Genomic DNA, 144,179 nt, shown 5'->3' with positions numbered 1-144,179 from the left:
CACCTCATGTAATATAAGTGGAATTTTAATGACAGTGGTTTAATGGATTTTGGGTGAAATATACCTCTATTTCACAATTCATATAGCTACAAAAAAATCCCAAGAAATGCAAATGCTAAACAAGACAATTCAAACATCAAAATCAACAGAAAATATTTTGAAAACAACAAAAGTGAACAAATTTGGATCAGATAATACAAGTTCTATAATATTTAGATGACTCAGAAAAAGATGACATTATGATCATCTAAATTGTTTCATTATGTAAGAAATGAAACACTTTGGGGGTGTGCTGTTACAGGAAAATAATCAGCAACTGTTACCACCCTGAAGTTGATTATTTTCCTATAAAAGAATGCACTAAAAATGTTTATTCCTTCTTATACCACAGCAATTTACCAATGGTTCCAATTTTTATTTAATTACTGAACAACACATACTTTTTTATCCATTTATATTTACATTTAATGTTGTGGATCATCCACAAAAACAGGTTAGTTCCTGTTATCACTTACGTTATACCAGCTATAAACAGTTGTTCCCTCACCAGCCTCTTTTTTCTTTCTTTTTAAGTTAATAAGACAACAATTGAAGTTAATAATGCAACAATTCATCTGGCAGAAAAACCAGAAAACATTTTCCATGCAACATGACTGACACTGACTCCTTCCATAAATCCTAGATAAACATCACCTCACAGAAAACCTCACCATTATGTGGTGTGTTGACTGTACAAGTCCGCACTAGATCATTTTGTTATGTGTGTTAATGAAGAAACATCTGAGAAACCAACTCGTGCTTTGATGCTATAAATTAAATTTGTCTTCAACTGCATGTTTGTTTTGGATGAATTTATCTGCCAAATGAAAAAAGTACACAGGAATGCATCATTAATTATTAAGAGCAGCATTCCAGTTGTTTGCTTTGTGCAGTTGGGAAGTTATTATTTGCCCCAGAATAGATCACCAGCAACTGAACAACACACACAAGCCTGTATAACCCTTTGTTCCCTATGATTTCTTCTTTAAATGAAGTAGGGAGGTTGTGCCATACTATTAATAGCCCCTTGTACACCCTTACGTTCAGTATTTGCAGTGGCAATAAGTTAGCACAACCTTACTACATGAATCTACCCTGGGGTTACTTCAGATATTAATCAAACCAATTTAATGCACCTCCTGTGTGTAAAATTACTTGATTAACTGAACTCCTGGGAATGCCCTCTGCTTAACACAGTTTATTGCTGGATATGCAGCTTTGCTTTACAGCATGTACAGTTACAAGAGAGTAACTATATCCTCGGACCTTATGGCACACAGCATTTTTTTTCCTTCCCCTGCTCACAACTTTAGTTCCTACCTGCAGTTAATTCCTATGTACTGCTTAACTCGAGAAAAAAAAAAACAGAATAAACTGTCATTTCCTCTTATCCTGTCATATATGACCTCTCGTTAAACGTATCGATGCGTAATGTATCGAGACATTAAAAAGAAAAATAAAGCTTGAAAGAAAACAGCAGAGATCATTAGTGTCTCTGGAGAGTGTTTGTAGCTACTAGCTAGTGCAATTAGCTTGTAAATCAAACAACCAATTTTCACACCAATCAGGGCATTGTTAATTTTCTTTTTTTACGAGTTAAGATAAATTGATACAGTATATAGGTATGTGGTTGGTGTCTCTGGTGAGTGCATGTAGCTAGTACAGTTAGACTGTACTGATAACGAAGCCTGGCATGTAACATACATCAAACAACATATTTTCCATACGTGTTTCACTTTATTAAAATATTAAAGCAAAAAAAGCTGGACGGACAGTAGCACTTGCTCCACGTCCACAAGAGACAAACTGCAAACAACACAAACAACTTAGGGTAATTCAAATCACAGGTTTGTATCACATGTATAGCAGACGATCTACATAATAAAGTACATAAAGTCTCATAATAAGCATATTAAAAATGTGCTGTTATTTAACATATAATCATTGATATGGTGAAATTTTCTATAAGGAGACCTTTTAATATTTAAATGTTTCCATCATGAGAAAGTGTACAGGACAGAAGTGTTGGTGCCTTATTATTTTACTGTAACTTGTTTCATATACATTTGACAACATTAAATGTAACTATAAATGGTTAAAATGTATGCTGTTTTGTTCATTAATAAATTAAAAATTGTAATTGTTAGCAAATTACTGTGGTATAAGAGGAATAAGACACTGTGGGGGTGTGCTGTTTTAAGAAAAATAATCAACTTCAGGGTGGTAACGGTAACTCCGTTTTGTGTCGGGCCGCATCACACCGGGGTGTCGGGGTGCATTATTTTTTATAACAGCATGCCCCGTTCTGTTTTATTCCTTACTTATGAAGTGGGGTTAATCATAAATTAGTGGACATTTTTGGCATGTAATCATTTTTAGCATTGCAGTGTTCCCCTTTAATTACCTAGACTGTGGCAGCCCACCAGTCTAATTTGTGCCACCACAGTTTCATAATGAACCAAAAATATTTTTACACTTCTCATAATAACAAAAAATCTCTATTTTGTGCCGTTGCTTCAGCAAAACATCTCTTAGTCTAAGTCAGTCAGACCGCTCCCCTCCTCCCCCCCTTGCTGTATGTCCGCATGCTCACTGTAAAGTTAACCTCTTAACTGTTGTTGATTCTTGTTTACATTCACTGCGTGCTACTACCACAACACTCATATTTAATCTTGACAAAGTGTAAATCATTAGAAGGATTTACGACTCTAGCTTTGATATTTGACCACTGTTTTTGATTTTAAAAAAATGGTTACAGTGACAGTAATTTCATAATTTCTGTCAAGAGTACACATCAAACATGCAAAATCAAACCGGTAGTTATTGATATTTCGAATGAAATAGCGTGACATACATATTCGATCGTGTCTGTTTCCGCTTATTTTTGAGATCACAGGGCTTCGCTAAACAACGTCCATTAGGGCTTTTAGTCCAAAAGTGTGCACATTTGGAGAAATATTGAAACATTTCTTTAGACAGAATCATCATCTCTATAGATTTTCCACTAAATTATGCGATCTGATGAGCATGAAGTGTCATATAACGCTCTTCCACTGTCTAGACACCAGGATAGGTAACTATGACTCACAGACAGATAATTTGCTACAGATCCGCCAATCATATTGCGTGTTCATAACTCCCACCTTCCGCCTGACAAATATCCTGTATAGACTTCCGCGTTCTTTCTCCATACATAACGAACAGATAGAAACGTTTCTACAGATGAAACATGAAGCGAATAAATGTAAGATTACGACTTACATGATGAACTGCATATTCTCCTTAACTAAAAGAAGAGTACAAACAGTGTGTTCCAAATACACCTTTTATTTTCATTCATTTGGCTAATTGTAGTTACCTTCATTTTCAGGTCAAATCCTTCGTAACAGGCTGCAAGGAGAGCACCTGGCTGCCTGACTGAGGCTCTCCATCAGTCTATTAGAAGGGCATTAGAACAGAGCATTAGAACTGTTTTTCTCAAAACCCTGGAAAATTAAATGTCCAAAATTCAGAGTGCAAAGTTTGCCAATAGGGATGTAAGGAGAGTTGATCAATACCAATAATCAATAATGTTTTATTTTCTAAAAAATAAACCAGTTCAACACAGGTAACCATTTTTGGTTCATTTCATTGATGGCTCAGATGTATGCTATAGTCGATTTCGTGTTCTGACCATTTGTGAATCACGTTAAACTCTGTCTCGTTTACCATGATTTGTGGGTGTGACTTTTTATATTTTATCTATAAAACCAATGTGTTTATGATTTAATTACTACTAGAGCACAGAATTGCTTACAAGTTCTTCATAGATCTAGCCTCTTAATTTTGCTCTTAAAGTGCACCAGATTGATGCATTTAACTTTAAAATGTACAAAATTTTCTTACGGGGGAGCATGGGTTTCTTACGGGTGGGTAAGAGGTCCACCCACCACAGTCTCTCAAACTCCTGTGGTAAACACTGCATTGTATGCAATTACAGCACTTCAAAAACAGGAAATTTCTATTTTTGTTTTGCCCCAATCCTCCTGGTTTTGTAGATCCTGGAGTAGTGTAGGCACGTTTCATCTAGTGATGGATGACAGTGGTGCTACTGTGGGAGCTCACAGCGGATCATGCTCCCAAGTCCAGCCAGAGAGAAAGTGCAATGGCTTCTTCCTTTTCAAAAGATGACAAATGAGACTGCAGCAATGAAAAGCAATCATCTGCTTCTGTTTGGCAGTGGACAAGTGCAAGTCCTTAAGGTGCATTCTCGCAATATACTTCTTTCACTACAACTGGAAATAAAAGTTGCCTCGGGGGAAAGTGGCATGAGCGCTCCGGCCCACAGCTATTCCTAACTTTTATTATAGCATTTCACGCCTCACAGTGCTACAGCTGTAAATTCAGAGATTACACAAAACCTTGGTGTGTTTGCACATTTACGCATTCTGGTTTCATTTTTCATTCCAGTTCTGACAGGATGCTTTTTGTGTATGTCGCTTTTATGTAAGTCCAATTGCTGATAGGTTCAAATGCTTTTTTGTACAAAAGGTAGCATGATGAAACCCTGCGTTTGTGAGTTCAAATCTCAAGTTGTTCAGTATTTCTCTAGAAATGTCAGAGAAACACTCAACATACAGGAAACACTTCTTTTGAGGTTCAATTCTTCTCAAATGTTAAAGGTTTACACTAATGGTTCATTAATGACTGATGGAACACACTTGCTCTTTTAAAAGCAATTAAAGAAAGAAATAACTATTGATGTGATACATTGGATGTGGTGTCGCTCTTTAAGAAAACTGGATTACATATCTATTCAGGACTCGCACAAAAAATAAACTCATGTATGAAATGGCAGAATATGCTTTTGATACTGTAATGGCTGCGAGTGTGTAGCTGCTTTTAGAAAAACAGGACGCCACTCTGCCTTTTGTTTTATAAAAGGCAAAGCTGCTCAGGGTTTTTTCCTCCATGGAGAATTAAAAGGAGGTCATTTCTTAAAACTGTATGCTGCCTCCCGGGGCTGGAAGGGCAAAATAATTTTGAGCTCACTGATTGTACAAAACTTACAGGAGCAGTTCAATGTCAGTTTGTGATTTGACTTCAAATCCTGGCACTGCTCTGATGTGGGGCTATATTGTAATCAGCACAACACATCTGGAAAGATGCTCCTGAATGCTTGAACACTGGGCTAAACCATTATCAAACAGCTGAATAGTAAATCAAATATTTAAGATCTGGTGTATGCAACCACTTTTATACTTATGTTCTTATAATGTCCAATCAGTGAGCAGCAATGGAGATAGTGTTATTAAAATACAAATGGTATCAGTGATATCTGAAAAAGTGTATTGTAAATGTAATATATGATGATATCGATATAATCAACCTTACATTATAGGCTTTTTTTCAAGGTTTTAAAACCAGTTTTTAGAAACAGAGTTCCTGAGAATGAAGATGACAGGTTAAATACAGGATACTGCAACTGCAACCCCTGCCCCCTCCACCACCACCACAACCACCATCACCACTACCTCTGTGTTAAAAAAAAAACAAGATTAAGTAGTATATTACTACTTAATACATAAATGGCTGACAACACATTGAAGGAAAGAAATACATTAATTATTTCTTTACCATGAGGAATTTAATCATGATTCATTAAGGCTCTGCATCTCATTAAATGAGGCTTAAGCTAACAATAGCAATTAGCAACAGAACTGATTCCTGTGGGTGGGCAATTATTTTCAGAAATCATTAACACTTTGCTCTGCTGATGAACAAGTGAAAAAGTATTAGCGTAGTTCCCCAAAATTATAACAATTTCTTTCTAGGAATACAGATATTACCATCTCAGAGTAGGATTTTGTACATTCTTGTAAAACCACAGAAGGCCTAAGAGCCAAAGTCCATTTCTTCCATTCTCTGAGCAGTATGTGAAGCTGACCAAAGTCATTATGACCAATTAAATGAGTAGCTTTTCTCAGACATTTAATGGTTATTGACAATCTTCTAGTGCAAGTCTGCACTGAGCAAATTGTGTTTTTATCCAGATGGGTAGTTATTTATGCAATATGGTTACAGTAAGGAGTGTGACAGCATATATAAGTAATACTGTGTAACATGATAAGGAAATCTGGAAAAAAAAATGCTAGAAGGTGAATTCACTACGTGAACTGATTACACTCACTCTACATAATTCAAACTAGTAGTAGATTAGTTACTTAAATTACTAAATAAAAATGTACTTTAAAAATATATTAATAAAAATAAATAATATAAATAATACAATAAAAATGTACTTTATATTTTTTAATTTACTTTAAATTAGTATATGCAATTAAATCATGTTTTGATTTCTATACATAATATTTTCACTTAAATCTAACTGACCACATATTTCCTTTTTTTTCCACTGTATTTTTTCCTAATAAAATAATTGAATCCTTGCAATGCCAAAAAAAGTTTTAAGTAACTTGCAACTTGGGATATTTTACGCAAATATATATTAGATACAAGCAAGCAACATACAAAATTTTATGTTGAAGATTCCTTCATGTAATTATTATTATTAATTCAAACTAGTTAGTTTTAGTTTAGTTATGTTAGTTTGACTAATTGAAACTGTTTGAGCAAAATTTTCATTAGGAACCTGAAACAACAAGCAGAGGGCACACATACGGCTGACTGATGATCGCCTCCTGAAAAGTTGGACTCGAACACAGATTACAGCTCACTAATGTGTGATGGGAAGGGGACAAGGCTTCCAGGGTGTCAGTTAATATTGTAAATACACAACTAAAGAAAATGGATTTGTGGTTGATAACTTGTAGCAGTAAACTCTGATGTTAATATGCGCAGCTTCGCAGGTCTAATATCTACTTACAACATTCTGCGCCTGCCTAAAACAAAATAACTGGCTATACCAGGAATGCAACTTTTTTTCTTCAACATTGACTTGGAGCCCTAATATCTTTACTAAATATATAATTATTAATCGTGTTGACCCTATGTTCTACTGTAATATGTCCTAGCTCGGGGGTTCTCAAACTTTTGGCCAGTGACCCCATTTTAAGGGCTCAAAATTCTTGTAAATGGTTTAGAAAACACCACTACATATGATCACATAAAGTTCATTCATCAAATGAGAATAATGAATGTGATTCCAGGCTCCAAAGTGATTCCAGGCTCTGTGGCAGTTAGTCCTTTCGCAAAGTTTTCACAAAGCACAAAAACTGTATTTTGCAGTGTTTCTAACTAGAAACCACGACTGTTGGCAGTGTCTGGTGTAAAGGTTGCAGTGATTAGCCTGACAGCGCTGCCTTTGTCTGGTGTAAAATGGCCTTAAGTGGAGCTACAATTTGAATTAAGGTTAATGAATTTTTAAATAATAATAATAATAATAATAATAATACTGTTTCAATTATTATTACATATTACATAAATCAAGTTTACATGCATAGATCTAGATTATAAATAACGGTTGGTAAAAGCCTGCAATCCGCAGCTCAGGTGACCACACGTAAGGTTGTGACCCCAAGGCTGAGAACCTATGACCTAGCAAATTAACCATTGGCAAACATGAGATGGAATAAAGCAAAATATTAACACTGTTTAATGGAGGTTGCTAAACCTGTTCATACAGCAGAGTTCAAATCAATTAATATTCATTTGCTCATTAATAAAATACGCTGGCTGTAACTAAATTGAGCATTAGGATCCATCTGTGTAGCTCTGGCTAAATGAATCCATTAGTGAAAAACTGTTGATCACTGTCATAAGTGGCACTAAAAAACCTGTGGATTATTTCTCTAAATAGGTACTATATTAACATTAAACACTGACTTTAAACATTACATAAAGAGTTGTATGTCAGTAGATTTCCCTACTATAATTGTAGTCAATATGAAAGAAATCTAACATTTAACTGAAGTAAACTTTTATTCTAAAAAAAAAAAAAAAAAAAAAAAAAAAAGTTTAACAAAACCAGACATGTAGCTATTTATTATAACCGCTGCCTGATTATTTAGGAAGGTCAGCACACTTTTGTCATTGTGTTTGTGTATTCTCTAATCTTCCCCATGTTGATGGATGACTAAGGGAATTTGGTCAGCAAGTCATGGATAAGTACTTAGGAGTTCCTAAACACAGTGAACTTAAAAAGGTAATATATATATATATATATATATATATGTGTGTATGTATGTATGTATTAAATATAAATATTTTTTAATTTCTTGGAACACATTTACTTAGGTTAGATTTCTCTCATAATCAGTGTGAGATAATGCTATATCACCTTTTTTTATCCATCTTTACCAAGGGTGCAAATAATTCTGGAGCTGAATGTAGCTAAAAGCAGTAGATTACCACTTAATTTACCACAGCACATAGTTTAGTATCATTCTGCTCAATGATACTAAACTATACTAAACCACCCTCATGCCTTTAGTCTGAAGGCAGAATTGTACACTGGAAATGATTCCAATGTTTTCATTTGGATTATGCTGCCATTTTATGAAGCAGATTATGTACATATGTTATTATTGAGCCAAACAATGCACAATGCTTGGTAATGCACTAAACTTGGTTAATTTACTATATTTATTGTAAAAGGTATTGAATTTGAATACAATTAAAAATACTGATATACTGGTATCATTAGGTGAACTGTAATACAATGTTGAGATATCAGGGAATGTTTAACAACTAGGATTTTTCAGGTAACTTGCTCGCTCCTTTTGCAGCTACTGACAGCTTGGTGAATATTGGCTGAATTATTTCAAACCTTTCTGATGGCAAGGAGTCATTCAGGCTTTTCAAATCAGAATGCTGTTTAAAAGATTGCATTGCTTTACTGGCTCACAGCTGGGCTTCACTTCCTCTTAAGCAGGATACATTTCAGCTTAACAGGAAATTATTAGCTATGCATCCCATGCCTCAGATGACTTCCACAGCACTCTAGAGAGATATTCAGGGTAAGCCTGTTCACTTGGGTTCTATGGACTTTGCAATAATGGTGGATAAAAGAACCTCCTAAATTATATTCATCCAGCTCACAGCTGTATTGTTACAGACTTCCAGAACCACTTTTTACTCATTTGCCTTTTTAATGATAGTGCATTCAACAAGTATTCAACTTCCCTGGTGTATTACTTACTATGCCCTTTAGACATTATCATTTTAATATCTCATATCCATATTTATTCAGAAGTGACACTGTATTATCACTTGAGGTTTTGACTGATATTAAACATTTTTAACTCTCTACTACTAGCTTTTAAAAACACATATCATCTTGCATAAATATGCTATAATTAATCAGAATAATCAGAATAATTAATACTGCAGAATTAATTATTCTGATATCTTGCTGGATCCCACTGCTGGCATATAAGCAGAACGTTCTGCCCTTACCAGCAGTAAGAACTTTAGCTAGCTAGTGGTTTTAGCTAGCTTTTCATTGCCCTTGTGTTCGCTGTACTGTTCACTACTTAACAATGGATGTAATGTTCACTATTAGCAATGGATAAACTATTCACTACATAACAATGGATGTACTGCTCACTGCTTAACAATGGATGTACTGCTCACTACTTAGCTATGTATGTACTGTTCACTACTTAACAATGGATATACTTTATTAAAGTCAGGGTCCCTGGACATGAGGCGGGAATACACTCTGGTTAGGACACCAGTCCATCACATTTGCAAATTAATTTCACCAAAAGAATTTTATGAATCATAAAATCATGTGACTTTTCATCTCCAAACAAGGCACACTTGATGGGTTTTCATCAACGTAATAGCTCAATCTTTTGGCTGTTCACTGGTAAGCCATTTGTCAAATAGACATGAATCCTTGTTTGAATACCCTCCTTGTTTTTCAGTCATATCCAATGCAGTGATTGAGTAGAGAAAACATTACAGAAATATCTGAGGAATGTATTGAAGATATTGTGTCAGGTAGACTCTGAGGCTAATGTATGAACACAATATTATCTGTTAGTAATTATCAGTAAATGTCTACATGTACCAGTCTAGGATGTGAGATTTTGACTTTTATACCCTAATGAATACAACTACGTAGAGAATGATGATCCTCTGAGCCACAGCATTCAGATGAGATTGAGATAGTAAATAATTGAGCTTTTTTCAAATATGAAAGTCAGTGTCGATCCTTTTATGCCCTGTACCCCATACCTTATTAAATCTTATTTATTTCTAAGAACCAAAGACCATGTCTCTTTTCTGGTTATTCCTGTGTTATATCATGTCCCTATCATGTAAACAGCGTTTACATGCTGTTTCCTGTTTTGATCACTAATTTTTCCCTCGCCAATATTCCCTTGTCACTGTGTATCATTGCTCCCATGTTGTTTGGTGTGGTTATTTTTGGTATAAGCCTTTTTCATAATGGTGTAGAATGTTACATAAGGGCTCACTTACATCCAGCCTCATTTTACTGGATATTATGGAGGTCAAAACTATGCTCAGTGAAGACACATCACTTTGTTTTCCTCATTTAGCCATGACTTTTAACTTTGGGGTTAGCATCAGAACCTACACTCAGACAACAAACACACACGGGTTGGAAAGGTCAGTGAGAGGGGACAGGCTTGTTACAGTGATGTGCCATGTATCAAAACGGTCTGAGGGACTATTTTTATGTTTGTGCAATCTATATTTGCTCAACAGATTCAGACAAAACACCACAAACCAAAACAAACACTTTGGGCTGCACAGAATAAAAGCTGCTCCTTTCTCTTGTGCTGTACCAGAGATTTAAAAGGATAAACCTGAGTGGATGTTACACTGAACAAGAACACAATAAATTTACTCATTTATCTCAAGGGTTTTTTGTCTTTTTGACTGTGTTGGCATTTTGTGTTGATTCACATACAGAGCTGTAAAATGCCTGTAACCATTATTCTGTAGATCAAGCAATAAAGTGAAATTTTATGGAAATTATTATGGAGTTTTTTTAATAGTGATATAAGGAAATACTTTGCCTAAAGCAACAGGATGCAACATTTTGTGCTGTATGACAGGGGACAAAAGGCAGCTACAACTTTGTGTTTTATGGCTGACACCATGAGAAAATAATCAACAACTGTATGTCATCTGATACATGCTATGAACCATATGTACGTATGTAAAAATTGTGTTTTTAATACGCATGCAACCAATCGCTCGTTATACAACACATCTCACTACAGGGATGAACAAATCTGAGGCCCTGTCCACACATATCTGGATATTTTTGAATATTTTTGAATCTGAGTTTTGGCCTCCTGTCCATGATGGTGTTTTGGGTCACTGAGACCCAAACACTCACTGAAAATAAAACTTTTTGTAATAGGACAAATTTTAAAATACTGTTTTCTCAGTAGACTGGAAAAACATAGATTTTTGAAAACGCTGACACCACAGGGTCAATCTGCACATGCACATTGTGTTATGAATGTGCTAGGACTCCATTTATCATGGCTGCTGACCAGGTTGTTATTTGTGGTTGTAATTTCTTTTTAGAATTGTGTCCTTCTGCCATGAAACATATTAAGCACTTAGAATGTGTTACATTTAAACATACAGTGAGGGGAAATAACTATTCTGACATGTTTTTGTTATTTAATATAAATCCAGTGTATTCAAATGTATACATACAATGTCTTTTGACTTTGTACTTTTACTATGACTTTGTACTATGAACAAAGAAGTATGTATTCATGGGCATAAAAAAGATATCTTTAAAAAAAATTGATGTATTAAAAAAAATTTATTAATCAGAAAAAAATTTGGACACTATATAAAAAAACCCATATCATGACCATCATACCCATAAGTGGTCGTTCTCCAAACTGTCGGGGCAACTTTGGAATATGATGTTCAACAAGCACCCCACACAAAACTCATCTGCTAAAAAATTGCACACACAGATGTGCATCTAAAAGCATTTAGACAAATCATACTCATTTGGAACAATATAATCTGTTCAGATAAAACAAAAATAGAACTCTTTGGCAATAATTCAGCTCGTCATGTTTGGAGAAAGAAGGGTCCAAAAAATACCATTCGCACAGTGAAGTACAGAGGTGGGAGTGTTACAGTATGGGGCTGCTTCTCTGCAAACGGTACAGGGCCATTACACAACATCGAAGGAATCATGAATGGAGTAATGTACCGGGACATATTAGAGGAGAATTTAATCTCATCAGTCAAGAAACTGAATCTGCAGAGAAGACGGACGTTTCAATGAGACAATGACCCCAAACATACAGCTAAAAAACTCAAGAAGGCCTTGCATGGCCTAGCCAATCTCCTGACTTAAATGCAACTGAAAATTTATGCAGGATTTTGAAAATTGCAAGTCCATCAGCGGGACCCTCGTAACCTTGGAGAATTGTAAATCATTTGCCAAAAGGAGAGACTCAAAATTGAACCACAACGCTGCAAAAAGCTAATTACTTCTTACCGTAGACATCTCAAAGCTGTAAATGCCAATAACAGCTTTGCAACCAAGTACTAATTTTGGTAATTTGTGATGTCCAAATACTTTTTTCCATATCAAATTTGTTTTTAAACATATGTTTGCTTATGAATACATACGTTTTTGTTCGGATTTATAAGGAAAGTCAAAAGACATTATGCATGTAAAATCGAAGAGAATATATCCACTGGAATTATATTAAATAACAAAAACAAAAATGTCAGAATACTTATTTCCCTGTATATACTGTATCAAATAAAAAATTGGTTTTGTGAAAGTCAGTAGGTTGTTTTTCTTTGTCAGGTCACTGGATGGGAGAAAAGAGGCTGGTAAATGCTTTCTCAAAAGCCTATTATCAAACTCTTAATTATACCAAATATCAAACCTATTTCCATCATGCAATTATGAATAAAAAACTAACAGTGATTTGTCCAACCCTGCAATATTTAACATATGGAAAATAGAAACAGTTACTTTGCCAAAATTTGCAAGAGTGTGTACAGAGTGTTCACTTTTAAAATTGTGGTGGATAGAACCGTGATATTTGAGGGGAAAAAAACAACTATTTTGGCACACATGTGGTCAGTATAAATGTGAGTGTATGTAGTTGAAATTAGTACGTACAGCTCTGGTGACAGACAGGAAGCGGTCATAGCTGATTAAGACTATGTTGAAGACGGAGGCAGTACAGAGCAGATAGTCCATCACGAGCCACAGCTTGCAGAGACCACGGCCCAGCATCCATCGGCCTGTCAAGATGTAGGGCATGTACACTGGGATACAGAACGCCCCTGAACAAACAATAATGACAGTACATAACACAATGACTTGAAATAATGAAGAATCTAAATGAGTGAGTCTTCAGCATTTCATTCTCACATACATATCAGTCAAATAATGAACGCTGTTCATCTGTTTCCTAGAGATCATCTGAAACGTGGCTTTCAGTTCAGAGCCAAAGCCATTATAAAGCACAAAGCATCGCTCATCTCTGCAGTCAAACACAAACACATCACGTTGAGAAGAAAAGAAAGTGCTACTTCCCCCAACTGCTTCCACTGCAGATGAAAATGAGTCGCACAGCTCATTTATTTGAGAGCAGTCTTTCACAACTGAATACAAAAGACCTCATTAAGTCCTCATCCCTGGAGGATGCGCTGGCATTCACCTCTAGGTAGGTTTACTGAAGGGGTGAGGGTGAGGGGGCAATTTCAGGACAGAGGAAGACTCATCATCCCCTGTCATTTAGTATCCCAGCAAGAATTCTTTAGGTGATCACAAACCAGTCAGAGCTTTAACTATCTCTGTCTTAATTCTCTTCACTGTGTCAGTCGGCCACTTTGAAGCTCTTCCATGATGCCGACAGCTATTAAGCGGAACGTGATGTTTTAATGTCTAAGGCTGGCGAGATTTCAGATGCCCAAGTCGGCACTTCAGTAAGAGACTGAGAGAGTGCCTGAAAGACTTCAAATAAATCAATGATTGGCTTTCACTCTTGCTCAAGATAACTGATTAGAGGTGACAGTACCAAAACTCATTGGAGAGAACCAGGCATGCTCTTAGAATCCATTTCTCATCATCCACGAGGATTCAAATCTAAGTGTCAGCTGCTTAAAATCATAGTCAATTATAAAGAATAGAGAGGATACAAAAAAAGAGAGAAGTTAGAACTATAACCTTTTGCACAAACCACTCATAATGCGCCTGTCAGTGTGTGTGCGTGTGTGTGTATGCTGTGAGAAGATGATAGGATTGGAGTGTTCTGGAGTGTTTTTCACAGAACAAAACCAATTTCAGTTGTTTGTTCTACTACTTTCAGTACTCTGCTTGCAAGAAGGAATAAACTGGAGAGTTAAGGCGATAAAACAGGATATTTATTCTCAGTTAGACAGAACACTTGGGCATTTGTGTAGGAGGCAGTGATGCACAAGTGACAATACAACAATGACCACGTAATTGTGGGCAATTGAGTCTTCAGATCACTGTGAAGATCGCAGTGGAGAGGTGGAGAAGAAATGTCTTCAGCTCAGCTGAATATCCCTAGTAATAAAAATTGCACTGGGGAACCTGGCTGTCCAATGGGATTACAGAGAATCCAAAAAAAAAAGGGCAATGGCAGGTCATTTATTATCCTCTATATGCACACTGACATAACTATAAAAATGGGTTTGTTAATAACAGTTCTTCTCTTTTCTAGTATGCTTTGACAATACTGCAATTGCATATGGTCATGCCAAATGTCAATTTAATATATCTAGGTTAAGCAAAGATGTGAAATAAGTGGAATTATGGCAACAGGGTATAAATTTTGCACTATGTTGAATGATTCCCTACCTTCTCACTTGTTCTGCCTCTTACAATATAATATTATCTTAATAATAACACTAATAATTTCCAGGTTGCTAGTAGATAATGATCACTGGGGTTTAGTCATGTAAAGTTGCCATAGCATGACTATAACTGTAATAACACACAGGCACCCAAAATCATACGTACTACCTACCGACCAGAAAATCAGATATAGCCAAGTTAAGGAAGAAATAGTTGCTCTGATTTCGGAGGCTCTTGTCCACGACAAAGGCAAAGATGACCAGCGCGTTTCCCACGACCACCACGACCACCAGGCTCATCATTAAGGCGGCCAGGAGCACGGTGGCGCCGCCGATGCCCGCATGCTCAGCACTCGAGTTACTGTGTCCAGAAAAGCAGGTTAGCATGGTCAACTCCGTGCTGCCGTCAACTCAAACACACGAGGCGACTTTACACACATTGTGCGTTTTCTAAACACGTCGACGTGTCCTTTCTCCCTTTGCCTGAAGAGGATGAATCATCCGAATTTATTTTCAAAACTTGTTTAACGCTGTCGTCAAAAAAAAAAGTTCACCAGTATATGTTTATATAGTTTACTGTAGCAAAAAAGTCCGCATGTTAGAAAATGTTCACAAAGAATTCATTTTCCGACTGGCAAAGTATCGAGACCCGTTTTTTCCCATTCGAGAAGAAAATATATATAAATAAATATGTATTTATATGGAAAAAAATTATTATTACATAAGAAAAAACACCGTCTTCGCTTTCTGAGAGCTCAGGTGACTGAGGAGCTGAGGCGACACACCGACAGCTCTGTGAGCGCGCGCTTGGACAGCGCGTGAGTAACATTCTTCGCGCCACCCTCCCCCTTACTATGGCACTAAAGGCTGCGTCCCAAACGTACATACTATCCCTTTACATAGAACGCCTCCAGATTGGTAACTATGGTAACCTACTGTCGAGACGTGCTTATAGTAACATTCTATTAAGTACAGTAGAATGGGATTTGGGACGCAGCCTTTGGCCGCTGAGAAAGAAATACGAAGCACAGTTCTGAAGTGTGAAGGCTACCTGTGTGGGAAAAAAACACACTTGTTAGTTAGTTAATATTTTATTCCAGAATAACACACACACACACACACACACAAAGTTTCTGAACCCAACATCCTATTATTTGGGTTTTGGGCCACTGCCAAGCCACCCATTTTATTTGAGTGAATAAAGATAATGTAATTTTTAATTTGAAACCAGTATGGGCATAGCTAAGAGGTGGCCAGTGCCAGCCTAGCATGAAGTATGGCTATACATCTGGGTGCCCTAGAAAGACATTATCATTATTATTATTATTATTATTATTATTATCTAATAAGGCCACTGTAAAAGGTCTGGCCACACCCCTGGAAACCAACTAAAATGGGCTGATCTTAAAGTATCAGTGAAGATCACCTGTCAAATGGATTCTATGTCAAACTATGTGGTGATTATCAAAACCAGTTAGTTAATACTGAATCAGATTTATAGCTAGAACATTTATTGGCACAATAGGAGCACAATCCACAATTCAATCAAATTCATTTTTTATATAGTGATTTTATGGACTATGGACATTTTAAACAATGGAGCTTTACAGAAATCCAGATTGTTGATGAGTAGATTTATATCACTAATGAGCAAGCCAGAGGTGACAGTGATGAGAAAAAACCTACCTGAGATGGCATGAGAAAGAAACCTTGTGAGGAATCAGACTCAAGAGGGAACCCATCCTCTTCTGGGTGACAATGGATAGTGAGATTATAAGTCCTTACTCTTCCATAGCTACACTACATGGCCAAAAGTATGTGGATACCTGACCATCACACCTATATGTGAGTCTTCCCCAAAGTGTTGCCACAAAGTTTTAAGTGCAGAATTGTATAGAATGTCTTTGTATGCTGTAGATTTCTCTTCACTGGAACTAAGAGGCCCAAACCTGTTCCAGCATGACAATACCCCTGTGGACAATGCATGATCCTTGAAGACATGGATTGCCAAGATTGGAATGGAAGAACTTGAGTGGCCTGCACATAGCCTTGTCCTCTGGAACACCAAGTGCACCCCAGGCCTACTCGCCTAACATCAGTGCCTGACCTCACTAATGCTCTTGTGGCTGAATGGGCAAATCCCCACAGCCATGTTCCGAAACCTAGTGGAAAGCCTTTCCGGAAGTGTAGGTTATTATAACAGCAAACAAAATCTGGAATGGGATGTTCAAAAAAGCATATATGAGTGTTATGGCCAGGTGTCCACAAACATTTGGCCATACAGTGTATATATTATAAAGCCAAACAGTACTGAGTGTGTTGAAAGAATGTTCATTAGGAACATCAGAGTCTTTTGTGATTTCAAGGTTTTAGCTTTGAATTTGAAGTGAAGTGAAGTGACTTGTGGCCAAGTATGGTGACCCATACTCGGAATTTGTGCTCTGCATTTAACCCATCCAAGTGATATATTTCCAATATACAAGTGATATTGGCATACACTGTTTGTTAAGTGCAGTCTTTAGGCTATCCAAGTGGGAGCATCTACAGCAATGTTTAGGCTATCCATGTGGGGCCATCCTCAGCAGCAGCAAGTGATTCTCAAATGAAGGAAGCTCCAAAGAGAAGTAGAGCATCAGGATGGGCAGGTTGAAAGGGTAGAGTCAGGATTAATTGTTTGCTCTGTTAGAAAAAGAGTTAATCCAGAACATTAACATTATCCTAGTTAATCCAGAACATTAACTTTTATTTACTGTTGGGCCCCTGTCCAGTCACACAAATCATTTTAGCAGCTAAAATGGAGCCAAAACCATGTGATGTTGTTCTTCAAAACCAACCAGGATATCACATCAGGTTCATAAGTAATGCATTGAATGGCACAATATGTTCATTATCCAATACTTAAGCGAAGTGTATGTTTTCTCAAATAAAAAACCCCTGGAGTCTATGTTAAAACATTGAAAGACTATCTGTAAGTAAGAATTCCATTGTACCAGTACTCATACCTGGCCACATTTAAGTCAATATCGCACAAGCAAGAGCTGTGTTGTACTGAATATCAGCACTGCTGTGATTCCCTATGGCCAAATCACAGCCATGCTGATTTTCAGTACAACATAATTGAGTGTGATATTGTTTTTATATGACAGTTCTATAAACAAGAAATTAGTATAGAGTAACTGATATTTCAGACACAATATGTCCAAATATTTTGTTTATTTTTGCTCCGTCAATGAAAATAGTTCCACAGCTGGATTGAGCGTTGTATGTTGCCATGCAACACACAGACTTTCTGACAGCTCATATGAAGTGTAGTAATGTTTTCAATGTAATGAACTATTGCTAGAATTGGAATTTTATGTAGTGAACCCAGATAAGCAGAGCGATACAAACAGTGAAATGTACCAGTGCTGTTATACTAAATATCCGCAGTCTTGGAATGTCACTTGTCCAATCAAATTAGTGGACCAGAACTAACTGCTGTATAAATGACAATCAAGTATTACTTACTTTTCTACAATAGGAAATGTATTTGGATCCTAAAGACCACTGCTATAGCTTTGAGGGTACCCTTACTTTATAAGGGTAAAAAATGCACCAGTGTATCAACCAAGCTACAAGCTACAGTGTATCAACCAACCAAGACTAATTAAGTCTGTTGTGTTCAACCTGGATAAATGTTTGGTTTCAGTTGAATTAGTCTCGGATTCTTTGTTTATATATGGGTTTAGACAAGGAAAAAGTCACTCACTCAACCTGCAGGAGTGTTGTGTTGATGAACTGCCTTATTTAAGAGCACTGCCAAAGACAGAAAAAAGAAAAAGATCCATTACATGATTTTTTTCCTGTATGACTGTAATATTTTGAGATTGTGCCAAGAAAAAGCAGGCCACATTATAAAGAAAGAGATTGAAAACATGATTCCTGCTGTATGATTCTAATCTTCATACACCACAGTGGAGGTTTATGCACACTCTCTATGGCAGAAATGACTAGACAGACTTACATGTTGGCACTCGGCCAAATCCCACGGTATTAAAAGATCACTATCTACCTACATTTTCTTGCTGATATATGAAAAGTACAATTGACTGCCATATTGTAGGAAAGTAATGCATGTATTATGCACACAGTCTCTGTACTATCTTGATAAGAATGAAATTGTGTAATTATACGCTCTGTCAGCGGGTGAAACTCACTTCCCCACTGAAAAAAAAGAGCAATTTGGCCCAGTGAGTTTATTCTTAGCTGTGCGTGATGGTAGTTAAGAAAAGATGCACCATTACACATGGCTTAAGCCCTAGGCACACTATGAAGTTGGTGCACTGCCTATTGAACAAATCTATTTAAAACTCCTATTTCTCAGTGTGGATTATCTGAGGAATTAGGACAAAATCTTAGGTAGAGATTTACCTTTGTTCTTAATTTATTTGAGTCTTCAGGTTTTGTTCATCAGTTATGACTGTTTTGCACATAAATGGTGTCCCAAGGTCTTTTAGAACCTCATTTTCAACTAATTGAGAAGTGATAATTACCCATGAACTTAAGCTTTCTGCTTCAGGTCCAATATCCAGATTTGGGGGAAAAAAGGGGGGGGGGGGGTTAAAGGCATTGTTACATGCATGTGAATCCCTGGCTAACAAGACAATGATTTGGCTCCAGTAATCTATCTGCGTAATAAAGTAGGCTGTTAACTGTGCTTTCCTGCACTCACTCTTAGGAAAAAAATGGTTTCATCTATCTCCCTAACACATTGTCTGGTGAACCTTTTACAGAGTAGAGCCCTGAAACAGAGGGTTTCCCTTTTAAAAGAGGTTCTAAGTAGAATCCTTTTAGAAAGGTAGAATCATTAACCAACCCTTAAGGAACATTCTAAAAGGCTGAAGCATTGAACTTGCCTATTTGTGTTAAATATTGCTGTCAGTGGGTGTCAGTTTTGCTTCAAACCAGGAATTTTATAAGGAATAATACAATTGGGGTTTACCACAAACTCCTCTGCCCTGAAGACTTTCCCACAGTGGAAAACTTACTGACCATAACATAACACTGACACTGGAGACTCCATCCATAAATGTTAAATTAATTTTAGTTTTATTTGTTAAAAAATATGTTTTTAAATCTGTTTTTATTAGCCTTAGATTATGTACCTCATCTGTCATACAAGTCCCAGTGAATCATTTGAATTACAGCTGAGACCACTGTCAGAGCTGCTGTTATAGAAAATTGATTAACACCTTCTAACCAATCAGATTTGAGAATTCAACAGCGCTGTGGTACAAAATGCAATAATTCTCAGATATTAAACTACATTTCACTGTTTTATTTTAGGAAATGTTCACTTGCACCCCATGTCATCTTGATAAAGATGAGCTTGTATAATTATAAGAGGTTGAGTCTTCTATTATAGAATGGCTCACTACCTCTCTCATACAAAAAGAAGAAAACATCTGATGTGTTTTGGGTCCAAGGAAGCTCCCCAAAATGTCTCCTCTGGCAAGCATAAACCTTTAACCCCATATTCTTATATTCGGAATATATCAATTCTGCTCCACCATCTAACAGGCTATCCGACAAATCAGTCTTATCTTCCGAATAGCTGCTTGTATGAGCCTTGAAGAGCACACATATAAATGGCAATTGTTTGACTGATGTCATATGGATATGAGTTTGTGTAGCTAAACAGGTTCAGGAGCAACAGGTCAAATGCTGCCAACTGACTGTCAAAAAAAGGAAGGTACCACACTGTACTTTTGCTTGTCAAGGGTTCATCTTTTGTACATTTATTATGTATCTTTTACTTGAGAAGGTGCGAAACCCTAAAGGTATCTCAGGGGTCCTTAAAGTTCAATGATGTGCCTTAAATTTTGAAAGGTAAAATATTTTGAGAGGTATACTACATTCATGTTTCCAGTAAAAATACCCCAACTTACTACAGGTACAAAAGATATACCATTTTAATTGTACCATCCCAGTGACAAGGAAAAGTACCTTTATTTCTGAGTGTGTGAAATGAGCAGTATAACTATATGTGTTTAGGAGGGATGATGGACAATGTGAGGGTTTTGGGGTCCTGAGTGGCACAAGAGAAAAGTGTCCTCCCTATAGTAGGGAGGTCACAAGTTGGAATCCCAAGGATGCCTCGGCCATCTGTGGCCGGGAGTCTTAGAGAGCAAAGAGAGCAAACACTTTGCATAGGGGAGATGGTAAACCTTCTCTCCCCTGTCAATAACAGCAACACTAGTCAATCGTGGGTGTCTGTGAGTTCATGTAGGCGGAAGGGGGTGGATAGACCTTTCCTGCAAATGTGTTATGCCACCTTGTGATGCAGCATGAGCAGCAGTTTGAAAGGTTGCATTTGGTTGGCTTCAGATGTCTCAGAGGAAGCATTCCTCCTTCACCCTCCCCGGTTAGCAGCTGGCATGTGATAGGGAGAGCTGGCTGGTGGGTGGGAATTGGCAGGTGATAATGGGGGGAAAATAAAAAAGTAAGGATTTAAACATCATGGTAACTGGACACTAGATTTCACCAACGTTGGCGTTTTCAGTTCAAAGCAAGCCTGAATGAATATTATGCAAAATGTCATTTTATCCTCCCACATGTTCACCTCCTGAAGATGAAAGCAGACGTTTTGTGTTTTGCATCTTTATGTGGATTTATTAGGTAGATGTGAAGTGGTTGGATGAAGTTCATTAAAAACTGTCATTCTTTCTGTATACTAATCCTTCATGAAGGGTTACAGTCAACTTGGGTCTATTTCAGACACGTCATTATCATTATATGAAAAAACTCTAGTCGGATGACTCACTGTGACACCACTGGAGAAATCCCTTTTTCTCCAGATTTCTTCCTCATCCCCTCCCTCTCCATTCAAACTGAGGGTTCACACAGAGAATGGCCAGAAAGCACAGCTGCCAGGAACACCAGGGGAAAGCATGTGAAGAAGCCAAGGGCCAAGTTCCATGTGCCAGCTCCCCATTATTTATAAATATGAGACAAAAGCACCTTGCTATTGTTTCACGGTTGGTGCCAAATTTCTTCCATACTAAGCAACAGTACAAGGGACCAAGCTGGAACATTTTTTGTTTTTGTTAAAAATTACATTGCTAGCCAGAGTTTTATCAAATGATTTATATATTCATTGGTTGAGGTTTAAGTACAACGACACAGAAAAAACTCTGTGATTGATGGCAGACTTTTTTTTTTTTTAAAACAGACATCTCTGCTGCATCAAACAAAGAACAATCTAATTCATATTCAAAATATTCTTACCACACACTGACATGCCAAGCAAAGGTTTATAAGGAATTTTAAATGCTTCTCCTTGGTCCCTGTCTTTTATTCTTGATGTAAACAAATCTGCCAAAAGAATAGTATATTTCCTTGTGAGACATACACAACCCTTTGCCAATGATTTTCAATGGTTACAATTTCGTTCTGAAGGCCGTTAACATTAAGACCACTTTGGCATTATTTTTATGGCATATATAGAGTGCTGCAGGGGTACAATACCTGAAAATCGAAGTAGGTCACTTATCCTCATTTAATTGTATTAATCCCAGCACATACATCTACAAATTGAAGAAAACATTAGTGATTTTATTACGTTTGAGACAACAGATAAAAAATACTGGAAGATGGTTGGTTATGGTTTACAGAGGTACCTAGGAGGTCTAGTGGGCACATCTGCTGTTACTCTCTTTTGTGTCATGGTCCTTTTGCCTCACCACATGTGGCTCCATCTTCTGCCAACTGTTCAGCCTTTTTGAAGAGATAATGAGATTCAAAGACGGTTCAGAGTTGGTGCTAACTTAGCAGAGCCAAAATCAAGTTTCCACTGGACCAAATCCAGAACTATACAGTACCTGTGTCTGTTTCCCATCACATAATGGTACCTGTGAAAGGAGGATTTATTCATTTAGGGTTAAAGGAAGACATGTGACCCAAATAAGTTAATTTTAGGGAAAATGTTGAGTGCATACTAGAATAAATAAATAAAAAGAAATACAAATAGCCACAAATTCTATCCTACATATATTGTCCACTATACATGTTCTAAAACTCCATTATAGTATACCCTCTGTAATGAGTATATATAGTGAATAGAAAGTATTTGTATTTGGAATCGCAGATTAAATCCAGCTAAATATCAGCAACAAGGAAACAGTAAATAAATAAATAAATAAAATTGAGATGGCACCAATCCGATACCCAGGTTCGGATATCAGAGGAAAAAAAAACAAATTTGATTTAGTCCGGTACCAAATATAGGCTGAAATATTAGAAAATCACTTGTAGTGCAACAACGCAAAGCAGGTTAAAGTAGGATATGTAGCACAACAGTAGCCACAACAGTAGCCACATTTCCATGTGTGTGCAAATACTCCCAATAAAGGATCTCTTTTTTGGAAAAGCTTTTTTTTTTTTTTTGAAATTGGAAATGTTTACAAATAAAGAGACTTGATTATATTTTTTGTTAGGATGGGCCCCTGGCAACAGAAACACAACAAAATGTGGGTAATCATTTATTGTAATTTTTCCTTTTAGACTTGTTCTCTAACAGTAATGTCTGTGTGTGAGGGTAGAACACAGTCCACTCAGGATGTCAGGTCTCACTATTCGTCTGGTGCATTAGCAATGTTTTCACATCACCATTCTGCCTGACCTTCCACGTGTGCAGAAAAAAACAAACTGCAAGGGAAAACCTGTGAGATCCTAATTCCAAATCATTTCAATACATCTGCTGTGACTGCAGCAGCTGGGGGTGAATAAGAAATGGCCTAGTGTGACAGCCTGAATCCTTTTGTCCCAGTGTGGTCCACCTCCTTCAAAAAAGAATAAGAGACAGTTGCTTTTTGCAGCAGCCCTGTGATGTTTGATCTCCTGAGATGAAGGGTCTGGACCCTTGTTTGAGTAAACAACAGTAGCCATCTAAGAGACCCACTTCAGGTAGAAAAAAACCCAGCATGCATTACCATTCCTCCCTGCTTTCCTTTTACCCCAAGGCCCCACTGGGCCAAGTTTAATTAGCTGATTTGATTTGTCCAATTAATTTTATTCAATTAATACCATCATCAGCCACAATGCAAATGAATTACCTTTCTGCAATTCTAATGCCTGTGTGTCAACGTTTGTGTTCGGATGGAAACATCTGGGCTTACTGTGTTTGCCAGGAAACTATACTTTGCTCTCAAGCTGCTGGATTAACTTGTTTGTACAGTTTATTTTAGGTGCTTCTGAGACACCACAGTACAAAGAGCATCCTTTAAAATTACAAGGCATTAAAGTGAGATAGCCTCAGATTTTGTACAGTTTTCTGGCCACAAGCTTCAGAATCTTGAAGCTTGCAATCTAATTGGCTCTGTGCACTCCTGTATGCTGGTTTCCAGCAGGAAAACATAAGTTTTAATAACATGACAGATTTTCAGATCAGGATGTAGTCTCTGGGCTGAAAATAAATCACATAATCCTGTACTTAAAGGTTATTAAAGTGTTTTGTTTAAAGCAAATAGTGGTGAGTAAAAGCAAGAATCTCACACGTTTACTCACAGGCTGATGAAGAAGGTTCAGTCTGTTTTTAGTCATCAACAATATGACTCAAATTTCTGAGAAACCAGGTGGTTCTTGGCCACATTACTAATGAAACGTGGCTTGTGAGACTACCTAGAAGGTTACTATAGCATTTACTTATACAGTACAGTAACTTGTGATAGTGTATCAAAGTATAATTCAAAGTATAATTTACAAAATGGCAGAGATGAATCAGCTCAATGTATTTTTCACTCTATTTTTTCATACAAACCTATTTTGCAATTATGCCATTCTAATGTAAAGACAAATTAATGTCAGCCATGTACTTTCTATTACAGATACTGTTTAAACACCGTAGGTTACTTTCTACTAACAATCTAGCTACAGTTTCTTGTTGGGGTTTTTGTGGTAATCATTTACTCCACTGTCATCCATCTCAACCAAACCAATTCTACAATGTAGTGTGATGTGCTTTAGATTCCCATTTCCTAAATTATATTTTTTATGGTCCATCATGATATCTAATTTCCAAAAGGGTTGACATTAAATAAAAATAAAAACATAAAAAATAACATGAACAGCAATGAGACAAAAATAATAATAACAAAAATTATTAATATTACTGTTAGTATTAGTATTTCTATTCCATTAGTATCACTATTAGTGCAAGTATTATCTGCTTAAGGAAACATTTATTATAACAGTAATTCTTAAGAGGATTGCTATTATTAATTGAAACAAAACAAAGTCGAAATAACCTTTTTTGGGGGCAAAGCAAGCATATTTTACAGATATTATTGTATATTTCACACACAGACCAAATCTGGTATGCTACAAATCTGGTTATACATTACATACAGTACATCTCATACTAGTAAACCATAATATCTCTAACAGCAAGTCATTTTTACCCAAGGTTTCTTCCCAGGTTACTCATGGTCAGTTCCCACCCACTAGATAGGTCTCCTTTATTGCATGAAAGGGTGACACATGCTTTCTCCAAACTGATGCTCATGCAACATTGTGGGTGAGATAAGTGCGCTTAGAGCAAAGAGATAACTATTCTTACTGCTCACGATTGGCTACAATTTGTCATAGTGACAGGGGAAAAATTGAGGACCAATTATGCTCTCTTTGAATCATTGCTACAGATGGTTATGGCATCATCAGGTTTTGAGATCGCAGTCTCCCAGTGACGGGGCGAAGGCTTTTTGTTGCGCCACTTAGGAACTCATGTTATTTTAAAAGCCTTTCCTCTTTCTCTTGTAAAAAGGCAACATTAATCTGGACGACCACTGAGACTCTTGATGCAACATTAGCTTGAGCCTTGCTTCCATTTTATATGTTGGCCAAATGCAGTCAACTCTTTCTGTGACCAAGCACACATGCAAGCAAGAAAGTGAAAACACTTTGTGTTTTTTCCCCATTCTGATGTTTGACATGAACATTAAACTCTTTACCTCTATTTGCATGATGTTATGCACTGCGGCCACATGATTGCTTGATAATTGGCTGGACAACTGCACAAATGAGCAGGGGTACAGGTATTCCTATTAAAGTGGCCGGTGAGTGTATTTAGATTTCTGAGGCACCTTGGCCACCATGGAAGTGTATCTCCAACAAAGAAAGAGAAAGCTTTTGAAAATTAATGAACACTGCATCATTTTTTAGTGTTAAATCAACTTCAAGTACGTTGTTTGTACTCGTGCGTCCTTTATTTTGACACACTGTCCTTTAACAAGTAAGGTTGAGTGTTTTCCTATGCAGATCATGTTTGTCTTTTCACATGAGGAAGCACATGACATGAAGGGCTACGATAATATTTGGCAATGCCCCTCGAGAGGAAAACAGCTAGAATTGAATCATAAAGGGTCATGACAACAGTCAAAAGGTGCATTACTATTCTTCAGACAGAGAAACAGAGGGAGAGGGATTGAGAACGGGGAAGCATAAAGGGAAGGGATTTATAATTGTGAAGCTCCTCAAGAAATGTAATCACTTAAGAGTAAAGAGAAACACAGCAAAAAGACCAACTGTCCAGAAGTGAATCAAAATGGAGAATAAGGGACTCAGTACAACAATCATATGTGCTCTTAAGTAAGATTAGTTATTAATTTCACAATGTGAACTTTTTCTATATCTCAAATGTGAGAAATACCACAGTGCTGTTGAATTTTCAATTCTGATTGGCCAGAAGGTGTTGAGTAATTTTAGTTCATACCAGCAGCAGTTTTATATTAATGTGCTCGTTCTAATGCGTTATTTTTTCTTGTAGCAGCTCACACAGAAACTTGTATGGTGGATGCTCCACATAATCTCAAAAGTTTTCTGTGAGGAGACGTTTATTTAACATTTATTGGAGGAGTCTCTAGCGCTTTGCAACAGCCAGAGGTAAAGCTGTAACTTTGAGTTTTCTGTCACAGGGAAGTCTTCAGGATGGAGATCACTGTGGTTTCTCAGTAACATAACAAGCCACACTTTTGTTCCCACTTAAAAAGAGAGGCTTTTGAGGGAACAATGGTTTATAGCTGCTATAACGTAAGTGAGGAATTACATTAGGAATTAAGTAAGGAATTCATTTTACATTCATATAAATGCAATTATAAATAGATAAAAAGTATATAATAAATATAACTATAATCATTGGCAAATTGATGTGGTATAAGAGGAGCAAAACACTTCAGGATCTGCTGTTACTGAAAAATAATCAATTTCAGGGTGGTACTAGATGCTTTGCATCGAGCTGCCTCAAACCAACCTGTCATTGATTATTTTCCTACAACAGCAAGCCCCCAAGTTTTTTTATTCCTTATTTATCTCTCCAAAGTGTACGTGCTGGACTGTCTGTGATCACATGAATATTCACACATGTTTTAAATCTCAGATTACGCTCTGGTATCTTTATTTTTTAATTAAGGCCATTTAGAAGTCACATCAAATGAAGCAAATAATAATAGAACATCATAAACAGTCTATTTCTACGTAACACTTGTATCTAATTTTTCTCAGTCGGGTATTTGATGTTATCTCCTCTGTTATTACTAACAGAAGCATGCTGGTGTTCAGAGATAGAGGTAGGTCAAAACAACCTTGTCAATTCTGATTAAATCAACTTTTAGTGACACAGGAGATTAAAAAGTGTCTATGCTTAAGGATTTGCATAAATAGTTGAGCAGTTGAAAACAATGTAAGGACTCTCATCAAAGCTCGCTGAAAATGTTTTAATGATGGTGACTATCTATCTGTTATAAAAGGATTGCGAGAAACAGAGGCTTTGACACATCGCCTTGCTGCCAGCATTAACACCCCTCCAAACACACACACACACACAGATGGGAGACAATGCTTCATGCTAACAGACACATACAAAAGACAATTATGCCTTGATTTACAAATCAGTATGCAAATCCCAAATCATAGACTCAATGAAGCTTGAAGGAACGTCCTTGACCAGTTCTAATTACAAAAAAATATATATATATATATATTATGTAAATTCACTTTTCATATACAACATTTTAAGTATGACAAATTTATGCTGTTAAAAACTGTCAACGTCCTTGTTGTCAGAACTTCAGTCATTGCTTCTTTTCTTCTGCTGTATTAAACGTTTACTTCCTTATCCACTCACACCTGCCCGTGAGACACACATCCCTGAGACACTATAAAACACATATGACTTCACTTCATCTTCTTGCTTTTGGGCTTCTTGCTCTTTCCCCCTGGTTTTGATGCTTCATCCTGATGAAGAAAAAAGGTAAGAGAAAGAGAAAAGAGAAAAGGTGGAAGAATACAAGGTGTTTGAGTTGAAATTAGAGCTGAAATCCACTTGCTTCAAACATGAAGCCTGAGTAGCAAAACAACTTGACAGGAACATTTGATATGACAGACGCTAATAAAACCATATCTCTTTCTTTCAGTGTTGATCTTTCGTACACTGAACCTACGCAAGCCTCCTGTGACCGTACTGATGTCACAAAGAAACTCGACGTCAGATGCGCAAACCGGTTCCCAAAATGAAAAGCAATAAATGGAGTATTGCTAAGAGATAACAGATATTTACTTGTATGTTTTTGGTAAAAAATATGGTGCTGTGTTTTAGGATGTCACCAGAGGAATGTTCAAAAACAGTTTTTAACCACCTTCCCCCACGGTTTCCTTTTTCGGACTAACAGAAGTCATCTTTGCTTGCAAGCAATGTGGAGAGATGCCTGCAGTAGCCATTTTATTTCAGCTTAAGAAATCTAAATAGCCAGCAATCATGGTAAGGCAGGGGATCTCAAAGTGTTCGGAGCCAGGGACCACTTCCAGTGTAAAAATAAACCCTCAGACACCCTTATCATAGCAACACAGATTCACTTTTTGAACATAAATATCTTTATTTTGAACCCAATTTTTTTTCCCCAAAATTCAGGCATGTTATTCCTGAACTTGCCACCCAGAGAACAAAAACCTTTTACATGGTGTTAAAATGTTAACCTGAAACATTTTGTATTGTATTAACAGCTCTTTTGTTTCTTTTCTTTTATTAAAATTGCAATTTGCTACAGCTATAACACCTTTGACAGCAGAAGTAGAAATAACAGTGTTCAACACGGTAATGTAATTAAAATAAATAATTGTAATATTATTTCTTGTAATAAGATTTTTGAGTTTAAACATGATCATATATACGATCAGCCTTCATCCATTTACAGGGGCCAAAACTTTTATGTCTTTAAGAGTTCTCATTCTTCTTACTTACTGAATTCTTACTTACTGAAGATAATTACTATTGTCTTGTACTTTCTTACAGCTAGCAAGTGTTACTAGATACTAGCTATGTATTTAGGACTGGCAAGGAGAATGAAAACTAACATTACCTTGTTAGTCAGCAAAGTTATGCTATGATAGCTAGCTAGCTATATTTGTATGTACGTATTAGTTGAAGAAGATTGCATGTTCTTAGTTACAACAGCTAATGGACTTTGATATGTTAACAAGTTAGCTATCATCATGAACATGCAAGCTTATCTAACTACCATCTTCTGGCATGGAGAATGGAAGCTAACATTACACTGTTAGACAGCAATGCTAGCTATGATAGTTAGCTAGCTATACTTGTAGGAACATAACAGTTAGGTAAGCTTGCATTTTATTAGATACAATAGATATTGTACAACAGGGGCTAGCAAGACAGGCTACGTTCATTAACTGCATATTTATTGAGTAAGCGTACCCAATGGTTAAAGTGAAATTTGGTGGCTGAACTGTGACAGTGATTGGGGAGGAGGTCTCATATCACATACGGAAATATAACAAAAAATGTTACAAAATGGGTTGCAGCACTGCTGTTGCTGGAGCTGCTCTGGACCATAGGATTGCTTTGCCTCTTTCTAGTTTGTGGTTTTGGGCTGTTCAAAGAGTAACAAAAGTATTTTATATCTGCATATTTGTAGATGTATATTTGCTATCACTCACACATAATTTAAATACAATATGTTATAATGAATTGGTATTTTAGAAGTTCAAAATATACAGCTTGGAAAATATCCATGAAAATCAACAGTTCAATTATCTTGAATATAAATCTTGAAAATGCTGCAGTTATGAGCAGAAAACTCCAATTTTTACCCCAACCTAGCTACTGAGGTTGCTGTACTACCATTTTGGATCACTCTGTGTCTCTTTAACCCATAAGTGCATTCAGTAAACTAGCAACTCAAATCATATGTGTAAGGCAGTTTGTTGGCATTAATTACTTCACAATGACCTGAAATAAACCTTTTACAGAGAAATTTTCACTAGAAAATACTGTGGCCAGGGGGGCAAAGATGGCTGATAGCAGCATATCAGTCACCAAATTCTCTTCCCAAGCTGGCCTTTTAAAACATTTTCCCTTTTTAGACTAATGAAGTCCCAGTGAATTTCATCAGCAGCCTGTTTTCAAAGAAGGTCTGACTTGTTTGTTAAGCAGACTTCTGTCATGTTTGGGAAAATGAGTCACTCATTTAATTTGCACAGCAGGGCAGTAATGATATTCAGAATCTGTGCATTTCATAGGAAGAACACTTCCTGCATACATATGGACCAAAACATGCATGCTGGCACACTGCTGTCATCATCATCATCATCATCAGTCATCATAATCATCATCCAGTGTATTAATAATTCTGCCACCATAATTCAGACACAACAACAACAATAATAATAGTAATAGTATTAACAATAATAATAATAAAATTTTACCTGATTTTGCCATTTTCTTCAGTCTACAAGTTGTCGCAGATGCACCAATATTTTCAAGCATGCTTGAAATTCTCTGCGATCTTTTAGTATGAACATATCTACGACAAGCCAGTTTGACTGGAAGGCCGTTCACCCTCAACTGCTTAGTTGTATAAATGAGATAAATGTAAGTCGCACTGGATAAGAGTGTCTGCCAAATGCCATAAAATGTAAATACCCAAATGGTTGCCAGGAACGGCAAAAATAAAAACAAGCACTACATGATCACTTGCAATGCGCAGTATAAAAATAGCTATGTTTCTTCTCACTATACCTTCAGTTCTCTTTGCACAACAGACAATTCTTGCTGGCCTGCTGGCCATGTATCTACAACCAATACTACCTCCAAAATTTCTCTTTTTCTTGTTTTGGCAATAAATAGCTCACATAGACAATAGACAGCTCTTGTGTTTATTTTCACAAGAAAATGGGATTTGGGGATCAGCTGCACTTCATCTGGGATCTCTCCAGGTAAAAGACTGTGTAGCAAAAAATGGTTGAAATAGATGACTTGTAGTAATAATATCAATTTTCACCTTCATGCCCCAAAGTGCCAAGTGCAATTAACCATGTTATTCATGTTACACCTGACGTTCCTTGAAGCAAACCCCAAACAGTAATGTTCAAAGGGAGTAGAGGTCTGTTACCTAGAAGGTGTTCAAAATTAACTTTCAAAAGAAGTGCAAAAGTGCTTAGATGATAACCTATGATAAGATGTATATTTGTGTACACATAGTCCCCTCTGAAAGTATTGAAATGGCAAGGCCTATTCTTTTGTTTTTGCTATACACTTAAAATAGTTGGGTTTGAGATCAAAAGATGAATATGAGACAATATATCAGAATTTCAGATTTAATTTCCTGATATTTACATCTAGATGTGTTAAACAACCTAGAAGATGGCAACTTTTGTTTGAACCCACCTATTTGTTCAAGTGATACTGGAACTAAAAATATTGGAACATGTGAATGACAGGTGTTTCTTGTTGCCCAGGTGTGCCATGTTAGATTGATTGTTTAAACAGTTAATAGCTTTGAATATCTACTCTTGGTTTGAGCACTGGGTTTCACCTGTGAAGACTGCATTTGTTGTTAAAAAAGATAAATCAGCATGAAGATCCAAGAGCTGTCTATGGGAGAAAATCAAGTCATTTTGATGCTCTGAAAAAAGGGAAAATTTTTAAATCAGAGCCATCGCACAAGCATTGGGTATAGCCAATACAACAATTTAGAATGTCCTGAAAAAGAAAGAAACCACTGGTGTACTAACAATCAGACGTCGTACAGGTCAGCCAAGGAAAACAACAGCAGTTGATGACAGAAACATTGTGAGAGCTATGAAGAAAAACCCAAAAACAAAAGTCAGTGGCATCACCAACAACCTCCACAAGGCAGGGGTGAAAGTATCACAATCCACCGTTTGAAGAAGACTTCAGAAATATAAATGCCATCTCACAAGATGCAAACCACTCATCAGCAGTAAGAATTGGAAGGCATGATTGGAATTAGCAAAGAAATACAGAGATGAGCCACGAAAGTTCTGAAACCACGATTAACCTCTACAAAAGTGATGGAATGGACAAAGTGTGGAGAAAGAAAGGATCTGCTCATGATCCAAAACATACAAGCTCATCGGTCAAGCACGGTGGAGGTAGTGCCATGGCTTGGGCTTGCATGGTTGCTTCTGGAATTGGGTCACTAATCTTTATTGATGATGATTGATGATGATTATTCATGATGGTAGCAGCAGAATGAATTCAGAAGCCTACAGATACATTCTGTCTGCCAATTTACAGAGAAATGTATCCAGTCTAATTGGGAGGACATTCATCATGCAGCAAGACAATGACCCAAAACACACTGCCAATACAACAAAGGATTTCATTGGGGAAAAAAGTGGAAGGTTTTAGACTGGCCAAGTGAATCACCAGACCCTAACCCAGTTGAGCATGAATTTCACCTCCTGAAGAGGAGACTGAAGGGTGAAACCCCCTAAAACAAACAACAACTGAAAGAAGCTGCGGTTCAGGCCTGGAAAAGCATTGCAAAAGAAGAATGCAACAGTTTGCTGCTATCAGTTGGTTGCCGGCTTAATGCAATTCTTGCAAGCAAGAGATATGCAACCAAATATTAAGTTGTATTTACTTTAAGGCTATCTGTTCCAATACTTTTGCTCACCTAAAGTTTGAGTGGGCTGCCAACAAAGGTGTTCAAAGTTGTTTAACCCTTCTATATGTAAATATCATGAAATGAAAGGTGAAATTCTGATCTGTCATCTCATATTCATCTTTTGATCTCAAACCCAAATGTCTTCAGTGTATGACAAAAACAAAAGAATTGGCCTTGCTGTTCCTACACTTTCAGAGGGGACTGTATTAAACCCGGGTACTTCTAAGCAATTTTAACCAACTTAGGCAGCATATTCTTTTTTCGGTTCTTATATTTAGTATATATGAAAATGTCTGTGATAAAAAAAATACTAACCACCACTGATTTTTTTGTAATGAGCATCCATTTCTGAATGAGGTTCATGGTCAAGTGGAAAAAAAAGCAGATCACTGCACACAAACACGCCTACAGCAACCCAGTAGTGCATATCAATGCATTTTCTGATGAATGCCAAAATATCTGTAACAATCAACCTCCTACCTGGGCATTTTGCACTTTATGTATGCACTTTATGGCTGGGATAACATTAAAAAAAATCTCACTCAGTTGTATGGAATGGTACTATACAATGTTTCCTTTTACACAAATAAAGAATCAGCATACAAAAAGTGGTGACTATTCATGGAGATCAGTCTGAAGATGCTATGATTACTGAAAGCTCTCTATTCACTTACATAGCTATTTCAAAAAGTGTGTAGGATTAAGAACTGCACTCCTTTCACTCTGTGGGCACTATGCAAATTACACAGATTTCACTTTTTCCTCTCTAGCTCCATGCTGGAAAAGTAAATTAAATAAATAAAATAAACGTGAAGCCAATTTGGCAGTCAGTCCTGCTCTCCGTTCTTACGGAGGTGATTTTCCCTCATTAGCATGGGAATGTTTCTAAACAGTGTTACTTTTGTGTGGACACACAGCAGAGAGATCAAGAGCACTTAGGGCTAAGGGTACAGATCTCACGGAACCTCAGTGAAAACCCAGAAGGTCCCTGCCACCTTCGTAACCATGGCAATCCTGCAGCTGCTCACATGTCCTTATTTGCACAGAAATGAAAGGAAAGAAAGCAACAAATGAATCTCAGAAGTCAGCCTCTCTGTGTAAGCCTCTTCAAGATCCTTGAATTTTGTGACATGTGTAACCTTGAAACTGGCCATGCTGGTTTAATGTCAGCAATACACACTCCAAAGGTGAACAGCTCTATAAATAAATTCAGAGTGGAAGTGAGAAAGAACACAAAAGATAGGAAAAAATAGAAAATAGAAACAATTACATAAATAAATGGGAACTTAAAGATTCAGGTAAATGAACTGTGTGTGTGTGTATATATATATATATATATATATATATATATATATATATATATATATATGTATATATATATATATGCACAGTATGTATATATGAATTTAAAATATAATTTCATGATATTTACATTTAGATGTGTTAAACAGCTTTGAACATGGCACCTTTTGTTTGAACCCACTTATTTTTCAAGTGATATTGGAACATGTGACTGACAGGTTTCTTGTTGCTCAGGTGTGCCCTGTCAGATTGACTGTTTAAACAATGAATAGCTCTGAATATCTAAATGACTACCATGTCTCATGGTTGTTCCACTACATTAAATCTATAAACTGTTAAAAAGCATGATGTGTTGTTCATTAATAAATCAAGCATTGCAATCATTGGCAAATCGCTTTAGTATAAGCTGAATAACACACTCCGGACTGTGCAGTTATACAAAAATAATCCACTCCACTTTGCACTGGGATGTACCACACCACCCTGCAACGGATTTATTTCGTATAACCGCATTGTCTATAGTTTGTTATTCCTTACGTGAAACTGTGATAAATGATTAACTATTGTAATATAGACAATTTATATTGGACCATGCTGAACACTTCTCTAGTATACTTAATATTAAGTGTGGTAATGTTCAATCAACTCTGAACCCTACCACGCCCACACCGCCTAAACACAGACAGACAGACAGACAGACAGACAGGATGATTGAACCCAGAGCTTTAAAAAGGTGAATTTATCATCTGATCTTCCTCTCTGGGAAAAACCACTCTAATGTGGCTCACCAGTGGAAAACCAGCATCTTTGTTTGCCCCACAGCTTTGCTACAAAAACAATTCAACTATGATGCAGTTATTACTTTTATGCTTGGAAATTCATTCCTTCTCTAAACAAATAATTCGATGTTCACAATACTGCTGCAGCCAGCAATTTAAATATGGCTTCTCTAATACAAAATCAACCAGCAGATGGAGACGGACTGATAAAACCTCAGGAAGTATTTCTAATATCCTGGGATGATCATTCTTCATTCATCAAAATCTTTTTTGGGATGTTGCTCCATTGCATTCTGAACGAAAGTTATCAGCCCATGAACTACAATCTTTTCCACACACCAATAAATGTGCATGAAATTCAGAGTAGGACTCTACATCTACCCAGCAGCAGTTCCCTCTTATTGTTTCAGTGAGTACTCAGTATTCAGTGAGTTTTATTACATCTGATGTTTAGGAATGAATTTGTCCCAGTAAATTATCTTCAATTAAATAGATAGAAGGAAATAAAGCTTCTTTGATCTTCTCGCTCAAGTGTCTCTCATGATGTCTTTCCTTTTACCATTTGATCTTCTTATCTGAAATAATTCTCAAATTTAAATCTCCCTCCACATCCTCTAGCTACAAGGCTTAACAATGTGATGCATTAAAGCAGGGGCATTAAACTGAAACTTGTGAAGGACAAACTACAAAAAATTCCTTGATTACAAAGGTCAGGATAAGCAATTAATATGACTAAACAACAGTTACCTTTTAATGCTCAACCATTAGCGCAGAGGTTGTCAGCTGGCGGACTTCAGTTCAGATGCTAAGCGGACTGAAATAAGTACTTGAAACGTATGAAAAGAGAAAACCCAGCTGTAGTTCAGAGACTCTAATTTTCTAAACATGAACCTGTGCAGCTTCCGTAGAAGATGCTCTATTTCAGCCAATCATATGCATTTATGCTAATTAGCTGAAGGCAGCACATTGGACCAGACACTAGCTACAGGGTTAGAGATATCAGCTCAGAAAGGCGAGAGTTTCCATTTTATTTACCCTGTCTTGTCTGATTATTGAACTGTAAAACACTGTCACTATGAAACAAAACAGATCAACTTTAAATTCTCTTATTTATAACCATGAACTAATTACTAATTGTTAAATATTATTAAAGGAACTTGTCATTTAGTCATGTTAGTCACTTATCCAGACCTTTGTAAGCAAGGGATTTTATATAATTTATGGATCTTTACAATTACAATTAAATTACCATGCAAAAAGTGATTATTTGGCTATAAATTAGTGGTTATGTTAAGCTTGACATTTATGACTTTTAAACATTCTGTTTTCATTATCGACTTATGATTAATGATTAATTAATAAAGTTGTCAATTCAGGCCTGAGAGGATAAATGAAATAAAAATCTATTAAAGTCTGTGAAAATGCTTTCCTTTGTTGATGAACTGCCTTCAACTAAATCATTTACATGTGATAAGTTGCAACAGAGGACCTGCTACAGAAGTCTCAATGTTTCGTGTTTAAAAAACTGGAGTTACTGAACTATGGCCAGTTTTGTTTTCATACGTTAGTCAGTTCTGCTACAAGTAATTGGAGTGCTTTTCATATCACACACAACATATAAAATCAGAGGAGAATAAACTTTGTGAAGCAAGTGTAATCTGGATCAAAGGATCAAAACATTATACTGATTTTCTCAAAATGTTGCACCTCAGTAAGCGCTTTATCCTAGTCAGGGTCGTAGTGGATCCAGAGGTTATTCCAGGAAAACTCAGGCATGAGGCAGGAAAACACCATGGATGGGATGTCAGTCCATCTCAGGACACCAAACATAGACCCATTCACACCTCAGAGAAATTTAGAATTGCTGAGCCACCTACCAGGCTATTTTTTTGGAGGCGGGAAGAAACCGAAGAGCCTGGAATAAACTCACGCAGACATGGGGAGAGCAAGTGAAACTCCATGCAGACATGAACCCGAGCTGAGGATTGAACCAGGGACCCAGGAGCTGTGAGACAGCAACACTACACTGTGTAGTCCATCTAAACCAAAATACACCACTCCATACACTGTGGTTACATGGAGCAGATACAGTATATTCACATAAACATTTTCATAAACCAGTAGGACAGTGTATAACTCCACATACACTCTCCTCCTTCGTCTAGACTAAGGCTGCTTTCACATACACAGTGTTAGTCTATTTGAATTGAACCCTGGTGTGTTCTCCACCTCAGTGTGGTTCTTTAGACAGGTGAGAACACAGCAATCACACTCGAGTATGACTGAGGTGGTCTCCGTTTGGTTCCAATCAAACTCCAGTGCGGTTCCATTGCAGTGAGAAACTGATTTGACTTTAAATTGACAAAACTGCAGGAAGTGAACCAATCATGCCATGTGTTTTGGCTTGCAACACTTTTTCTGTAGATATGAGCTGCTACAGAGCTGTATCACTCCATAAATGTGTTCTGAATGACCAAAAAGAGAAAAATGCTGGATGCGACACACAAAATGTTTTAACAAACTAGTTATTTATATAATTATCTATTAATTTATTGAGCACCAGCTCTGTTCTCTGTGCTCAGGTGTTTTTCTGCTTTCTATGCACACTTGGCAATGGTTTCATTTTTTCCATCACAAATTTCTGACTAATGATTGAAAGACATTAATAAGGACATTTTCAGCCCTACACGCTCCTCAGCGAATGAAAAATATTCAAAAAAAAAAAACAAAATCAGACCCAGCAATCGAACTAATAAGTGTGAAAGTGCCCTTAGCTGTGGATCCTAGTTAGGTGGTAAATTCTGATCACTTATATTTAGTTATTCATCCTCTGTTTGGGTTTGACTGGGACTGTGTGATCAGTAATAGTCAGTAGTCGAACCCTGTAGCATTTTCTTGTTATTACACAAATATTGTGAAGGATAAAACTCCAACCTTCAGAATTTTAGTCACTAATTATTATCATTACCAGCTCATATTTGAGGTCTTAATTTAACTTACAATTCCTATTTTTTAAAGGTGCAAGCAGATGAGACTGTTTATTTAATGAGCTTTACAGCACAGCATCTACTGACACCCACATTAATGTGAGCAGAGAACACTGATACCCGCATTAATGTGAGCCAAAACACCTACAGCTTCTACACAGAGCTTTGTATGAAGTTGTAACTATACAGGTTTAATTACAGTATCTTCTGTATCTTACATTAAGCACATGTGTATAATTATCCTCGGTTTGACCCTGAGTTCAGGTTAGTGTCTATGTCCCCCCATGTATCAATAATTCTCCTCAGTGTGAAATTTTTTAAACTACAGAGCAATAGTCATAGGCTCCAGATCCACATCAACCCTGACCAGGATAAGGTGCTTACAGGAGACTGGAGTATAATTACAGAACCATACCAAAGTTTCAGTGTAGCCCTCTTGGACAAGGATGCTCCTAGCACAGTTGTTGATGTGTTTGAAGCGGTCAGGGCCGAGCAAGATACCACCGTACCATCGCGACACCACCACGAGCACGTTCCTCACATCCAGAATCTACAGACACAAATGAAATATCATAACTACAAACTGTGTTTCCTAGAAATTCTTTGTTAAATCGGGTCAATTAGAGAACTGCAGCGCAATCTTGCTAGGAAACTGCTTTCTCAAATTCATGATCAAATGATTGATTGCTTTTTTGATTCTAGCCTTAAAGCTCATATTGATTCATGGTTATTGCCTTAACTGCCATGTTCCTAGTGTTTGTGTTTATTTAGCTAGTTTGTATTGCATTATTAAACTCTTTGTGTATGTGTATGGATTGTATGTGTGAAATGCACTCCTGTACCATTAATCAAAATGTGACACATGACATGATTAAATTCAAAGCAAAAAGACAAATCATTGTACAAAACACAATTTCATTTTCTTTTTCGCAGGCAATCCAAGAGCCAAACAGAATCTGTAACCCCTACGCAAGGCACCATTTTGCATTAAACAAGTTCAATAATTTATAGCCTTCCTAAGGATGTGAGAAGGCTGTTAAATCTAAGTGAATTGTGTGGGGTTTTTTTCGTCTGAGGAAAAACACACATGATCCCTTAAGATTTAACAGATCTAATGTTTCTTTGTGACAAATGCTAACTGTCACCTGTCTATTTGAGCTGTCAGTCACATTTCGAGAGCTTCCTCAGGGGCACACTTGGCAAACTGCCTGAGGGGTAGGGGGGGGTCTGTGCCATCTGCATAGTCTAATAAAAGGCCACTGAATCCTTGTCTATATGTGGATTCACATCTATTTCTGTAAATAAAGAGTGTGTGATTATAATAAAAGAGAATGTGTGAGAGAATAGCTGTGCTTGAAGCACTCAACAGAGAATGAGCACAGGTGTGAAGTATATAGTGCAAACGTGCTAGCGGATTTGGTGTGAAGTACGTTACAGATACCTATGTACTAAATAACAACAGGAATGTGCTACTCCTAATGAACTGATTTACATTTATATACAGGACAGATTTCCCAGCCTGCCCACAGGTTTTAGCGGTTGAGCTTCCACAAGTCGATGTGACTGAAAGTGAAATTGGGTTTTGATTAAAATGGTACATCGATTTCACACGCTCTCTTGCAGGTCTTGGATGAGTACACAGAGAGCGAGCGAGATAAGACAGGAGTTTATGGATGAGCGATGCACCCATGTGCAAAGTGTGAGGAGAGGGTTTGCAGAGAGAGGGCCAGATATTCATTCACTGTCTCCAAGATGTCTCTGTCCCTGTCCCTGTGTCTGAGGTCAAGACAATTTATTCTTCAAATTTGACTGGAAATAGAGCTTGACTTGGCTCACTGCTATTTCATTTGAGCCCAGAGCCAGGTTTAGAAACTGATTCAACATTTTAGCCCACTAGAAATAACCAAATGGTTTACTGTTAAATCCTATTAACTGTCACGGGATTTATGGCTCTATACCCCACATGCTATGTCTAAATGAGGTAAATTTTCACTATGTTTAACAAAATGCTTAAATATTTACTATTTTAGAAGTCAAAATCTTTCAACAGCTAAAAAATATTATGTTGTGGTGCAATGTTGATGCTTCTCAGTATGATGGAACACATGAAATTTTACTTAGTGGTCAACGCCAAGTGTAATTACAGTGTGATTTTAGCCAAAAGTCTTTTCTACATGTTTTACAAACAGATCTGAGGAAAATGTTGATATCCCAGACAGTTTTGTCTTGTTTTCACTGTCATTCTGCCTTTACCTTTACATTGTTTATATAAAATTCTTAACAACTACGTTCCAACTACATAAATTGCTAGCATTAGTAATTAGCTAGATTATATTTCCCAGCTGCCTAGTAACAGTTTTCTAACAACCACTTTCAGCAAGAGTACCATGTGTTCACCTTCTCGTGTCAAAACTGAAAAGCATGAATTCACAAATTCCACTTCAACACACAAAGATAATATATGGTGAGAATCAACACATGCAATATTATCACTCCGGCTATGTTACATTTGAAAGAAGTGTAGGCAGCATTTTTAGGCAGTAGTTTTACTCTTGATATAAACTCTATACTGGTTTGAAGGCAGCATGATGATTCCAAAGCTTGGACATTTTGAAGGCAGCATTGCATATGTCCTTAAGGCAATTCGTCAATTCACATAAGCTTTCCATGTAAGGTTTGGAAAAATATAGTGGACAGAACTGCCACTCCTACTGAGGAGTAATTCCTCATTAATGTTTTAATTTTTACTAGACTGCCTAGTGTGACATTTAAAAGACATTTAAGTAACTACTCAGAGCCAAAGCCTAGGCATTCCAAAAATAGCAACAAACCAATGTGCATCAATCTGTGATGATTAATTAAAGCAAATTCTGTGTTTGCCACTGATTCATTTTTTGACCATTTCTGACCTTTTTTTTAATTTTTCCTGTCCTTGAAGATCTGTACCACCTTACACCAACCTTAATTTAACACATTTCTCTCATATAGTCTGACCCTGCTGAAAATGCTGGAGGTGTGTTATACTGGACTTGCAATGAAACCTTCCAGGACTGAGTGCTCCTGGTCCAATAAATCCATGTGCACACAGATAGGTAATTTGGCTGTCTCAAACATTCACCCATGAATAGCATTCACTCCAAACACACACACACACACACACACCTGCAGTAGATGAAGCAGTCTCCCACCAGCAGCTGTCTCTCCGTCGTCCTCACAATCCTGGAGGAATGTGTTTTTGTCTTCGCAGTATATCCTATTGGAGTTTAAAATGGACAGTGAGAAAAAGCAATCAGGAAGCTGTCAGGGTAGTTCTGCTCTTGCTACCTTTGCTGTCATACAACGATTTAATGGATCGGCCAGTGTTGATCAGTGGTGTTCACTACAATATTAAACTGTACTGGGGTTTATGGTCAAGCAATGATCCTCTTTTACAGCCCCTTAAATTTCAGATATCCAACCAGGTGATTGGTAAGAGTGGTGAATTATTGCGTAAATGGCTCTATGATTCTAGTTTCATAGAGATTTTATATATTTTTATACATTATTTACTGCATTATGTACGAAACAAACACAAGGGGTTGTGCTGTTATAGAAAAATCATTAACAATGGGGTAATGTGGTGAAGTGGAGTTACTGTTACCATACTGAACTTGATTATTTTCCAACAACAGCACATCCCGGAGCATTTAATTCCTCTTACATCTCAGCAATTTACCAACGATTACAGCTTTTTATTAATTAAAGGATGATACATCAGACTTTTCCTCCTGTTTATAATTACATTTAACATTGTGAAACGTCTGCTCTAGTTCACTCAAATACAGATTAGTGACAAATTAAAGGAAAAAAATGTTGGCTGTTCTGCTTTTTTATTTATTTTTTTTAAATTTATTTTGCTACATGGTTTGGTTCCACTTACAGAGTGAAAACTCACTGCATATCTAACTGATCTCCTTTCTCCTATTTCTGTGCTGATAGGCATCTCTTCTAGGATGACTCTGCCCACATCCATGGGGCACGAGAGCTTGAAAGTTTGATGTGGATGAAAATGATGTAAATAATGATCAGTGTGGTTATGGCCTTCATACTCGCTGGATCCCAACCCAACTGAATACCTCTACGAGATTTTACAGCATTTCCACCACCATCTCCAAAACACCAACCGATAGAACATTTTTGGAAGAACAGTGTTTATTCCTCAAGCATAGTTCTAGAGACTTGCAGAATTTGTGCCAAGGCACACTGAAGCTGTTCTGAAGGTTTGTGGTGCTCCAATGAATCCTTACTAAGAAGCTATGTTGGTTTTAACCTTAAGGCCATGCATCATGTGTCTGTATATACCTACAATAGCAGATTTAAAACATTAAGGCTTCTGGTAAAATTACAATACTGCATTAAGAAAGTGACAATTTTCACCTTGCATGGTTTATGCATTACAAACACATGCTTATAGAGTTCTGTCTATGGCACTATAAAGGGAATTACTGTCCAAATGCATTTGAATACCAAGTCTTTTAAATTTATATTAAATAAAATTTAAATCCAAAGTTAAATCCCTGGTCTGTACTACTGCATTACTAGGAATGGCTTAATTTCCCAATTAACAAACTGTAATTACTGCTTTACAGTGATCATTATAAAAACAATTCTCACAGAATGAGCATGCTTTAGAATGAAAAGATAGTAATAATTCTTTCATAATGACTGTATAATATTCTGTTCCTAGTTCCACAGCACTGTATTTATTACCCTATAACAAGGCACGACTCTTTTTAGCTCAGAAAGAAAACTGTCACAGTAACTGAGATACTCTAGTTTTACATCTACATAAATTAGAATAAATTAACTTAGAACATTATTAAATCTTGATAATCAGGCCAGTGTTGACTGCTCCTCACCATTCAGCCTCGCTAATGAATTTTGCCAATTAACCACCATAAACATATGAATTATGTCTTTAATTCATATTGGTTGTTGTGGATCTGTTTTTACTTAAGGATGGAATGAAACAAAATAATGCAGGTGGTAATGACCTGGCCTGTTTAGACTATAATAAAGCACTAATTACTTTGTTAACATTTTTTAGGTTTATTAATCCTGACGTTTGTCAGTGTTAACTAATGCAGTAAATAATGCTACGGTCAAGGCTGTAAAACTGTCCTTGGCTCTATGAACATAAGTATCGAGGCAGTGGATTTTTCCCTTGAGTTTGCCACGCTGTAGTGTCAGTGCTTTCTGAATGAATGGGTTGAGGACAGCGGTTTGTCTCCATCAGCACAGCATAATCTGAGCATTACAAACACTCGCAATGTCAATATCACCTGTAGGTTAATCTCCTCCAGATGACAAGCTTCCTCTCATCTACAGTATATCATTAGGTTTAAACTCACAGACTGTCCGCAGGAGATATTCCCACACACACACAATCATTTTTTTCTATCGTTGTGAGGACCTTCCACTGACATAATTATTACTAGGCATGCATCAGTAACGACACTGGTATCAAGTATCGGTCGGATACAGTGTTAAATTACTCCCCCTGGTAAAAAAAAATAAATAAAATAAAGCCTCGATACAAGCTTCTGAGTGTATGTCAGTAGGTAACAACGTACATTAACATACGTTGCGCTAATGAATAGACATCACAAAATCACGCTGCTCTGGATATTTCTCAATTAATGACAATCAAATTAAAGCAGACTGCAAACTGTGGTCTGTGAAAATATCAAGAGGAGGAAGTACAGCATCTTCCTACAATGAAAGAAGCAATAGAAGAAAAGACAGCTGATCTGAATAGACAAACTAAAACTGTGGAACTTTAAACAGTCCCAGTGACTGCTGTTCATAAAATCCAGCAGAGTTTGAATAAAAAAAGACAGAAATGTGATAACACACACACTTTGCACACCTACACAATCTCGCCTCCACGATTTATCTAGGCAAACACATACCTGTATGCGTATATGTTGTGGGTGGCACTTGCAATTTTCTTGTTTTCATACAGTTTGTCTAGCACCCTCTGGACCTGCAACAAACCCATCAGAAAAACGTCCAATAAATCTGAGGTATTTCTCAAATGTGTCAACTTTATTCATATAAACCAAAAGAAGGTTTAAAGCTCATGTTCTGTGTGGTTGTGAATTAAACACTTTGAAATGATCTGTAATAGCACCTTTTTGGCAATGACACTGTGCAGGCACACACACGTTTGTCTTACTATCCTTACTATTCTAGTGCAAACCTTGCCTCTTGATAATTATTAATGAACCTAATGATGCTATTCCACACCTAAACTGAACCCTAAACTTAACCTCAGTAACAAACAGAAAACTTTTTCGCTCATTTAGTTTTTCAAATAAAAAGTTGAAATAAAAAAGTAGTTTTGCCCATGGGGACCAGCCAATTGTCCTCACAAGGCCAAAACTGTCATTACTATTATTGCAAGTACATTTAATCCTCACCACAGTATAAAAAACATGCCCATCCACACACACAAAAGGCCTTGCCTGTTTAAAACAAGTAGAAGAACAATGGACTCTGCATAACCTAAGCTTTAATTACACCAACATGAAACATTACATTCAACATTGGGAACAAGAGGATAAACTAAAACCCCACCAACACTATTAAAAAAAAAAAAAAAAAAATATCCTTGTGTTTTTCCACAAATGCACTCTGTGCAAACTGTTAATTAGGACAGGGACATCCAACCCTGCACCTCAATATGTACTACCGTGCTGAGTTTAATTCAAGCTCCATGCCAGGTGCAGTAGAGGGTATCTGGTGGCGTGTATCTCATACACAGCATCAATGCTGGGGTTTTTAAACACCTCAATGTCACCACAGGGTTAAAAGAACAGTCCACCAGCCAAAAAATTGTGAGGTGATATTAATTAATAGCTAAGAGGTTTCATTTTATTTGGCCTTCATGAACAAAAAATCATAATGAAACAGTCTGGAGTGTACCACTTCCCATTATTTGAAAAAAAAGTAAAGCTAGTTATTATTATTATTTTTTTAAAAAAATTCAACAGACCAACCTCTGTTGAAATATATTTATGGTTTCCTAAAGCAGAGGTGTCAAAGTATTTTATATTTTTTGGGAACAATGGTGATTAATGGTTGGTTTTCAGGAACACTGGTGATCAGTGATTGGTCATTGGGAACAATGGTGGTCATTAATTGGTGGTTGGGAACAATCATGATCAGTGATTGGTCACTGGCAACAGCGGTAATCAATGACTGGTAACTGGGAACAATGGTGTCACTAAAGACATCTAATTGTTACCAAATCTATCAACAAAGTCACTAAGCTGGCAAGACTGTGGGCAAAGCTTATTGTGTTGTCTTTTCCACTTTAAAATAAAAGTTCTCTTGGCAACAATCAACACAACATTTAATGATTTTACATTCTGTGGAGTGAAAAGTTGGAGTGAAAAGACTGAGAGGTCACAGCTTGATGGAGATGCTGCGATGTGACAGTTCAGACAATGTGACATGTGGTCAGTGACTGTTTTCCTGAGAGACTGTGTGGTGGGGCATGACCAGATGGTGTGGAAGAGGTTTCTGGTGTATTCTTTGTGCAGGGCATGAAGATGATTGTTGTCATTGAAAGTTGGCTGTTTAAATTTGTGTCTAGAAGGATTTAATGTGATGGAGTGCCAAATCTTTTCCCAATTTTTCCATTGGGAGGGATACTATATCATTATGTATGATGTCACAGATGACTGATATTAACTTATTCAAAATAGTGATTTTCCCCCTTATTTTAGTTTTGTCTTTATTTACTGCATTGGTACTGCAATGATATTCTGCTATATCCTATGAAGTGAGCACATGTAGTGAATAGGAAGCCATTTGGGATTTAGTCTAACAGTGTGTTCAAGGAACCTGGATTAAAAATATGTTCCTGTGTGAAAACAAACTGAAGCTAGCAGATTACTCTGGATAAATAAAAATAAAATCTGATTACGATATACTATACTATATACATTACTATATATGCTTTCTTGTGATTTTCTTTGTGTAGGAATTTTCACCTTCCATACTTTATGTGATATTATCACATAATGTAATGCTACCTGTCTCATTAATATTCAAATGCATTCAAACAGTAGTAGTAACAAGTGCCACTTGATTAGTACTTATTTTCTCCCAGAAGATACTTCCCTACTCTTACTCAAGTTGTTATTTGGAAAATAACTTTTACTTAAAGCATAGTGTGTTTTACTTTATATTTTGACCCTGGTTGTCAGTGTGCATCAGACATGCAGTATTTATAGTATTCACACTACAAAATAAAGACCACCGCCAAAAGTGGTCTGGGTTTTCAAATAAACAAGATGTAGTTCAATACCCAGTCTGAACAGAGCCTACATAGTATATATCTGCAAACGACAACAATGCCTACAGAGAAGTTTAAAAAAAAAAAAAAAAAAAAGAATTGCCAGTGGAATATTATGACAATTTGATGAGAGGTGGAAGACTGAGCGTGTGTTTGTTTTTAGCGAAGCAAAATATTCTAAATATTTAAATATTCTAATCTGACTCGCAACCAGATGCAGCTTAAAACTGGAAAAATAAAAAAACCACTTGTGCACACAGCATGGTGTGTTTACAAGGGCAGCATGAGCTGGCTTTACTGTTCTATTGTTTCCAAAGTAATAGTCTTAAATTTTTTTAAATACTGTTTGTTTTTAATATTTGTGCAATTAAAAAGCTTGATTACATAATAATAATAATAATAATAATAATAATAATAATAATAATTGTTTAGCACAATGAGTTGAATAAGACATTTCTTACAGTTTATTAACTTCCTGGTTGCAGTGGTTCAAATAAGGCTACTAGTTTGTTTATATTTTGGGAAATACAACCAACTAAATATACTGGTACACATCACTAGCTGCTGCTGAGGAACTGTCAGAGCCAGAACTCACACACCATGTTATCACTGCTGCCATTTCTGCATCTTTTCAGTGCAGTATTTCTGATGGCATAGTCGTAGGGTTCATATTTAATAGGAAAAAAAAAAACCCAAAGGAAAAACTCCAACCACTTCAGGTTTTAATATAAATATAGGTATTTATATTTATTCTTATTTTGTTTTGTTTATAATATTAAATTAATTTTAGTATACTTCTAACTCTCTATGCTGCAGCTGTAATAGGTGAATTTCCCTATGGGATGAATAAAGTGATCTACTCTCTCTCTCTATCTACCTGGTGCACTAAACAAATAATGTCATTACGTTAAGCCCCACCCCTAATACCTACAAAGCGACCTATATGATAGGTGTAGCTGATAAAATGGCAACTCTGTATTTATCCTCCAGATCAGCCAAATCTGAGCAAAACTTGGCACCCAGATGGTAAAAGCTTGGGTGAAAACTCTTAGCTGTGAGGTGGATACCAACTGGCGGCTCCAAAAGTCTCTAAGCTCCAAGAGAAGTGGGTGTGCATAGCGAGACAGGGCTCATTAGGCTTTGCCAACACTGTAGCAAAGACACAGCTCAAACAAAGCGATGTCCAGAGACAGCTTGGCAAAAAACGCACTAATAACTGTCTGCATCCCCAACATTCATATCCCTCGAGTCTTGTCTGTACAATGAACCAGCATGTGCACTGAATACTAATTACACATCTATTCCTCGCCAGTGTAACATGAAGCCTCCAACACCAATGGGGCACACCCACAAGAGCAGCTATGGTACAAATATTGAATTTGCAATGAATATATGAAGCCATAGAGAGCCTTATTATGACCATGTGTTGCTCATTTCCATGTTGGGATGACAGAATAGCCAGCAATGGTGTAAACTTGTAAGCATTTAAAGACTATTAGCTAGAATTCAGCTCAGGTTCAGCTCCATGTGCCATTTATGGCTAAAATTAGACCTGTAACAATATCCTTAACTCTTGATTTAAATATTATGCAACAATATTAATGCAATCAATGCGACCAATTTTCTATTGGTCAAAAGCAAAGCACATTTGGATGCAAAAAGTATTCTGGTTTTACAAGAAGAGGCTATGAGAAAACAGCATGGAAGAGCACATCATAACTGAGAGGCTAATCATATTTCTACTAACATTGCCTATATAATGTACCTACATATGTAGCTAGGTACAGTTCAAAGCTAGTGTGATTTTGATTGCTAAGCACTCAGGAAAAATCTCTCTGGCACATTGGATAAAGTTCATTAAGTGGAGCTGGCAAGTCAGTAGCCTTACAGTTCTTCCAATTTCCAGATATTTAAAGTGTACACATTCTTGCTTTCCTCACTTCAACTCTTTACCTGCAAAAAAATTCCAGTCAGAAGAAAAAGAATTTCAAAGGAAAAATTCCAAACATTTCAGATACACATGCACAAACTTTTACCCCAAAGTCACCAGTGCAGCTTTACGAAAATATACAAAAAAGAAAAAAATGAAAAGCAAATTAAAAGGAGGAGAGGTGGGAGAGCGAGCGCTTGTTTGTTCTTGGACATAATCCAGTGTGATTTTGTTGTAACATAGCCAAGAACATAATTCATTTCGTCATTATAGCACAAAGATTAATATACTAATTTGACTCACGGCCAGAAATAGCTTAAAATTCATTAAATAAAAAATGGACTTCACACACAGTAGAGTGTGTTTACATCAGCAGCAGCAGCGTAAGCAAATTTTACTTCAATTAATCAATTGTTTACCAAGCAAGGGTATTTACAAAAATTAAAAATAAATAATAATAATTAAAAAATAAAATTCTAAGCAGTTCATCAAGAGTTTGGAGTGTTGTCACTCCAAATCCCCAATATATTAAGGTTTATAACAATAACAAATCTGTCAAAACTGTGCCAGTTAGAAGAACAAGAATTCTGACAGAAAATATCCAAAAGCAAAAGGTTTAGATGAAAAAATGATTCCAGAATAAAAAAAAGATTCCAGAAGCAAAACAATTCCAGAAGCAAAGACAATTTGAAAGCAAAACGATTCCAGAAGGAAATAAGTTTCAGGACACAAAAAAAGTTTCCAGAAGCAAAAAAAGATTCCAGAAGCAAAATTATTCCAGAAGCAAAAAGATTCCAGAGGGAAAACAATTCCAGAAGAAAAAATTTCAGATGCAAAAAAAATTATTCTAGAATAAAAAAATCTATAAGCAAATGATTCCAGAAGCAAAACAGATTCTAGAAGCAAAAAAAGTTTCCAAAAGAAAAAAACTCGACACCAACTGTGTCAGCAGGGATGCCTCCACCAACAAGTCAAGTCTTTCTTATTAATAATTGGTATGCCAGAAATATCCTTAAAATATTCTTCAAACAGGAAAGAAGCTATTGAGGAAAAAATATTTCAGACATTTGACCTTGCTGTGATCTTGAGCCTGTTTGGATCAATTCCAAAATCTAATGAATTCATCTGATGGTTACAAAAATAACTCCCTATAAATCCTAAAATCATTCAACCACAAGAAATCCAGAAGCAATAAAATATTCCAGAAGAGAAAAAAAAATTCAGAAGCAAAAGGGAAAGATTCCAGAAGCAAAAACAGGTTCCACAAGCAAAGAAAGATTCAATAAGCAAAAGAAAAAAGTTCTTTTACATGTTGATGTCTGATATTTCTCTTGCAGATCTTGCTGTTTTGTTCAATACTTCATCTGTTATTCAATAGAGTTGATTTTGTGATTGAAGAGACTCTAAGAGCACAGCTCAGCCCTGATTGATCCACTTCACAATGATTTAAGAAAGATCAAGCTGGTTAACTCTGATATCTCTAGTAAATCCTAAATTCAGCAAATATTAGAGGTCTTTTTTTTTTTGCTAAAGATGTAAATCTATATGTAGGTTAGTGTAGTGAATATGTAGGTCTCTCTATCTCTCTCACTTTTTTTCTCTCAACAAGCTGTCAAATGATAACCATGACAGAATTACTGACATTTCTCTTGAGTAAGGAACTCATCTCCTCCTCTGACAGGATAAACAGAAACCTGAGCACGGATCTGTAGCACCCGAGCACAGCAGTGATCCGCAGGGCAGGTGTGAATAAGTTATCTGTTGCTGGATAGATAAATCCGGAAGAATCTGGCAAGAGTTTTTTGTGCTTCAGGGAAGCCCAAACATGAATTGTAAAGACTCACATTGGAACAAATCAAGAGGAATTCCTAAACAGCTTGAAGCCTCACTTCAATCCACAAGGAATAAGCATGAAGCACTTTTCTTAGTGAGGCAAGCTGTGTGAAATACTCCTTAAAGACACTAGATGCTGGTTTTCCACATAACTTTCAACAGTCAGCAGGGATTGGCCACTGGCAAGTCTTTTAAGTCTAGGAATACTGTGACTCTCAATCTCAATCCCAGTGGAGAGACTGCACATTTCCATTTCCTTTTCTTCATTTACTCATTTGGCGCATTATTCCCAAAGCGATTTATAAGTGAAGCAGATTTCAATCCATGGAGAGAACTTAGAAGTGGAAGATTAAGGGAGAAACAGTAGCTCAGTGGCCATCATTGGGTTCGAACGTACAGTATTTCATTCCCCAAGACAGAGTCTGAGGGCAAGACACTACAGATGGAAATGACGTTGTTCAAGTCAATCATTTTTCAGATTTTAGGATAAAACACATTTATAACATGCCTTCTGACACTGTAGTAATAAAAATGAAAATGTCAAAAATATCTATTATTCTACCATTTATTATTGAATAAATAATAATAATAAGAAATACTATTTATCTACTGGGGAGCACGGTGGCTTAATGGTTAGAACGTTTGCCTCGCACCTCTAAAATGAGCTTTAAACCATGGTCATTCGACACATGTCCCTCGAAAGCTTGTTTCTTGACACACACTGGCCACTTTATAAGGGACACCTGTACACCTGCTCCTGCAATTATCCAACCAGCCAATCATGTAGCAGCAGCACCATGAATAAACAACAAACATCAGAATGGGGAAAAACTGTGATTTCAGTGACTTTGACTCTGGCTTGGTTGTTGATGCTCAATGGGATGCTTTGAGTATTTCAGAAACTGCTGATCACCTGGGTTTTTCACAGTGTGGGCAGAAATGCCTTGTTGGTGAGAGAGGTCACAGGAAAATGGCCAGACTGGTTTGAGCTGAAAGAAAGTCTATAGTAACTCAAATAACCACTATTTACAACTATGGTGAGCAGAAAAGCATCTCAGTTTGTGCGACACCTTGAGGCAGCTGGGCTAAAACAGCAGAAGACCATATCAGGATCCACTACTGTCAGCCAGCCAAGCCTGGTTTTTGCAGGAAAAAAACATCACACCTCAAACGCCCTTACATTGCCCTGTATAAAATAATATCATCAGCTAGCTTGGATCTTTAATATGTACACTGCATATTTTAATCTTTTCCTCGCTTCAACTCATTACCCATCCCTCAAGCTGAGCCAGGTGTTCTAGAGTATGAAAAATATAAAATGGTGCACTGCTTTTGGAACTGATAATTAATGACTTAATCAGCATTTGTGTGTGTGTGTGTGTGTATATGTACGTGTGTGTTCCCTTGTGCCATGCTGTTATATAGTGAGGTGAGAGCCCTCTGCTTCTTAGGGTTACTCACCATACTCAATTATTGTAACGAGCAGATTTTATTATGTATCAAGACCAATAATTTGTACTTTGACTGACTGCTTAGTGATTTGTGTGAGAAATCCTTTTTTCAACTTTTTTAAATCCTGAACCTCTGAAGCTATTTTGCACTTGTTTCGGATTGTTTGGTTAAGTCTTGGCTCCTTTATCAGCTCTAAGCTTGGATAAAACCTCTGACAAATTAACACATTTAAATAAAAGAACTTTACAATCTCTAACTGCACTCTTAGAAAAAAAGGGTACTAATATACTTGGGGTGCTGGGCAAAGTGGGGGTTTGTCTGTTTTAGTAGATGTAAACACTTGAAAAGTTTACAAGAAAAAGAAGGGAAGTTTACAGGGAAAAGAGAAAAGTTTACTTTCTTTCTTCCTACTCCTTCCTATTCTTCCTATTCCAGGAAGATGTTCAGCAATTAAGAAAGTGTCCATGTAAATTCTTTTCTAGTGTCTACATTTTAACTAAAACAGACCGGTGGCAGCTTTTATGCTTTTAAAAGGTCATTTTTGGCCAAAATGTTTTTGTCCCATTCCAATAAATATACGGTATTTAATTGATGTTAACTAAATACGTGTCTAATGTTAGCATTGATAGATTTCACTGATAGATTTATTATATTACATTAATGAACTCAAACCATTCTCCATTTACTTTGATGGAAAACAAGGCCTCCGCAGCAGTGCATCTTTCAAATGAGAAAATCGAGACGAGAGATGAGAAGGGGGCGGGGCTTCCAGTTACTACAGGAGAGTTCAAACCACCTACGTAACTGTCAGTCAATCCAGATTCACGTGGTGATTGGCTCATCTCCTGTTTTACTGTTAATGGGGGGAGGGGCAACTCGTCGCAGCGTACTCCGATGTTAAAACACAGAAAATGTGTAAAGGCTACCAGGTCTGTGCATCTTTCCCCTGGAAATGTGGATATAGTGTACCTTTAAAAATGATTTATTAAAAATGGACCTTTTTGTGCATAGATTTAAAGGTACACTATATGCACCTTTCTAAGTAAAAGAGACACATTAAATATGTATTAACGGTGTATATGTTATGGTACAGTTACCTGTCTTTTTTTTCTGAGAGTGTTTTTTTTCTCACATGATAATTAATCAAGTAAATCCTAATCTTTGGTAGTTAGGGGAATGTAAATGTAAATGTTTTGTACCTGTTTAGGTGTCACTACGAGAGCTAAATGAGGCTGGAACGTGCTGCGTCTGTCTGTGATTGCCTCGCCATGTTTAATCTTTGGGAGCTCCTCATCTGAATCTACCACAAACACACACACATACACACACATTTTCTCTCAGGGTGTACACGATAACAAGCCAGGAGATTAGAAAGATGATCTCAGTGCCATCACAACCTAAGCACCCTCTAAGGAAGGTGATTTAAAGTAAATTCTCTGGAGCTACAACAAACTGGAACAATGAAAATGTTAATCAGATTACACTTGATATGACAAGGCTGGAAAGCAAATTGCAATTTCAAATGCTAGTTTAAGGACCTGACGTGCCTGCGGAGGAGATGGAGAAAAGGTGCGCCTGCTCACTGCTGAGCCTCAAGATGCCGTAATCTGGAATTTCACCCTCATCCCAGTCGTCGTCCTGTTCCTCTGTCATCTTTGCATGCCGTGGCTCCAGTCCATCTACTAACAAACAGAAAGTGTGTAATGACACACCATGCTCCAGAACAATGCTCTCATTATTATTAGCTAACACAACACAGAATTCCACCCGACTCAACATAGAATTATCTTCCACGTTTTCTTTAAGCATGTAATTGATGCACTTCAATCAATGCTTGCAATCGAGAGAGAATGGCAAGAAGCAGAAAAGGTCAAAGACCCGGGTTCTGTTGAGACTGAGGGACTGATTTGAATGTTCTTCCCCCAGAAACATGCTAATTAGCCCCAAAAACGCCACACGTGACCCTATGCAGGAAAATGAGCTTCACTTTAACCCTTAATAAATACAGAATGACAGAATGGCAATTACTTAAGATTGTGCTTAATATACAATTATATGGGTGAATGGTTGAAAATTTATATTCTGATGTACAAATTAGCGGTGCATGGACAAAAGAAGAATATTGTGATTATATTTCTATATTCACCATTCTCTCATGAATGACTATAAATCATCAGGTCATAATTAGACTTTTACATGGGCTTAATATCTCATTATACTTAGAACCGCTTCTGAGAGCCAACCATCACAAACTTTGGAAAATTCTGCGTTATTATTTTGTTTCAGAACAGTAAAAGGACCCAGCCGTCAATCAGACAAAATGGGGCAGACAGTAAACAGCAAGTTGATATGAGAAATCAAATGTTTTATCATTGTCTATCCAAATAAAATGGCAGCATTTGACTGAGATGAAGATGTTGCCATTTTTGCTGCGCTTTCATTCGAGGAAGAATCACACTTTATATGAAAACAAGATTCGAGGCTTTTGATCTTTTATCAGAGTTCGATAAAAGCAGAACGCTCGTATGACTCTCCTCCCGCTTGTCCTCTATTACAATTCACACTTGAACGAGCAACCTAATTTTAAAATGCAGTTAGAGGTTAACTTACAAGCCCCTAAACACTCATTCCTTATAAAAAGCTCCAATGAGATGACATGAAAGAGAAAAACAGCTTCACGTAACCTGCTAAGCTATTTTGATGACTGAGTAGCGGAGATAATCACTACACTCTTAGAAAATAAAAAATGTAGTGTTTGTCTCTGGTACACAGTCAAGTATTCACGGTCTCTTGCTTTAAGCTGTTTGATTTAAAAGGAATGATGCTTTCAAATTACTATTTGAAATGCAGTTGAACTTATAGATTTGCTATGACCAATTTTTTTCTGTGATAAGCATGTTTAAGGGGAAGGTGTGAGGCATGCTGTCAGAGCTTCCACAGGTTGCGAGGTGCTTCTGCTGAGAAGACCGCCATTCTCAAGTGCCACACTTTCTAGCGCCTTTAACTACAAAATGACAACAGTACCAACCAAGTGATGAAAAATAACCACTATAGGCTCTACCTCTCACATTTTATAATAATTAACTGGCTTGTGAGCTCTGTGTTCATTTCACATTAAAGCAAAAGAAAATCTGGGGCAAAATCATGCTTTCATCAGAAGCTGTATTGTTTCTGATGTCTTTTTACTCATTTGCCCACAATAATGTCTTCCAATAATGTCTGATATTTAGCTAGATTTTAGGCTTCTTAGGCAAACCAGGACTCATTTAAAGTCATTTATCTACCATTTTTAACATATTTTTCACATAGATATAGTGAAAGAGCTCTGATTCACTGTATGTGCTCATTGCATAGTGTATAAAAATAACATTTGAATAGAATCCGTCTTAGATACAGCAAGAGAAAAGCATGACCTAATATGTCTGTTGGAAATTATCTCATGACAAGTACCCTAATATTACGTTTACAAAACATGTTTACTTTTGCTCTTTATTTATATTTAATTGAACCCTGATAAGAAAAATACTGTACATGTGAAAATAAAGTGCACCATAAATGGCATGGATTTTATTCCTGTAAACTGAAAAAATCGTCTTTTTTTGCCTTCGAATATTTATTTATCAAACTATGAATGACACTGGTTCTGACATAACGACATTACTTTATTTTCCTTGATTAAATGAAATGATATGTTTTAAAAACAAAGTGGTTATACTAGAAGAAATATAGACATTATAGAAATTTATGCGTTAAAGATGCAAGACGCATTAATAATTGATTTAAAGTTGAATTGCATCTGCTGAAGCCATTAATTAATTAATTTAACCAAAATTATTTGGTCAATTAATTAATTAGTCAGACCAATGCTGCAATTTATCAAAACACTCACAGAAATCTTATTTGGAACCTCAATAAATGCTCATCTATACATTGCAGGATTGTTAGATATCCATATTGCATATCCAATATGAAGATAATCATTTGTGACCTTAATATTACCCGGGTTAAGACTGAGAGTCAAATAAAAACCATGTAATACTGAGGCCATGAATTAACTATCTACAGTACAAAGTAATTAAATATGAGAGCATACAAAACATCAACATGCATGCAGAGCTAAGACGACATGCTTTGAGAGAACACTTGTAACACTAAAATCATTTAAATCTAGATATAATCATACAAATCAGGCTGGAGCAAAGCAATTTCTGCAGTTAATCATAGTTAATGATGGGCTGTCAAATTCATGCATCAGTAACCTATGACCATCTCCCTTTCCCCAGCCTAACCTCACGCACTCCTGCCAGTGCCTTATTTGAATATTCATGACCTTACAAGTCCATCCTTTTGATCTCTTGGGGAGAGCTGCACACAACGGCCCGCTGCTAGTGGCATCTCATTAGTATAATGTTTGCTTTATGGAAAGTGAGGTGCCACTTTTCATGACATTGTCATAATTATGCCATTTTTTTTTGCAAGGATAAGAGGAAAACATCAAATACTGCAACAGTGACTGCTCAGCTAATTTTATCTTCCTGGTACAGTCAGATACTTAAGGGCAATATTAAGATAGTTAGATAATGGGGACTGCATAAAAGGCCACATGCAGCTCAGCTTAATGGATCATTAAAACCATGTTCTATAGTAACACAGCATGAATGGGAACTAAAAACACTGCAGAAAAACTGTTACATAAACACCAAATATCATGGGAAGGACGATTAGTTAGCCCATGTTGGAATGTATGAATCTGGATAATTTTCTCCATGTTATGACCTCTGTCTACAAGCATAATTAAAACGTGCACCAAAATTGGCACCAAAACTTACTAAAATGCTATCAAGCATGTCTCATGGAAAAAAAATACACACTTCCATTTTTTAAAATCTACACCGGTGAGGATACGTTTATTTTTCCCAAGTTTTCTGTGAGGAGACGTTTTTTCTACATTTATGGATGGAGTCTCCAGGGTCAGTGCTTTGTAACAGTCAGAGGTAAAGCTGTAACTTTAAGTTTACCAACAGGGGAAATTCTTCAGGACAGAGGAGTTTGCACTTTGTGGTTTCTTGGTAACATGACAAACAGCCTTTATTAGTCTTATTAACTACAAGAGATAGAAGAAGAGAGGCTGGTGAGGCAATGACTCTTTACTGTAAGTAACTTGTTCCACAACATTAAATATAACTATAAACGGAAACAGCATATATGTTTTGTTCTTTAATAAATGAAAAAGCTTAGCATTGGCAAACTGCTGTGGTATAAGAGGAGTAACACTTTGTTAAGTGTTATTATTGGAAAATAATCAACAGACACTACCTTTAGAAATAAACAGCATGAATACTGCTTAATTATATTTTTAGAAAGCATTTTGATCAGCTTCTGCTGCAAGCTATTTTACAAATTTTTAAAGGACTACACTTTTAAAAAGTGGCAGGGACACATCCCCGGCATTCCCAGAGGAAGTGACATTTACATGTATGCCTTTTCTTTCTCCCATCAGATGCTTACACCTTACTGGTGCATATCTGTCTCACTCTCTGAGCATATACTGATGGTGTGTCTGTACAGTCTATACGTTCAGAGAAGACCTTGATTTTTGTGCAGAGTCTGTGAATGAAAAACTCTTAATGATGTTCATTAATAAAAGTGGATTTTATGCATCACAATCTATCATTTATTCCAACCTGGTTTTATCATTTCAAGCAGATGCCCGCCTTGGCCAAGTAACTGTACAGCTTGTGTAGGCACGCAATGTTTTTCTACTGAGAAAAACACTGCTGTTGAGGGTACTACATTTTGCCGTCACTCCCCCCACGTGAAATGAGGCTGCCTAGGTAGTCAGCTTTTCTGAAAGCCATTAGTACAAGGCTGTACTATTTGCAATGTAGTGTAAGGACTGCGGTACTATTTAAAATAAATTGCAAGTATCTTTTCTAGGCATAGTATGTAACTTTAGTACATTAATTGTCTGAATTTCAAAATTTTTTGCTTCATTACTCATGTATCTTTATAAATATATTAATTAATTGCATATATCTTGTTTTATATTTTATAAATTTTACTGTACTTACACTGTATAATGGATGAGAGATGTGACAGTATAATGCTGAAATCAAGACATACTAACATATACTTTCTGAGTATCCTGATATCAGCAGATCTCTTTGCTTTTAAAACTTCACTGTTACAAACTGATTACAGTGCCTTGCATGGGTATTCACCCATGGAACTGAATTGGACATAATTGGAATTAAACATCATTAATCTACACAAAATAATCAATAATATTGCAGCATGGGGGATTAATAATGTTTGCAAAACTAATTAAAAAAATATATACATTGTGATTTCATAAGTATTCGTGTGACCCCTCTCCCCCCTCTAGTGTAACCAGTTACCATCAGAAGTCACATGATTGGTTGGATGGAGTTGAACTGATTGCAATTAAAGTGTCACATGATCTCAACAAAAATACACCTATTCCTGAAAGAACCTAGACATACCTAAATAAACAACATCATGAAGACCAAGAAAGTTCTGAAAACTTGGAAGAAAACTATCCATTAGAGTTCGGTTATTAAAAAATATCCCAAACTAAACATCCCGCAGAGCAACATTAAATCTATTAATAAAAAAATGGAAAGAATATGGCACAACCGTAACTCTGCCTAGAGGAGGCTGTCCACCGCTCGGATGGGTCGGGCTGCTCACAGGACAACCAAGAGCCTGGACACTCCACAGAGCTGGGCTTTATCGAAGTGTGCCAAGCCAGATGAAATCCTGCTTGGAGTTTGCCAAATGGTGTGTTGGAGACTCCACAGACATGTGGAAAAAGGTTTTCTGGTATTCTGGCTTTTGACAGCATGAAAAAAAATATGGCTTTGAAACCACGGTTATATCATAGTAACCATGGTAAAACTGTAATTACACCATGGTAACCATGATAAGATTGTGGTCAAACCATAATAACCGTGAATCATAGTTATATCAAAGCAACCATGCAAAAAAAATGGCTAAAACAGGGGTGTCGGAACTTATATGTAGTCCCTTTTATTATGGACCAAAAGTAATTGGACAAACTAACAATCATAAATTAAATTGTCATTTTAATACTTTGGTTGCAAATCCACTCTAGTTAAGGACTCTTAAAAGAATTCACAAAAGGTTTTCCACGCTTGGTGGTTTCCAGCTCTTCTAAATTGCTCCCTCTCACTGCACTTTTTACCCATGACTAAATGTACCCATGACTAAATGTCACTCAGTAAATTAATCTGCAGGTGTAGTCAGAGAAAAAAGCCTCTTGCAATTTAGCTAACTGTGTTAACACAGTCTGCTGCAACCATTAGCTGAAAGGAAAAAACTGCAACATGTTGGCCAGTGGGTCGCCTATCGTACATCTTAATAGAGAAGCAGCAGGCCAGTTAACATCTGTCTGTGGGCCGCATTTGGCCCAGGGGCCGGACTTTGGACACCCCTGGGCCAAACCATAGTAACCATGGTGTAACAATGGCTAAACCATTTTTATTTCCACACCTCAAAAAACAATGGTAACCATGCTTTCACTAACATAGGTAATTTTCCTAAAGGCAGCATGGAATAATGATATACAGAAAAATATCCAGCAAAGTAGTAGCTGGCCTCATAATGCCAGTTCAATCATACAACAAAACGGCTTCCACAAATTCACTGCTTTCCTACTATTTCTTCAGGTCATATACACTCAGCTGAAAATCGAAGCCATCTGCAACCCTGTGTGCGTATTTTATACCCTAGTTTTTATAGAGTGCACCCCAGCAAAGAACTATTTTTATCTGAAATAGCATTAAATATCAGCTGCATTTTTATGGGCTATGTAGTGCTTCTTTCTACTTGATTATTTGTTGTCACAGTATAGCGGTAACCAGCCAGGAAAAAAAATCCAGCAATGAAGGCAATAAACTTGACATAAACACTGAATTTCCTGCAATATTCTCACACCTCTCTTCCTTCTCACACCTCCTTCCCAGGCACATCATTTTCATATTAATTTGATTTTAATATAGGCTGCTGGAGATGCTTCGCTCTCACACCTTGGTCATAATTCCTGTGCTTGAATGCAGCTCAGGTGGTGATATATGGCAGCCGAACTGCAAGTTGTGAGGTTTAAAATGATTAAGGGGATTAATCTGTCTCATGAATAGAGCAGCTTGATGCTTCTCAAGGCTTTTCAATGTTGCCTTTCTTCTTTTCTATCCAACTGCCATTTTGTACTTTACACAAATAAATCTGCATGTTAAAAGTCGATCGCATACCCATATGGTCATTTCTGTGGTACTAATTACATGCAATGAAAGGAAAAAAAAGAGAAATGATTGTGGTCCACTACATGGCTGTCATACCAAGTGCTGAAACCAGCAGAAATAACACAGCAAGAATGTGCAAAAAAAGTGTAGCTGACAGACTTTGAAACTGCAGTCAGCAGTTGCTGGGAATATTGACAAGATGTTGAGCTGTGTAATGGCTCAGGTATTACTAATAAAGTGTATATTATGTACCGTATTTCACTGAGAACTTCTGAAATCGAAACCAAAAGAATAAACAGTCGTTTTACACAGTAATGATAGCAAGCACCAGTCTGTTACCAAGCGACTTAAAAAATGATTTTTATTATTAAGCCAAAACAAGCTGCACCCTAGCTATGTCCAAAACGCTAAGAAAAACATGAACTGAAAAATTCACAACAATATCCAAATTGATTTGTTACAGTATTTTGTTAGCACCATAGGTCTTAATGGCTTTGCTCGCTTAGTTAACACCTTAGCCTTTCTTAGATCAACTCGCACTGATAGCACCAGAGTCTTCATTACCACTTGCTGTTTTATCACCACAGCATTTGTATGCTCAACTAACTCTGTTAGCACCATCCCCTTCATTAGCTTAGCTTGCTCTAACACAGGATCTCTTCTATGGCAACAACTCATTCACTGGGACTTGCATGGTAATATAATTACCATAATCCAAGCCTAATAAACTGATTCAAAATATGTGTTGTTATTTGACAAAGAAAAACCCATTGACATGGTAAAGGAGATGTTTATTTAACACTTATAGAAGGAGTTTCCAGGGTCATGACAGGAGTTTTCAATTACAGACCTCTTTCTGGTTTCTCAGTAACGTTAAAAGCTATCTCAGCTTTTCTCAGAGAAAAAAATCAAGGCTGGTGAGGGAACTGCTTAAAAATGCTATACAGTGAGGGAAAAAATTATTTGATCCCCTGCTGATTTTGTACGTTTGCCCAGTGACAAAGAAATGATCAGTCTATAATTTTAATGGTAGGTTTATTTGAACAGTGAGAGACAGAATAACAACAAAAAAATCCAGAAAAACACATTTCAAAAAGTTATAAATTGATTTGCATTTTAATGAGTGAAATAAGTATTAGACCCCTTCATAAAACAAGACTTAGTACTTGGTGGCAAATCAAATACTTAAACTGTTCAAATAAACCTACCATTAAAATTAAAATCAGCAGGGGATCAAATAATTTTTTCTCTCACTGTAATGTAAGCATCACCATAGCATTTGTTGGCTCAGCTCGCTCAGTTGGCATCAGTTAGTCTAGCTCATTTTAGTTAGCTGTCACAGACTTCATAAAGGTTTTTTTTTTTTTCCTAAAATAAATTGGATTTAAAAAAAAAAAAAATAGGAAAATATCAGGCCCTACCAATACACCAATACCTATTGTCTGTAGTTTAAAAAAAAAATAAAAAAATTAAAAAATTAAAAAAAAAGGGGGGGGGGGGGCTTACCTCTAAAGTGCACTCTTCATTTCTGTGAGTTTTTTTTACTTGAGCTAGTGAAAAGCAGAGTGGTAAAGGGATACACATCTTGAAGGGAAGGGATCTTGAACTTGCCACCCACATCACAGAGCCTTTGAGAGGGCTGAAAAAGATTAAGCAGGCTTGACAAGGCCTTTCATCGATCCTGATTAGATCGGTGTTAGTCAGTAGATAAGGGCAGCTTGAAGCATGTCAGGCCGTTTCAGCTTTCCAGCTTTGCCTCTGTTCACCCTAACTATTGTTCTGTACCATAAAAATGGATTTGCGTATTAAAATATCAATTACATTCATGCATATAGTTTTTACGTTGCTAACTGCAAAAAAAATGAGAGAACTGTGGCAGCACTGCCCACATTCACGACACAACCTTGGTCATCATTTTCTCCAAACTGCAAGATCTTAAAACAGCTTACAACAGAACATACAACGGATGATGCAAGAATACTATTTTCAAAGGACCGAAAAAAATAATCAAAATAGATGGTTCTAGAAAGACAAATGTTCAAATGGCTGCACTATAGATACCCAGTATTTTATCTGTTGGTTAAAGTTATACTGTATAGGATTTTTTGGTTAAATATGAACAAAAACCTGATTATTGAGTCAGGGGAGGAAAAAAAAAATCTTTATAATAAGATATCCGTGAGCTGCTGTGAGTCACCCTGACAATCCTGTAATAGTAATTCACAGCGACTTCTGTGTCAGCGGTGTCGGGTCGGATTTTGCGGGAAATTTGTAAGCATACGTCATATGCCAGATCAGATATGTCAAAAAAAATCAAGCCACAATTTCAGGCACAAACAATGTCAGACTGGTGGAAAGAGAACAAAGAATATCAAGTAAATCAAGTAAAGTAAAGAGTATTCAAGAGTAAATCTTTTTAACTGATCAAAATTTAACTATTCAGACTTTAATTTTTTATTCATTAACATATTCACACCGTTGGAATGAATGCTAATTTGGCATTAACAACAAAACAAAACTAGCTAGCAAACTTACCAAACTTAAAGCTAACTTACCTCCACAGGATGGCAAGATGGCAGATTTGATGGCAAATGGACTTTGTTCAAAGACAAATTAGCACAGTTATGTGCAGTTCAATATTGATGTGAATTTGATTTTAAAAATTGATAACAGCTGGGCAAGAGAAAAAACCCTCATGGCATTTAAGATTTTTACACTGAAGGTCAAAATAAAAAATATGAGGAGTAAGAAATGTTTTTTTTTTCCTCACAAATTTACTTGAGCAAGAGTGCAAGTATTCAACTTTAATAATACTTGAGTAAAATATAGATCTTCCAAAACAGTACTTGAGTACAGTAACAAGGTACAATTACTAAAGTATTTTCCAACCCTGGAGACTACACAGTGACTGGCTGGAGCTGCAACCAATCAGGAGAGAGATTAGAGCATGAGGATGTAATCAAGAGTAAGAGAGTTTTAGCTTTTTTTCTTGTTGTGGCATTTTCTGTTTGTTAATTTTGTGAGAATCTAGTGAATAATAACAGATTTATCTTCCGTTGGATTTTGTATTAGAACCCAGTTGAGAAGATGCTTAGCTAGAGAACTTCATCAGTCCTGAATCCTGTTGTCTCTTATAGTATAATATCATTCTCCCACTCATGCACTCTCACGCTTTCTCTCTCCTGATTGGCTGCAGCTCCTGTCTGTCCCTGTATAGCCGGACGTCTTTTGTGTCTGAAATTAGAGAGGGATTATATTTGACTATATATATCTGAGTTGGCATATAACATATGCGTACACATTTCCATGTTTATAGCTGAAATTCCAGCCAATTCCACTGCTGATACAGAGCTGACTGTGGATTACTATTACAGGACTGTCAGGGAGACTCAGATCAGCTCAGAAGCATCACGATATAAAGTTTTTTTTTCTCCTGACTCATTAACCATGTTTTTATTCAACAAATAAAATCCTATACACTGTAGCTTTACGTAAGGCCCAATGAGGTAGAAACCAGGTACAGAGCCAAGAAAACTCATTTCAGCTATAAACATGGAAATGTGTGAGATACTCAGCGAGCTGGGAGATTAACTTCTAAACATATCAGATGCTTCAAGCAATCAAATAAGTAAAAACACCAAAATCTGAGAAAATATAGGGTAATACGAACAAAAGTGGCAAAACACTAAAGTGTGGGGTTCTTGAGTATATTTATCATGTACTTTTCATTAATTTAGGCTTTTACACACTAACTGCTACTATACATGCACATACTAATGAAAACAGTGATAAGATCTAACACATAAAAATACAAAATAATGACTCCAAAATACAAAATGTATTTGCTAAGTCAGAAAACCATTCAGTTTGTTTGTTAGGTTCCACTCTATTATGTAGCTTAGGCTGTAATCCTCGCTCAGAGACCTGCAAACCCAGATCAATTACACAAAATCCCCAACACAAAATCACCTGTGTCAGAGGTTCACCTTTATCCAAATCACTGTTTGATTAACGTAAGGAGGATATTTTAGTTGTGACTGAGTACACCGCAAAGCAGAATTTCAGTAGAGGATCCTAAGCCTTTTAGCCCTTTCATGCACAGTGTCCACACTTATTTACAATCAATTTAAGGCTGTTTTTAGGAAAATATAATCTATTAATCACCTTTGAATCACCTGAGACCAGTACTGTCAATTAATTTAAATCATTATCCTGATCTCCTGTTGCTCTCTAGACTATTTGCCATTCTCAATGCAGCATTGCTCTGGTATATCTTTACTAATTTATTAATTCAATTAAAAATATACATTTTGATCAGACTCCAATGAATGTCTTAGCTTTTTAAAAAAGTACCTCCGAAATCAGCCGCATCATGAAACACTCCTAAACTGTATAAATTTAGGCTATGTCAAGAATACTGTTATATTTTGTTTAAAAAAAGATTATATTTTCTATAAATTTGAAATTAAATATTTTAGATCTAACGTTACGCATTTTTTGAAAGACTTTTTAAAGAAATTTTTATTAACCCTTTTACTCATGGTATTCCTATACATGGCAATCCATTTATTTTTTAATGTAATTGATGTATAGCAAAAGTCAACATTCATTTGACATGCAATATAATTCATTTTAAGCAATAAAAAGCCATCTGGATATGTTTTTAAATAATTTATGAAAGAAAGGGTTAAAACTATAGTTGGTACATAAAAACAAACCTTAACATCAATTTAAGAAAATAGAAAAATAACCTACAAAGAGCATCAGAACAGAACAATTCCAAAATAAAAAAAAAGAAATAAAGAGAAAAGGCTTTGAGTGTTTATGGCTGGCTTTTACAACCCTTGAGCAGACTGATTCATAGCAACAGTTGCCACAGTATTAGATTAACTAATGAAGGATCAAATCAGTGGAATTTATAGCAGGCCATATGGAACACTACCACAAAACAACTGGATGAGAATCAAAGGAAACACAGCACGCATCAGGCCACTGTCAATTCTGGAGACAACATTTGCATTCCACGTTCAAAGATGTCTGCTGTGCAACAACCTGTAAACTTTATTAAACCAACCTGAATGTTTTTTTTTTTTAAACTTTGCTTCATTACAATGAATATACAGCATTTCATTAGAATTAACAACTGTGCATAAATATACTGAGAATAAAGTTCAATGAGATTCAAATGAAAGCTCTGACGTTTTTAGGGGATGAGTTTACAGGCCTGTCAGTGTACTAAATGATGACAGATTTTCTGAATAATTTGATTAAAATGCAGCAGTCACTTCTAATTTAAATAAGGGACAGAATGAAAATGACTCACTTGTGAAAATTCACTTGATCACATTTCCATTTTTCTCACAGAGGACGCACAGTATGACTGTCAGTTCAGTCATGTCTTGCAGAAATTGACCCAAAGGAGCTTAGTATATTTAGTATATTATATTTAGTATATTTGAATAAACTCAACTAAATGGTTTGTCATCGTACCCATCGTTTATTTCCTGCACATGTTAGTATCTGATGCCTCCAGGAACCCCAAGATGCTTTCAAGCAAAGACTTAAACTCCCAGTGCATTTTGCTAAATGGGTAAATCCACCTCAAATCACCAGATTTTAAAAAATGTTCCCAAGTGACCATTTCAGATTTGCTTCATACTTTCAGTATTAATGTCATTATTCCCAGTATATAGTGTACAAAATTTCAGGCTTGTATCTGTGTTAGCTTCTGAGATATAAAGGCTTCACAAAAAAGGGAGTGTGGTCCTGAAAAATGAGCGCTACAGAAAATATTACAAGGTTTCATAAGTCATTACTTTTGAACTATTCATGCTAGATGCATGAAATTGTTGTCTAATATAAGATGTTATTTGAAAGCCTATATCACAGAATACACCACAGAAACTAATGCAGATACAAGCACATACAAATTGCAAAACTGGCAATGTAGGATAACTGAAAATCTTATTGTTCAGGCTTGAACTACCCTGCAATATTTTAGAACTGTTCCAAATGCTTACTCATGGATATTTAACATAACATACATACAGTACAGCACAGCTGACTATGTACATCATATAACATTGTTCTGCACAGTAGTCACGATGTCATATAATGTTATAATAAAGGTTATCATTACAATTCCTCCATATTTAACCACACGAGACATCAAATGAGCATCCATCTTAGTTTGGCTAATCACATTTTTTTGGTTACCACCTGCTAAGGTGAGAAACATGCATTAGAATCATGCATTTTTCCCATTTCTGTTTGAAAGCTACAGAGTGTACTGTAGAGCTCGTTTAATACGATAAAATGCCGTTTCCACCTATTACAAGAATGTCCTTTTAATCAATTTTTAGTGTAACTGTCATAAAGGTATTTATAAGATTAGCTGATGGTAGATCACGTCTTAAATAATTAAATAACAAATTTGTGCTGTCATCACTCCCACTACTGTCTGACTCTGACATCCACCCAAAATGCATTAGTGCAAAATGCATGAGCCCACTTCTGAATTTAATTACATATGATACATGCATATCATATCAGCTGTGATTTAAATTTAAATATTTATAATACTAATTACTAATTAAAATATTAATACTACTTGTTATTTAAACATCTTCTACACTTTGAACATTAAGCCCTCAGATAATCCCAAGTTTTGCAACATCCATCTCGAGCATGATTCCAAGCACTAAGTATAGTCATTCTTAAAAGAATGTGCAGAAAAAGCTATTCAATTTTATTTGTACATGGTCACAAAGTCTCTTTAGAGAAATCTGGACATAGATTTTGATCTATAACGAGAAAGCCAGAGGTCACAGAGGTGAGGAAAAACTCCCTGAGACAACATGAGGAAGAAACCTTGAGAGGAACCAGAATCAAAAGAGAGCCCATCCTCTTCTAGGCGACACCAGCCGAAACAAGCTCGTAATGTAGAGTTAATATTTGAGGGCCGGGGCTCTTACAACAGGGCCTGAGCTCTAAAAGCGTGAAAGCCCGCTCTGTAATTTTCACCTCTCATTAGTATCAGTGTCACCTGTGATCACCTGGGTGCTTACGGATGACAGCAGCGATTTACAGAAAGCCCAGGGCTTCTGTAAGATCAGAGATATCACCTCTCTCAGTGACTCCAGCGCAGATGCATTCTGGCAATCAGTGTTCCTCAGTGTAGTGATGAAAATGAAGCTTTTTGTGCACTGCTGTGCCATTTAGCTCTATTCAAAAATGAGATGACGCAGCCGCAGTCCTCTGCCTTTGTTATTGGATGCAGTCCAACCACGCAGGAGCATGCATTCATATCATAAACATTATTTCTTTAAAAAAAAAAAAAAAAAAAAAAAAACGAGTTCAGAATCCATTCATCATCATAATGGCAAAGTGCAGCGTGAAAACTAGGCCTGTAATTGAGTTTATTTGTTGCTCACCATAGGGGCTTGTAAATAAAAAGCTATTTGTTCCTGCTGTGAAAAAGGTGCTTAACAAGCAACAAAGATCTGATCAAATATAATGCATGAAGCATGCATTCAGGAGTCTCCACGGGTGAGCAAAACAAAGATAAAGAAAATATTAAGTCTTGGGGCTTCTTGGAAAAAAAACAAAAACAAAACAAATGGCAAATGAACCGAAGATGAGCAGGAAATCAATAACAGCTGCAGCATAATAACTGTCCAAACAAATAACACTAAAATATTTTTTTGTTGTACAGGTTTGAAACACAACACTATTTAATTCCGATTACTTCTAATGCATGGATGCTCTCTTCCAGTAGTCTACATATAAAGTATATTGTTTTTTATACCACAGGGCTGTTGAATTCTCGATTCTCATTGGTCAGAAGGAGTTGATTAATTTTCTCTTGTTATGGTAGCACCAAAGGCACAGAATTACAATACCCATCAGCCACTGCACAGCACATGACCACGTCACACACCATGTGAGATTAAGCACACCGGAATCACGTTATAGTATAATGAGCACTAGTATTTAAGTCCTGTCTTGTGTAGCACCCTTTATCAAGCTTTTGTCGTTGTTGTCTTTGTTCCATGTGTGCCATGCTGTTGCTTCCAGTTCATTTGGTTCTTCCCTTGTGTCTAAAGTTCATGTTTATGGTTCTTATGCTCACCCTTGTGTTTGTTTTGGTTGTACTTTGTTTAATAAATCACCTGCACTTGCATCCGCCTCTGCTATCAATCCGTGACCTCTCTAACAGCAGATATGACAATAGTTTCCAACAAATCACTAACAGCTCATACTAACAGCTAATTCACAGGGACTTGTATGATAGATGCTCCACTTAAACAGATTAAATAACGTGTGTAATGGTTGATATGGTTTTCTGCTAGTATTTTTGTGAGACACTTATTTTAACATTTATGGAAGGAGTCTCCAGTGTCAGCATCTCCAACGTCTCCAGTGACATCTTCAGGACAGAGGAGTATACGCTTTCTCTGTAGCATGACAAGCTGCATTTTTTTTTTTTGTCTTATTGACTTCAAGAGAGAGAAAAAAGAGAGTTTGGTGAAGGAATGACTGTTTACAGCTGCAATAACATAAGTGAGAACAGGAACTAACTTGCTTCATGGGCCTTCCACGACATTAAAAGTAATTATAAATGGATAAAAATTATGTCATCCTTTAATAATTAAAAAAAAATAGTGTTGGCTCCCAGGTGGTGCAACAGAAAAGCGTTTGCCCTATTGTCAGGAGATCCTGAATTTGAATCCAGACGATACCGCAGCCATCCACGGCCAAGAGTCAAAAGAGCAAAAGTGACCGTGCTCTCAGGGTAGGAGGGCAATCGCGGGTGTCAGTGAGCTCATGCATGCAGAAGAGTTTTCTCCAGAAGCGTTTTCCTCCATGTGTGTTACGCCACCCTGTGATGCAGCGTTTTGAAAAGATGAGTCACAGAGGAAGCACATGCTAGCTTCCATTTCCTTTTATAAACAACATAGAAATATATGAAATCATATTATATTTCTAAAACTGTTATTCTCAGAATCTGTTTTTTTTTTTTTTTATTCAGAACCAAAAATCTCAGTTTCTAGATGACCTGGATGAATAAAATTCATCTTTGTCTTCATTGCTATCACTGATTAGAAGGACATTACAGAGAAAATTATTAAAATGTTGATAATTTTTGGATTTATGTTCGATTTTATACCGAAAAATCACAATAGCATATTGTATTTTCTTGATTACGAAATAAAGAATTAATATCCGAACTGTTCTGTAAAAGCATTTTAATTCTAATATCAGTAAAAGGCTAGATTTTTGGTTTTAAATTGTATGCAAAATTTATACATATTTAATTAGATGAAACCTTGTTCGCATCAATGCAACTCTACAGGATTTATGCAATATAAAGATTTAATGTGACATCTGTTGGTTTGAAAAATAGATTATTCACCTGTAGTTTCTTTTTTTATATACATGTGACATCTCATGGTGACAGAAAATCCATAGTCATAGACACAGTAGCTGCCCTTAAGGCCAATTTCCACTGAAAGATGTTTTTGAACCATTTTTCAGTTACACTTCCCTTTAAACGGTTTAAAACCACAACAACTCCATGAGACTCATCACTCATCTCTCTTGCTGCACTTTCTCCCTGTGCTGTGACTTTCCATTTCAATTGCACACGCAAGTGAAGCACAAAACTCCACAGAAATCGATTCAAATCAAGCTCTCCTACTCTCTACGTGTTGTGAAATTTATTTAAAACTATGCATTAATATTCTGATTGTGCTGCCTATAGATAGAACACTGCGCCTTTTCAAACTGCAAACAGGGCGGTGTACTACACTCAGAGGAAAGCAATATCTACCCTCTTCTGCATGCATGAGCTCACAGGTACCTACGACTGGCTAGTATCATTGTGATTGAATGGGGAAAGAGTGTATGCCATTCCTTCCACCCAGATAGCTCAGCCAATTTCGTGCTCTTGGACCCCCGGCCACAGTTGACTGTGGCATCATAGGGATTCAAACAATTTCCAATCGGGAGCCGCTCATTTCCCTAGTTTAAAGACTGTATGGTGTATCTTTGCCAAAAAAAAAAAAAAAAAAAAGGAATCAGATGTTATAATCTAGATGTCAGAACTGTGAAACACTGAAAACTGCCGATGCCAAATGTAGTTACTTAAATAACACCCTTAGGATATCAAAACCATGTTTTTAATCACATTTCCATTGTCAGTGTTGAAAATAGCTGAACTGAGAGCAGCTGTTCAAGCAATGCTCAGATCAAATACATTACATTCTATTTCATTTGTACAGTGCTTTTAACAATAAACTTTGTCACAAAGTGACTACAGAAATCCGGATGCAAATTTAGATGTCTAATGAACAAGCCAGAGGTGAGTGGTGAGAAAAGAAAACTCCTTGAGATGACATGAGGAAGAAATCTTGAGAAGAGCTAGACTAAAAAAGCAACCCATCCTCTGCTGGGTAACACCAGATAGCGTGATTATAAATCGCTACTCTTTCACAATGACCTACTATAAAGTCAAACAGTACTAAGTATGTTGAAAGGATGTTCTGTATGAGCAAATAGGGAATAAGAGTCCTAGAATGAGCACAGGACAGTCGTTATGATTACAGCAGCAGCTCTTGGGTACAAATCTATATATAACCAGGTGAGGTTATTCACTGAAGCAGTGGTCAGACTTGGGCATAACCTGTTCCAATTCCAGGCTAGCACCAATCACTAGCTCAGAATTCCAAATGTCCAGTAAAAAGCACCACCAGGCCAAACTAGGTGTGCAGAGTCAGCTAACCAAAGCCAATGTCAGTGAGAGCAGGTGAACTCACACTGCCTGTGTCTGCTGTCTGTGTTTAGAGCACTGGCTGACCCCATTATACACTTTGAGCTTAGTATGAGACAACTCAGTAGACCAAGTAATATCCTTCAGATAAGAGAGCCGAGCCACAGCGAGCGAGTGAGTGAAACTCAATTTATAACAACACACTGACACCTAGTGTGTGACTCAAAGGAAACCAGGCATCTCGTTCCAATCAATATCTGCTCTCTCTTGCAGTAAACATGTCTTTTTTGTTTGCCACAGACCGACAGACCTGAGGAGGAGAAGAGCAGAAACACAGGCTGCATGTTATTACTCATCTCTGGCCTCTCTCACAAACCTCTACAGATGCCAGATCCATTAAGATAGGCCACTCATCCATTAGTGATCCATCACCATCACTGATCCCTCACATCTTTAATTCAGAGGTGAGGCACGGACCATCAAAACAAAGATATTCGAAATATCAATATTTTGCTGTAGGTTTTCTAGTGAGCAGTTTCTTTTTCCATCTAAAGTGCTGCTAAATCAGGATTAAGAAGTACCCAAGAAAAACAACAACAAAATCAGAAAGGGTCAGCAATATGGACTATTTGGAATTGTACAGGTTTTGGACTGTTTTAGACTGTTTAGAGGTAACGTCGCATCCACTGACCACAAAAGACTAATTTCAGCTTTTCTCTGAGGATGAAGCGTCATATTCAGAGTTGAGGTAAGCACAACTCTGAAGGATTTAACACAGAAATTGTTCACATCAGACCTCAGACATGACTTAAGTGCTACTCAGACAGCTGAGTGTGAGAATTACCTGCAGGGCAGAGTTTGCCAAAAACAAAGGTGTGTCTCAGTTAAACTTGATTCTGACCTCTGACATACCCCCATTTTTCTTGCATGATATCGACTTGAGCATGGAGCAGTATCATGTCCAGAGCCATTGTCTGAGAATTTCTTGTAACCACAATATTGCACCAAGAAATATGTCTTGGACAATGTACATTTGTAAGTAAATTTGTAAATATGTAAATACACACAAAAAAGGATACAATCACAACTGAGGGCAATATCCATTTTATAAATAAATATAGATTGACTGCTTTTATGGGAGAAACAATATAGTGATGATGCCAATATTTTGTATATTAATATAAAAACAATATACAGGTAGTGTACATTTTCTGTCAAACACTGAAAAATAGGTCAATTTTAGGCAGTGTATACTAAAACGCAGTGTATGGTGTATGCATGGAATTTTTGTCGAGCATGCGTACATCGTAAAGACACTCATGTCTGTTCAGTGACACTCCTATCAGTGTCCGGAAATCTCATCCCATCCAAATAGTGCTTAAGTGCACACATCTGTTTAAGATAACATGTTCCTTCTCTCTGGGTTCTCTCAGCGACAGAAAAATAAAACTGACAGCAGAAATATAATCTCAGAGCTCCTGCGTCAACACTGTTATTCTCAGATAAACGAGTTGCTCCTCAAAGCTTTAACATCTATATCAAGAGAGTCCAGTGACTCACAGAAGACGCACTATGTTCCCTCAGACACAAAAAAGATAACTGCATGTCAGGATATTATACTGTATTACAATACAGGAAGTGTGGGACAGAAGACATTATTAGCTTTTCCTGCCACAACTGACTGGCTGTATACAAAATGTTTTGCGTTTTACAAATTTGAATTGTTAGAAACATTTTTTTCAGACTTATACTGGATTATACTGATTCACATCTGTGGTCGTGATTTTAAAAAGGAACTGGCTTATAATCATGGGATGTTTTTATGAACCCAGTGACACACACATATACACTCAGGCTTTACCTGTGTTTGCATTTTGCGATCTGTCTACCAGGAATTCTCGAATTTTCTCCACCCACAGGTATAAGATGCTCTCTCCAGGATTTTCCCTGCCATGATATAACACATCCAGGTTACAATTGAGCAAATAAATAATAGCACGATTACAATGCTTTAGTAAGGATATGCTCATTTAATATTTTGGAATGAGTTTCCAGTGTCAGTACTTTGTAACATGACGTTAACATGACAAACTGCATTTTTTAGTATTTTAACTTTAAGAAATAGAAAAAAAGAGAGGCTGGTGAGAGAACAACTGTTTATAGCTGCTATGACATGTTTTGTTGACATTCCTAGGCGTTAAATGTAATCGTAAGTGGATAAAAAACATGTCATTCTTTAATAAATAAAAAGGCAATTATTGGCAAATTATTAATGGTATAAAAGTAATAAAACATTTGAGATGTTTTGCTGTTGGAAAGTAATCAATGTTTACTCCACTTCATCATACCACCCTGTCGTTGATTATTTTCCTGTAACAGCATGTCCTAAAGTGTTTCATTCTTCACACATATTAAACTGGCAGCTCAATGTATGTTTTATAGACCTATCAGCATGGCTGTGAGAGTTATGGTAGAACTTACAGATAGAGTTCCTCGAGGCTGTTTGACAGTGTGATTCTGTCTGGACCTCTTAACCATGCAGCACTGGAAACATGACAAAACAAACATGATTCAATGAAATGTAATTTCACAAATAAATAACTTGTATTAAGTTTAATTAGTATTAAAAGCATTTTGATTAATAGAAATAGAAATAATTTAGAGGAATTATTTGGTGAAGACAATAACTTTCCATAAGCTATTTCAGCAAACTCAACTAAATGAAATCCACTGCTACTCAGCAGCAGTTCTACAGCAGCAAATTACTGAAATGCCCCTTGAGGTCAGATTGTAAATAACAGATAGCTAATTAATATACAATGCAAATAAAAGCTCAAATCAAAGGCCAGAAGCTCAAAACCATTACAGTTGTAGGAAGGAGATAACAACGGTCAGGCAACACAGTTGCTCACAGTGATCCCATCATGTCCTAAGCACTGAATAAATCCATTACATACTTTAAAGCAACAATCTGGTGAAAATAAAATGTACATAATTTTACCAATCTTACCACAAACACAATGGCTCAACAAAGACATGTTTGGTGCCTCTGCATTTGCACTGGAGCTTAGTTTCTTCATGTCTTCATGGTGTAAGATCAAACAGTTACCTCACTGCTGACATTTTCAAAATACTGATTAAACTTAAATGTGGCGTTCCTGCCTATTATCATCAACCTGTTGATGTTTTTTCACCTGAGCAAGTTTGTCACTTCATTGGTGACAATGCAGGGAGTCTACTGCACTGAAACCCTTCGGCTGTGTTTAATCCGTTACTGCTGTAAACATGTTACACAGCAGTAAGCACGTTACGCTGCTGTAAACACGTTACGCTGCTGTAAACATATTACACTGTTGCAACCACGTTACACTGCTGTAAACACGTTACACAGCTACCTCTACTGCCGCTCCTAGCAGTCCCCAAGTTTATCATACACAACAGCTATCATACATGGCATAGCTGACAATAACTTTACAAACGTTGTTTTTGACTAAAAAGAGCCGCACGGTGCCATGCTGGTTAGATTTTTTTTTATATCTCAGTGCATCGCCTTTCCTCATATCCACTCTCTCTTTCAGCTTATAATGACAATGTACGAGATTTTAGGAAAAATGTCATTCTCAAAAATATACTTCTAAGAAAGAAGACAAATTAGGGGATTTTGATATTCTTGTAATATATACAAAGATGTGCAAAGATTTCATGATAAAACTTCCTTTCATTTGAGGCTAATGTACATAAAAAGGAATGCTTATAGCCACTAGTTAATCATCATGCAAAAATCATGCCTAAATCCTCAAACGCGTCTCAAACCGCGCCACGTTTGAACGCAGGAAAATTCATATATAATATTCTATATACCCTAGGTATTTCTTATGTTTATAAAATGAAAGTATATTTTGTCCACCATACAAAGAAATACAGGAAGACAGTGTACTTACTTGATTTGGTATATTGGAGGCGAGGAGCTTGGGTAGTCTTCAGGCAGTATGACCTTTTACAAGCAAAGATTAAAGAGTTCATAAACAGTATCAACTCTTATGTTGTGTTATACGTTTATAGCAATAATGAAGGAATAACATCACTGCATTAATATATATTAATAATATACTAGAAAGAGCAATTCATCTTGAATTGATGCCCGACTATTCTCAGTAATGAATACACCAAAGCAACACATTTTTAAAGCTATATATTTTTTTATGTATTGTGTTATTACACAGGCATTGTCTCGCGTTAGGTGTGTACCTTGATGCTGATGGAACTATATTTAATTCATAACATTACAACTTTACTGTCTGTGATGATAGGAATGACATTACAGCCTGCCTGACCTGACTCTACTGTTCTTCTTCATTTACCTGTAAACAAACAGAACATCTGGGCTCAGAAATATCATCTGATATTTTGATGCAAAAGACCCTCGACGCCTCGTCGATCACACACCACTCCTCCCCATAGATAGAGGAAAGTGCTTCGATTTCTTCAACCTAATAAAGTGAAATCAAAGTTATCAGACATGAACAACTTCCCACAAAGTTCTTTAAACGCATTTAGACCGCTAATGTAAACATATTTCAGAGTTCAGCATGAGGAACCTGACCTGTCGCTGCAGATCGCCGCCATTTTCTGTGATTGTGTCCATTTATTTTCATTTCATATTTTTTATTTTGCTGTTTGTGTAGTGTACTCAGGTTTGCTAGCACATTTCTGACACGCCAGGTAAATCCCAATCCACTCTATACGCCCTAAACATGTGCACTACATGGATTAAGAAAGTGTACCCTTTGTAGTGCTATACATATCCAACAGGGAGACATTTGAGATTGTGCCTATAGCAATCACAATGACCCAGGAAGTGATTCAAACACGTGTACTTGTTTAACATTAATGTACATTTCGTCCGTGTTTTTTTTAGCCGCATTTGTATCTCCACTCTTTAGCGCAGTTTGCTTTTATATGTATTTTTTTCTCGTTTTTTCATGGTTCAAAGAGGGCGTGCACGCCAACACTTCCGGGGTCAAACCTGAGCTCTGTCACGTGGGCTGTGACGCGTGCTTGTGTATTCTCTCCAGTACTGCCTAGAACAGTAGTGAATGTAATATGAACATGTTATTGGTTAGTTTATGGCCATTGGCATAGAACCAGTGGCATGTTATTTGGACTAACAGATTTGTTTTATCCAGGCAGACTTTTTATATCCGTTGTATGGGAAAACCCGTCATGTGTTGCTATGGATGAACAGCCAAAAATGAGCAAAAAAATAATAATAATAAAATAAAGTTTTGACAAAAGTAGGGGGTTTCTGCCTGTAAAATACTTTGGCACTTCTAATAAATATAAATATATTACACCAAAATTATGTTGAATGGTTTTTTTTATGAACTTTCTAAACTCGCCTTGGTTATCAGCAAGTTTAACAAATGCAGCTCTAGGGTCCCTGGTTTGATCCTGAGCTCTGGTTACTGTCTGAGTGGAGTTTCCTCAGGGATTTTCTTGTTTCTTCCCACCTCCCCAAAATATGCCAGTATGTGGATTGGCTAAGATAAATTGCCTTTAGGTGTGAATCTGTGTGAATATTGTGCCCTGTGATCCAGGGTGTATTCCTGCCTCATGTCCAGCATTCCCAGGACAGGCTTCAGATTCACCGTGGCCTTGACTAGGATAAAGCGCTTACTAAATGTTAGTGACTGAAAACTGTTTAAATATTTTATTTATTATATATTAAATTGAAAACTAATTAAATCAAAAACACTTGCTTTCAGACAGCCAGTGGGTTGGTGTATTTCAAGAAGATAAGATTCTTTTATTGTTGCAGTTACAATATATTACCACATAAATGAATTCAGAATCGAGTCTTTAAGTATGATTTTTTTTCCCTTTTTACTTTTGGGGTGACCAAATGCTATAATTTTACTTGTGCCTAAGATAGATCCAAAACAGAAACATATATCAGATTAGGAAAACTTGTAGTGGGTTAGGGTTAGGCAGTTGGTGGATTGGCTAAGATAAATTGTCCCTAGGTATGAATGACCGAGAGAGAGAGAGAGAGAGAGAGAGTATGGAGGAATTTTCCTGTTATCTATATCAATATCATTTGTTAATCAGTATTATATCACTCAGTATCTATGCAACAGTATTGAAAAGTGGCCTTAAATCACCTCATGTATTAACTTACAGAGCTTCATTTATAAACTACACTGTACCATTTCTAGTACATTTAGAAGGGTGACTTTATGCCTATGATCCTACAAAGATGTTTCTGTGAGAACAAACTGGTGTGACCTTGTACAGTAGGTGGTGTTTTTAAGGTTAAGGCTAATGTTGTTTTTGAAACATAAACTGACTGAACTCTTCCCACGGTTAAAACTAAGATAAGGGGAAAGTGAAATAATTGGGGTGAGAGGCAGGTGTGTGATTAAGAGAAAGAAGAGAAAACTCCATCCGATGAGATCATTGTTTTAGAATTGTATAAAAGCATGGGCCACGATTATATAAATCAGATGCTCTGCAGACCGTCTCGGCTTTGCTGTCTGATTCAATAAAGTCTATAGATTTTTGACATCCAGAACCCCTTGTCTTTGTAAATAATTTTCTTATTCTGATTTGCAGAAGTATTTGCCACGACAAGAGAGAGAGAGAGAGAGAGAGAGACTGCGCATGCATGTGTGTGCATGTGCATGGTGCCCTGTGAGAGGACTGGCATCTTATCCAGGGTGTATTCCAGCCTCATGAACCGCGTTCCTGGGATGGGCTCTGGATTCGGCACCAAACTTACCAGGATAAAGCACTTACTGAAAGTAAGTGAGTGAGCAAATATTTCACCATGTGCAATTTTTCCCAGGCTGACACACATATGATCTGTGGTGATTCTATGCTGGTCTCTTTCCACTGAGGAATAAGATAGAAGTGGGTAACAAATCCCCACAGCCACACTCCGAAATCTAGTGGAAAGCCTTCCCAGAAGAGTGAAGGTTATCATAACAGCAAAGGGGGGCTAAGTATGAATTGGGATGTTTGAAAAGCACATATGGGTGTGATGGTCAGGTGTCCACAAACCTTTGGCCGTATAGTGTATATGGAAAGTGTACCTAATAAAGTGGCCATTGTTTTTTTTTTTTACCTTAATGTATAAGAAATAAGCCAAGCCCAAATAATGTCCAATCAGAGGGAAGTATGCAAAGCAGAGGCTTCTTGTCCAATAAAAATAAAGAGCTTCATGAATAATTAATCGTATACCAATGTTGTTCTACTTCATGCGCGCTGGCGCTGACAGAAAAAAAAAACAAGCTACATTTTTAACTTGAAGGTTGATGATAATGGCGACGGCGATATACCTCGAACACTATCTTGACAGTGAGTATACGCGTTTCTGTTCGTTAGTGTCAGAATCTGTTTTTTTTTTCCTTATTTTTTTAGGGAAAAAACATCTGGCGCTCATGAGGGCTTTTGGTGGCTTCGCAACGCAGTCGGCGCAAGCGAGCTAAGCTAAGCTAACTATAAGGCTGGCCTGGTGATACTGAAATATCTGTCGAGTTGGTAAATGGTTCTAAATTTATTAACATTATTGCCTAATCAAATACTGCAAACACCTGACAGCTGACAAACAAACCGCTAGCTATCGTAATTTATAGCATGTTAGCTTTGTAGCTAGCTAGCTAATATGAAAGTTTTGCAGTGTTTGCTAGCTAGCTATCTGGCTGGAATATAAACATAGCCAAGCTGCCACTCAAGTAATGCAAGATTTGCTAATAATTTTCCTTGCATATTATTTCGTTTTATTATTTTAGTTAAGGAAGAGTTAGAATCATTACAGGGAGCAACATTTTACAATTAGCCAAATAAAACTGCCCAACTTCCAACTAGCTAGCTAAATCAGCTATAAACACAACAGCTGTGCTTGTGCCACAACTAGCTCCCATTCATGTCAGATTTTACATTACTCTTCTTGATGTGTATGCTACACCAGTGTTTCCCAGTCCTGTTTATTTCTTAAACATTATTATAGTGAGTTTGTCTGCAGTAACACTTGACTCATCAGCTCATCAACAAATCCCTCATTAGGTAAAAATGAGTCAGAGCAAGAAAAGAGAAGCACAAAATGTGAAAGTGTCTGTAAACGCCAGAGCTAGGACTGGGAAACCTTTGGCTCTCAAGTTACACTCTGTGTGCAGAATAGAGACCATTTAAGTGTAATGTTATTTCTGCTGTGCTATTACAGTTTTTTAAAAAACAGAAATATGTTCCAGGCATTGAAAATTTGCCATGTGAACTACAGAGGAACTTCACCCTGATGCGGGAGCTGGACAACAGGACAGAGGGTAAGGAAGTACTCATGTACATGCAATCTTACCATCTTACCAATACATTACCATTCTGGATTAGATTTACTTAGAAAAATACTATAATGTAATTGATTAGCAGGGAGATTTTAATCTGGTACCTTTTTTTTTGTGAGTTTTTTAGTAATAGTAGTCCTGTTTAAATCAACCTCACAGTCATAACTAAGCCTGTTAATAGATATAGATATGGCTCTGTATTATCCAGTCAGATCCTTTTAATAATGTTTCAATGTATAAACCAAATTTCATGTTGCTGTGTGTTTTTTGAATCAATGTTTCCCTACAACATGGTAGAAAAGAAGGGAGAGATCGATAAACTCGCCGAAGAGTACATCACAAACGTCCGGAACCTTGCGTCTGAGCAGAGGGTGGAACATCTGCAGAAGATTCAGAGCGCCTACAGCAAATGTAAAGAATATAGTGATGACAAAGTGCAGCTTGCCATGCAGACATATGAAATGGTTAGTGACTGTATAACCTTTTTTTTTTTTTAAAACAAAAAACTGGTAATGTACTTCCAAACTTAAAAAAATCCACTTAGTCGTGCATTTAATATGTGATTTGATCAAAGTTGTTAACACAGTAACTCAGATTTTTCCATTTAAATTCTCAGTAGCTGCTTAAAAAAAAAAAAACCTCTTTCTGGATTCTCAATACTTTGTAGGTTGACAAGCACATCCGAAGGCTGGACGCAGACCTGGCCCGCTTTGAGAATGAGCTAAAAGAGAAGCTGGATGTCAGTGGTTATGAGAGCCCTGAGAGTAGAGCACTAAAAAGTAAGACTTTAGCACAGCAGCTTGTATGACTTCCTGGAAATTATGTGACATCTGCATGTTGTTTTGGGGAAGTGAATAGCATATTTCGAATCATCTGAAAAGGCTTGATGAAGTGGGAATAACTTCTGTCACTGCCTCAAATAACTCCACTTTCATCTGTGGTGAAATTGCTTCAGAATTTAAAGGAAATAGATCAGCCAAAAATGAAGTTTACAGTTTTCCCTTTAACACAAATCAGCTGAGATGCGTGTGTTGTATGACGTGTCCATCATTAGTATGTGACTAATAATGCTAACAAAAAAAGGGAAGCTTACAGCTACCAGTTTAGCGTCATGCAAACTGCTTGTCTAAATCATCACCCACAGCTCAAAAGAAACTGTTTGTCTCAGTAATATAATCTGTATATAGTTTTATAAAATATCAACATAAGTCCAAATTCACATATCAAATTACAACTGCATCAACTTAATTTTAAGCGCGTAAGTGATTCCAGTTTAGCTTTTGTTTGTCACTCTTAATAGAAAAGTGTTTCATAAGCAAATCTTAAGAATACTTGACACTGTTTGAGGCTACTAAAGAAGCAAGCTTTAGACATTAAACACATCTTGGCTGATCGACTACATTAGGGGTAAGTGGAAATTTTTATTTTTGGCTGAACTGTTTCCTAAAAGTTGGCTGGCATATTGGCCACGTGCACGGATTGTACTGTTCATCCAGACGCAGCAATTTTTGTAAAGAATGATTTGATGAGAGAGGTTTTGTTATTTTGATTTCTCTGAGCCAACCTCTACATCATGCATTTTTTCAACCACAAATGACAAGGTTGCTCGATTTGGCATTGAATAACGCTATGCAATAAGAAAATGCTCTCATTTGATCTCAGTCTGAGGCAGTATTGTTAAAGCCTGTTTTTTTTTTCTGCCACTTTATGTATATGATTTAATTACATAAAACAAATCATAATATGAATCTTTTAATATCTAAATCAGGGGTTTCACACACATTCTGGGTATTGGGCCACATTACACTTTACATTACACATAAACACATTAATCAGTTTAGTGACCAATAACACATCAACCACGCCTCGTGTTCATTTATGAGTGTTTATGTGAAAGTGAATGCAAAAACAGACATGCAGTATATCACCCACAAAACACATGAACAGACCATACAGTGTCTTGCATAAGTATTCACCCCCTTGAACTTTTCCACATTTTGTAGCTTTACACCCTAGAGGTAAAATGTACTTAATTGGAATTACACTCACGGAGCATGTTACTTGGAACACCTGTACACCTACTCATTCATGCAGTTATCTAATCAATCTTGTGGCAGCAGTGCAGTGGATAAAATCATGCAGGTATGGGCCAGCAGCTTCAGGTAATGTTCACTTCAACCAACAGAATGGGGGGAAAATGTGATCTCAGTGCTTTTGACAGATGGGGTGGTGTGAGTATTTCTATAAACTGCTGATCTCCTGGGATTTTCACGCACAGCAGTCTCTAGAGTTTACTCCGAATGGCACACTTTGGGCCCATTAATACCAATCAATCATTGCTTGAATGCCACGGCCTATTTGATTATTGCTGCTGACCATGGCCACAATTTACCCATCTTCTAATAGCTACATCCAGCATGAAAATGCACCATGTCACAAAGCAAAAGTCATTCAATGACATTGACAATGAATTCAGTGCTCTTCAGTGGCCTTCCCAGTCAACAAATCTGAATCCAATAGAACACCTTTAGGATGTGGTAGGACTGGAGATTCGCAGCATGAAAGTGCACCTGAAAAATCTGCATGATGCAATTATGTGAACATGGACCAGAATGTCAAAGGAATTTTTCCAACATCTTGTGGAAACCATGCCACGAAGAATTGAGGCTGTTTTGAGAGCAAAGGGAGGCCCTACCCAGTATTAGTATAATGTTCCTAATAGTAAAGTGCTCAGTGAGTGTACATGTAACCATTAGCACATTTTGTTAGTAGCAGAGTTTATGGCCCTAGTGGAATAATAGAAACTAGCTCTTTTTCTTAGAGGGATTTTAAATTAATTTGGTGGCCTGGATTAGAACGGGATGGCCCCAGCCCGTGGCGATCTAAACTGATTTTTTTTTTTTTTTTTTTGTGTGTAGAAGGAGGAGGCAGAGGGTTTAAGGATAAGCGAGGATCTAAAGGCAGAGGAAGAAAATGCTCAGATGATGACTCACCGCGAAAGAAAAAAATGAAAAACAGGTTTAAGAATTTATTCATTCATTGTTTTTCTGTCAGCATTAATAAGCCTTTTGTTAGTTCACCAGTATAATTACAGTATAGTTACAGAGTCTTACGGTTCCCTTTTTTCCATTCTGTATTTTTCTAGTCCTGATTTCCAGGAGTCCCTGCTGCCGGTGCACCCATCAGATGTCCTGGACATGCCAGTGGACCCCAATGAGCCCACATACTGTTTGTGCCATCAGGTGTCATATGGAGAAATGATTGGATGTGACAACCCTGATGTACGCCTCATTTATTAGTATTATTTAACATTCATTTATTTTTTATTGTTCTCCTGTTTTTTTAAATTATTTTAAAGAAGTTTAGAAACCTGCTACTTTTCATTTAAGACTTAGATCTGCATGTCTGTATAAGACACAGCCCCTAGCTTTCAAGGTAAAAGTAATATTTTTCACAGATTCAGGATAACATTACCATGAACACAAATGCTATTTATACCACTGTTGAATTTGTGATTCTGATTGGACAGAAGTTGATTGACTTTCTATAACAGCATCTCAAATCCGCTGTAATTCAAACGATAGGTTTATACAGTTTTAATGCACTCTTTCTTGTACGTTATTGTTTCTCCAGTAACAACTCATTCATAGACAATCTACATAATCTAAAGCTAATAATAAACGAATAAAAATATGCTGTTATTTAACACCGAAAAATGTATACTTGTTGATATGGCGAAGTTTTCTGTAAGGAGACGTTTATTCAACATTTATGGAAGTTTTCTGACATTGGAAAACCTTCAGGACGGAGGAGTTTACAATGTGCGGTTTCACAGTAACTTTATAAGATGCATTTTTTAACTTCAAAAAGAGACTCTGATGAGGGTGAGAACAGCAGCTAACATGTCTCATAAACATTCCACAACATTAAACGTAACTATAAATGGATGAAATGCATGATGTGTTGTTCATTAATAAATTAAAAATTGTAATCATTGGCAAATTGCTGTAGTCTAATAGGAAAATGTTGGGACATGTTGTTATAGGAAAATAACCAACTTTTAGGTGGTAAGAGTAACACTGCTTTGCATTGGGCCACATCACACCACCACATCTTTGATTAATTTCCTATGTTGGAACGCCCCAGGTGTTTTATTACTTAGTTAGCAGTAGGCTACAATCAGTATTTATTTGTCAAACACAGTTTACTCAACCTTTTTTAATACTTTTTTTTAACAGTGTCCAATCGAATGGTTTCACTTTGCATGTGTGGATCTCACAACAAAGCCCAAAGGAAAATGGTATGTCAAACATCTGATGAAGTGCCAAGAAGGATTTAAATACATCACAGATTTAACATTTAAAGTATACATTAAAATGAAAATTTTTTCATTCCCTAGGTTTTGTCCGCGGTGCACCCAGGATCGGAAGAAAAAATAAGATTTCTAACTCTATGACTTTTATACATAACTGTATGCATATATATGTATTTTGTCTATGTGGTAAAATAGGATACTATGTACAGTATAAATATATCACTTTCTATATGACTATGATAAAGGAAGAGAGGGTCACAATGAAACAAAACCTTTATTTTTTAATGTACTTGAAATGTGTCTGTTTTGTTATTTCAAAAAAAAGTTGAATATTGTACTGCAAGTAATCTGGTATCTATTTTATTTTTATTTTCTATGGAAAGTGTAAGCTTACATGTGTATATATACACACTTCTACTGAATTAGCAACATAGGATTTCTTGCTAAATGAAGTCAAAGCACCAAAATCATTGTTCTTGCAACTTCATTTTTAATATTTACATGCTGAAATGTTGTTAATGCCTCAAAAAAACATTCACGGCAAGAATTTAAGTTATGAGGATTTTATTTTGAACGTAAATGTTAAAGATGCCATGTGCAGCTGTCCTGCTGGATGTCGTATCTTTAGAGGAAAAAAGTGTTTATGACGTGACTACTTCTGTAACTCCATCCGGATGAACAACAGCTCATCTGTGTTACGTGTGTACTAACGGCTGCTGTTTTGGCAGAATCGGACTTTTCCTCCACCAGCTTTGATGCACTTTTTCTTTTAACCAGAATTTGTTCCCTTGAGCACCATGACCAAGGCCTGTGTTCTCAGTAGTGTTTCAGAGGAGGGGTCAGGTCTCGGATCAGCTGTCCTGCTATGTCGTTTTGTTCATTAAACAACCTCTGGTCATGCATGTGTCCTAGAATGGAGGAACTCAGTCCTTAAGGAAATAAGGGGACCAAAAAAAAAAAGAATCCAATGAAGACCATAAATGCAGATCATCTTTGATGGGTTATTTGTGATGTTTGTATGTCAATCATAAATTAATACCCTGAATCAATACTCCTGCAAGATACTTTATTGCTCTGTATTTGAGTTTACATTTGTAAATGTAACTGAGTTTAAAATAACCCTAAGCATGGTGGTTTTATGATTACATCCCTACAGTCCACACGCTGGACAAAGTGTGCAACCTGTCTGCAGCATGAATTTTATTTCTTTTTTTTAACTGAACTAAAAATCTGATTGGAAAATAGGCTTCTGGTTTAGGGTTAGGGTTCTTACAGTTTTTACACCTGTGTTTTTATTTTTTTGTAGGGTTTGAGACACTTCTTTGCATCATCATAAAATCTGGATTTATTAAATGTACGTGCTGCTGTTCGTGTGCTTTTGACTGGCTTTTTTGTAGAAATACCACATCTGTTAACATTATTCAGTAGAAAAACAAAAAACTTGGTCTTTAAACATTTTTAAAAGAGCTGGCACAAAAGAATGAATGTGTGATTAGGTGGTTTGGCACTGATGCCACACTGCTGTTATACTATCTAAAATGTCTCACTTCATTGCGATGTTGGTTTTAAAAAAAAAACAATAAATATTTAGCATTATTCAAGCATGCTAAAACAACCCATCCACCTACTGGCATGTTTTTTTGGAGGTGGGAGGAAACTGGGGAACCCTAAAGAAACCCACACACACACAGCAAGAACATGGGAAACTTCACACAGGCAGTAACCCGAGATCAGGATGGAACCGGGGACCTGGAGCTGTGAAATTGCAACACTACCTGCTCTTCAAAACTCTTCATCTGATTGGTCCCAGCTGCAGGGTTCCCGGCTGCTGTTTTCAGGAAACTCCACCTCAAGGTCGTACACAAAGTCTGGGTCGTCTTTGCGGCGCCGGTTTAGCTCGAACAGCACGTCCATTTGCGCTTTGCGGCGTTTCAGCTCTTCGTCACTGAGTTTGTTGAGATCGTCCTGATGGGTGTGAGAGTGACGCTGTTCTTGCAGACTCTCCTCCACACTGAGACCTCGCAGGTGATCCCGGAGCACCGTGTATAACCTCACCAGCTGCTCCAGTGACACTGAGTCCAGGTAATGTGCGTGATGGGGATGATGCTTCAGTCTCTCTGCAGCCCTGCTGCAGTCTGGAGGAGTGAACCAAAAGCAAAGACATTTTTATCTAGAAAAAATCACTCCATCATGTTTAATCAATAGAGTTAGCAAGTACAAGAAAGAGAGTCTGTTACCTGAGTATTCTGAAAAGTTCCTCACTGGCATTACTCTTTTACGCAGCTTGTCTGTATGTTCATTTTCATATATGAGGATGACTGAAGGTGGATCAAACTTAATCCCACATCGTTTGGCTATTATAGGCATGATGTATGCCTACCACTTTATACTCTTTTTTCTTGTCACCTGTAGGAAGAGAAAGGTTCTTTTCAGCATTTGGCATCAATGCAGTCTAATGGTCAAATGCAATTAATTAGCAAGTCCCCAAACTCTCCCTAAAATGCTTCCACCCCTGAAAGAAAGAAGCAAGTTGGCTCTGAACTTTCACCTAAAAGGAGGAAAGAAGGAGAAGAGGAGAGGAGAGGAAAAGAAAGGAAAGGGAAAAGGGGAAAGGAGAAGAGGAGAGGAAAAGAAAGGAAAGGGGAAAGGAGAAGAGGAGAGGAAAATAAAGGAAAGGAAAAGGAGAAAGAGGAAAGGAAAGGTCAATCTACATCTAAGAGCTGGTGCAAACTGTTGACTCATTCGTGAATGGCACATCACTACAACATCCCTGATCTATACAGAGAAAATCTGTCCTCTTTCCTGTCTCTTCTGTGTTATCCCCATACACATGCCTGAGTTTATGAATTGTATGTAATTGTGTACAAAGGCCATAACTGGTCTTTGTAGAAAAGTTCTTGGGCTCTTGAAGCTCGTTAGATTTGGCGTAATATGTAAAACACAGCTAAATGGATCCACAACTCTGGATAAAAATAATAATGCTCTATTCGCTGTAAACGGAGTAAGAAATAGGTTGAAATTAGTCTCCTACATAATTAGGATAATTGGGGGTTTGATTCCCGCCTCTGCTCTGTGCTCCAGGTACTGCGGTTTCCTCCCCCAATCCAAACACATGCGTCGTAAGCTGAGTGTGTGAATGTGTGTGTGTGATTGTGCCCTTTAATGGTTGGCACCCTGTCCAGCGTGGCCCCCGCCTTGTGCCCTGAGTCCCCTGGGACAGTCTCCAGTCTCCCCGCGACTCTGTTTAGGATACGCGCTACAGAGAATGGATGGGTGGAAATAGCTCAAACTTTCATTTTACTCTGGTCAGACATTATATTTGTAATCAAAAGTGTTTAATTTTGCGCCATACTCTGTAATAAACTAGTCTGGATTAGTATTTAATAAAGCAGAGAATGTTTTCAGGAAGCTACCTAGCTGCTCGGCTTGTGTTGCTTTAGCGGTTGCCATAGCAATAGAGTAACCAATAGCATTAGATGAAACGCCTCATGATACTACACCTAGAAGCTAACTAGCCAAATCAAAATTCTTAAAATTCCGCTGGATTTTTTTTGTTGTTGTTGTTGTTCTTTTACATACCTATAGGCGTTATGAAAAGTAACTGAACTGCAATTTAGTAGAAAACGGCAAAACATCCACGCCACCTCTGCCGAGAGGCTTCTTCTTCTTCTTCTTGTGGTTGTAACCACAACTATTGAATTAGCGCCATCTGTCGGTCATCCGTAACAGAATACGGAAATAACCGCCGATGACGGCCAAATCTCAAATCACTCCTTATTTGATATGTAGTGCACTAGTTAGAGTGTAAAAGCTTGGACGACGTGTTTAACACAACACGATTAGGAAGAATATAAGAATATAAATGATCGTGGACTAGTCGCAATTAGTCGTGGACCTTGTGCATAGCAAATTTGTCTTCCTTAAACACGCACTACATACGGTTGGAGCCTGTTTAGTGCGCCTGTATAGGGAGAGTGTAGGAATTAGAGATTCACCCAGTGTCAGTGACATGAGTCGACCATGCTAAGCTTATACTTTATAGTCACTGTGTTGTGTTTTATTTTTTGTGGAGCTTCACAGAAAGGTAACGACCTTGTTGCAGGTGTAAGTTATGATAGAAAGGAAATTTTAGACAAGTATAAGACAAATATCTAAAAATAAAACAAAAAACAAAACAAACAACAAAACCCAGCTTTGTTGTCCACTGTAGTGTTACAGCTAGCTAATTATTACAGCTAGCTTATTTTGCTTCCCGAGTTAAAGGCGTCTTTGTTGATCATGTAATTCAGTTACAGTTTTCCTGTTTGTTTCAGATGGTGTCGATTGTGGTTTTGCATCCTCTTGGCTTGAATCAGTGGTCCTGTCGGTGAAGCTTACTAAACAAGGCTTCCACAGGTAAACAACTCGACAAGTGAAATGTGAAGTCTGCTGAATTATAAAGTTGTTGGAAAATTACAGCTGTGCTCTGTTACTATTCTAGTGAAGTTCTACCACTGAGAAATAAGGATGTTTTAATCTGGATCATAATGTGATGATCTCTGTTTTATGTTCAATGTATATTATAGATAGAGTTTAAACATCAATTTCACTGTTTTTTCTTCAACTTTAAGTTTTAAAATGATCTAACATTGAAACATGTAAGTAAGAAACAGACATTAGTATACACAACATATATTTTCATTCATTCATTCATTCATCTATCCGTTAATCAGTCTTCAGTAAACCCTTGTCCTGGTCAGGGTTGCGGTGGATCCATAGCCTATCCCGGGAACACAGTGGGAATACATCCTGAATGTCCATCACAGTGCACCACAAGCACTCATCCACACCTACAGGCAGTTTAGAGTCGCCAGTTCACCTACCAGCATGTTTTTGGGAGGTGGGAGAAAACCGGAGAACCCGGAGGAAACCCACACGGACATGTGAAACTCCACACAGATAGTAACACGTGCTCTAATAGGGGACCATGGAGGTGGGAGATGGCAGTGCTACCTGCTGCATCAACCTCCCACCCACAATGTTTACTGTGTCATAAAAGTGATTGCACTGTATGTCTGTGAAGACATTTTTTACAATACACAATACATCATTAACACAAATTATTTAACACAGAAATGTGGGAAAATGAAAAGCACTTAAGCATCCAATCAGCTAGTTGTTACAGTGAGTGTCAGTAGGGTTGGTGGTCGGGGTTATAACAGTACTGACGATACGCGTGATATCTCGGAAAAATGTATTGTACTATAATTATCATGAGATCAGTACTAAAATTATGAGATTGTTAGGTAGATAGACAGACAGACTTGCATATTTAATTGATCCCTATGGAATTTATTGGATTACTGAAGTATTACTCTGCATTTTTCAGGGACCTTGTTTATGAGGTTCGACATGAGCCTACATCACATCCTGTCAAGGCTTTGCTTCTTCACAGATTGCCTAATGGCGTTTACATGGATCAGTATCAGCTTGCAGATCTGAGGGAGGAAATGGGATTACAGGTGATGGTGGTTTATAATCTTATTTTTTTTTTTATCTGTCAGAGTGCAGAGACGATCAATCCAATGTTTATGAACTTCCTGTCAGTTGCTGTTTTTATTCTGTTACAGCTTCAAACACACATGAGCCAGTTGATAAAGTCTGTGGTGCAGTGATGACCTGGCTCATATGTGTTAAAAACTGGAACACAACAAAACAAGGGACACTATTGGGAAGTTTTGCTCTAAAGCATAGCATTATTGTATGTTATGTAATAATTTGCCAATGAACTTGTTCTGATTATTGGGAACACACTCATACTGAATGCGTGAATGATATAAATGTGATGATATGGATGTTAAAGTCCCAGGGAGTATGGTGTAAAATATTAAAAATATTTTTATAATACCAAACCTTAGTATTATACAAAGTTTAAATAAAATATAAAAACAGTAGATAGACATTAATTAATTTCTGCTCAAACACCAGCTGAATGTGGGCGTGGTCCTAGCATTCTAATGAGCATGTTTGATTGACATCTTTCTGTTCAAGACTTCCAGCATTCTTTGCCTCTCAAGCAGAATGTAATGTATCGACCTGCACATTTATAGAGTAGGACACTTGGCTACACTTGCTAGGTATAGGTTTATTAAAAGCAATGTGATTGGTGGAGATGAAGCTTGTGTAAGCTTTAACCAATATTAGCCCTGCCTACTTTACCTCAAATGAGGATTCTGACACATTTGTAGAAACGTGATAGTCAGCACTTATTCAGTACTGCATATTGTGTCCACAAGACTAAAAACATTAAAAAGGATGTTCTATTTAGGGCTTTACACCAATTTTTAATTCTCTCCAACAGTACGATTAGCAAATAAAAGGAAATCAGTGTGCATAATTAAAAGATATGTCTGTTTTTGACAGGTGCTTCTTGATTCAGTTTTGGATCTCGAGAGCCCGGCCCATATTTCTTCTGCTTTCTCTGCACTGGTCTTTCTCAGTCCTCCTGAGCCTCTGCAGGCAGCAGTTCCTGTCCATGGCCGGTACCACAAGGCATCCAGTTCAGGAGGATGGGAACGAGTAATCATCGAACCACCAAGACTGCTGCTTCGCTCAGAACACTGTGGGTGAAAACAAAATGCTGATAGAAATTCTTATGGTACGTGTCCACTGCAGGCAAATGTATTAACCATAATTTCACTCCCATTCATTTCCAATGGTTGTAGTGAAAAAAATGCGAGAGGGGTTGTGGGAGCTGGTTTTGACCTTTATGCAAATTACAAGCGGTACTCATGTAACATGACCAATTGGACAGAAGACATCTTTCCATTATCCGTACACAATTGCTTCCTTCCGCATTGTACTGCATACTGTATAGTTCCATCTGGATGACATTAAAAAAAATTCATGATGGTTACAACCCTCTTCTTTCTTCTATGTAATTTTAAACATTTCATCTCTATATTCATAGATGAGTACTTTCTTTTTTAGTGCAGCTGAGTGGGAATGCATGTCATTGGATGCTGCTATAGATAGACAAAAAATTTATAAGGAATATTTTAACTTCACAAGATATTTAACTCAGTGCCTTTTTAGAACTACGTTTACGAGAGTAGCCTATTTGAACAAGAAGATAATTTATCTGAAATCCATGATCCTGCGTTATAGACGGACGTCCCTGAAGCAGTGAGGCTCTGAAGAAGGGAGTGGAGGGAGATATTGGCACCGCATGCAGTGGACATTTAGCCATAGTCTCTGCATTCTGAATAATATATCTGTCCTTCCTGTGCTAGGTGACACTGTAGACCCTGGATTACCACACAGGGTGGTCGATGCTCCTTGCACAAGTCAGAACCAGAGTTGGTGCTTATGGCTGGAGATCCATGGATTACAGGTAATAAAGAGGTCTTGAGGTCTTTAGGGGTGTGTTTCTCCTTCCATGGCGATACGATGAGCATGAAGGACCTGATGTATATAAGATCTATTGATTCAGTATGTTATGATTTGGATCTGTTTTAAAACAAAATATATTATGACACACTGTGCACACGCCTCCTTCAGTGGAACTGACAGGTGCCGAGAAGCATGCAGAAAAACACCAAAACAAGCAGTTTGAGAGTATCTGAGCGAGGTGGTCTCAGTCCACTAGAAACTCTAGCACACTTCGACTGCAAGCGAGAAAGTGATTTGACTCTGAATTGACTCAGCCTGGGTTCGTGAAAATACATTTGAACAGATTAAAATTTTTTTTAACTAGTTATTTATATAATTATCTAGTCAATTGTATCGAGTGCCGGCTGTTTTTTCTGTGCCCTGCTCATTTTTGTGATTTCTTCATGCACTTTGCAAAGGATGCTTTCTCTTTCCATGGCTGTATTTCTGACCAATGAATGAAATGAGTTTTAAACCATACACTCCCCTCAGCCAATTTTTTTTTGCTTTTTGTTTTGTGCAGTGTTAAAATAAACCAAACCAAACAGCCAACAAACCAAAATGATCAATTTCACTCTGATTCGGACTCAGCAAATCGGTGTGAAAGTGCCCTAAATGGAAGAAAAAACAAACTATCAGTGTGGACCACCAACATCCAACCAATCAGGACAAGGAGGTGCCTCAAGTTGGATGTCAGTCATGTTGCCTGTAAATTCAGAATGCTCTGCCTCTTCCACGGTCATTCTAACCCTAACTCATTCAAATGTAGCCTAGTCAGCATGCATATATATTTTGTCAGTGTAGCTTTAGAGAAAATACTAGCTTAAGCCAGCCCCATCTGAAATCATTAACTGTACCTTTAAGAATAAAGGTTATTCCGAGTTGTGGGAGCATTTTTTTTTGTTTGGGTTTTCCTAGTCAATGGTCAGAAAATACAAGTTACAGCCGTTAGGTGAATACAGCATAATTACTTCTTGTCTAATTACTCCCTCATAGGTGCCAAGTCTGAGTCTCGAGCTTCCAGTGGGCGATTCCTCTCTGAACCTCCCTGTGTGTGCTGTAACAACACTGGTGTCTCTGCTGTGTAGTGCTTTTCTCTTCAGGGCTGTCTGGAAACATGGCGTCTTCTGAAACTGAAACTATAACAGTCCAAAAAAGTGTCATATTCTCATGAGCAACTGTACAGTTACAAGCCTGTGTTAATCATAAATGTCTGTGGGAAAGACATTTTACCCTCCTGGACTGAACAGAATTTTATTTATGTATAGTAAGTATTCTGTATACTGCGGTCATTCTGTCTCATCTGTATATGTTGTATTTTTTCAATTAAAATGTTCCATTACCTAACGCTTTTGTATGTCATACCTGAATGCATAATGGATGAAAACTTAATGTTTGTCCAAATATCAAAAAAAGCTTTTATTGTTCTATATATGGAAACATCCATTAGTTTTTTTTTTTTTTTTTTGGTGTCAAATATATTGGAATATATTAAATAAAGAAAGAAGCCCAGATAATGGCAAACCTCACATCACCTAAATGTGATCATTCAGAATTTGACTGAATATATACAAAGACTGAATATTTTATATATTTATTTTTATATTTCTTTCTTATTTTATATATATATATATAATAAGAAAGAAATATAAAAATAAAAATTCGTTATATATAATATAATCCTGAAATCATAAAATATCAAAATATATTTAATAAGATTTTAAGAAAGAAAAATATATATATATATATATATATATATATATATATATATATATATATATATATATATATATATATATATATTTCTTATAATCTTATTAAATATATTTTTGATATTTTATGATATATTTTCACTAACTTATAGACAATTTATTAATGATTGTAGATTGTGATTTTAAAAGGCATTTAATTAATACGATATTATTATTATTATTAGTGGTAGTAGTAGTAGTAGTAGTATCAAAATATTTGGAGCATGACTTTTTTAGTCAAACTATGAGTACTTAGTTTTTTTTTGTAATAGAAAGAAGTTGAAGCTAAGCGATGAATAATACTGAATAATGTTTAGCACAATTTTTACCTTTACGTTTGGTTTTAATTTAATACATTTATAGCATGGTTTATTTATTTGTTATTTATTTTTGTTGTATCATTATATGTATTGTTTTATTTCTTTCGAATTTTTAATCCATAACCTGTCTCGAGTTCATATTTTTGAAGGTCTTTAAATTTGTCTGTTATTTGCCCAGAATTCCTCAATACCGGAAGCAGTTGTGAGGCTTTAGTATTATTTTCCCACTCGTACTTGGACAAATCCCGCCTTCTGAACTATGATTGGTTGGTACGCTAAAACTACCTGCTCTAGCATTGGCTAATAACCTGTACTCCTTATATCTTCGCCAATCCAAACAGAGAAGCAGCGCTTTGTGTTAATACGGGTGGGGAGAACTGAACACAAGGCTGTCTGTATGGAAGGGTTGGGGCAGGTAGGAGCCGAGACTCGGGGAGAAAAGTCTGTGTTAAACCGCCTCCCCGTCGCTCGCCTTGCGCCGAAATACCACAAAGAGTGAAAAGTCGCTAGTTAGCTCGATGTTCCGAGTATAAAGTTGACGTCGGGAATTTTCCTTGACCGTCAGTTTTTTGTATTTGTAGATTTTGCTCCTAAACGAGTGCAGAATCTGGTTTTGGTGGAGAAGAAGTGAGGAGCTGCTTCAGGTCTGGATTGCCTACTAGCCAAGTTTCGTGGAAGTTTGCAGAGTGGGGCTGCACAGGTGAGCTGCTAACTTGGCTAACTAACGGTTCATTTACTTAACATTTAAAATCAGGATTATTCAGATTAGCTCACTGATATTTGCATTTTTTTCCAGCATGTTTCATTTTAGCATTCGAGTCAGCTTTCGAGTTAGGCTAACAGGCTAGCTAGCTAGTTAGCAAGCTTATTACTAATGCAGTATTTTATCCCCCGCCGATCTAAAGTTGCCGTCTCTGGCTTGCTAGTTGGCCTAGTTTACGAAAAAATCGTTGCCTTCAGTGTCTCTGGTAGACGAGTATCAGTAGTTCTAGTAGTTACCACAACGCTAATGGCCATTGATCACAATGTAGCGTTCATGTTGGCTGAGTTTACACGGTGTTCATCAGCAGTGTTGCCAACTCTTCAGGGGAAAGTAGATAGCGCGTGCTCAAAAAGTCACTAGAGCTCGCCACATGACGTCATATGCTAATCAGCATTTTCAGTGAATCGTAATCATTTGCATATTTATGTATAAAAACGTGTTACAACAATAAAGTTTTAATGAAGACACTTGATGAGATTAGAGTTTGATCAGAATAGAAAAAAGTAAAGAAATAAACATTGTGGTGTTGTGATGTGGCCCACCAAGTAGTTGAATATTTTCCTATAACGGCATGTCCTAAAGTCAAGTCTTATACCACAGCAATTTGCCAACACTAACAATTTGACATTTATTAATGAACGACACATCAGACTTTTTAACCATTTACAGTTGCATGTAGTGTTGTAGAACTTCCGCAAGACAAGTTAGTTCTTGTTATCACTTATGTTATAACAGCTATAAATAGTTGTTCTTTCACCAGCCTCTTGTTTTTTTTTTTTTATTAAATGTCTGAGAAACAGGTTGTGTTAATGCGATTGTTCTAATACATTATTGTTTCTATAGTAACAGCTCATTCTCACAGACTTGTACCGTAATCTAAGACTAATAATAAACATGCTATTTAACATTTAAGAAAAAGCATATTTATTTAACAGTTATGGAAAGAGTTTCCAGTGTCAGTGCTTTGTAACAGTGAGTAAATTTCCCTCCATGGGAAAAATCTTCAGTACAGAGGAGTTTGCATTTTTTCTGTAACATACCAAGCTGCATAATTTTTTTTTTTTTTTTTTTTTTGTCTTCTTAAGTCCATGAGTGAGGAAAGAGAGCCTGGTGAAAGAATATCTGTTCATAGCTCCTTTAACTTAACAGGACCTTGCTTTGCAGACATTCCACAACCTTAAATGTAACTATAAATGGATAAAAAGTATGGCATGTTCTTCAAAGATTCTTGAATAAATACCAGTTGTTTGTATCTCCAGCATGCATGCCACTGATTATTTAAATACAGACCCACCCAGAATCACCCATATATGGGAGGCTGCAAAATCCCTTTAAAGACGTCCGGATGAGTTCAGACATTCTCTTGATAGGGCCATCAAGGAAGGCACACATGCCAGAAATTTATCAGTAATAGTTTGGAAATCGGTATAAAATGATACACTACTGGGATACACTACTTGATATTAATAGCGCAGATGTAAATGGGTTCTGATGAGTCTTAAAGACACATTGTGATCCTTTTTTTGGAGTTGTTCAGCAATGCATATGAACACGTAACATCTGATCCCTCCATGACCACCAGGGTAGACCAGCTAAAAATCTTTGGTCATATAAAATTACTAGAGATGGCAGGATACCACTTTTTTTTCCCCCATAGTGATACTGAAACCTTGAGTATCAGCCGATACTGATACGCATCCAACGTTGTTGTTTTTTTTTTTTGAAAACTACTAAGTTTTTTTTTTTTTTTTTTGCACAAAAATCTCTTTCACACAAAAATCATTTACATTTAATTCATTTAAATATAATAAAGTATAAATATAATGAAATCAATCTTAACAAAAGAAAAAAAAAACAGTCAAGTCTCTTTTTAGTAAACATTTCCAGATCCAAAAATATTAGATTGGAAAAAATGTATTTTCCAAATCCAGTTATCCACCATTTTATTTTGCTTTTTACCTGCCCGATGCGGATGCTGGGTATCAGATCAGTGCTTTCTCTAAAAAAAATAAATAAATAAAAAAAATAAAGATTCAGATAAAAGCTGAGTATTAGTCATGGGACCTCATGTATCTCTTTGCTAATTTACTGTATTTTGGAAAATAGTGTGCATTACGTTTCGGCTACCACATTTTATTCGTAATGCTGCATATAGATTAGAAAACAATGCACATTCTTTTGCACGTTGGTTAGAAATGTTTGGTAGATGATTATATATTGAAGGGTTTAGAGGCAGCTTAGAGGAAGTAAGTCCTCTCACCTCTTCTTGCTTATTCTGCTTTCAAGTTACACAAGCATAGCACAAGCATGTCTCACCTCTCTACCCCTCTGTGTGTGTATCTCCTTTCACTCACTCTCTTCTCTAGTTCTAATTCCTCTGGTTCTTATCTGCTCCTGCATTTCTCTCCCCCTTCCAAAATCTGATTCGGTCCATCCCTCCCCTCTTTTTTTCTTTTCCTTGCTGTTTTACTTTTCCTCTTGAACCATGTGTGATAACATGGACCATGAGGACAAGCCACCTGCCCCACCTGTGAGGATGAGTAGCACGATCTTCAGTGGTGATGGGAAAGACTACACGCTGCTGGCCAATCACAGCTCCAAGCCCTTACCGTCCGTGCCTGAAGAGAGGAAACCTCGCAGCAAAATCATCTCCATCTTTTCAGGGGCAGAGAAAGGTGTGTGTTTGTGTTTGTGTTTGTGTTTGTGTTTGTGTGTGTGTTTGTGTGTGTGTTTGTGTGTGTGTGTGTGTGTGTGTGTGTGAGAGAGAGAGAAATATAGGTGTGAATACTTGCTTTTGAAAACAGTACGTATGTATGTTTGTTAGTGTATGCTTGATGTATTAATAATGTATACTGGATATGGTGCAAATGAACTGACATCAACCATATGCATATGAATTATTATTGCTACTGTTTTTTCTCTGTTGAACAGAAAGTCATACATACAAGTCTCAACAAATACTAAGCAGGGGTTCCCAAACCTCATGTGGGGTCACTTGATTTAAAAATTTATTCATTTCTTTTACCAATTAATATTAGAAATATTGAAGATGAATTTTATGTGCTAATATTTAGAAATGTCAAATTTGAACAAGCCACATTTAAATTAATAATGTATGTTATTTGAATTTAAAACATTTTTATTTTTTATTTTTTTTACCCTTTTTTTTACCCTGCTTTAGGGTAGGAATTCAGTCCCGTCCATCTACTGTCACTAAACCAACCAGCCCTGGGTCTCAAATCGCATACTTTTGTATTATTCTAGACCACTAATTAACTGGTTTTCCTACGAGAGACAGAGCTCATCAGTATGTTTAATTTCTCTGTGCATAAAATCTCTAAACATTTTACTGTTTGACTTGGAAACCTGGGACAGAAAATGTTTTTGTTCTGACATGCCAACTATAGTGGATGTAGCTTTTTATTCCTCCAGATGTACGTAAGATATGAGGCTAGTGTGTGAATAATGCTGCTCGCATTGCCGCTGCTTCTGCAGGCGCCCACAAAATCATGCATCAAGTATAAACCATGTTTCGCAGTGGGCTGTATCACAATTTTTTTTCTTATTACAACACAACACTTCACACTAGTCTGGTAAGTCAGTGCAAGGAATATTCCTGTGGTTTTTAGTCACTTGTTACTTATACGTATGTTACTAACATAATAAAAATGTTCAAATGTTGCAGTAGATTTGTATTATAAATCTGAAATATAAGGTGGTCAAGGTGCAATATTTGGTGTGTGGTGCAATAAGCTGTTTTCTTTTCTTTTCTTTTTTTTAAACTATATCAATTTAAAAAACAGGCTACAATGTAAGTCATACCAATTCAGTAGCTGTCCAACAATGATTGTAAAAATTTTTTAAAAATTGTGGTCTTCCGTATTCAGTCTCCCAAAATTTTTTTTGTATTTTTCTGTTCTGCTCGTCAATTACTTTTTTTTTTTTTTTTTTTTTTTTTTTTTTTTTTTTAAAGCAACAATAGATCTGATAGTTTTAATAGAATTGATGTAAAATATTTTATATAATATATTTGTATTAGATTGAGGGATACACATTAACAGACTCTGATACCTTTGATCAGTAATGATATGGGTCAGATGATCATCCTCCTGGAAGTTATCTGCATTTGGCTGAATTGAAAATAGCTCACAATTTAACCACATAAGCATTTAACATTACAACACAAGGTGGAGAAACTGTGACTTCATTGCCTGTGTGGTGTACTCGTACAGGGAGTAAGAAGGTAAAGACGGAGCTTCCAAACACTAAATAGAGGAAGGTATACCAATATCAACAAATACTCAAGTGCCAGCTGAATAATTTAAGATCTTTTTGAGACATCTCAAGTTTTGAGTCATCAGCTAAAGTTCCTTTGTGAACCCTGTTGTGTTAGTGAGGCAGAAAATAAGAGGTGTTTTTTTAATTTATTTATTTATTTATTTTTTTTATTTATTTGAGTTGATCCCAGTTTTTTTGATATTATATCTGCTTCTTAGGTGGAAGACGGAAAGACAGGGACAGGGAGCGGCCGGAAATCTCTTCTCCTTCAGGTTTCGAGCACACCATCCATGTGGGCTTTGATGCTGTGACTGGGGAGTTCACGGTAAGAGGAAAAGCTTTTGTTTTATTTGTTGTACACCAAGTTTCCATCTTTGTCCACCTACACCATATGTGTTGTACTCAAAAGTATTTAACCCCCTGAAGACTGTGAATATGTACAGACATGTCATTTGCATGCCATGTCTTCTTGGGTAGCATGTAATTTTTAATTGATCCATATCATAAACATTTAATGTCCATTCAGTATCAGTGTCCTCGCAGGTCTGTAGTGTGATTTAAATTTTGTGGAAAGACACTTTAAGCCCTTTGGAAATCTACAGTGACACATAACATTAATTTAACAAATCAAGCCATGCTTTTATTCATATTAATTTCAAGCTGGCTAGCGAGTACGGCAAAGGCTTAAATGTAATGGAGTAGCAGCAACCCTGCTGTATAATAAGAACTGCTCGGCAAAAACTGCCAAAGATTTGTGGGATGACCTTTTTTCTCCTTAATTTAGTCATCTGCTGATTCCCACCCACCAGCCAACTCTTCCTTATCACATGACAACCAACAATTGGGGAGGGTGAAGGCTAACATGTGCTGCCTCCAAGACACATGAAGCCAGCCAACCACATCTTTTTGATGACTGCTGCTCATGTTGTGTAACACACTAGGAGGAAAGCGTTATCTGAGCTCACAGATGCCCATAATTTGCACTGATCTTGCAATCTCCTGATGATAAGGTGAACTCTTTTCTGTTGAGCCACTTTCGAAAGCTGGAATAGAAGCATAGTCATGGCCTTCATGTTTGACACCTTGCTGCATTCCGCTCTTAACCAAAAAGGGCAGATGGAAAATTTATTGAATATGCAACAATTATGCGAAACTGGAATTGTGGAATTATGGAAACTGGAATGTGAGAAAGAGACCACCCCCCACCCCCTTTCCAAAAAAAAAACAAACAAAAAAAAAACAATCAAGCAAGGAGGGGTCTGTGTCAGTAATTCTGTGGGGGTGTTTTGCTATTTCCAGAACTGGTAATTCATGTAGTTGTTGAGATAGCAGTCTATTCTGAAGAAGAATGTAATGCCCTAAGTGCATAAGGTGAAGCTCGGTAATCATTGTACGTTCCAGATCTCAGGCATATATTCAAGTCTACCAAAGCCTGGTTTCCAAGAACGATCCTGGAATGTCTTTGACAGGCCTTCTCAGTTCCCAGATTTAAATCTCACTGAAAATCATTGGTGGGATTTGAAGTGATGATGTAAGTGCTTCAGCACCTCTATAACTAGATTTATCATGCAGCCTAAAACTACTAAAACTATCATGCAGTTAAGCCTAAAACTATCATGCAGTTAAAATTACGTGTGGTTTCTTCATAGTTCACCCTCATACGGTGAACTTTCGTAAATTTAATCTTGGAAATTTTGAAGCAGAACAAGTTCATCATGCTTTTTTCACTGAGGCTGACCTTGTTTGTTACAGACACAAGCAAGACAATTTAATAACTGCTCACATGCCGAACTTGTGTTCTCTATTTGGCTACAATTTGACAGAACTTGCAAGCTTATCTTTCGTTATGGGTATGGTGAGACTAAATACAGTTTTTAATGCTCTGTGCACTCTGTCCATTGAAATAAATAAGATTTAGATTCTGAACAACAAGGCAAGAGTGTCTAATTGTCCATTAACTGAGTATAGTTTTTGCAACAAAAATAAATTTTCAGCACTTCCCCCGAAATGCTGCTCATGCTGTGTCACAGGGCAGTTTAACGCACTCAGAGGCAGGAGATATCCACCTTCTTCTGCATACATGAGCTGACAGACACCCATGATTGGCAAGTGTTGCTGTGATTGACAAGTGAGAGAGAGTATGCTCCTCCCATGCAGAGAGCATGGGCAGTTTTGCTCACTTGGACTCCTGGCCATGGATGGCTGTGGCATCGATGGGATTCAAACTTGCAATCTCCAGGCAAAGCAAGTGTGATTTTTGAGTGCTTGCTACACTGATACTGGAGGTACACTCAGCAGCAGACAGACCAAACACAAATAAAATTCGACTGAAACCCAAATTCACTGAAGGGGAAAGACATTGTACTTGAAAGATGGTTAATTTCACTTCCCCCAAATATTATCTGGGTGACCTGTCAATTCACAAGTTATGGTCTTGTGAGCCAGTAGAAAGCAGGTGTGCGGGACTGTGGTCTCTTTGTTCAGATAAAAAATGGTTATTAGATAAAAGCTGGTTATTACTAAGTATTGTTCACAATGGACATTTTCCTCTCTGTTTTCTTACTGTTGCTTGGTACATCTGGAAAAAAGTGGAGTTAAACATGAAAGCAATCAAGAGTTGAAATCCTCAGATAATTTGATCGTTGATCATATATCGAGATGTGCATTGGATCGTCTCAGGAGGGGCAGTTTCAGCTTTCAGCCATCTTTGAGCAGTGATAGAATTTTTTTTTTATCAAAATGTATAAGAGCTAAACCAATTTTTATGTATGACAGTCCTCTGTCATACATATGAGGTAGTGGAGCACAGGGCTGATCTTTTCCTCAAAATAGTCTGAATCATGGTTTAATGTCCTGTAGGGAATGCCAGAACAGTGGGCACGATTACTGCAGACCTCCAACATCACCAAGTCCGAACAGAAGAAAAACCCTCAAGCTGTGCTAGATGTCCTCAAGTTCTATGACTCCACAGGAAACACAGGCAGGCAGAAGTACCTCAGCTTCTCTTCAGGTGAGATCTACACCTCTTTTGTGGATTATGAACATAATCGGACTATGCAAAATTGGCCATTTATTTTACTTAGATGCGTACAATATTATCTTGGCATAACCAGGACTTTATTTTAAGAACCATGGCTTTAAATCATGAGACACACAAAATCTAAAACAGGAAGACCCTAGGGTTCATGGCACACTATTAAGTGAAAGAAAATAAGTTAAAACACTTATAAATCTCTTCATGTTATTTTTTTGACATGTAATGTCTTGTTCTGCGTGTTTTCTCTACCCATTGTATGTTTGTTTAGAGAAGGATGGATTTCCTTCGGCTGATCATTCGGTAAGTTTTGAAATGTTGACTCCAGAACCTTGAATATTTTTTTGCCTTCAAATGGTTACATACTGATTCCACATTTTGACTTTAAACTCACAGCCTGTTAAAAAGAGCACAGAACAGCCATCACCAAACATCAAGAATGTTGATGATGATGAAGATGACGAGGAGACACCTCCCCCTGTTGTAGCGCCGCGGCCAGAACACACGAAGGGGGTAAGAAAAGCCGAGAAACTGTGAAATTGGGTACGTCTTGATTAGATGGATTTAGGTGATAAATTGAAATAATTTTAATGATTTTATTTAATTTAATAAAATTAAATCATAGCATAAATTAAATCCACAAGTAGCTGTGCTTTTGTTGTACTATATTTACATAGAAACCCTTATGAGATTAATACATGTTGATCATATTAATGCCAAGATTAGTTTGTGCTTATAAACACTGAGCAGTTGTTACACAGGGTTCAGGTCATGAAATCGATACCACCATGTACTATTTGTACGTCTAATAGCCATGTGCGTTTCATATGCCTACAATTCTTATTTTTGTTATATTTTTATTTTGACTTTCTTATAGTATGTTTGTGCCACATCAGAATTACGGTAGTTACCATTCTATATGAAGTCTTCTCAGAATCTGAAGTAGTTGTTTCTGAAAATGAACAGTTTAAAGTCTTTCAGTTACAAATATAAACTGAATTATACACTTATTTATTATACAGTCAGTGAGGGAAAATGAAAAGAAATGATTGATACGCATACAGAGTTATATAGAGAGTATATAGAGACATACAGATTATACTCGTAACTACTTCAGCAGTGGTGGATACTGCCATTTTTCTATTGTGGTTGGTTAAAATGTGACATCATATACTGTCAGGTTTCATAACATTTTGAGTTACCAACAAGTAGTTAGGTCTGGTGATCTCTAGATGTCTGCTAATACCCCCAGTGCTATCTGTCTCTTTCAGGTGAACACTCGGTCAGTTATTGATCCCATCCCTGCACCAGTCTCTCCAGATGGGGATGTTGCATCCAAAGCTGCAGACAAACAAAGACCCAAAAAGGGCAAGATGTCTGATGAGGAGATCATGGACAAATTGAGTATGACGGCGCACAAATATGTGCACCTCACACACTCTTAAAAAAGAGAGAGTTCTTTTCTGAATTGCCACACAGCCCTTGATTCTTGGCTATTTATCTCAATTTATTTATTTATTTATTTATTATTATTTTTTTTATAAAGTTTGTCACAAGACTCATCGTTTGTCTATGTTTTGTTGTGCGCAGGAACCATAGTCAGTATTGGAGATCCTAAAAAGAAGTACACACGATACGAGAAGATTGGACAAGGGTGAGCTTTGTTTTTAGACCTCAGTGCTAATAAGATCACATGGTGGCTAAAGTGTGCATGAACACGTTTCCTCTTTCACAGAGCTTCAGGAACAGTGTTCACGGCCATCGATGTTGCTACTGGGCAAGAGGTAAAAAAAAAAAATAGTTGGCATTGGAGAATGTTATTTTAGATATTCATAAAATATATTTAAATTTAGGTGTTACATGCTTTAATTAAAGAAATGGTGAGACAAAGACTTCAGATTGCCCACTTATCCCAAATGTAGTCAGTCAGCCAAGGTATGTTTGGTGCATGTTTTGCTCTACAGAAATATAATGGGAGTGTATCTCACCCAAACTTTATTCAGGAAATATGTATATGCTCACATGACAGCTCAAATTACATACAGATCTTCACTCATATCACACAGACTAGCTTATGTGGGTTAGTACACAGTGCGACTTAATGTAATTAATTAACATGAAATGCTGGTCCATTTTGGTATCATGGCACCCCTAGGCCCTGCCTCCCAGATGGAAAGTTAGAAGTTAAGCAGATGATATGATAATTGCTGCTACATTAACAAAACCAACCTAGAAAAATTCATTCATTTATCTTTAATAACTGCTTTATCCTGATCAGGGTCATGGTAGAGCCGTAGTCTATTCCAGGATCACTGGGCTTAAAGTGGGATAATTCACTCCAGATGGAATGCCAGATGATCACTGGGCATCACACAACCACATTCACACACTCATTCACACCTAGGAGCAACTTATCGTAGCAAGTCTGCCTACCTACATGATTCTGGGAGGTGCAAGGAGACCGGAGAACCCAGAGAAAGCCAAACATGGGGAGAATATGCACAGAAACTCTACACAGACAGTACCCCAAGCTAAAGATCAGGCAGTGTAGAATTTTGGGCCATGTTTTCCATGTAGATTCAGTGTAAAACTAAAGAAGAAAACTTCAGATACCAAACTGGTCTTTGCTAATAGATTTATAGTAGAGTGTAAATTGTGTAAATTAAGTTTTATGCTAACAATTTATTTAAGAGTGGAAACGGACACGTAAATATTCCGTCACTGAACCCGAGGTAATAAATTGCTGTGAAGATGTGACTAATGGTACCGCATCAGCTTTAAGTATAATGTATAATTGTTATTAAAAAAAAGTATATAAAAGTATAATGTAATATTGTTTATATTTATTGTTTTTTTTTTTTTTTTTTTACTTGCTTTTCTTAGGTGGCCATCAAGCAGATCAACCTGCAAAAGCAACCCAAGAAGGAGCTAATTATCAATGAAATTCTTGTTATGAAGGAACTGAAGAACCCTAACATTGTCAACTTCTTAGACAGGTGCCTTTTTCATTCATTGGCTGCATGTTGTAGATTTCTTTGGTGAATTTTATTTCTTTCTTGTTTGTTGTATATACAGTTGTTTATATAACATTAGCTCTGTAATATAACAGCATAGTAATGATTTCATAACAAATACTGTTACTCTGTGATGTGACCATGTGAACTGTGTGTGTTCTGAAGTTTTCTAGTAGGGGAAGAGCTCTTTGTGGTGATGGAGTACCTGGCTGGTGGCTCACTGACTGACGTAGTGACAGAGACGTGTATGGATGAAGCTCAGATCGCTGCTGTTTGCAGAGAGGTGTGAAAAATGTCCAGTCTGTTAATCCAGAGATGCACAGCTCCAGTCATGCACTGTTTGCTGGGTTTCCTATGGTTTAATCACCTGTGTGGTCTCAAGAAATGCTTGATGATTAACTGCTTAAGTGAATGTTATGTCAAAGGTAGTGTTGGGAGTACTAACAGCACACTTGGTAATGTTAAACCAACCTGTTTTTAAAATCATTACACTTCTGAATCAATATTCACAGATACCAGTTCTGACTGATTCAGATGTTATTTGTTCTGCATTGGGAATAGGGCTAATTAAATTCCTTACTAGTACTCTGAGATTTTATTTCCATCCAGATCTGCAGTGTTCATGCTTTTTCTTTTGCCCTCCAACTCTAAGAAACTTTCTGCCTACATTACCTCCTGTTTTTCAGCAACCTCAAAACCAGTCTTATATTTTTAGTCTGAGATGATATGCATCTTTGTGATATTATTTCTTTAAGGAAGACATTTTGACTATTCTTATTTACTGTATTAGGCATCTTCACACTTCTTTTTTTTTATGCTTCTGGTAATGCTCTTAAAAGGACTTTAACAAATGTTTGGGCATTATGGGTTGAGTTATTAGAAGGAGCTTATTATAAGGAACAAGAATATAATATAAAATAAAAGACTACAATTTGGTCGATTTAATTAGGCTGTTGTGGAAAAGAAACTTGCTATCACTTGTACTATGTTAAAACTCAGCCTTAAATTAACATGAATATTTATGAATACCTGGTAAAAGACACTAGTTTTTTTTTTCTTTGTTTGTTTTTTAAATCAAGTTTGAACTGTTTGTAACCAGGCTTTAAGTAATTACATTTTTATCTCTTGATTTTATTTTCAGTGTTTACAAGCACTAGAATTCCTTCACGCCAACCAGGTCATTCATCGAGACATCAAGAGTGACAATGTTCTGCTCGGAATGGACGGCTCTGTTAAACTTAGTATGTCAAACCCCACTTTTATAGGAAAACTCCTACCCTGAAACACATTAAATGGGTTTATATTGAAATATTTGTAATGTGCTTAGTGATTCCAGTGCTAATTTGTTATTCCCATGAGAAATTCTGTGCTGGTTTTAATGACTCAGGTGGACCTTGTTACTGCTAGCACAGTTACAGTGGTGTTTGATAGGAGAAAGATTTTAATGATTTCACACACGAGTGATAACGATCAGGTTCTGTTAGCTGATAAAACCGAAAGAGTGAGAGCTTCTTTTCTTACGCACCATTTTCCAGTGACGTTCATTTTGCATTAATTGTGTATTAATGAGAAATTCAACATAGAATTAGTGGAGACAGAAAACACAACGTTCCAGAATGCAATACAGCTATATGACGGAGTTGCACTGAGTTAAGGCAGATACTTGGCTTGGCTAGTTTATAATCTATGAGTTGACCAGGCCTATGACATCAATGACAGTGTTAGTATGAAAGTTGAAACTTTGGCTCTGATCTGTTTGAGCAGAGTGTACAGATGAGAGAGCTGGACAGACTAAACGACTAAAGTGCCACTGCATCACTCTCTTTAGGTAGAGATGAAACAAAGGGTAAATCCCACTGCACTACTATCAGCAGGTAGTGTTAAGGCATTGTAGGTAAGGTAGGAAACCATTAATCGAAGTGAAAATAGAACAACATGTTGATGAAAGGAGCTTAAACCAGAAACTTAATTTCATTATAAAGTCAATCATAATCTAAGCTGAATATCACATATTTATTATAAATAATAATTTTCCTTTAACATTTATAGATACTGGCTCCAAATTTGTACAGATTTTGCTGAAAATTTTGAATTTGTATTCAGAACATGTAAGCACTTTTTCTGGTATTAATAATCACTCTTGTTTTCCTCCCCTCCTCCTCCTCATTTCTTTTCTCGTGTGCATATTGTAGCCGATTTCGGTTTCTGTGCCCAAATCACACCAGAGCAGAGCAAGAGGAGCACAATGGTCGGCACTCCATACTGGATGGCCCCCGAGGTTGTTACCCGCAAAGCTTATGGGCCCAAAGTGGACATCTGGTCTCTTGGCATCATGGCTATTGAGATGGTGGAAGGAGAGCCTCCATACCTTAATGAGAATCCACTGAGGGTGCGTCGGTGACTTGTACCGTTTTACAAAAATCACACACAGGGCTTTACAGGGGGATTTTAAAAAAACTCACATTCGGACACCCTTAGCAAAACCTGCTTTGTATTCATCACCTATCTTACCTTTCTTCCTATTTGCAGGCACTTTACCTCATTGCTACTAATGGAACACCAGAGTTGCAGAGTCCAGAGAAACTGTCACCCATTTTTCGGGATTTCTTAGCTCGCTGTCTGGAAATGGATGTAGAAAAGAGGGGCAGCAGTAAAGACCTTTTACAGGTAAAGAAAAGGGAGTAGGGTGTTGAATTTCCAGAATTAAATACAAATTTTACTGAGCAGTATTTCCGTCTGAGTCGCAGTATGTCAGCATGTACCATGTTTTCTGGACATTGCTTTGCGTAATTGAGTAACTTTTGTTTGCTTAGATTAAAAAAAGTATATGTAATTTATTTCCCTGTATAAGTTGCATTAATGTACCAGGCATTTTTATGTTTAAACTACCTCATAACAACATGTCAGGCAATGCTACTAGTACAAGCTGCCTACAGATCTGTGGCAAAAGTGCTCTGCCCCAAAGAAGCCTGTTTTCTCTTAAGAGATATTGGGGCTGCTTTACATGAAGACTGTGCTACATTGCATGTCCAGGCAAGCTTGAGTTTTCACCATCAGATTTAATCAGATTCAACTTTGACCACCTGTTCTTCTGAGCGGTGAGTTACCGCTGTTTGTAGTGTGACAGTAAGCGGCTAAATTTGTTCAGGCATGAAGGGGAACCCAGCATGGGGACATTTCAATGTTTAGTGAATGCAACCAGGTTTACACCCATATTGTAAAGTGTAGTCCTACACCATTTATGATTCTTGTTCACATGTTCAGCAAGTGTGCAAGATAAGTACATTGATTGGAATGTATTTAATTTTCAGAAATATAAACAATATCCAAGTATCAGTAACGAGCCTGTTGTAAATGGTATTTTGCTTGTGTGATGGGTATGAAGGCAGCATTTACACTGTAATATTAATATACCTTTAGTGTTGCCGAGTTGTTTCCTGAGCTAAGGTCTTTGCTACAGTCTTGATCTAAATCCCTGTCAGACATGAAAAATACACTATATGGCCAATAGTTTGTGGACACCTGACCATCACACCTATATGTGCTTTTGGGAAAGGTTATTAGATTAGGTTATCATATTTAGTCCCCGTTTGCTGTTATAATAACCTCCACTCTTCTGGGAAGGCTTTCCACTAGATTTTGGAGTGTGGCTGTGGGGATTTTACCATTTAGCCACAAGACCATTTGTGAGGTCGGGTTCTAATGTCTGGGAACGGGAGACCTGGGGTGCAGTCGGCCTTCTAATTCATCCCAAAGGTGTTCAGTGGGGTTGAGGTCAGGGCTCTGTGCAGGCCACTTGAGTTTTTCCTCTCCAACCTTTGCAAACTATGTCTTCGTGGACCTCATACTGTGCACAGGGGCATTGTCATGCTGGAACAGGTTTGGGCCATTTAGTTCCAATGAAGGGAAACTGTAATGCATACAAAGACATCCTATACAATTGCGTGCTTCAGACTTTGTAGCAACAGTTTGGGGAAGAACCATATATGAGTGTAATGGCCAGGTGCCCACATACTTTGGCCATGTAGTGTTCAATCTGTTTCTAATGAAGATGTCATTAAATAGCTTAATGTTCAATGCCAAATCGTTGTTTCACTTTATAAGAAGCTTTTGTTTGGCTGATCACTTCTACTAACAGTTCACCTTTTAATAACCATTCTCATATCTGCTGAAGTCACACTACCTGTTTTAATCTATGATAAAACATGGTAGCATGACCATTAAAAATTGACTTGACTCTGTTTTCACCACCCCGTCCACTAGCATCCTTTCCTGAAGTTGGCGAAGCCTCTGTCCAGTCTCACGCCGCTCATTCTGGCTGCCAAGGACGCCATGAAGAACAACCGCTAACGTCCTCACTGGACGAGCCATGCTGAGAAACCCAGCGCGCTGAACGGACTCCGACTCCTGTGCCACGTCTCTTACCGCTGTGCCTCCTGGCCAGCTAGTATTGCCAAAACAACGTTTCTACAAGCATTTCAACAGCGCTTTTTAAACTGGTGGGACTCTTCTTGGGTGTGGGCCGGGGAGGGCTGCGGCATCTAAAATGTTCTCATCTGTTTTCCTGTAGCCTTTTTCCATACTGTTTTATGCTGCACGTCATTTCATCAGTTTTTTCATGTCCATTCTTCTCTTATGACTATTATGTGCAGGAGATTTATGTCTTTAAGGGTTGAAGTATTTAAAGTGTCCTTGAGCTGTTTGTTAGTAATTTCATTTTTATAGAAAGATTAATGAGCTAAAAAAAAAAAAAAAAAAAAGTGCCCACTTTTTTCTCATTTTTCTTAAAAATGTAGCTGGGATGAGTAAAACCAGCATTATCAGTGGGCGTTTGGTTTGTTACCTGGTGTCATTTCCTCTTCAAGCATGAACTGATGTAAGAATGGACCAGTTTCTGGAGCTCTATAACAACATGTAAACATTCATGACACAGATGGCATATGTTGTGTACTTTAAAGAACTATAATAACTGGTCCACCAAGAATTTCAGACTACATGTTTGTATAAATGAGTGTTTTTGTAGTAACTAACATTTATTACAAGATTACATCTGTAAAGTTATCATGTCAAATGCCAGAATGGATATTTTTAAGGCTCATGCAAAATCAGCTCTGCACCTGCCTTTTTTAGGTCCTTAAAGGGGCTGTCAAACAGCCCCAGGTTTATGATAATATCTGAAATGAATGGCCTGAAACTCACTTGTACTTAATCAAGTGCCATATTTCAGCAAATACAGTCAGTTAATTGTCCATAGATAAAGTGTGGGTTAATTGCCTAATTATTATTGTAAATCACAATCACCCTGTTGACAAAACTTAATTTCAGCTCAGGTGTGTAGTTTTATAATCGACGTTAGCAAAGGTGATTCAGCATAGGAAAGGTGCAGATTGGCTGTGGCAGCTTTATATTATCCAGGCCTGCAGTTGATAAAGTTATTGTTCTTTTAGCTGTCTACCACAGTATATAGGGGTTGAAATTAAATAATGAGTAGAAGCTCAAAGTGCAGACTTTCAGCTTTAATTTCATTGTTTATCTATGCAAATCTAGTAAACAGTGTAGGAATGACAGCACTTTTTATAATCAAAACAAACCTATCAGAGTGATAGCAGAAACATTAGGCATGGCCACTTAAACTATTTGATACGTTCTTAAAAAGGAAAGAACTCACTGGTTAGCTCAGGAACACCAAATGACCATGGAAAACAATTGTGATGGATGACTGAAGAATCCTTTCCCTGGTGAAGACGAAAACCCCTTCTAAACAGTTGGCCAGATCAAGAACACCCTTCAGGAGGTAGGCACATCTGTGTTAAAGTATGTATGACATAAAAAGTGCTGTAATTCCTACAGCATTAGCTCTAAATACCCTCAAATTAAAGCTGAAAGTCATCAGCATACATACATACACATTTTATATATATATAACAATATAACAATAATGTATTAGAACAAGAACATTAATATTAACCTACCTATATATATATATATATATATATATATATATATATATATATATATATATATATATATATATATATATATATATATATATATATATATATATATATATATACACACTATATTACCAAAAGTATTCGGTCACCTGCCTTGACTCACATATGAACTTAAGTGCCATCCCATTCCTAACCCATAGGGTTCAATATGATGTCGGTCCACCTTTTGCAGCTATTACAGCTTCAACTCTTCTGGGAAGACTGTCCACAAGGTTGAGGAGTGTGTTTATAGGAATTTTTGACCATTCTTCCAAAAGCGCATTGGTGAGGTCACACACTGATGTTGGTCGAGAAGGCCTGGCTCTCAGTCTCCGCTCTAATTCATCCCAAAGGTGTTCTATCGGGTTCAGGTCAGGACTCTGTGCAGGCCAGTCAAGTTCCTCCACACCAGACTCTGTCATCCATGTCTTTATGGACCTTGCTTTGTGCACTGGTGCACAGTCATGTTGGAAGAGGAAGGGGCCCGCTCCAAACTGTTCCCACAAGGTTGGGAGCATTGAATTGTCCAAAATGTTTTGGTATCCTGAAGCATTCAAAGTTCCTTTCACTGGAACTAAGGGGCCAAGCCCAACTCCTGAAAAACAACCCCACACCATAATTCCTCCTCCACCAAATTTCACACTCGGCACAATGCAGTCCGATATGTACCGTTCTCCTGGCAACCTCCAAACCCAGACTCGTCCATCAGATTGCCAGATGGAAAAGCGTGATTAATCACTCCAGAGAACGCGTCTCCACTGCTCTAGAGTCCAGTGGCGGCGTGCTTTACACCACTGCATCCGACGCTTTGCATTGCACTTAGTGATGTGTGACTTGGATGCAGCTGCTCGGCCATGGAAACCCATTCCATGAAGCTCTCTGCGTACTGTACTTGGGCTAATCTGAAGGTCACATGAAGTTTGGAGCTCTGTAGCAATTGACTGTGAAGAAAGTCGACGACCTCTTTGCAATATGCGCTTCAGCATCCGCTGACCCCTCTCCGTCAGTTTACGTGGCCTACCACTTCGTGGCTGAGTTGCTGTTGTTCCCAAACTCTTCCATTTTGTTATGATAAAGCTGACAGTTGACTGTGGAATATTTAGGAGCGAGGAAATTTCACGACTGGATTTGTTGCACAGGTGGCATCCTATGACAGTTCCACGCTGGAATTCACTGAGCTCCTGAGAGCGGCCCATTCTTTCACAAATGTTTGTAAAAACAGTCTGCATGCCTAAGTGCTTGATTTTATACACCTGTGGCCAGGCCAAGTGATTAGGACACCTGATTCTGATCATTTGGATGGGTGACCGAATACTTTTGGTAATATAGTGTGTATATATATATATACTATATATATATATATATATATATATATATATATATATATATATATATAGTATATATATATATATACATACATACATACATACACCACATAATTTTAACAAAGTATAACATAAATGTTGAAGTGGTGACATTTTTTTAGGAGACATTTATTTAACATTTATGTTTGGAGTCTTGGTTGTAAACAAGGACAAGTTGCTGTTTCGCAGTACTGTTCTTAAACAGGATATGTCGAAGTTATTTTAAAGAATATTCAGTTTTTAAATAAAACATTTATTTTGCCACAAAATAGTCTGTTAACAGTAAGCTATGGTTGCTATGCAACATAGACAAACATGGGGGCATTTCATGGACAGAATAATGACTTAAGTGTAATAACCTTGTTGATTTAAAACCTCATTAATGAGAATATCAGTGTTTACGATGAACTGTGACGTCACCTGCATGACCCCGCCGCCATTTTTGTGACCGACAGACTCTGGAGTTACTGGCAGATATCAGTATGCCTTCATTGTCCTGCGCTTGCAGGATGCAACAATAGCTGTCTTAAAAGAAAGTTATTTGATTTTTCTCCACTCCAAAACATTAATTTTTAACAGCAATCAAGTGAGAAAATTCTCTGTTATGCACTAGAGTGTAAGCCGATCAACCTCTTATTTGTATGCAGACTCATCGTCGTTGCAGATGAGGCCAATGATGGTTGTGACATCTGCAAATATCAGGAACTTAACAGAGGTGTTGTCAGAAATGAAGTCATTGATGTAGATGGAGAAAAGCAGTGGCGAGAGCACACACCGTTGAGGGGCACCAGTGCTGAGAGTGCAGTCATTCCACCCACCTTCACCTGCTGCCTCCTGTCTGTCAGAAAGTTAGTGATCCAGTGAGAGGTGGCTGCAGGTGCAGAGAGTTGGCTGAGGTTGTGGTGGAGGGTGTCTGGGATAATGGTTTTTGAAGGTTGTGCTGAAGTCCACAAACAGTATCCTAGCATAGGCTCCCAGGCAGTAAAAGTGTTGACTGTCATCCACTGACCTGTTCTTGGTAGGCAAACTGAGGAGGTCCAGTAGTGGGCTTCCAGACATGAAGGTGAGACCTGGTCACGTGCTGGAGCCTTTATCGGTTTAACAGGTGCATTAGTACGGAATTATTATGATGCGGTAAAGTATTTTTGATAGTATATTACAGTTAGTTTCATATGCAGTTGTCTTATTTTAGACGTGTTGAAAACGAGAAGATAATGGTGTAGGAAATAAGGACAAAGTGCAGTTTGCTTGCATCCAATAGCCATAAAATTTAAGCTAGGAAAAGTTAGCGAACAAGCCTAAAGATCCCTGTTTTGCATGTGAGATTTACACATAGTTTAAGGGGAAATAATAAGAACGTGACGTAGCGCAGGGACTTTCAAACTTATTTTTTATTGCTGCGAAGCAATATCATTGGCCATGTCACGCGCCTGCTCACTGTATTTTCCGACAAGGACACAATCTCCTTTTTGTGCCGCTTCCTCTCCAAATAACTCCCTGACTATGTGTTTAATAGCTGGTAGTAATCATGCTTCCCCATGCTTCTGCGATGGAACAGACAAGCAGGTACGGTGACCGCTTCGTTCTTCACCTCCAGTTCTACATGGTTTTATTCAGATGGACCCGGGACGCTTTAGCTAAAACTCCCTAAACTGTTTCCTATTCATTCTCTGTGGTAGTGCTAAACCACTACGGATGTAATATGTTGTTGGCCGCTAACGCTTTGTGGCGCTCGTCCATTGCGTGCTGCAGCTAAAACTTACTATTTGTAGTTCACCTGAATCTCACCGATTCTTCAGCAGTTATGTCCGTTATCTGTGCGGTTGAATTTGTGTCCGTCATCTGTTTTACCTTACAACCAGCGTTACCAAGTTTGGAAATGATTAACTTCACATTTGTCACTAAATTACAGAAACGGCCTGTTTAACGTTAGCGAACTGCTGCCTCGCCTGCTTTACTAGTGTGGCTGTAGCTTGTGTCCATCAGGTTCTGATGCCTGATATCATATACCATGAATGAACAGGACTGTTATTTTAATTAACCTGAAGGCTTTTTTTTGTGTGCGTGTGTGTGTGTGTGTGTGTGTGTGGATTGCGATAAATACCATCGGATTAGATATTTAGCTGTGTTGTGGGTTTTACACTTCTGTCTTGTGTACAGTGTGTCTGATTTTAGCCTTTCAAATTATTTAACTCGTCCGATTTTTTATTTTCATTTTTTTGCATCATAATACAGAACATACACTCACCGTCCACTTTATTAGCAACACCCGTACATTCATGCAGTTATCCAATCAGTAAATCACGTGGCAGCAGCGCAATGAAGAAAAAAAAAAAAACCATACCGATACAGGTCAAGAGCTTCAGTTAATGTTGACATCAAACATCAGAATGAAGAAAAAATGTGATCTCTGTGACTTTGATTGTGGCATGGATGATGGCATCAGATGGGTTGGCTTGAGTTCGCACACAAGAGTTTACAAGGTATCTCAGAAAAGCATGTTGTGAGATCATTTATCCCAAGGTCGATATTCTATCATACTGCATAGCCCAGCCCTCATCTTGAGAACACGTTACAAGATTTGCCTTTTGAGTCACAGGAGAAAGAAAGAGAAAATGAAGTAGTTTCTTAAGGCGACAAGCTCCGACTGTAAAATACATCTTTGTAGCTCAAAACTCTGGAGACTGAATCCATTTTGGGAAATGTAAACAGTAGGACGTAACAGTTCAAACAATGTCAAATCGTTGTGTGAAGCTTTTGGTGTATATGCAAAATCCATATTCTTCATTGCAAAGGGGCAGGGCATGGAGTGAAACATACAGTTGGAGAGAAATCTCTCTCTTCTACTCGGACGTGGGTAAAATAGCGACTTGAAATCTCGCGGCGGTGCAAAAGCTCGGAAGAGCGCCGCAAGAGCGTGAGTGGCCAAAAATATATGGCATCCGTAGTGGTTCAGTACCAGCCTTGAAAATGAATGGGAATTGGTTTAGGGCCATCTAGCAAAATAGCTGGCCAATCAAACTGAATCTTTTCTGCTGCTGTACCAGGTGCTGCAGTCTTTTTTTTTTTTTTTCTTTTTCATATTTTATTTAAATATTTGTCTGGACATGGGTTCGAATCCCACTTAGTGCGACTCTGAAATATTGTCTCACACAAATTTGTGCATTATAAGCACAAAGACAGACATGTTCCACACAATTCTGAAATAATAACAATGTATTAATATTGCAGTGTGGTTCAAAATGTTTTCTGTGTTTGATGGCAATGTATGTTATTAATTGATTAATGCTTACTTGCATATAGAGTTAAAATATTTATTCATCAAATGTGCAACACAGAATAAATCTCTAACCACTGTTAACATTGACCCATTACAAATATCACAACAGTTTTATACTGTTACTACTTTTTAATTTTACAAAATGTGATAAAAAAATAAAAAAGTAATAGTATAAAACTATTAAGTTGTATTTGCAATGCAAATGAGAATTTTAAACAAGCTTTTACTCTAATATAATGAATTCCACTGTTGAATGCGTATGGTTTCTTGAGTGATGGGAGTCTTAAGTTAACATACAAGTTAAATGTTGGCAATATAATAGCGTAAATAATGAATCCTGCAAACAGAGACACACTACACCAAGCAATTAGTTTACCTTTTTTTTATTATTTGCATTTTAAACACTTCAAAAGAGCAGTGAAAACCAAAAGCAATAATAATGAAGAAACAAAAAAATATTAAAATATTCACCACGAACGAAAGATATTTACATGGGAACATTTTTCTTCATTTTCTTTTTTCTGCCATCCATCTGTCTTTCCATCTCATAAAAAGCAGACTTCTGAAACTCTTTCCAGGTCAACTCTTTCCATTCCCTGATGATTGTAAATGGAAAAGACTTTGGCAAGACAATAAACATATTTCTCTGCAACTCCAGGAAAGCCTGTGTATATGTGTGGACTGTTTGGGCCCTGCTTAAGTTCCATTTTACAAAATCTACACAAGCGACCAATGTGTTGAGAATCAGGCCTTGTGCGTTTCTGCTGTATTTTCTCTTCCACTTGTTTCTTTGTGGCCTCAAGTTCTCGCTGAAAGAACTCTGTTTCCATGAAGTTTTGAAATGGTATTCTGGGGTTTGTAAGTCCTTCACCACCGTAAGCTTTAAAAACCTTTGTGGAACAGTAGAAGTACCTGACAGGGCCTTGCTTATAAAAAAAAAAAGTGGATAAAACAGCCATCACTCTCATAGTGAGACTTTGGCTGTCCACAAGCAAGACAAGTCTTTGTCTGCTTCTTCTTCTGCTTTGGCTGTTGTTGCCTCTCCATGATGCTCTCGACAATTCTCTCAATGGTCTCTTGAGTCAGGGGTGTGGTCAGAGCAGATGTTGGTGGGTTTAAAACTGCAGGGGGCATTGTTACCACTGGGACACTGGTAGTTTCACTCCCCTCTGTCAGTGAGTGCCAGAGTTGCTGTCCCTCAATTAGTTTCTCTGGACTTGTATTTAAAGACGAACTGATGTTTAGCAGTTTGGCCAAGTGCTTGACGTACTGTGCAATGTGCAATCTTGTGGTTGGATGGAGCATGCTATTGAGATCAGTACAGGAGTTCTGGGCCACTGCTGTGTACTCCTGATTCACAAACTTTAGCATGTCCTTCTTCCCATGATGCTTATTCAGCAAGACGTCAATGGCCTCTTTCATTGGGGCTGTCCACCATTTGTGGTCCAGCACAAATGCCTTCCCACCAGTCTTCACAGGTCCAGTGCAGGTGCTCGCAGGTGAGGCCACCATGGGCAGAGGTGGTGTATATGAGGTTCCTACATCAAGGAAAATAGGATAGAATCAATCTTTGTGCCATGAATAAATTATAATAGGGTTTGGTAAAAGAGTTTGTTCATCTGTTGTTTACCTAGTTCTGACTGAGGCTTCACATGGGCACCATGAGGTGAGGACAGCGAGGGCACAGGCAGCATGCCAGTGGATTCTACAACAAGTTAAGCATTTAGTTTTATGGATAAGGAAAAAAACAAACGCAGTTTGTGCATGATGTTCATCTGTCAAATGTTTACCTGGCTCTGACTGATGCTCCACATGGGCACCAAGAAATGAGGACAGCAAGGACACAGTCAGTGTACCAGTGGATTCTACAGGAACAACAAAAGAGCATCAGTAGTGTTACTTTACAGATAATAAATATATGATAAGTGTCTTGTGAGATTTTCCTTCTTTAAATTGTTTCCCTGACTCTAGCTGAGGACTTGGGCAGTGGGTGGGCTGCTTTGCTCAGCTGGATTTAAAGGCTGAGCGGGCTTGCTCTTGTGCTTTTCCCAGTTCAGTACTACAGAACGACATCCAGGTTCAACAAACTCCAGCCCAAACCTCTCCCCACAATCTTTGTTGGACAGCTGAAGGGCAGGATACTTCGGCATTCCTAACACCCTCTCTGAAACAGTATTGAGTTCGGCAATCAGAGATGGATCAAACTCACCAGGAAGCCAAACATCTGGCATTTTCAGGTCCACCAGATGATGAAAGTTCCAGTGTGCCACTCCGGTCATGCCCTGGGCTTGAAACAGCTCTGAGGAAACACGTGTGCCAGTGACCCACTGAGTCTGGTGGAAATGGTAGCCCTCCTGCTGAGATGTTCCTCTTATTGGGATCCAGACATCAACTTTAGCCCCCTCACCCTGGACATGATTAAGCTGCAGTGTTCCACCATGCCTGTACAGGATCTCACCAGCCACCATGCACCATGCCTTCAGTATAGAGGGTTTGTACAGGGAGACGCCATTTGGATCAGATGCCAAATGGAAGTGCTGCATAACTCCTTCAACCCTCTTGCTGCTTGGTGGGGTTGGCAGGCTGAATCCCACAAAATGCATATGCATTATTGAGCTTCTGCAGGTCCTTCTGATCTACCACACAGAAAGTGGCAGATAAGAATTGGGTGAAGGAACTGTATAGGGTGTGATGCTCTGAAACACACTCACAGAGGAAGCACCTCATGCAATGGAACAGGTCCAGCTTGATGGTTATATGCTGATTGAAGTGGGATCGTGATGCACAGGTGTTTTGTAGGTCACCAGAAGCAGCCTCAGCAATAACACCATCCATAGTCCCCCAAGCATCCCAGTTCAGATGTTCTCCTGCATGAAGGTCTGGCACTCTGAACGATGCACAGCAATAACTGAAAACACAACAGAAAAGTGTACTTACGAACATATGATATATGACCATGTGATATGTCTGAGGCAAAGTATGCCCAAAGGTTCCGTGTAGAAGCTGTGGGAATACAAATTTTAAGAGCTATTCTTTCTCTGCCAGCATAGTTTCTGCCAGTCTTGTTCCTTTCTTTATAAGTCAAATGAACCAGGATACTGTAACTATCACCTTTTTGTAATTGATAATTCGTGGTGCTCCTTTCATATCCTTTGAACTGGGACCATTGTTCGTGTTCCTCAATACCTGAATGTACCCCCATAGGTGTGGATTTTCTCTTTGTTTCTATGATAATGAACTGTCTGAGTAGGATAGTTATGCTGATTGGATTAAGACTAGTGAAATGGGGCGGGTGGCCAGAACAGTCTACTTCATTTGCATGCTTTGTTTAGGGTCGCCACCATACTGCTTTGCCTCCATCTCTAGGCACTGCCCCCAAATGTATATAATCTACAATGCATCACTGCCTTAGTCAGACTTGATGACTGCAGCGACCGACCAGCGCGGCTTTTTTTTTTTTTTAGAATAGATTTTTTAAAAATATTCTAAAATTTAATTTTAGAATAGTGTAATAGATGTAAACTGAAAAACACTACAATAAATTAAAATAATGGTCATGTTCATTTATAATTTAGCTTGTAATTAACCAGCGCGGTGTTAGAGAACAAACACTTTCTCATAGGAGGAGCATTGCCTGCATGATGACGGAAAAACGCTCATCTATATTTAACACAAAAAGAATTACAGTCATGTTCATTCATACTTTAGCGTTTAAATCACCCAAACATACGTTAGAGAGAAAAGCTGGTAGGGTAAATTTTGGTAACAAACAAGTCTCTGACGGGGCGATGCTGGCGTGTTGGCAGAGAAACTAATCTGATTTCAGCATTAATAGAGATAAAACACATGCTGATGTGATATAAAGTAACTGAGCCAAGAAGCATTGAATAATAATTATAACAATAAGCAACAAAGTAGTTGAGCAGCGTACACTCTCTCTCTCCTACTCGGGCGGAAGTAAAATGACGATTTCTAATTTCCCGGGGGGAACAGCGACACGGGACACGTTGCTAATAAAGTGGACGGTGAGTGTATGTTCTGTATTATGATGCAAAAAAATGAAAATAAAAAATCGGACGAGTGAAATAATTTGAAAGGCTAAAATCAGACACACTGTACACAAGACAGAAGTGTAAAACCCACAACACAGCTAAATATCTAATCCGCTGGCATTTATCACCATGGCGCAATCCAGCCACGCACACGCACGCACAAAGAAAAAAAAAAAAGGCTTCAGGTTAATTAAAATAACAGTCCCGTTCATTCATGGTATATGATATCAGGCATCAGAACCTGATGGACACAAGCTACAGCCACACTAGTAAAGCAGGCGAGGCAGCAGTTCGCTAACGTTAAACAGGCCGTTTCTGTAATTTAGTGACAAATGTGAAGTTAATCATTTCCAAACTTGGTAACGCTGGTTGTAAGGTAAAACAGATGACGGACACAAATTCAACCGCACAGATGACGGACATAACTGCTGAAGAATCGGTGAGATTCAGGTGAACTACAAATAGTAAGTTTTAGCTGCAGCACGCAATGGACGAGCGCCACAAAGCGTTAGCGGCCAACAACATATTACATCCGTAGTGGTTTAGCACTACCACAGAGAATGAATAGGAAACAGTTTAGGGAGTTTTAGCTAAAGCGTCCCGGGTCCATCTGAATAAAACCATGTAGAACTGGAGGTGAAGAACGAAGCGGTCACCGTACCTGCTTGTGTGATAATCTGTGAAATGTAAAGTGCTACTTAGAAGCGATAAAATTGTAGATGGATTTTGACAGGACAATGCGAAACTGTAAATGAATCAGATGACTGCAGGATGAAGGATGAAAGGTCGTGGTGTAACAATGATCGAAAGGCAGGGAGGAAATATGCCTGAAGTGGTAAGTTGAGGGATGTCCGCAGTAACGGCCGACCGACCGAAAAGAGGTTGTGCTAAACCTAGTGGGGAAAAGTGCGGCACGAGACAAGTCGGTTGACGTGGGTTGTAAGAGGTAGGGAAAAGGTCGCGCCGTGCATTGGCCGGGAATCGAACCCGGGCCTCCCGCGTGGCAGGCGAGAATTCTACCACTGAACCACCAATGCTTAGGGGCGCCTGAGTCCTAAACCACTGCGGATGTGATACACCCTCGGCCACTAACGCTTTGTGGCGCTGTTCCATCACAGCCTTCTTGAGCTTTCCGGGCGGGGACTGTTTTGCTAGACGGCCCTAATCCAATTCCCATTCATGTTCGCGGCCGGTGCTGAACCCCTACGGATGCCATGTAGCCTACTTTTGGCCACTCACGCTCTTGCGGCGCTCTTCCGAGCTTTTGCACCGCCGCGAGATTTCAAGTCGCTATTTTACCCACGTCCGAGTAGAAGAGAGAGATTTCTCTCCAACTGTATGTTTCACTCCATGCCCTGCCCCTTTGCAATGAAGAATATGGATTTTGCATATACACCAAAAGCTTCACACGACGACTTGACGTTGCTCGAACTGTTACGTCCAGCTGTTTACATTTCCCAAAATGGATTCAGTCTCCAGAGTTTTGAGCTACAAAGATGTATTTTACAGTCGGAGCTTGTCGCCTTAAGAAACTACTTCATTTTCTCTTTCTTTCTCCTGTGACTCAAAAGGCAAATCTTGTAACGTGTTCTCAAGATTAGGGCTGGGCTATGCAGTATGATAGAATATCGACCTTGGGATAAATGATCTCACAACATGCTTTTCTGAGATACCTTGTAAACTCTTGTGTGCGAACTCAAGCCAACCCATCTGATGCCATCATCCATGCCACAATCAAAGTCACAGAGATCACATTTTTTCTTCATTCTGATGTTTGATGTCAACATTAACTGAAGCTCTTGACCTGTATCGGTACGTTTTTGTTTGGATTTTTTCCCATTACTCTGCTGCCCCATGATTTACTGATTGGATAACTGCATGAATGTACGGGTGTTGCTAATAAAGTGGACGGTGAGTGTATGTTCTGTATTATGATGCAAAAAAATGAAAATAAAAAATCGGACGAGTTAAATAATTTGAAAGGCTAAAATCAGACACACTGTACACAAGACAGAAGTGTAAAACCCACAACACAGCTAAATATCTAATCCGATGGCATTTATCACCATGGCGCAATCCAGCCACGCACAAGCACACGCACACACAAAGAAAAAAAAAAAGCCTTCAGGTTAATTAAAATAACAGTCCCGTTCATTCATGGTATATGATATCAGGCATCAGAACCTGATGGACACAAGCTACAGCCACACTAGTAAAGCAGGCGAGGCAGCAGTTCGCTAACGTTAAACAGGCCGTTTCTGTAATTTAGTGACAAATGTGAAGTTAATCATTTCCAAACTTGGTAACGCTGGTTGTAAGGTAAAACAGATGACGGACACAAATTCAACCGCACAGATGACGGACATAACTGCTGAAGAATCGGTGAGATTCAGGTGAACTACAAATAGTAAGTTTTAGCTGCAGCACGCAATGGACGAGCGCCACAAAGCGTTAGCGGCCAACAACATATTACATCCGTAGTGGTTTAGCACTACCACAGAGAATGAATAGGAAACAGTTTAGGGAGTTTTAGCTAAAGCGTCCCGGGTCCATCTGAATAAAACCATGTAGAACTGGAGGTGAAGAACGAAGCGGTCACCGTACCTGCTTGTGTGATAATCTGTGAAATGTAAAGTGCTACTTAGAAGCGATAAAATTGTAGATGGATTTTGACAGGACAATGCGAAACTGTAAATGAATCAGATGACTGCAGGATGAAGGATGAAAGGTCGTGGTGTAACAATGATCGAAAGGCAGGGAGGAAATATGCCTGAAGTGGTAAGTTGAGGGATGTCCGCAGTAACGGCCGACCGACCGAAAAGAGGTTGTGCTAAACCTAGTGGGGAAAAGTGCGGCACGAGACAAGTCGGTTGACGTGGGTTGTAAGAGGTAGGGAAAAGGTCGCGCCGTGCATTGGCCGGGAATCGAACCCGGGCCTCCCGCGTGGCAGGCGAGAATTCTACCACTGAACCACCAATGCTTAGGGGCGCCTGAGTCCTAAACCACTGCGGATGTGATACACCCTCGGCCACTAACGCTTTGTGGCGCTGTTCCATCACAGCCTTCTTGAGCTTTCCGGGCGGGGACTGTTTTGCTAGACGGCCCTAATCCAATTCCCATTCATGTTCGCGGCCGGTGCTGAACCCCTACGGATGCCATGTAGCCTACTTTTGGCCACTCACGCTCTTGCGGCGCTCTTCCGAGCTTTTGCACCGCCGCGAGATTTCAAGTCGCTATTTTACCCACGTCCGAGTAGAAGAGAGAGATTTCTCTCCAACTGTATGTTTCACTCCATGCCCTGCCCCTTTGCAATGAAGAATATGGATTTTGCATATACACCAAAAGCTTCACACGACGACTTGACGTTGCTCGAACTGTTACGTCCAGCTGTTTACATTTCCCAAAATGGATTCAGTCTCCAGAGTTTTGAGCTACAAAGATGTATTTTACAGTCGGAGCTTGTCGCCTTAAGAAACTACTTCATTTTCTCTTTCTTTCTCCTGTGACTCAAAAGGCAAATCTTGTAACGTGTTCTCAAGATGAGGGCTGGGCTATGCAGTATGATAGAATATCGACCTTGGGATAAATGATCTCACAACATGCTTTTCTGAGATACCTTGTAAACTCTTGTGTGCGAACTCAAGCCAACCCATCTGATGCCATCATCCATGCCACAATCAAAGTCACAGAGATCACATTTTTTCTTCATTCTGATGTTTGATGTCAACATTAACTGAAGCTCTTGACCTGTATCGGTACGTTTTGGTTTGGATTTTTTCCCATTACGCTGCTGCCCCATGATTTACTGATTGGATAACTGCATGAATGTACGGGTGTTGCTAATAAAGTGGACGGTGAGTGTATGTTCTGTATTATGATGCAAAAAAATGAAAATAAAAAATCGGACGAGTTAAATAATTTGAAAGGCTAAAATCAGACACACTGTACACAAGACAGAAGTGTAAAACCCACAACACAGCTAAATATCTAATCCGATGGCATTTATCACCATGGCGCAATCCAGCCACGCACAAGCACACGCACAGACAAAGAAAAAAAAAAAAGCCTTCAGGTTAATTAAAATAACAGTCCCGTTCATTCATGGTATATGATATCAGGCATCAGAACCTGATGGACACAAGCTACAGCCACACTAGTAAAGCAGGCGAGGCAGCAGTTCGCTAACGTTAAACAGGCCGTTTCTGTAATTTAGTGACAAATGTGAAGTTAATCATTTCCAAACTTGGTAACGCTGGTTGTAAGGTAAAACAGATGACGGACACAAATTCAACCGCACAGATGACGGACATAACTGCTGAAGAATCGGTGAGATTCAGGTGAACTACAAATAGTAAGTTTTAGCTGCAGCACGCAATGGACGAGCGCCACAAAGCGTTAGCGGCCAACAACATATTACATCCGTAGTGGTTTAGCACTACCACAGAGAATGAATAGGAAACAGTTTAGGGAGTTTTAGCTAAAGCGTCCCGGGTCCATCTGAATAAAACCATGTAGAACTGGAGGTGAAGAACGAAGCGGTCACCGTACCTGCTTGTGTGATAATCTGTGAAATGTAAAGTGCTACTTAGAAGCGATAAAATTGTAGATGGATTTTGACAGGACAATGCGAAACTGTAAATGAATCAGATGACTGCAGGATGAAGGATGAAAGGTCGTGGTGTAACAATGATCGAAAGGCAGGGAGGAAATATGCCTGAAGTGGTAAGTTGAGGGATGTCCGCAGTAACGGCCGACCGACCGAAAAGAGGTTGTGCTAAACCTAGTGGGGAAAAGTGCGGCACGAGACAAGTCGGTTGACGTGGGTTGTAAGAGGTAGGGAAAAGGTCGCGCCGTGCATTGGCCGGGAATCGAACCCAGGCCTCCCGCGTGGCAGGCGAGAATTCTACCACTGAACCACCAATGCTTAGGGGCGCCTGAGTCCTAAACCACTGCGGATGTGATACACCCTCGGCCACTAACGCTTTGTGGCGCTGTTCCATCACAGCCTTCTTGAGCTTTCCGGGCGGGGACTGTTTTGCTAGACGGCCCTAATCCAATTCCCATTCATGTTCGCGGCCGGTGCTGAACCCCTACGGATGCCATGTAGCCTACTTTTGGCCACTCACGCTCTTGCGGCGCTCTTCCGAGTTTTTGCACCGCCGCGAGATTTTAGAAGAGAGAGATTTCTCTCCAACTGTATGTTTCACTCCATGCCCTGCCCCTTTGCAATGAAGAATATGGATTTTGCATATACACCAAAAGCTTCACACGACGACTTGACGTTGCTCGAACTGTTACGTCCAGCTGTTTACATTTCCCAAAATGGATTCAGTCTCCAGAGTTTTGAGCTACAAAGATGTATTTTACAGTCGGAGCTTGTCGCCTTAAGAAACTACTTCATTTTCTCTTTCTTTCTCCTGTGACTCAAAAGGCAAATCTTGTAACGTGTTCTCAAGATGAGGGCTGGGCTATGCAGTATGATAGAATATCGACCTTGGGATAAATGATCTCACAACATGCTTTTCTGAGATACCTTGTAAACTCTTGTGTGCGAACTCAAGCCAACCCATCTGATGCCATCATCCATGCCACAATCAAAGTCACAGAGATCACATTTTTTCTTCATTCTGATGTTTGACGTCAACATTAACTGAAGCTCTTGACCTGTATCGGTACGTTTTGGTTTGGATTTTTTCCCATTACGCTGCTGCCCCATGATTTACTGATTGGATAACTGCATGAATGTACGGGTGTTGCTAATAAAGTGGACGGTGAGTGTATGTTCTGTATTATGATGCAAAAAAATGAAAATAAAAAATCGGACGAGTTAAATAATTTGAAAGGCTAAAATCAGACACACTGTACACAAGACAGAAGTGTAAAACCCACAACACAGCTAAATATCTAATCCGCTGGCATTTATCACCATGGCGCAATCCAGCCACGCACAAGCACACGCACACACAAAGAAAAAAAAAAAAGCCTTCAGGTTAATTAAAATAACAGTCCTGTTCATTCATGGTATATGATATCAGGCATCAGAACCTGATGGACACAAGCTACAGCCACACTAGTAAAGCAGGCGAGGCAGCAGTTCGCTAACGTTAAACAGGCCGTTTCTGTAATTTAGTGACAAATGTGAAGTTAATCATTTCCAAACTTGGTAACGCTGGTTGTAAGGTAAAACAGATGACGGACACAAATTCAACCGCACAGATGACGGACATAACTGCTGAAGAATCGGTGAGATTCAGGTGAACTACAAATAGTAAGTTTTAGCTGCAGCACGCAATGGACGAGCGCCACAAAGCGTTAGCGGCCAACAACATATTACATCCGTAGTGGTTTAGCACTACCACAGAGAATGAATAGGAAACAGTTTAGGGAGTTTTAGCTAAAGCGTCCCGGGTCCATCTGAATAAAACCATGTAGAACTGGAGGTGAAGAACGAAGCGGTCACCGTACCTGCTTGTGTGATAATCTGTGAAATGTAAAGTGCTACTTAGAAGCGATAAAATTGTAGATGGATTTTGACAGGACAATGCGAAACTGTAAATGAATCAGATGACTGCAGGATGAAGGATGAAAGGTCGTGGTGTAACAATGATCGAAAGGCAGGGAGGAAATATGCCTGAAGTGGTAAGTTGAGGGATGTCCGCAGTAACGGCCGACCGACCGAAAAGAGGTTGTGCTAAACCTAGTGGGGAAAAGTGCGGCACGAGACAAGTCGGTTGACGTGGGTTGTAAGAGGTAGGGAAAAGGTCGCGCAGTGCATTGGCCGGGAATCGAACCCGGGCCTCCCGCGTGGCAGGCGAGAATTCTACCACTGAACCACCAATGCTTAGGGGCGCCTGAGTCCTAAACCACTGCGGATGTGATACACCCTCGGCCACTAACGCTTTGTGGCGCTGTTCCATCACAGCCTTCTTGAGCTTTCCGGGCGGGGACTGTTTTGCTAGACGGCCCTAATCCAATTCCCATTCATGTTCGCGGCCGGTGCTGAACCCCTACGGATGCCATGTAGCCTACTTTTGGCCACTCACGCTCTTGCGGCGCTCTTCCGAGCTTTTGCACCGCCGCGAGATTTCAAGTCGCTATTTTACCCACGTCCGAGTAGAAGAGAGAGATTTCTCTCCAACTGTATGTTTCACTCCATGCCCTGCCCCTTTGCAATGAAGAATATGGATTTTGCATATACACCAAAAGCTTCACACGACGACTTGACGTTGCTCGAACTGTTACGTCCAGCTGTTTACATTTCCCAAAATGGATTCAGTCTCCAGAGTTTTGAGCTACAAAGATGTATTTTACAGTCGGAGCTTGTCGCCTTAAGAAACTACTTCATTTTCTCTTTCTTTCTCCTGTGACTCAAAAGGCAAATCTTGTAACGTGTTCTCAAGATGAGGGCTGGGCTATGCAGTATGATAGAATATCGACCTTGGGATAAATGATCTCACAACATGCTTTTCTGAGATACCTTGTAAACTCTTGTGTGCGAACTCAAGCCAACCCATCTGATGCCATCATCCATGCCACAATCAAAGTCACAGAGATCACATTTTTTCTTCATTCTGATGTTTGACGTCAACATTAACTGAAGCTCTTGACCTGTATCGGTACGTTTTGGTTTGGATTTTTTCCCATTACGCTGCTGCCCCATGATTTACTGATTGGATAACTGCATGAATGTACGGGTGTTGCTAATAAAGTGGACGGTGAGTGTATGTTCTGTATTATGATGCAAAAAAATGAAAATAAAAAATCGGACGAGTTAAATAATTTGAAAGGCTAAAATCAGACACACTGTACACAAGACAGAAGTGTAAAACCCACAACACAGCTAAATATCTAATCCGCTGGCATTTATCACCATGGCGCAATCCAGCCACGCACAAGCACACGCACACACAAAGAAAAAAAAAAAAGCCTTCAGGTTAATTAAAATAACAGTCCTGTTCATTCATGGTATATGATATCAGGCATCAGAACCTGATGGACACAAGCTACAGCCACACTAGTAAAGCAGGCGAGGCAGCAGTTCGCTAACGTTAAACAGGCCGTTTCTGTAATTTAGTGACAAATGTGAAGTTAATCATTTCCAAACTTGGTAACGCTGGTTGTAAGGTAAAACAGATGACGGACACAAATTCAACCGCACAGATGACGGACATAACTGCTGAAGAATCGGTGAGATTCAGGTGAACTACAAATAGTAAGTTTTAGCTGCAGCACGCAATGGACGAGCGCCACAAAGCGTTAGCGGCCAACAACATATTACATCCGTAGTGGTTTAGCACTACCACAGAGAATGAATAGGAAACAGTTTAGGGAGTTTTAGCTAAAGCGTCCCGGGTCCATCTGAATAAAACCATGTAGAACTGGAGGTGAAGAACGAAGCGGTCACCGTACCTGCTTGTGTGATAATCTGTGAAATGTAAAGTGCTACTTAGAAGCGATAAAATTGTAGATGGATTTTGACAGGACAATGCGAAACTGTAAATGAATCAGATGACTGCAGGATGAAGGATGAAAGGTCGTGGTGTAACAATGATCGAAAGGCAGGGAGGAAATATGCCTGAAGTGGTAAGTTGAGGGATGTCCGCAGTAACGGCCGACCGACCGAAAAGAGGTTGTGCTAAACCTAGTGGGGAAAAGTGCGGCACGAGACAAGTCGGTTGACGTGGGTTGTAAGAGGTAGGGAAAAGGTCGCGCAGTGCATTGGCCGGGAATCGAACCCGGGCCTCCCGCGTGGCAGGCGAGAATTCTACCACTGAACCACCAATGCTTAGGGGCGCCTGAGTCCTAAACCACTGCGGATGTGATACACCCTCGGCCACTAACGCTTTGTGGCGCTGTTCCATCACAGCCTTCTTGAGCTTTCCGGGCGGGGACTGTTTTGCTAGACGGCCCTAATCCAATTCCCATTCATGTTCGCGGCCGGTGCTGAACCCCTACGGATGCCATGTAGCCTACTTTTGGCCACTCACGCTCTTGCGGCGCTCTTCCGAGCTTTTGCACCGCCGCGAGATTTTAGAAGAGAGAGATTTCTCTCCAACTGTATGTTTCACTCCATGCCCTGCCCCTTTGCAATGAAGAATATGGATTTTGCATATACACCAAAAGCTTCACACGACGACTTGACGTTGCTCGAACTGTTACGTCCAGCTGTTTACATTTCCCAAAATGGATTCAGTCTCCAGAGTTTTGAGCTACAAAGATGTATTTTACAGTCGGAGCTTGTCGCCTTAAGAAACTACTTCATTTTCTCTTTCTTTCTCCTGTGACTCAAAAGGCAAATCTTGTAACGTGTTCTCAAGATGAGGGCTGGGCTATGCAGTATGATAGAATATCGACCTTGGGATAAATGATCTCACAACATGCTTTTCTGAGATACCTTGTAAACTCTTGTGTGCGAACTCAAGCCAACCCATCTGATGCCATCATCCATGCCACAATCAAAGTCACAGAGATCACATTTTTTCTTCATTCTGATGTTTGATGTCAACATTAACTGAAGCTCTTGACCTGTATCGGTACGTTTTGGTTTGGATTTTTTCCCATTACGCTGCTGCCCCATGATTTACTGATTGGATAACTGCATGAATGTACGGGTGTTGCTAATAAAGTGGACGGTGAGTGTATGTTCTGTATTATGATGCAAAAAAATGAAAATAAAAAATCGGACGAGTTAAATAATTTGAAAGGCTAAAATCAGACACACTGTACACAAGACAGAAGTGTAAAACCCACAACACAGCTAAATATCTAATCCGATGGCATTTATCACCATGGCGCAATCCAGCCACGCACAAGCACACGCACACACAAAGAAAAAAAAAAAGCCTTCAGGTTAATTAAAATAACAGTCCCGTTCATTCATGGTATATGATATCAGGCATCAGAACCTGATGGACACAAGCTACAGCCACACTAGTAAAGCAGGCGAGGCAGCAGTTCGCTAACGTTAAACAGGCCGTTTCTGTAATTTAGTGACAAATGTGAAGTTAATCATTTCCAAACTTGGTAACGCTGGTTTTAAGGTAAAACAGATGACGGACACAAATTCAACCGCACAGATGACGGACATAACTGCTGAAGAATCGGTGAGATTCAGGTGAACTACAAATAGTAAGTTTTAGCTGCAGCACGCAATGGACGAGCGCCACAAAGCGTTAGCGGCCAACAACATATTACATCCGTAGTGGTTTAGCACTACCACAGAGAATGAATAGGAAACAGTTTAGGGAGTTTTAGCTAAAGCGTCCCGGGTCCATCTGAATAAAACCATGTAGAACTGGAGGTGAAGAACGAAGCGGTCACCGTACCTGCTTGTGTGATAATCTGTGAAATGTAAAGTGCTACTTAGAAGCGATAAAATTGTAGATGGATTTTGACAGGACAATGCGAAACTGTAAATGAATCAGATGACTGCAGGATGAAGGATGAAAGGTCGTGGTGTAACAATGATCGAAAGGCAGGGAGGAAATATGCCTGAAGTGGTAAGTTGAGGGATGTCCGCAGTAACGGCCGACCGACCGAAAAGAGGTTGTGCTAAACCTAGTGGGGAAAAGTGCGGCACGAGACAAGTCGGTTGACGTGGGTTGTAAGAGGTAGGGAAAAGGTCGCGCCGTGCATTGGCCGGGAATCGAACCCGGGCCTCCCGCGTGGCAGGCGAGAATTCTACCACTGAACCACCAATGCTTAGGGGCGCCTGAGTCCTAAACCACTGCGGATGTGATACACCCTCGGCCACTAACGCTTTGTGGCGCTGTTCCATCACAGCCTTCTTGAGCTTTCCGGGCGGGGACTGTTTTGCTAGACGGCCCTAATCCAATTCCCATTCATGTTCGCGGCCGGTGCTGAACCCCTACGGATGCCATGTAGCCTACTTTTGGCCACTCACGCTCTTGCGGCGCTCTTCCGAGCTTTTGCACCGCCGCGAGATTTTAGAAGAGAGAGATTTCTCTCCAACTGTATGTTTCACTCCATGCCCTGCCCCTTTGCAATGAAGAATATGGATTTTGCATATACACCAAAAGCTTCACACGACGACTTGACGTTGCTCGAACTGTTACGTCCAGCTGTTTACATTTCCCAAAATGGATTCAGTCTCCAGAGTTTTGAGCTACAAAGATGTATTTTACAGTCGGAGCTTGTCGCCTTAAGAAACTACTTCATTTTCTCTTTCTTTCTCCTGTGACTCAAAAGGCAAATCTTGTAACGTGTTCTCAAGATGAGGGCTGGGCTATGCAGTATGATAGAATATCGACCTTGGGATAAATGATCTCACAACATGCTTTTCTGAGATACCTTGTAAACTCTTGTGTGCGAACTCAAGCCAACCCATCTGATGCCATCATCCATGCCACAATCAAAGTCACAGAGATCACATTTTTTCTTCATTCTGATGTTTGACGTCAACATTAACTGAAGCTCTTGACCTGTATCGGTACGTTTTGGTTTGGATTTTTTCCCATTACGCTGCTGCCCCATGATTTACTGATTGGATAACTGCATGAATGTACGGGTGTTGCTAATAAAGTGGACAGTGAGTGTATGTTCTGTATTATGATGCAAAAAAATGAAAATAAAAAATCGGACGAGTTAAATAATTTGAAAGGCTAAAATCAGACACACTGTACACAAGACAGAAGTGTAAAACCCACAACACAGCTAAATATCTAATCCGATGGCATTTATCACCATGGCGCAATCCAGCCACGCACAAGCACACGCACACACAAAGAAAAAAAAAAAAGCCTTCAGGTTAATTAAAATAACAGTCCTGTTCATTCATGGTATATGATATCAGGCATCAGAACCTGATGGACACAAGCTACAGCCACACTAGTAAAGCAGGCGAGGCAGCAGTTCGCTAACGTTAAACAGGCCGTTTCTGTAATTTAGTGACAAATGTGAAGTTAATCATTTCCAAACTTGGTAACGCTGGTTGTAAGGTAAAACAGATGACGGACACAAATTCAACCGCACAGATGACGGACATAACTGCTGAAGAATCGGTGAGATTCAGGTGAACTACAAATAGTAAGTTTTAGCTGCAGCACGCAATGGACGAGCGCCACAAAGCGTTAGCGGCCAACAACATATTACATCCGTAGTGGTTTAGCACTACCACAGAGAATGAATAGGAAACAGTTTAGGGAGTTTTAGCTAAAGCGTCCCGGGTCCATCTGAATAAAATGCTTAGCGTCCCGGGTCCATCTGAATAAAATGCTTAGGGGCGCCTGAGTCCTAAACCACTGCGGATGTGATACACCCTCGTCCACTAACGCTTTGTGGCGCTGTTCCATCACAGCCTTCTTGAGCTTTCCGGGCGGGGACTGTTTTGCTAGACGGCCCTAATCCAATTCCCATTCGTGTTCGCGGCCGGTGCTGAACCCCTACGGATGCCATGTAGCCTACTTTTGGCCACTCACGCTCTTGCGGCGCTCTTCCGAGCTTTTGCACCGCCGCGAGATTTTAGAAGAGAGAGATTTCTCTCCAACTGTATGTTTCACTCCATGCCCTGCCCCTTTGCAATGAAGAATATGGATTTTGCATATACACCAAAAGCTTCACACGACGACTTGACGTTGCTCGAACTGTTACGTCCAGCTGTTTACATTTCCCAAAATGGATTCAGTCTCCAGAGTTTTGAGCTACAAAGATGTATTTTACAGTCGGAGCTTGTCGCCTTAAGAAACTACTTCATTTTCTCTTTCTTTCTCCTGTGACTCAAAAGGCAAATCTTGTAACGTGTTCTCAAGATTAGGGCTGGGCTATGCAGTATGATAGAATATCGACCTTGGGATAAATGATCTCACAACATGCTTTTCTGAGATACCTTGTAAACTCTTGTGTGCGAACTCAAGCCAACCCATCTGATGCCATCATCCATGCCACAATCAAAGTCACAGAGATCACATTTTTTCTTCATTCTGATGTTTGATGTCAACATTAACTGAAGCTCTTGACCTGTATCGGTACGTTTTGGTTTGGATTTTTTCCCATTACGCTGCTGCCCCATGATTTACTGATTGGATAACTGCATGAATGTACGGGTGTTGCTAATAAAGTGGACAGTGAGTGTATGTTCTGTATTATGATGCAAAAAAATGAAAATAAAAAATCGGACGAGTTAAATAATTTGAAAGGCTAAAATCAGACACACTGTACACAAGACAGAAGTGTAAAACCCACAACACAGCTAAATATCTAATCCGCTGGCATTTATCACCATGGCGCAATCCAGCCACGCACAAGCACACGCACACACAAAGAAAAAAAAAAAAGCCTTCAGGTTAATTAAAATAACAGTCCTGTTCATTCATGGTATATGATATCAGGCATCAGAACCTGATGGACACAAGCTACAGCCACACTAGTAAAGCAGGCGAGGCAGCAGTTCGCTAACGTTAAACAGGCCGTTTCTGTAATTTAGTGACAAATGTGAAGTTAATCATTTCCAAACTTGGTAACGCTGGTTTTAAGGTAAAACAGATGACGGACACAAATTCAACCGCACAGATGACGGACATAACTGCTGAAGCGTCGGTGAGATTCAGGTGAACTACAAATAGTAAGTTTTAGCTGCAGCACGCAATGGACGAGCGCCACAAAGCGTTAGCGGCCAACAACATATTACATCCGTAGTGGTTTAGCACTACCACAGAGAATGAATAGGAAACAGTTTAGGGAGTTTTAGCTAAAGCGTCCAGGGTCCATCTGAATAAAACCATGTAGAACTGGAGGTGAAGAACGAAGCGGTCACCGTACCTGCTTGTGTGATAATCTGTGAAATGTAAAGTGCTACTTAGAAGCGATAAAATTGTAGATGGATTTTGACAGGACAATGCGAAACTGTAAATGAATCAGATGACTGCAGGATGAAGGATGAAAGGTCGTGGTGTAACAATGATCGAAAGGCAGGGAGGAAATATGCCTGAAGTGGTAAGTTGAGGGATGTCCGCAGTAACGGCCGACCGACCGAAAAGAGGTTGTGCTAAACCTAGTGGGGAAAAGTGCGGCACGAGACAAGTCGGTTGACGTGGGTTGTAAGAGGTAGGGAAAAGGTCGCGCAGTGCATTGGCCGGGAATCGAACCCGGGCCTCCCGCGTGGCAGGCGAGAATTCTACCACTGAACCACCAATGCTTAGGGGCGCCTGAGTCCTAAACCACTGCGGATGTGATACACCCTCGGCCACTAACGCTTTGTGGCGCTGTTCCATCACAGCCTTCTTGAGCTTTCCGGGCGGGGACTGTTTTGCTAGACGGCCCTAATCCAATTCCCATTCATGTTCGCGGCCGGTGCTGAACCCCTACGGATGCCATGTAGCCTACTTTTGGCCACTCACGCTCTTGCGGCGCTCTTCCGAGCTTTTGCACCGCCGCGAGATTTTAGAAGAGAGAGATTTCTCTCCAACTGTATGTTTCACTCCATGCCCTGCCCCTTTGCAATGAAGAATATGGATTTTGCATATACACCAAAAGCTTCACACGACGACTTGACGTTGCTCGAACTGTTACGTCCAGCTGTTTACATTTCCCAAAATGGATTCAGTCTCCAGAGTTTTGAGCTACAAAGATGTATTTTACAGTCGGAGCTTGTCGCCTTAAGAAACTACTTCATTTTCTCTTTCTTTCTCCTGTGACTCAAAAGGCAAATCTTGTAACGTGTTCTCAAGATGAGGGCTGGGCTATGCAGTATGATAGAATATCGACCTTGGGATAAATGATCTCACAACATGCTTTTCTGAGATACCTTGTAAACTCTTGTGTGCGAACTCAAGCCAACCCATCTGATGCCATCATCCATGCCACAATCAAAGTCACAGAGATCACATTTTTTCTTCATTCTGATGTTTGACGTCAACATTAACTGAAGCTCTTGACCTGTATCGGTACGTTTTGGTTTGGATTTTTTCCCATTACGCTGCTGCCCCATGATTTACTGATTGGATAACTGCATGAATGTACGGGTGTTGCTAATAAAGTGGACAGTGAGTGTATGTTCTGTATTATGATGCAAAAAAATGAAAATAAAAAATCGGACGAGTTAAATAATTTGAAAGGCTAAAATCAGACACACTGTACACAAGACAGAAGTGTAAAACCCACAACACAGCTAAATATCTAATCCGATGGCATTTATCACCATGGCGCAATCCAGCCACGCACAAGCACACGCACACACAAAGAAAAAAAAAAAAGCCTTCAGGTTAATTAAAATAACAGTCCTGTTCATTCATGGTATATGATATCAGGCATCAGAACCTGATGGACACAAGCTACAGCCACACTAGTAAAGCAGGCGAGGCAGCAGTTCGCTAACGTTAAACAGGCCGTTTCTGTAATTTAGTGACAAATGTGAAGTTAATCATTTCCAAACTTGGTAACGCTGGTTGTAAGGTAAAACAGATGACGGACACAAATTCAACCGCACAGATGACGGACATAACTGCTGAAGAATCGGTGAGATTCAGGTGAACTACAAATAGTAAGTTTTAGCTGCAGCACGCAATGGACGAGCGCCACAAAGCGTTAGCGGCCAACAACATATTACATCCGTAGTGGTTTAGCACTACCACAGAGAATGAATAGGAAACAGTTTAGGGAGTTTTAGCTAAAGCGTCCCGGGTCCATCTGAATAAAATGCTTAGCGTCCCGGGTCCATCTGAATAAAATGCTTAGGGGCGCCTGAGTCCTAAACCACTGCGGATGTGATACACCCTCGTCCACTAACGCTTTGTGGCGCTGTTCCATCACAGCCTTCTTGAGCTTTCCGGGCGGGGACTGTTTTGCTAGACGGCCCTAATCCAATTCCCATTCGTGTTCGCGGCCGGTGCTGAACCCCTACGGATGCCATGTAGCCTACTTTTGGCCACTCACGCTCTTGCGGCGCTCTTCCGAGCTTTTGCACCGCCGCGAGATTTTAGAAGAGAGAGATTTCTCTCCAACTGTATGTTTCACTCCATGCCCTGCCCCTTTGCAATGAAGAATATGGATTTTGCATATACACCAAAAGCTTCACACGACGACTTGACGTTGCTCGAACTGTTACGTCCAGCTGTTTACATTTCCCAAAATGGATTCAGTCTCCAGAGTTTTGAGCTACAAAGATGTATTTTACAGTCGGAGCTTGTCGCCTTAAGAAACTACTTCATTTTCTCTTTCTTTCTCCTGTGACTCAAAAGGCAAATCTTGTAACGTGTTCTCAAGATTAGGGCTGGGCTATGCAGTATGATAGAATATCGACCTTGGGATAAATGATCTCACAACATGCTTTTCTGAGATACCTTGTAAACTCTTGTGTGCGAACTCAAGCCAACCCATCTGATGCCATCATCCATGCCACAATCAAAGTCACAGAGATCACATTTTTTCTTCATTCTGATGTTTGATGTCAACATTAACTGAAGCTCTTGACCTGTATCGGTACGTTTTGGTTTGGATTTTTTCCCATTACGCTGCTGCCCCATGATTTACTGATTGGATAACTGCATGAATGTACGGGTGTTGCTAATAAAGTGGACAGTGAGTGTATGTTCTGTATTATGATGCAAAAAAATGAAAATAAAAAATCGGACGAGTTAAATAATTTGAAAGGCTAAAATCAGACACACTGTACACAAGACAGAAGTGTAAAACCCACAACACAGCTAAATATCTAATCCGCTGGCATTTATCACCATGGCGCAATCCAGCCACGCACAAGCACACGCACACACAAAGAAAAAAAAAAAAGCCTTCAGGTTAATTAAAATAACAGTCCTGTTCATTCATGGTATATGATATCAGGCATCAGAACCTGATGGACACAAGCTACAGCCACACTAGTAAAGCAGGCGAGGCAGCAGTTCGCTAACGTTAAACAGGCCGTTTCTGTAATTTAGTGACAAATGTGAAGTTAATCATTTCCAAACTTGGTAACGCTGGTTTTAAGGTAAAACAGATGACGGACACAAATTCAACCGCACAGATGACGGACATAACTGCTGAAGCGTCGGTGAGATTCAGGTGAACTACAAATAGTAAGTTTTAGCTGCAGCACGCAATGGACGAGCGCCACAAAGCGTTAGCGGCCAACAACATATTACATCCGTAGTGGTTTAGCACTACCACAGAGAATGAATAGGAAACAGTTTAGGGAGTTTTAGCTAAAGCGTCCAGGGTCCATCTGAATAAAACCATGTAGAACTGGAGGTGAAGAACGAAGCGGTCACCGTACCTGCTTGTGTGATAATCTGTGAAATGTAAAGTGCTACTTAGAAGCGATAAAATTGTAGATGGATTTTGACAGGACAATGCGAAACTGTAAATGAATCAGATGACTGCAGGATGAAGGATGAAAGGTCGTGGTGTAACAATGATCGAAAGGCAGGGAGGAAATATGCCTGAAGTGGTAAGTTGAGGGATGTCCGCAGTAACGGCCGACCGACCGAAAAGAGGTTGTGCTAAACCTAGTGGGGAAAAGTGCGGCACGAGACAAGTCGGTTGACGTGGGTTGTAAGAGGTAGGGAAAAGGTCGCGCAGTGCATTGGCCGGGAATCGAACCCGGGCCTCCCGCGTGGCAGGCGAGAATTCTACCACTGAACCACCAATGCTTAGGGGCGCCTGAGTCCTAAACCACTGCGGATGTGATACACCCTCGGCCACTAACGCTTTGTGGCGCTGTTCCATCACAGCCTTCTTGAGCTTTCCGGGCGGGGACTGTTTTGCTAGACGGCCCTAATCCAATTCCCATTCATGTTCGCGGCCGGTGCTGAACCCCTACGGATGCCATGTAGCCTACTTTTGGCCACTCACGCTCTTGCGGCGCTCTTCCGAGCTTTTGCACCGCCGCGAGATTTTAGAAGAGAGAGATTTCTCTCCAACTGTATGTTTCACTCCATGCCCTGCCCCTTTGCAATGAAGAATATGGATTTTGCATATACACCAAAAGCTTCACACGACGACTTGACGTTGCTCGAACTGTTACGTCCAGCTGTTTACATTTCCCAAAATGGATTCAGTCTCCAGAGTTTTGAGCTACAAAGATGTATTTTACAGTCGGAGCTTGTCGCCTTAAGAAACTACTTCATTTTCTCTTTCTTTCTCCTGTGACTCAAAAGGCAAATCTTGTAACGTGTTCTCAAGATGAGGGCTGGGCTATGCAGTATGATAGAATATCGACCTTGGGATAAATGATCTCACAACATGCTTTTCTGAGATACCTTGTAAACTCTTGTGTGCGAACTCAAGCCAACCCATCTGATGCCATCATCCATGCCACAATCAAAGTCACAGAGATCACATTTTTTCTTCATTCTGATGTTTGACGTCAACATTAACTGAAGCTCTTGACCTGTATCGGTACGTTTTGGTTTGGATTTTTTCCCATTACGCTGCTGCCCCATGATTTACTGATTGGATAACTGCATGAATGTACGGGTGTTGCTAATAAAGTGGACGGTGAGTGTATGTTCTGTATTATGATGCAAAAAAATGAAAATAAAAAATCGGACGAGTTAAATAATTTGAAAGGCTAAAATCAGACACACTGTACACAAGACAGAAGTGTAAAACCCACAACACAGCTAAATATCTAATCCGCTGGCATTTATCACCATGGCGCAATCCAGCCACGCACAAGCACACGCACACACAAAGAAAAAAAAAAAAGCCTTCAGGTTAATTAAAATAACAGTCCCGTTCATTCATGGTATATGATATCAGGCATCAGAACCTGATGGACACAAGCTACAGCCACACTAGTAAAGCAGGCGAGGCAGCAGTTCGCTAACGTTAAACAGGCCGTTTCTGTAATTTAGTGACAAATGTGAAGTTAATCATTTCCAAACTTGGTAACGCTGGTTGTAAGGTAAAACAGATGACGGACACAAATTCAACCGCACAGATGACGGACATAACTGCTGAAGAATCGGTGAGATTCAGGTGAACTACAAATAGTAAGTTTTAGCTGCAGCACGCAATGGACGAGCGCCACAAAGCGTTAGCGGCCAACAACATATTACATCCGTAGTGGTTTAGCACTACCACAGAGAATGAATAGGAAACAGTTTAGGGAGTTTTAGCTAAAGCGTCCCGGGTCCATCTGAATAAAACCATGTAGAACTGGAGGTGAAGAACGAAGCGGTCACCGTACCTGCTTGTGTGATAATCTGTGAAATGTAAAGTGCTACTTAGAAGCGATAAAATTGTAGATGGATTTTGACAGGACAATGCGAAACTGTAAATGAATCAGATGACTGCAGGATGAAGGATGAAAGGTCGTGGTGTAACAATGATCGAAAGGCAGGGAGGAAATATGCCTGAAGTGGTAAGTTGAGGGATGTCCGCAGTAACGGCCGACCGACCGAAAAGAGGTTGTGCTAAACCTAGTGGGGAAAAGTGCGGCACGAGACAAGTCGGTTGACGTGGGTTGTAAGAGGTAGGGAAAAGGTCGCGCCGTGCATTGGCCGGGAATCGAACCCGGGCCTCCCGCGTGGCAGGCGAGAATTCTACCACTGAACCACCAATGCTTAGGGGCGCCTGAGTCCTAAACCACTGCGGATGTGATACACCCTCGGCCACTAACGCTTTGTGGCGCTGTTCCATCACAGCCTTCTTGAGCTTTCCGGGCGGGGACTGTTTTGCTAGACGGCCCTAATCCAATTCCCATTCATGTTCGCGGCCGGTGCTGAACCCCTACGGATGCCATGTAGCCTACTTTTGGCCACTCACGCTCTTGCGGCGCTCTTCCGAGCTTTTGCACCGCCGCGAGATTTTAGAAGAGAGAGATTTCTCTCCAACTGTATGTTTCACTCCATGCCCTGCCCCTTTGCAATGAAGAATATGGATTTTGCATATACACCAAAAGCTTCACACGACGACTTGACGTTGCTCGAACTGTTACGTCCAGCTGTTTACATTTCCCAAAATGGATTCAGTCTCCAGAGTTTTGAGCTACAAAGATGTATTTTACAGTCGGAGCTTGTCGCCTTAAGAAACTACTTCATTTTCTCTTTCTTTCTCCTGTGACTCAAAAGGCAAATCTTGTAACGTGTTCTCAAGATGAGGGCTGGGCTATGCAGTATGATAGAATATCGACCTTGGGATAAATGATCTCACAACATGCTTTTCTGAGATACCTTGTAAACTCTTGTGTGCGAACTCAAGCCAACCCATCTGATGCCATCATCCATGCCACAATCAAAGTCACAGAGATCACATTTTTTCTTCATTCTGATGTTTGACGTCAACATTAACTGAAGCTCTTGACCTGTATCGGTACGTTTTGGTTTGGATTTTTTCCCATTACGCTGCTGCCCCATGATTTACTGATTGGATAACTGCATGAATGTACGGGTGTTGCTAATAAAGTGGACGGTGAGTGTATGTTCTGTATTATGATGCAAAAAAATGAAAATAAAAAATCGGACGAGTTAAATAATTTGAAAGGCTAAAATCAGACACACTGTACACAAGACAGAAGTGTAAAACCCACAACACAGCTAAATATCTAATCCGATGGCATTTATCACCATGGCGCAATCCAGCCACGCACAAGCACACGCACACACAAAGAAAAAAAAAAAGCCTTCAGGTTAATTAAAATAACAGTCCCGTTCATTCATGGTATATGATATCAGGCATCAGAACCTGATGGACACAAGCTACAGCCACACTAGTAAAGCAGGCGAGGCAGCAGTTCGCTAACGTTAAACAGGCCGTTTCTGTAATTTAGTGACAAATGTGAAGTTAATCATTTCCAAACTTGGTAACGCTGGTTTTAAGGTAAAACAGATGACGGACACAAATTCAACCGCACAGATGACGGACATAACTGCTGAAGAATCGGTGAGATTCAGGTGAACTACAAATAGTAAGTTTTAGCTGCAGCACGCAATGGACGAGCGCCACAAAGCGTTAGCGGCCAACAACATATTACATCCGTAGTGGTTTAGCACTACCACAGAGAATGAATAGGAAACAGTTTAGGGAGTTTTAGCTAAAGCGTCCCGGGTCCATCTGAATAAAATGCTTAGCGTCCCGGGTCCATCTGAATAAAATGCTTAGGGGCGCCTGAGTCCTAAACCACTGCGGATGTGATACACCCTCATCCACTAACGCTTTGTGGCGCTGTTCCATCACAGCCTTCTTGAGCTTTCCGGGCGGGGACTGTTTTGCTAGACGGCCCTAATCCAATTCCCATTCATGTTCGCGGCCGGTGCTGAACCCCTACGGATGCCATGTAGCCTACTTTTGGCCACTCACGCTCTTGCGGCGCTCTTCCGAGCTTTTGCACCGCCGCGAGATTTTAGAAGAGAGAGATTTCTCTCCAACTGTATGTTTCACTCCATGCCCTGCCCCTTTGCAATGAAGAATATGGATTTTGCATATACACCAAAAGCTTCACACGACGACTTGACGTTGCTCGAACTGTTACGTCCAGCTGTTTACATTTCCCAAAATGGATTCAGTCTCCAGAGTTTAGAGCTACAAAGATGTATTTTACAGTCGGAGCTTGTCGCCTTAAGAAACTACTTCATTTTCTCTTTCTTTCTCCTGTGACTCAAAAGGCAAATCTTGTAACGTGTTCTCAAGATTAGGGCTGGGCTATGCAGTATGATAGAATATCGACCTTGGGATAAATGATCTCACAACATGCTTTTCTGAGATACCTTGTAAACTCTTGTGTGCGAACTCAAGCCAACCCATCTGATGCCATCATCCATGCCACAATCAAAGTCACAGAGATCACATTTTTTCTTCATTCTGATGTTTGATGTCAACATTAACTGAAGCTCTTGACCTGTATCGGTACGTTTTTGTTTGGATTTTTTCCCATTACTCTGCTGCCCCATGATTTACTGATTGGATAACTGCATGAATGTACGGGTGTTGCTAATAAAGTGGACGGTGAGTGTATGTTCTGTATTATGATGCAAAAAAATGAAAATAAAAAATCGGACGAGTTAAATAATTTGAAAGGCTAAAATCAGACACACTGTACACAAGACAGAAGTGTAAAACCCACAACACAGCTAAATATCTAATCCGCTGGCATTTATCACCATGGCGCAATCCAGCCACGCACAAGCACACGCACACACAAAGAAAAAAAAAAAAAGCCTTCAGGTTAATTAAAATAACAGTCCTGTTCATTCATGGTATATGATATCAGGCATCAGAACCTGATGGACACAAGCTACAGCCACACTAGTAAAGCAGGCGAGGCAGCAGTTCGCTAACGTTAAACAGGCCGTTTCTGTAATTTAGTGACAAATGTGAAGTTAATCATTTCCAAACTTGGTAACGCTGGTTTTAAGGTAAAACAGATGACGGACACAAATTCAACCGCACAGATGACGGACATAACTGCTGAAGCGTCGGTGAGATTCAGGTGAACTACAAATAGTAAGTTTTAGCTGCAGCACGCAATGGACGAGCGCCACAAAGCGTTAGCGGCCAACAACATATTACATCCGTAGTGGTTTAGCACTACCACAGAGAATGAATAGGAAACAGTTTAGGGAGTTTTAGCTAAAGCGTCCAGGGTCCATCTGAATAAAACCATGTAGAACTGGAGGTGAAGAACGAAGCGGTCACCGTACCTGCTTGTGTGATAATCTGTGAAATGTAAAGTGCTACTTAGAAGCGATAAAATTGTAGATGGATTTTGACAGGACAATGCGAAACTGTAAATGAATCAGATGACTGCAGGATGAAGGATGAAAGGTCGTGGTGTAACAATGATCGAAAGGCAGGGAGGAAATATGCCTGAAGTGGTAAGTTGAGGGATGTCCGCAGTAACGGCCGACCGACCGAAAAGAGGTTGTGCTAAACCTAGTGGGGAAAAGTGCGGCACGAGACAAGTCGGTTGACGTGGGTTGTAAGAGGTAGGGAAAAGGTCGCGCCGTGCATTGGCCGGGAATCGAACCCGGGCCTCCCGCGTGGCAGGCGAGAATTCTACCACTGAACCACCAATGCTTAGGGGCGCCGGAGTCCTAAACCACTGCGGATGTGATACACCCTCGGCCACTAACGCTTTGTGGCGCTGTTCCATCACAGCCTTCTTGAGCTTTCCGGGCGGGGACTGTTTTGCTAGACGGCCCTAATCCAATTCCCATTCATGTTCGCGGCCGGTGCTGAACCCCTACGGATGCCATGTAGCCTACTTTTGGCCACTCACGCTCTTGCGGCGCTCTTCCGAGCTTTTGCACCGCCGCGAGATTTCAAGTCGCTATTTTACCCACGTCCGAGTAGAAGAGAGAGATTTCTCTCCAACTGTATGTTTCACTCCATGCCCTGCCCCTTTGCAATGAAGAATATGGATTTTGCATATACACCAAAAGCTTCACACGACGACTTGACGTTGCTCGAACTGTTACGTCCAGCTGTTTACATTTCCCAAAATGGATTCAGTCTCCAGAGTTTTGAGCTACAAAGATGTATTTTACAGTCGGAGCTTGTCGCCTTAAGAAACTACTTCATTTTCTCTTTCTTTCTCCTGTGACTCAAAAGGCAAATCTTGTAACGTGTTCTCAAGATTAGGGCTGGGCTATGCAGTATGATAGAATATCGACCTTGGGATAAATGATCTCACAACATGCTTTTCTGAGATACCTTGTAAACTCTTGTGTGCGAACTCAAGCCAACCCATCTGATGCCATCATCCATGCCACAATCAAAGTCACAGAGATCACATTTTTTCTTCATTCTGATGTTTGATGTCAACATTAACTGAAGCTCTTGACCTGTATCGGTACGTTTTGGTTTGGATTTTTTCCCATTACGCTGCTGCCCCATGATTTACTGATTGGATAACTGCATGAATGTACGGGTGTTGCTAATAAAGTGGACGGTGAGTGTATGTTCTGTATTATGATGCAAAAAAATGAAAATAAAAAATCGGACGAGTTAAATAATTTGAAAGGCTAAAATCAGACACACTGTACACAAGACAGAAGTGTAAAACCCACAACACAGCTAAATATCTAATCCGCTGGCATTTATCACCATGGCGCAATCCAGCCACGCACAAGCACACGCACACACAAAGAAAAAAAAAAAAGCCTTCAGGTTAATTAAAATAACAGTCCTGTTCATTCATGGTATATGATATCAGGCATCAGAACCTGATGGACACAAGCTACAGCCACACTAGTAAAGCAGGCGAGGCAGCAGTTCGCTAACGTTAAACAGGCCGTTTCTGTAATTTAGTGACAAATGTGAAGTTAATCATTTCCAAACTTGGTAACGCTGGTTTTAAGGTAAAACAGATGACGGACACAAATTCAACCGCACAGATGACGGACATAACTGCTGAAGCGTCGGTGAGATTCAGGTGAACTACAAATAGTAAGTTTTAGCTGCAGCACGCAATGGACGAGCGCCACAAAGCGTTAGCGGCCAACAACATATTACATCCGTAGTGGTTTAGCACTACCACAGAGAATGAATAGGAAACAGTTTAGGGAGTTTTAGCTAAAGCGTCCAGGGTCCATCTGAATAAAACCATGTAGAACTGGAGGTGAAGAACGAAGCGGTCACCGTACCTGCTTGTGTGATAATCTGTGAAATGTAAAGTGCTACTTAGAAGCGATAAAATTGTAGATGGATTTTGACAGGACAATGCGAAACTGTAAATGAATCAGATGACTGCAGGATGAAGGATGAAAGGTCGTGGTGTAACAATGATCGAAAGGCAGGGAGGAAATATGCCTGAAGTGGTAAGTTGAGGGATGTCCGTGTAACGGGTACCGGGTTGCAGCGCCCGTGGACAGCTGAAAAAGTGGAGAACAAATGGATGACACAGGAACTGGCTTGCCTTTGCTGAATTCTCCTCAGTTATAAGGAAAATCCCACGCAATGCATAGGCAAACTGGTCTCCTGGTGCCCCCTCTACTGTCGAAAATGTGTAACTGAATGTACATCTTACTGTTTTACATAACATTCTTGTACACTAAAATAGATCTTAAAAAAAAACAAGGTACGTACTGACAATAAAAGTATAAAAAAAAATAAACCACGTAAAACCGAATATTTATATGCACAATGTGGGCACACATTAGTGGGCATCACACACTCCCTGACAAAATAAGAATGGCTCCTGACATTTCTTCAAAACATTACCCAAACATCTCTTAGATTTCATCACTAAACATCTCTGGTACTCAACCCTCTACTTAATAGCAAAGCATTGTGGGTGGAATGTACGTGGCTGGTGTATGGTGTGTATATGGTAGGTACGGTGTCTGGGTGTACAAGATCGGTTGTGAACCCGGTATACACATTGGCGGAATGAATGGCATGGGTGAGTATGTGGGTGAAATGGGATGAGGTGTAACTGTGATGGGCGAGTATGGGGCCATGTGAGCAGAAACTGAGTTAAAATTAGCATGTGACTGCATTGATGGTTCACCCAATGTTTCGTAGGTGAGGAGCTGTCTTGGCTTTCTGTCACGTGTCGACCTTCTGAGTTCCGTGTAGTTATGCTCAACAGGAGGGGTTAGGGGTCGGCTTTCGGTACCAGACTCCATGTGCTGGTTGACTCCATCTTCTTCCACAGGTCTAGTGAGGTCAGGTAGGTCCCCATCGGTGTTTCGCTCAGTTTCACTTCCTGTAGGTGGCAGGAAAAGGCCTGGTGAATACTCAGGTACAGTATGACTTGTGCTCTTTACGGGTTCTGGAGCTGCCACGTCTTTCGCACGGTCTCGTATGGGGTTCCTCCGAGGCGAGGTAAATTGCTCATGTTGACTAAGAGGTCTTGCCTCCGTTCTCTCTGGAGAGGTTCTCAACCAGTAC

The 144,179-nt window shown here is 38.6% G+C and overlaps 7 protein-coding genes and 10 non-coding genes across 23 annotated transcripts in view; 3 read left to right on the top strand and 14 right to left on the bottom strand.

Moving 5' to 3' along the window:
• The window catches only part of LOC113532271 (histamine H3 receptor), a 22,056-nt gene extending 6,350 nt beyond the window's left edge, over positions 1-15,706 (bottom strand). Inside the window, exons 1-2 of the mRNA XM_026923575.3 lie at positions 15,012-15,706; positions 13,133-13,299 (exon numbers count right to left, since the gene is read on the bottom strand). Coding sequence (XP_026779376.1) covers positions 13,133-13,299; positions 15,012-15,225 — 381 coding nt within the window. The 5' untranslated portion in view covers positions 15,226-15,706. The remainder of the gene's footprint in view (positions 1-13,132; positions 13,300-15,011) is intronic.
• Positions 15,707-27,234: 11,528 nt separating this feature from the next.
• On the bottom strand, positions 27,235-75,400 carry impact (impact RWD domain protein). 5 transcript variants are annotated; one of them, XM_053238237.1, is made up of 11 exons: positions 75,082-75,385; positions 74,840-74,968; positions 74,420-74,472; positions 72,960-73,022; positions 72,340-72,425; positions 52,964-53,104; positions 52,625-52,725; positions 43,818-43,891; positions 41,029-41,119; positions 38,282-38,416; positions 27,235-28,104 (listed from the first exon to the last, which is right to left on the bottom strand). In XM_053238237.1, exons 1-11 carry the CDS (start codon positions 75,121-75,123, stop codon positions 28,045-28,047), a joined length of 975 nt encoding a protein of 324 aa, XP_053094212.1. In that variant the 5' UTR covers positions 75,124-75,385; the 3' UTR covers positions 27,235-28,044. The 5 variants fall into 5 exon arrangements, with proteins under 5 accessions (XP_053094212.1, XP_053094211.1, XP_053094214.1 ...); XM_053238236.1 differs by having other exon boundaries at positions 52,964-53,107; positions 75,082-75,371; XM_053238239.1 differs by having other exon boundaries at positions 52,973-53,104; positions 75,082-75,365.
• Positions 75,401-77,681: 2,281 nt separating this feature from the next.
• Positions 77,682-84,501, top strand: ing5a (inhibitor of growth family, member 5a). Of its 2 annotated transcripts, none has more exons than XM_026927657.3 (8): positions 77,682-77,834; positions 78,728-78,799; positions 79,115-79,281; positions 79,485-79,596; positions 81,736-81,835; positions 81,963-82,098; positions 83,056-83,117; positions 83,217-84,501. In XM_026927657.3, the coding sequence occupies exons 1-8, from the start codon at positions 77,792-77,794 to the stop codon at positions 83,254-83,256; spliced, it is 732 nt and encodes a 243-aa protein (XP_026783458.1). In that variant the 5' UTR covers positions 77,682-77,791; the 3' UTR covers positions 83,257-84,501. The 2 variants fall into 2 exon arrangements, with proteins under 2 accessions (XP_026783458.1, XP_026783466.1); XM_026927665.3 differs by lacking the exon at positions 77,682-77,834 and adding an exon at positions 77,847-78,017.
• On the bottom strand, positions 81,833-86,833 carry cep19 (centrosomal protein 19). The gene is made up of 4 exons (XM_026927676.3): positions 86,712-86,833; positions 85,370-85,538; positions 84,908-85,267; positions 81,833-84,061 (listed from the first exon to the last, which is right to left on the bottom strand). Exons 2-3 carry the CDS (start codon positions 85,497-85,499, stop codon positions 84,915-84,917), a joined length of 483 nt encoding a protein of 160 aa, XP_026783477.1. The 5' UTR covers positions 85,500-85,538; positions 86,712-86,833; the 3' UTR covers positions 81,833-84,061; positions 84,908-84,914.
• A 97-nt stretch (positions 86,834-86,930) lies between these two features.
• On the top strand, positions 86,931-91,889 carry pigx (phosphatidylinositol glycan anchor biosynthesis, class X). The gene is made up of 6 exons (XM_026947751.3): positions 86,931-87,216; positions 87,446-87,527; positions 88,501-88,633; positions 89,535-89,733; positions 90,404-90,504; positions 91,539-91,889. The coding sequence occupies exons 1-6, from the start codon at positions 87,153-87,155 to the stop codon at positions 91,671-91,673; spliced, it is 714 nt and encodes a 237-aa protein (XP_026803552.3). The 5' UTR covers positions 86,931-87,152; the 3' UTR covers positions 91,674-91,889.
• Positions 91,890-92,969: 1,080 nt separating this feature from the next.
• On the top strand, positions 92,970-108,810 carry pak2b (p21 protein (Cdc42/Rac)-activated kinase 2b). 2 transcript variants are annotated; one of them, XM_053238282.1, is made up of 15 exons: positions 92,970-93,313; positions 95,886-96,051; positions 97,873-97,979; positions 100,514-100,664; positions 100,960-100,991; positions 101,085-101,201; positions 101,960-102,092; positions 102,279-102,342; positions 102,424-102,472; positions 103,572-103,684; positions 103,868-103,985; positions 104,844-104,943; positions 105,895-106,091; positions 106,232-106,369; positions 107,966-108,810. In XM_053238282.1, the coding sequence occupies exons 2-15, from the start codon at positions 95,913-95,915 to the stop codon at positions 108,050-108,052; spliced, it is 1,545 nt and encodes a 514-aa protein (XP_053094257.1). In that variant the 5' UTR covers positions 92,970-93,313; positions 95,886-95,912; the 3' UTR covers positions 108,053-108,810. The 2 variants fall into 2 exon arrangements, with proteins under 2 accessions (XP_053094257.1, XP_026780508.1); XM_026924707.3 differs by having other exon boundaries at positions 95,743-96,051.
• A 5,916-nt stretch (positions 108,811-114,726) lies between these two features.
• Positions 114,727-117,904, bottom strand: LOC117598427 (uncharacterized). Its single transcript, XM_034308887.2, has 4 exons — positions 116,549-117,904; positions 116,130-116,204; positions 115,970-116,044; positions 114,727-115,877 (listed from the first exon to the last, which is right to left on the bottom strand). The coding sequence occupies exons 1-4, from the start codon at positions 116,946-116,948 to the stop codon at positions 115,267-115,269; spliced, it is 1,161 nt and encodes a 386-aa protein (XP_034164778.2). The 5' UTR covers positions 116,949-117,904; the 3' UTR covers positions 114,727-115,266.
• A 1,453-nt stretch (positions 117,905-119,357) lies between these two features.
• trnag-gcc (transfer RNA glycine (anticodon GCC)) lies at positions 119,358-119,428 on the bottom strand. The gene has a single exon. It is a non-coding gene; the product is annotated as a tRNA-Gly (tRNA).
• Positions 119,429-121,300: 1,872 nt separating this feature from the next.
• Positions 121,301-121,371, bottom strand: trnag-gcc (transfer RNA glycine (anticodon GCC)). Its single transcript has one exon. It is a non-coding gene; the product is annotated as a tRNA-Gly (tRNA).
• A 1,873-nt stretch (positions 121,372-123,244) lies between these two features.
• Positions 123,245-123,315, bottom strand: trnag-gcc (transfer RNA glycine (anticodon GCC)). Its single transcript has one exon. It is a non-coding gene; the product is annotated as a tRNA-Gly (tRNA).
• A 1,846-nt stretch (positions 123,316-125,161) lies between these two features.
• trnag-gcc (transfer RNA glycine (anticodon GCC)) lies at positions 125,162-125,232 on the bottom strand. Its single transcript has one exon. It is a non-coding gene; the product is annotated as a tRNA-Gly (tRNA).
• A 1,873-nt stretch (positions 125,233-127,105) lies between these two features.
• trnag-gcc (transfer RNA glycine (anticodon GCC)) lies at positions 127,106-127,176 on the bottom strand. The gene has a single exon. It is a non-coding gene; the product is annotated as a tRNA-Gly (tRNA).
• A 1,845-nt stretch (positions 127,177-129,021) lies between these two features.
• Positions 129,022-129,092, bottom strand: trnag-gcc (transfer RNA glycine (anticodon GCC)). Its single transcript has one exon. It is a non-coding gene; the product is annotated as a tRNA-Gly (tRNA).
• A 3,380-nt stretch (positions 129,093-132,472) lies between these two features.
• trnag-gcc (transfer RNA glycine (anticodon GCC)) lies at positions 132,473-132,543 on the bottom strand. The gene has a single exon. It is a non-coding gene; the product is annotated as a tRNA-Gly (tRNA).
• Positions 132,544-135,923: 3,380 nt separating this feature from the next.
• Positions 135,924-135,994, bottom strand: trnag-gcc (transfer RNA glycine (anticodon GCC)). The gene has a single exon. It is a non-coding gene; the product is annotated as a tRNA-Gly (tRNA).
• Positions 135,995-137,840: 1,846 nt separating this feature from the next.
• trnag-gcc (transfer RNA glycine (anticodon GCC)) lies at positions 137,841-137,911 on the bottom strand. The gene has a single exon. It is a non-coding gene; the product is annotated as a tRNA-Gly (tRNA).
• Positions 137,912-141,291: 3,380 nt separating this feature from the next.
• trnag-gcc (transfer RNA glycine (anticodon GCC)) lies at positions 141,292-141,362 on the bottom strand. Its single transcript has one exon. It is a non-coding gene; the product is annotated as a tRNA-Gly (tRNA).
• Positions 141,363-144,179: the final 2,817 nt, after the last annotated feature.

The sequence above is a fragment of the Pangasianodon hypophthalmus genome, chromosome 11, assembly GCF_027358585.1.
Source record: "Pangasianodon hypophthalmus isolate fPanHyp1 chromosome 11, fPanHyp1.pri, whole genome shotgun sequence".
In the NCBI taxonomy this organism is placed as follows: Eukaryota; Metazoa; Chordata; class Actinopteri; order Siluriformes; family Pangasiidae; genus Pangasianodon; species Pangasianodon hypophthalmus.
Note: the sequence above shows the minus strand (reverse complement) of the source record. Positions and strands in the feature narration are given on the sequence as shown.

Excerpts from the sequence above, each read along its gene's own strand:
- impact (XM_053238236.1), bottom strand. The coding sequence starts at position 75,123 with ATGGACACAATCACAGAAAATGGCGGCGATCTGCAGCGACAG. Across the intron at positions 73,023-74,419 it reads CCTCCAATATACCAAATCAA|TGCTGCATGGTTAAGAGGTC; the intron begins GTAAGTACACTG and ends TCATGTTTCCAG. Across the intron at positions 53,108-72,339 it reads ATCGCAAAATGCAAACACAG|TAGATGGACTGGAGCCACGG; the intron begins GTAAAGCCTGAG and ends TCTGTTTGTTAG.
- ing5a (XM_026927657.3), top strand. The coding sequence starts at position 77,792 with ATGATAATGGCGACGGCGATATACCTCGAACACTATCTTGACA. Across the intron at positions 79,597-81,735 it reads TGAGAGTAGAGCACTAAAAA|AAGGAGGAGGCAGAGGGTTT; the intron begins GTAAGACTTTAG and ends TTTTGTGTGTAG. Across the intron at positions 83,118-83,216 it reads ACAAAGCCCAAAGGAAAATG|GTTTTGTCCGCGGTGCACCC; the intron begins GTATGTCAAACA and ends TTCATTCCCTAG.
- cep19 (XM_026927676.3), bottom strand. The coding sequence starts at position 85,499 with ATGCCTATAATAGCCAAACGATGTGGGATTAAGTTTGATCCACCTTCA. Across the intron at positions 85,268-85,369 it reads GAACTTTTCAGAATACTCAG|ACTGCAGCAGGGCTGCAGAG; the intron begins GTAACAGACTCT and ends TCACTCCTCCAG.
- pigx (XM_026947751.3), top strand. The coding sequence starts at position 87,153 with ATGCTAAGCTTATACTTTATAGTCACTGTGTTGTGTTTTATTTTTTGT. Across the intron at positions 87,528-88,500 it reads ACTAAACAAGGCTTCCACAG|GGACCTTGTTTATGAGGTTC; the intron begins GTAAACAACTCG and ends TGCATTTTTCAG. Across the intron at positions 88,634-89,534 it reads GGGAGGAAATGGGATTACAG|GTGCTTCTTGATTCAGTTTT; the intron begins GTGATGGTGGTT and ends TGTTTTTGACAG.
- pak2b (XM_026924707.3), top strand. The coding sequence starts at position 95,862 with ATGTGTGATAACATGGACCATGAGGACAAGCCACCTGCCCCACCTGTG. Across the intron at positions 102,093-102,278 it reads GGAGATCATGGACAAATTGA|GAACCATAGTCAGTATTGGA; the intron begins GTATGACGGCGC and ends TGTTGTGCGCAG. Across the intron at positions 102,343-102,423 it reads TACGAGAAGATTGGACAAGG|AGCTTCAGGAACAGTGTTCA; the intron begins GTGAGCTTTGTT and ends CCTCTTTCACAG.
- LOC117598427 (XM_034308887.2), bottom strand. The coding sequence starts at position 116,948 with ATGCATATGCATTTTGTGGGATTCAGCCTGCCAACCCCACCAAGCAGC. Across the intron at positions 116,205-116,548 it reads GCCAGATGTTTGGCTTCCTG|AATCCACTGGTACACTGACT; the intron begins GTGAGTTTGATC and ends TTGTTCCTGTAG. Across the intron at positions 116,045-116,129 it reads GGAGCATCAGTCAGAGCCAG|AATCCACTGGCATGCTGCCT; the intron begins GTAAACATTTGA and ends AACTTGTTGTAG.